We start from the raw sequence: 144,179 nt of genomic DNA on the forward strand, positions 1-144,179 counted from the left end.
CTAAATAGAGGAAGGTATCATTTCCCAGCAAAAAGTTCACTACTAAAGAAAAACTATAGATTGTTAATATAGATTTGAGTGGCCCTACTAGGACAAGAGGATTTTATGGAGAAAGGTACTTTATGATTTTTGTTGATGATTTCACTAGAATGGTGTAGGTAGCATTTCTTAAAGAAAAATGTGAAGCATTTGAGAAATCCAAGATATTTAAGAATAGAGTTGAAAATGAATATAGTGTAAAGATTAAATGTTTGACATTAGGTTTAGGTGGAAAATTTACTTCTAGAGAGCTTAACATGTTCCATGAAGAAAATGGGATTAAGAGAAAATTGTCATTGCCCAAGACCCCTGAGAAGAATGGGATAGAAAAAAGTAGAAACAGACCAGTATCAGAGGTAATAAGAGAAATGTTGTTTGAGAATGATGTGTCTAAGACTTTTTGGAGAGAAATGGTTAATACAACAATATACACCATGAATAGAGTGCATATCAGAAAAGGTACGAATAAGACTCTTTATGAATTATGGTTTGGTCATACACCCTCAGTAAAGTATTTAAGAATTTTTGGAAGTAAGTGTTATATAAAGAGAGATGATGATATTGGTAAGTTTGATCCAAGAAGTGATGAAGGTATGTTCCTTTTTATTCATTGAAAAGAAAAGCTTGGAACAGATGTTTTAATCATAGAACTAAGACAATTGTTGGGTGTGTAAATGTGAAAGTGGATGAAAATTTTGGAGTAAAAGAAAGGATGATGGATTATAATACTAATGAGGAAGAAGATAATCCTAGAATTGCTAGAGAGAATGTAGAAGTTTTCTTTAAGACTAATAATGACTTGTAGAATGATGTACAAATTATTGAGAAAATAGGAGAACAAAGAGTTGAACCAAGAGAGGATATAAGAGTTGAGATAGAAATTCCCACACCTAACAAGAACTTGACAAACAATCATCTTGTAGAGAAGATCATTGGAAGAAAAGACAAAGGAGTAATGACAAGAAACATAGTACATGAGGAATTATGTTTGATTTCTCAAGTGGAACCTAAGAGTGTAGATGAGGCATGCAAAGATGATCATTAGATTCAAGTAATGAAGGAACAAATTGATTAGGTTGTGAAGAATAAAACATGGTAATTGGTTCCTAGACCTAAAGACAAGAATGTTATAGGAACTAAATGGGTATTCAAAAATAAGATGAATGAACAAGGTGAATTTGTGAGAAATAAAGATAGATTGGTATGAAAAAGTTTTTCACAATAGGAGGGAATAAATTATGAAGAAACACATGCCCCTATAGCTAGAATGGAAGCAGTGAGAATATTTTTGGCTTATGCAGCAAGTGGATGTGTGCACCAAGATGGTGTACAATTTAGTGGACACCCTCCAAAAAAAAACTTAAAACGTCAATAACCTGATTGGGTTATATGAAATTTCAAAAAGTAGCTAGGCTTGGTTACCAAGCCTAGCAAAAATACATAAAAAATAAAACTCGATTAGGTTTTGAAACCCGATCGAACTTATCTAGAAGCCATAACTTTCACATCCAGGCTCTGATTGACTCCATTCAAAATGCATTGAAAATCGATTGAAGAGATATAAAACATAATGCAACTAAAATAATATTAGGAAATCAATATTTTATTTTCCATCCATTATAATCAATCATGGTCTAAAATAAGTAGTCATTATTTTCCAAACATGGAGCAAATAGGTAGGTAAGTGTATTATCATAGTTTTTATCTTTCTATCACCTCTCTCACTCTCTCAATCCCTCTATATATTTCTCACACACAAAATCACTTCCTCATTCACTCACTAACTCCTAATCTCTCTCTCTCTCTCTCTCTCTCTCACACACACACACACACACACACACACACACACACACACACACACACGCCATCGACCCATCCCCTAATATCTCTCTCCATCCTCTCTCTCTCTCTCTCTATATATATATATATATATATATATATATATATATATATATATATATATATATCTATCTTATCCCCCCCTCTCTCACACACTCACTCACTCACACACTCCATCCCATCCCCTAATATCTCTTGATAGGCCAACACTAGGGAAAATAATTAAGAGACAATTAATAATTTATGATGAAGTTCAGTTGGTCTATATGTGTCAATACGAGAGTGTAAGCTTGTAAAAGGTGTCTGAGCAATATGCTATCAAGGGATGATAGTTGTGAAATGAGGGATTATGAATGCAACTACAACATGTGAAATTACATCTATGAAAAACTGAAGAAATCTCAGTGACATGAACTATCACTTCCTGGCATTAGGAACATTAGAAACAAAGAAAACATTAATGTAATAAAAGCAACAATACTAATAGATATAATAGTTCATAATTCCAATTAATCTAAAAAAATAATATAGCACTGCGCATATAACTACAATAATCTACTAATGCATATTTGATATAGCTTTAATGTTTTAACTCTTTATGAAAGTATGATATCAACTTCAAAACATGAAAAGAGTTATTAATAATTTGCTTACTATTAAATGAATGATAATTTCATAAGTTGTCTTACTCAACTATGATGTTAGTATGACTGCAGAACTATTTATACAAACTAACTATTGAATTAGAGAGAAACCTTATTCTATTAACAATCAAATAAACCAAACTTAAGGTACATAAATAATCAACACACAAACTACAATAATTCACAATACTAATAATCTCGCCAAACATTCCAAGAGTGGGCCCTTTCTCTGGTCTACAAGATGAGTAAAGAAATTATGATGTTCTAGGTTGAGTTGATTGACAAAACTGTAATATGCAACATATAAGGAGAGAATGGAATATAAAATGGGGATTGAAATGAGTGTGAAGGCTTATACAAAAGCTAAAAATATGGTATAATTTGAGACATAAAATGATCTCATCATCTCTCTCTCTCTCTCTCTCTCTCTCTCTCTCTCTCTCTCTCTCTGTGTGTGTGTGTGTGTGTCTCTCTCTCTCTCTCTCACACACACACACACACACACACACACATTCTATCCCATCCCCTAATATCTCTCCATCCTATCCTCTATGTGTGTGTGTGTATGTGTCTCCCTCTCTCTCTCTCTCTCCCCCTCTATCTCTCTTTCCCTCTTATCACCCCCCTCTCCCTCTCCATCATATCCCACTCTCTCTATATTTATTAGTCTCTCCATCCTATCCCCTATCCCTCTATCACTCTCTTCATCTCTCTCTCTCTCTCAATATCTCTCATCCTATCCCCTCTCTCTCTTCCTATCCCCTACTCTCTTTATCTAGGAGCTCTCAAACTTCTTTCTTACCCCTTATCCATCTCTCTTTGATCCCTAATCCCTAACCTCACCCCTCTCTCTGCCCTCTGATCCATGAAATGGGAACTTCACAAAGAGAGAGAGAGGGAGATCCCTAACCCCCCCTCTCTCCCTGACCTCTAATCCATTAAATGGAAACTTCACAGGGAGAGAGAGAAGGGAGGGGGGGATTGGAGAGAGAGGGAGAGGGCATTGGAGAGAGAGAGAGATACAATGCTTAAGAGTAACAAGTTAGAGAGAGAGAGAGAGAGAGAGAGAGAGAGAGAGAGAGAGAGAGAGAGAGAGAGAGAGAGAGGTTAGGAGTTAGTAAGAGATATGTCTTAGAAGTTATTTAGTTAGTGAGTGAGTGAATGTGTGTGCGTGTGTTTGAGAGAGAGAGATAATTAAAAATATGCTAGCATTTGTGTTTACCTATTGATTACACATTTGGAAAACAATGACTACCTATTTTAGGTTATGCTTAATACAAATTGATGGAAAATGAAATTTTGATAAGATGGGATTGATTTATCTAATCATATTGTATAACTCTTCAATATCTTTCCAACACATTTTGAATGGAGTCAATCAGACTCCATATGTGAAAATTACGGCCTTTGTAGTAAAGCTTGCTTTTAGTTCTTCAAAACCCGATTGGGTTTTGAACAACTTATTTTACTTCTTCAAAACTGGATAGGGTTTTGAATGTTATTTTTCATTTTCATAACTTGATCGGGTTATTTGAATCCTAGAAACCCAATCGGGTTATGACTTGGTAATAGCATAAGAAAATGACCCAAAGGCTTGGGAGACTATTTTCCCTCCAATTTCTTTCCTTCAAACTTTTTTCATCTTCTAAGATGAATTCTCATCTTTCCCGTCATTAGGTTTGCTAATGGTGAAGTGGGTATCTCTAAAATTACTACCATAATATAACACATCTTATCTTTCTAACCATATAATTTTTTATATTTTTGGACAGTATTAACAATGTAAAGTTTAATTACTTTTACCAATGCCTTCACATTCCTCACACACATATGTCTACCATTTTTTTAATAACTTTTGATATACTTAATCAAATTCAAGATAAATTATATATTATTGTTGTATATTTGATTCCATACATTTAAAAAAAAAAAAAACCATTTTTGATTATTTTGATGCAAGTTATGCTCAGGACACAAACATGTACCAAAATTTCAGGATGTAGTTAGTTCAGTAATTAATTAAAAACAAATACTCATAAGAAAATTACAAAAAAAAACATAAATTCTAGATATGACTCTTACTTATCATCCTACCAAAGGGTTATACAAAATACAAAATGTAGATATGTTTTTTGTGTTTCACACAAAAATAACTATGTTATATTTTCAAAAAAAATTAGAAACTATTTTTCATGTGCCCAGGGTTTGCCCCACCTAATCTTATGCATTTTGTAATAAATAGAGTAGTTTAGAAAGTATATTCAAAGCACTACAATTTATATATTTTACACATATTGTCATTTTGAGTGGATGAACCTCAAATTTCTCATCCAAGTTCAACTTTACCTGATTTTAGAAAAAAAGGTGTCCACTTATACCCCTCTTTTTGTACACCATCTTGGTGCACTCACCCAAGTGTTAGGATTAATCATGGACAAAAATATCAATTACATGAAAATATAACCAATATCAGAAAATAATAGATCGCACAGAAGAGAACACAAAACTCAAAGATTTAACATGGTTCACCCAATCCCTAGGCTACGTCCACCAACAAAAAGTCCAATATTATTATTATCTAGTTATTACAATTTGCAACCCCTTACAGCTGAATACTACCACAAGAAGCTACAATATCACCATACATTATGAAATTTGTAACATTTTATACAAGCTCTTTGTCACTTACAAAACTATGGCTAGAATAAGTCTTCTAATAGAAAAATAGCAGCTGATGCCTTTTACAATATAAGGTCATTTTTGGCTTTGATGGCATTGCCCCTAAAAACCCACGTGGGGGTGTTACCTCTCAACCCCACCTTATACTATGACAAAGAGCACACCTGGAGCGCTACCCCATGACCCCGTAAGGGTGCTGCCTCTTGATCCCATCTTGGGGGCATTGCCCCCAAACCCCCATAGAAATAATCAATGGAGAAACCATGCCAAATAAACTTTCGAGTCTGATTAGGCTCCACATCACAAAAATCTCCCACTTGGAGACTGATTAGACTACATAATAATAACCTCCCACTTGGAGACTGATCATAGCATCACTAAACTTATAGCTCCCACTAAAATATCAAACCACCTTGGACTTTGTTGTTCTTTTATTCTGTTCATTCTAGAAGACAAACTAAGTCTGAAGAGGAGTTCATCTTCTCCCTTGTTATTGCCTTGGTAAACATAGCTATTGGATTATTATCTATATGTATCTTCTCTATCTTTAATTGTCCATCATCTAAAATTGACTAAATGAAATGGTACCGCAACTATATGTGTTTCTTCTTTGAATGCAAAGCATAATTCTTCACAAGATGAATGGAACTCTGGCTATCTGTAAATAAATAATTATCCCTCTATTGGTGTCCAAATTCTTCCATGAACTGAAGCCATATCATCCCCTTGTCTACCTCTGTAGTAGCAACATACGTTGTCTCTGTAGTGGATAAAGCATTAACCTTCTACAACTAAGAAATCTAAATCATTTTTATCCCACCAACAATAAATACATAACCTATAGTACTCCACCTGGTATCAATATTGTTAGTTTGTGGTGACTGATCAGGAAAGTACTGTACATACTTCATAAATTCTTTGGGGTTCAAATTTTTTTGGACCATGGCCGATGTTGTGGCTGACATATGGCCAACATGTTGTAACCCTAAAGTGGCATAAAATTACTTGTATAAAAGGGCTTAGGGTTAGGTATTTTTTATTAAGTTGTGATGCAAAATTGGTTCTCGCGGCGGTATTGAGCTGTAAGGGATTACAGATTGTAATAAGGTTATAATCACTAGATCATAATAATATCAAACTTGTTGTTTAGTGGACATAGCTAAGGGATTGGATGAACCATGTTAAATTTTGATTTCTTGTGTTCTTTTTTGTGTGATCTATTATTTTCTGTTATTGGTTATATTTGCATGTAATTGTTATTTTTGTTTGTGGTTTAATCCTAAAGAATATCCCCTGCCAACTCTAAGTCAATACAACCCTATAAATCAGTAGTAGAACCCCCAAAATGTAAACACTTATTGGATGTTCATCTCAAATATCTAAAAATCCATTTAACTGCATTCAAATGCTCAAGCCCTAGATGACTCATATGCTTGCTAACAACTCTCATTTCATGTGCAATAACTGGCTTTGTACATACCATAGCATGCATCAAGATTCCTATAGATGAAGCATAGGGAACCTTGGATATCTTATCCTCCTCTTCTTGTGTATTTGGACACATCTCTTTAGTCAACATCAAATGACTAGGTATAGGTGTACTAACAACTTTGGCATTCTTTATAGAGAAACATTGTAACACCTTCTCATTATACTCAACTTGAGACAATGTCAATTTTTTGTTCTTTCTATCTTTGCAAATCTTCATACGAAGGATTTGTTTTGCTGCCCCCAAATACTTCATAGAAAATGAATGTGTTAACCATTCTTTTAACCCCTTAATGTGATTCATGTTAGAGCCAACTACAAGCATATCATCAACATATAAACATAAAATAATGTAGTTGTCATCATCTAACCTCTTAAAGTAAATACAATGATCTAAATGATACCTACTATATCCATGCTCATGCATAAAACTATCAAATTTCAAATACCATTGCCCAAGTCCTTGCTTCAAGCCATATAATTTTTTTTGCAATCTACACACTAAGTTCTCCTTATCTTTGACCTCAAATCCCTATGATTGTGACATATATATCTCTTCATCCAAATCACATTGAAGAAATATTGTTTTAATATCAAGTTGCTCCAAATAAAAATCTTCAGTAGCCACAATACTTAAAATAATGCAAATAGAAGCCATTTTAACAATAGGAGAGAATATCTCATCAAAATCAATGCCCTTTTTCTATGAAAATCTTTTTACCACTAACTTGGCTTTAAATATTTTCTTATCTCTATCCTCTTCTTTCAACCTACAAATCCATTTATTCTGTAAAACCCTTTTACTTGTAGGTAGCTTGCATAAATTCTATGTCTGATTTTTTAGCAAAGAGACAATTTCTTCTTTCATTGTAGACTCCAACTAAATCTTTGTATCCACCTACACAACTTCATCATAACATTCATGTTCACTAGCATCAATAAGTAAAATAGAATACAAAGAATGAAAAACTCTTTTTGGAGTTCTAGTTAGCCTTGTTGACTGTCTAATATTCACTGGAGTGTGTGGTATTTATTGTTGTGGTTATAGATCATGAAGAACTACTAGAACATCATCTTTTAGAGTATCATCCAACACTACATAATCATTTTATTTCTTCTCATGTTGTTGCAACAAATCTTTGTACAACACTTTCTCATTGAATATGACATCCTTAGTTCTTGCAATTTTACGATTTTCAAAATCCCAAAGCCTATAACAAAATTCATCAATGCCATATCCAACAAATACACATATCTTTGACTTAGCTTCTAGGTTGATTCTATTTTTAGAATCTATATGTGCAAATGCTTCACAACCGAAGGTTTTGAGAAAAGAATAACTCACCTTCTTACAAGTCCATGCTTCCTCTAGAATACCACAACCCAAAGGAGTAGAGGAGCCTTTATTAATCAAATATACAACATTATTGATAGCCTTCACCCACATGTTTAAGGGTGGCCCAACATGCAACCTCATGCTCCTTGCACACTCCATTATTGTCATGTTCATGTGTTCAACTACTCTATTTTCTTGTGGAGTCCTTGGAACAATTTTTTGTCTAAAAATACCATTAGTGGAGCAATAATCTTCAAATTATTTTCTGCAACATTCACCACCATTATCAGATCTAAGACATTATAATCTTTTACAAGTCTTAGTTTCAATCCAACATTTCCATTTCTTAAAAGTTTGAAATACATCAGATTTTTGTCTAAGGAAATAAACCCATACCTTTCTAGTTACATCATCAATAAATATAACATAATAATAAGAATCACCAAAGGAAGATACCTGAGCTGGTCCCCATACATCTCCATGCACAAACTTTAATTTCTCACTTTTCTTTTCCTTTCTAGTCTTTAGAAAACTCACTCTCTTTTGTTTTCCATATACTCACTCTCTTTTTTTTTCCATACAAAAAACTTTCACACAAATCAATATTAACACATTTTGGACCCAGTAAAAAGTTCTTTGAATGAATTAATTTCATACCTTTCTCACTCATGTTCCTAAGTCTATTGTGTCATAACATTGTATCAGAATCTACAACAATCATTTGTTCTCCCTGCTCAACTACAACAACTATTTCTGAACATTCATTTTTCACTGAAATAATCAAAGTAGAGGGAACAATATGACTTATACAAATTATAAGGTTTCTACTTTGAAACCTTTTGCTACTACAAGGGAACCTTTTGAAACCTTCAAATTTTTATCATTAAAAGTAACTACACAACCCTCATCACTGAGTTGCCTTGTTGAAATTAAATTCTAACTTAGCCTTGAAACATGTTTTACCTCATGTAGTAGCTAATGATTCCTATTCTACAAATTAATCTTAACTTTTTCCTTTCCAACAATTTGATAGGGTTCATTATCTCCCAAATAAACAATCTCAAAATCCCCTTGGACATAATCAATTAAATAACCTCTATAGGGTGTAGCATGAAATGAAGCCCAAAATCTAAAATCCAAGAATCATCAACACTTTCTAAAGAAAGAAGCAAACCATCCTCTTCATGTTTGTTACTTACCACATTTGCCTGCTTGTTTCCATCTTGTTTGTCTCCTTCATTTTTCTTTCAAGTCCAACAATTTTTCTTCTTATGGCCTGGTTTCCTATAGTACCAACATTCTCTTGGTCTTATGGATTGAGACCTCTTCCCTTTTGATTTTTCTCTTGATTTCCCACGATTTCTAGAATTATTTCCCATATCAATTGTTCTACATCTGCTTTGTGCATTCAAAACACTTCCTGATGTAGATCCACTTGAGGTTTTCCTATGAGTTTTCTCACTCAGAATAACACCAATCACATCATCATATTTTAGGGTATTAGATCTAGAAACAAAATTACTCATAGTCATTACCAATTCATTCCCTCTTTCAAGCAAAGAACACAAAATTAAGAGAGCCCTAATTTCTTCATCAAAATTAATATTCACAAAAGATAATTGAATACTAATCATATTAAACTCATTTAAATGATCTACAACAGATCCACCTTCTATCATCTTCATATTAAATAAATGCTTCATGAGAAATATCTTATTTGAAATGAAGGAATTTTCATACAAATTTGCTAGGGTTTGCATCAACTCTTCTGTTGTCTTTGCTTTTGTAATCTTAAATGTCACTGATGGCACCAGGCATAATCAAATGCTTCCAAGTGCCTTTCTATCTAGAATCTTCAAGTCCTCTATCATAGTTCCCTATTTCTTCACTTTTCCTTCCAATGGCTTCCATAAATCTTTCTAATAAAGATAGCACTCCGTTTGCATTTTGCATAACTCAAAATTCTTCCTATTAAACTTGTCAACCTTTAGCTTACCCTCATCTATCATCACTCCTACTCAACTATGAGACTCTAACTCAACCATGAGACCTTCCTGTAGAGGATAGCTAAAAAAATGATGATGGTCTAGTTAAAAAAATATAATGACAGTTTGACTCTGATACCACTTGTTAGGATTAACCACAGATAAAAATATCAAGTACAAGCAAATATAACCAATATCAAAAAATAATAGATCACACAGAATAGAACACAAGACACAAAGATTTAATGTGGTTCACCCAATCCTTGGGCTACATACACCAAAAACAAGTCCACTATTGTTATTATCCAATGATTACAATCTGCAATCCCTTACATCTCAATACTATTGCAAGAAGCTACAATATCACCATACATTATGAAATCCCTTGCACTATGCAATTTTACACAAGTTCTTTGCCACTTACAAAATTAGGGCTAGAATAAGTCATTCAATAGAAAAATAGAAGTTGAACCCTTTTACAATACAAGGTCATTTTTTTCTTTGGGAGCGCTACCCCCAAACCCCCATAGAAATAATCTGGGGAGAAATCATGCTAAATAAATCTCTAAGTCTAATTAGGTTCCACATCACAATAATAAGAAGTTCAAAGTGTATTAGATGGATTTCAAATAAGCCTTTCTGAATAGAGAACTTGAAGAAGAAGTTTACATTGAGCAGTGCAGAGGATTTCCTTTGACAAAAGATAAGGATATGATATGCAGATTGCAAAAAACACTATATGGTCTAAAGCAAACACCTAGAACCTAGTATGCAAGATTGGATAAGTATTTGGCAAAATTAGGATTTGCTAAAGGTATGACATATGTTAACTTATATTTGAAAGAAATTGAGAATGGTTTTCTGATAATTGTGATATTTGATTATGATATAATCTTTGGAGGTAATGATGAAACAAGTGATAAGTTTGTTGAAGAGATGAAGAATGAATTTGAGATGAGTATGATTGGTGAGATGAGGTTTTTCCTAGGTTTATAGATTGTGCAAGACAATGATGGTATTGTCATCTCACAAGTTAAGTATTTGAAAGAATTGTTGAAAATATTTAACTAGGAAAGTTGCAAGCTTGTCAGTACACCACTAGTAACTAGTCACAAGTTATCTAGCAAAGATGAGATTCCTACAGTTGAGAAGAAGACATATAGATCAATGATTGGGGGTTTGCAATGTCTAACTCGTACTAGAGCAGATATAGAAAATGCAATTGGGATTGTATCTAGATTTCAAGCTAATCCTAAGGAGTATCGTTATGTAGCAGTGAAAAGGATATTTAGATATTTAAAGAGTACATCTGATTATGCGTTATGGTATGATAGATCAAGTAATTTCACTTTATGTACTTATATTGATGCGGATTGGGTAGGTAGTATGGATGATAAAAAAACACCAGTGGTGGAGCATTTTTTCCTTGAAGGAAGATTGATTTCTTAGTTGAACAAGAAACACGATTGTATTTCATAGAGTACAAATGAAGCAGAGTATGTAGTAGTAGCAAATAAATGTAATCAAATCATGTGGATGAAGAAGATGCTAAGGGACATTGGAATAGAATTTTTAGATCCTATTATCATACATTGTGATAACACAAGTACAGTGAGTGTGTCTAAGAATCTTTTATTGCATTCTAAGAAAAAGCATATATCTATTAAGTATCATGTTTTAAGAAAGAAAGTTGTAGAGAAAGAATTCAAATTGGAGTATGTAAGTGCCAAATATCAGATTGTAGATATCTTTATGAAGCCTTTGCTTAAAGATACATTTGAGTACTTGCGAGGTATGCTTGGGTTTATGCCCCTGCCTACTTTTGATTAGATGATGCATATATTGCATCAGTCCAGTGGTATAGAGCACTACTGTTTGACTAGACTGAATGTTGATGCTTCTTGTATGGGGGACTATATGAGATGCACAAATTCATCTAGGCCTCTTGATAGATGGTTTAGAACAGTGTCTTTGGACACTTGAGTTTGTTGAAGACTTGGAGCAGATGACTGAAATAATGAAGCCTTTGTCATTGATGTCAATGGGGGAGAGATTGCATGGAAAGTGTCTCCTAAGTATGAATGGGGGAGAGTATGAATGGAAAACATCTCCTTAGTACTATGGGGGAGAGTTTGAGATCTCCTATGTATAAGGTTTGAATGGGAGACACATTGAATGAGAGATGGTTAGCATGAATGCTAATGATATCCTATTGGGGGAATATCCTAAGCATTGGAGAGCATGTAGCAAGATTGACATGTTGCATTCATGACTGTGTTTGTCATTGATGACAACATAGTGTGGTTTCTGTGAAGATTGGTAGAGTAGCAAAAAAAGATCAAGGTCGAATGGATAAATAGTTGTTGTTTAAGTCAAACATGGTTGAGGATGTGTTCTATAGTGTGTCCTCATGATGAGGTTAGGTGTTCATGTAAGTCAAAGACATACAAAAGATATGCTTGATTTATAGATAGCAATATACTGATAGAGTTCTTTAGAAGTAGTTTCTAGTGGTTAGAATATATCTCCTAATAGAGATAGAATCTTGATGTGTGAACTTGTATAGTGACAATAGATAGCCTGATGATGATGTTAGCTAGTGCGCAAGTTCTGGAGTCACACATGTGACAAATTGTAAAGACTGTGAGTCGATAGTGTTGTGTAATTGAGAAATAATTAATTATCTTAATGTGGTCCTATTATAATTAATTGGAAAAAGCCTCAAGGCTGACTCAAGGAAATTTTTTGAGGACATGGTATAAAATAAGGTATTTTCCTTGATTGTAAATATGTGTTGTGATTGAGATCAACTGAGAAAGAGAAAAGTATTTGGAAAATGAGAGTAAGCAATCCAAGGGATTATTGGATGCAAAGTTCATTATCTAGTATCAAGATCAAAAGGAGAAGAAGTCCTATTGACAAGACAGAGGACAAGGAAGTAAAAGTATATTTCATTTATATTATTTTGCAAAAAATAATATGGAAATCAGTTGGACGGTGAGTTTGGTGATCTTGCCCCGGAAGCTTTTTGGACAATGGGTCCATTTGCCTTCTACAACTCCTAATAGGGTTGGAATCTCCTAACAGGGATTGATGTGTACTCAATATTTTTATTGACTCCTAATAGGGTCTATCCTCTAAGAAGGAATATTTATATTAGTACATCATCTTGTGGGTACCATACCCACCATGGTTTTCCCCCTGATCAAGGGTTTCCCTAGTTAACATATCTAGTGTTATTGTGCATGAGTATCTTGTTGTCATTACTAATTATATTGCTCATATAGTTAAGCATTAATAAGGTTGATAATTGTTATAATAGTTGGATAATTGATCCCCCCTAAGTTATATTGTTCGACTTTACATTCTAACACACTCACACACATGCACATACCCACACACATGCACATGCACATGCATGCACACACACAAATTTTTTTTGGGATAACATAGGGATTCCTTCAACATAAATGGGCTAGATGGAAATTGAGGAAGAGGTGAAGGACCTAATTATTGGAGAATTGTAGCTAACTTGCACACAAAGGGGAGGGTCTTCTATTACCCAAACATTAGGGAATAATTTTTTTTAAATTTCACTTATTTTCATTACAAATATTTAATATGTGCAGGGTATGTGCAGGATCATGGTGTACCAAACTATGGCCTTAAGTGGTAGTGAAAAATCAACAAATCAGGGTTATGTCAACTTGACACAAAATTTTAAAGTGGTTATGGACTTTATATCAAAAAGTTGTAAGAAAATAATCTATAGGAAATTGAATGTAGTTACTAAACTACTAAGCCTTATCAAGAGAAAAAACAAATTGATTGGTCAAAAGTTTGGATTTTAATGCAGTACTACAAAATTTTTAGGGCAAAAATAAAAAGTAGGTGTATGTCTGATGACCTTAATCAAAATCAAATAATAATATATTTTTTATATAATTATAGATATAAAAAGTAGACTCATGCTCGAATTTGATGCATATTTTTTGATATTTTTATTCCAAATAAATAATTAAATATGAATTTTCTACCGAAACTTTTTTGAAAAAAAAAACTCCCATGTCTGACCATCTTAACTAATAGAAAATTTTACCAATTTTTAAATTTTTTTTTTCTTCTTATACTAGGCGAAGCATAGAATGTGACACAACTTTTAGATTTGAAAAATGTTATATCGTTTGAAAGTTATAGTTATTTTTTAATCAGTATGTCAATCAACACTTAATAATCTTCATTGATAATTAACTAATAAATACTTATCGAACTCATAACTTGACAGAAATTATATCGATGGAATCTCGAGAGCGATATTAAAAAACCCTTTTTGTTTCATTCAATTTCGATCAAAATAACATTGTCAGATGGCTACCCGAAGTCTGATTGTCACTAAAAACCTCCTCAAACACATTTTTTGGGTTAGTCGGGAAGGCGTGGTAAATACCAGGCCTAATCAGATATCTGATTTCAAATCAAATATTTGATTTGAAATTGGATATTCAATATGGCTCGGTGAGCTCCCATTCGTTTTTTGAGGAAAATTTCAAAAGGAAAGCTTTTTTAAATTTTAAATTTGGAGGGAGACAAATTTAAAGGGAAATAAACATAAAACAATAACTTTAGACAATTTTAGAAGAAATTATATATTTCGTGAACGTGTGAACATTAATATTATAATTATTACTACATTATACTAATATATATGATTATTATTATTAAATATAATATAGTGATATATATGATATATATTATTATTATTAAATCTATAATCTAGTAACATATATGATTATTATTGTTGTATAATCTAATAGTATATTATTATAATATTAAAATATATAATATAATATAATTATTAAATATAATATTGATATGTAATTGGTCAAAGGGGGTCATAGGGTGATCTATGAACCCCTTCGACCCATAAGAATGATTCTAATATGTCCCTAGGGGTCCCAGGACCCCTAGGGACATATGTCATCATGTAATGGGTTGAAGGGGGTCATAGGTCACCCTATGACCCCCTTCGACCCATAAGAATGATTCTAATATGTCCCTAGGGGTCCTAGGACCCCTAGGGACATATGTCATCATGTAATGGGTCAAACAGGGTCATAGGTCAACCTATGACCCCCTTCGACCCATAAGAACGATTCTAGGACCCCTAGGGACATATGTGATTATGTAATGAGTCGAACAGGGTCATAGGTCAACCTATGACCCCCCTTCGACCCATAAGAAGGATTCTAATATGTCCCTAGGGGTCCTAGGACCCTTAGGGACATATGTCGTCATGTAATGGGTCGAAGGGGGTCATAGGTCAACCTATGACCCCCTTCGACCCATAAGAACGATTCCAATATGTCCCTAGGGGCCCTAGGACCCCTAGGGACATATGTTGTCATGTAATGGGTTGAAGGGGGTCATAGGTCAACCTATGACCCCCTTCGACCCATAAGAACTATTCTAATATGTCCCTAGGGGCCCTAGGACCCCTATGGACATATGTCGTCATGTAATGGGTCAAAGGGGGTCATAGGTCAACCTATGACCCCCTTTGACCCATAAGAAATTTTCTAATATGTCCCTAGGGGCCCTAGGACCCCTAGGGACATATGTCGTCATGTAATGGGTCAAACCCATAAGAACAATTCTAATATGTCCCTAGGGGTTCTAGGACCCCTAGGGACAAATGTCGTCATGTAATGGGTTGACCTATGATCCCCTTCGACCCATAAGAACGATTCTAATATGTCCCTAGGGGTCCTAGGACCCCTAGGGTCATATGTCGTCATGTAATTTGTCGAAGGGGGTCATAGGTCAACTTATGAACCTATGACCCCCTTCAACCCATAAGAATGATTCTAATATGTCCCTAGGCGTACTAGGACCCCTAGGGACATATCTTATCATGTAATGTGTCAAAAGGGCTCATAGGTCAACCTATGACCCCCTTTGACCCATAAGAATGATTCTAATATGTCCCTAGTGTAAGGAAACTCAGGTGCGGAAACAACTTCCTACACTAATCTCATAAGGAAAGTATGATGCAAATCCTATTAAAATCTTCTACACTTACAGATTCAATATCATGTAAACAACAATATTGCAGCCAACCATGCATACAGAAAATAGACAGAGAAAGGAACACATAACACAAGGATTTTTCGGTGGGGAAAAACCTTTCGGTAAAACAACCCCACCCCTTCAGAACCTGCACAATGTATTATCTTCAACACAAGGTTACAATACACTTGCAATGCAAGTTCAACATCAACAATAGAAGACTCCAGTAGCTACTCATAGTACCAACAATACACCTTTTTCGCATCACATCTCTTCGCAACCCTAAAAATTCTTATAACATGCGCTTCTCTTTAGGGCTACTCCCAAAGGTAAACCGTATTAGTTGCCACATGTCTTCACCTATCATTGAATCTTCCTAACATAGCTCTTACATGTCATAGGAATCCATCATAACCGTTTTAGTCATGGTCTCCTTACACACAATTCAAGATGTCGACACATCAACATTATTTGCAAGAAATACATTTTACAAAACAAATAATAAGAATAGGAATTATAAAAGGTTGAGACACCTTATTCCTAACACCTAGGGGCCTTAGGACCACTAGGGACATATGATGACATGTAATGGGTTGAAGGGGGTCATAGGTCAACCTATGACCCCCTTTGACCCATAAAAATGATTCTAATATGCCCATAGGGTCCTTAAGACCCCTAGGGGCAAATGTCATCATGTAATGGGTCGAACGGGGTCATAGGTCACCTTATGACCCACTTCGACCCATAAAAATGATTCTAATATGTCCCTAGGGGTCCTAGGACCCCTAGGGACATATGTCATCATGTAATGGGTCAAAGGGGGTCATAGGTCAACCTATGACCCCCTTCGACCCATTATAACGATTCTAATATGTCCTTAGGGGTCTTAGGACCCCTAGGGAAAAATTTCGTCATGTAATGGGTTGGGAAATATGTCATCATGTAATGGGTCGAAGGGTGTCACAGGGGGTCACAGGTCAACCTATGACCCTCTTCGACCCATAAGAATGATTCTAATATGTCCCTAGGGTCCTAGGACCCCTAGAGACATATGTCGTCATGTAATGGGTCGAAGGGGGTCATAGGTTAACCTATGACCCCCTTTGACCCATAAGAATGATTCTAATATGTCCCTAGGGGCCCTAGGACCCCTAGGGACATATGTCATCATATAATAGGTCGAAGGTGGTAATAGCTCAACCTATGACCCTCTTTGACCTATAAGAATGATTTTAATATGTCTCTAGGGGCCCTAGGACCCCTAGTGACATATGTCATCATGTAATGGGTCGAAGGTGGTCATAGGTCAACCTATGACCCCCTTTGACCCATAAAAACTATTTTTCATATGTCCCTAGGGGTCTTAGGACCCCGAGGGACATATGTCATCATGTAATGGGTCGAAGTGTGTCATAGGTCAACCTATGACCCCCTTCGACCCATAAGAATGATTTTAATATGTCCCTAGGGGTCCTAGGACCCCTAGGGACAAATGTCATCATGTAATGGGTCGAAGGGGGTCATAGGTCACCCTATGACCCCCTTTGACCCATAAGAATGATTCTAATATGTCCTTAGGGCTCCTAGGACCCCTTGGGACATATGTCATCATGTGATGGGTCGAAGGGGGTCATAGGTCAACCTATGACACCCTTCACCCGATAAGAATGATTCTAATGTCCTAGGACCCCTAGGGACATATATCGTCATGTAATGGGTTGAAGGGTGTCATAGGTCAACCTATGACCCCCTTTGACCGATAAGAATGATTCTAATATGTCCCTAGGGGTCCTAGGACCCCTAGGGACATATGTCATCATGTAATGGGTCGAAGGGGGTCATAGGTTGACCTATGGACCCCTTTGACCCATAAGAATGATTCTAATATGTCTCTAGGGGCCCTAGGACCCCTAGGGACATATGTCATCATGTAATAGGTTGAAGGGGGTCATAGGTCAACCTATGACCCCCTTCAACCCATAAAAATGATTCTAATATGTCCTTAGGGGCCGTAGGACCCCTAGGGACATATATCGTCATGTAATGGGTTGAAGGGGGTCATAGGTTACCCTATGACTGCCTTTGACCCATAAGAATGATTCTAATATGTCATCATATAATGGGTCGAAGGGGGTCATAGGTCAACCTATGACCCCCTTCGACCCATAAGAATGATTCTAATATGTCCCTAAGGGCCCTAAGACCCCTAGGGACATATGTCATCATCTAATGGGTTGAAGGGGGTCATAGGTCAACCTATGACCCCCTTCAACCCATAAGAATGATTCTAATATGTATGTCATCATGTAATGGGTCAAGTCGACCCATAAGAGCGATTATAATATGTCTCTAGGGGTTCTAGGACTCCTAGGGACAAATGTCATCATGTAATGGGTCGGAGGGGGTCATAGGTCACCCTATGACACCTATGACCCCCTTCAGTGCATAAGCATGATTCTAATATGTCCTTAGGGGTCCTAGAACCCCTAGGGACATATGTCATCATGTAATGAGTCGAAGGGGTTCATAGGTCAACCTATGATCCCCTTCGACCCATAAGAACAATTCTAATATGTCCCTAGGGGTCCTAGGACCCCTAGGGACATATGTCATCATGTAATGGGTCAAAGGGGGTCATAGGTCAACCTATGGCCCCCTTCAACCCATAATAATGATTCTAATATGTCCTTAGGGACATATGTCGTCATGTAATGGGTCGAAGGGGGTCATAGGTCAACCTATGGCCCCCTTCAACCCATAAGAATGATTCTAATATGTCCCTAGGGGTCTTAGGACCCCTAGGGACATATGTTGTCATGTAATGGGTCGAAGGGGGTCATAGGTCACCCTATGACCCCCTTCGACCCATAAGAATGATTCTAATATGTCCCTAAGGATCCTAGGACCCCTAGGGACATATGTCGTCATGTAATGGGTTGAAGGGGGTCATAGGGTCATGTAATGGGTTGAAGGAGGTCATAGGTCACCCTATGACCCCCTTCCACCCATAACAACGATTCTAATATGTCCTTAGGGGTCTTAGGACCCCTAGGGACATATGTTGTCATGTAATGGGTCGAAGGGACCTATGACCCCCTTTGACCCATAAGAACGATTCTAATATGTCCCTAGGGGTCCAAGGACCCCTAGGGACATGTGTCGTCATGTAATGGGTTGAAGAATGATTCTAATATGTCCCTAGGGGTTCGTCATGTAATGGGTCGAAGGGGTCATAGGTCAACCTATGACCCCCTTCAACTCATAAGAATAATTCTAATATGTCCCTAGGGGTCCTAGTACCCCTAGGGACATTTGTCGTCATGTAATGGGTTGAACGGGGTCATAGGTCAACCTATGACCCCCTTTGACCCATAAGAACAATTCTAATATATCCGCACATATGTCATCATGTAATGGGTCAAAAGGGGTCATAGGTCACCGTACGACCCCCTTCAACCCATAAGAATGATTCTAATATGTCCCTAGGGATCCTACGACCCCTACAGACATATATATATATATATATATATATATATATATATATATATATATATATATATATATATATATATAATATTTATAGATTATAATATTAATAAGATAATATATTAATAACATAGCTCATAATAATAATATTATATTATAGATAATAATAATGATATATATTAATAACATATATATAATATTATGTTATTATTTTAATAAAAATATAGGAAAAATAATAATATAATATAATAATATATATTATATTTTTAGATTATAACAAGAGTAACATAATATATTATTATATATTAATAGATTATATTTGATATCTTTACATTACGTTATTATATATATATATATATATATATATATATATATATATATATATATATATATATATATATATATATATATATATATATATTATAATATGTTTTTATATAGTAATATAACTCAAATAATTGACAAGTTATAAACTATTAACTCACAAACTCGATTTTCCCTCCAAAATGTCTTTAGGAGGCATATCAGATATTCGATATTACTGGCATCAATTTCCAATATATTCCCTGTCTTTGCAGACCCGACAACATCACTTTTTGAGTTTCTTTTTCACAGGTTTTACAAAAAGTTCTGTTTTGGGGCCCAACCAATCGAAAAAAGTTAAAAAATATAACCCTAGGTGTCTAATATTGTCATCTGAATGGGGAGCAACAAGTTTCGAAAGGCTAAACGTAAAAGGAAGATATCCAATGAATACATTATAGCATATAGGGAAAGGGACAAAATGGAACATCGAAGAAAAGGACAAGGTATGCTAAATATCAGTCAAGTTGATGATGAATTAGTCAAAGGTGAAATCATAGAGTCAGATAATAAATATGTATAGTTGGGGAAAGAAAATGTACCTATTGAAAATGATAATGCCGAAATTGAAAATTTAGAGAATGAAAATTTTGAAGATGAAATGCTAGCAAGTCATAATCCAAATTGCATAATTGACCATGTCGAAAATGACAATGCATAGGAACCTAATGCACGAGAACCTTACATATCTCCTAATTATAATCAACATGAAAGTTCTAAAACACCAAAATGGATAATTGAAATTGATGAATAGATTATTACTAGTTTGGAAGGGGAAAAATTAGAAAGAACCATTCGGTTATGGGCTTCAAGACTATATAAGATATTTTTCGGCAACAAGATAGTGGTAGAGCAATGTCAGCTTTTCATGCACTTATTAAAGATGTAAAAGATGAGACCTATGCTTTCGAAGATTCATGTCAGTAAAATGTTGAAAAGAAATACCATTATTGTGAAGAATCTTTTTAGTTCTCTCAATAGCATTGGGAAAAATAGCAGGGAGAAGGATAACAGAGTTGCTTGAAGGGTTATTACAACCTCTTTGGTAAGTCATCATTTGAGAAAGGGTAGATATATGAGACAAACTTGTAATGATTTGAATTTAAATCATACTACTTTGAGAAGAGCACTTAGTTGATGAGAGAAAATTGACGATCCTCTTCAAAATGAAACATGGGCATTTGGTGGGAGACTTACACATTTTGATAAGAAGCTATCCGATGATGTGAAGGAAGAAATTACACAAATTTTGGCACTCTAACTCATGAGTATCACCCAATGCTAAAGACGTGTTAAAGTTGAGAATTGGCATCAGAGACCGCACACCACATCTTAAACACTATTTGGAGGTAAGTCAAACTATGTTTTTCAAACAATTTAGAGAGAGTCATCCATGTCTTCATATAACACAAAGGGCACTTAAATCTTTGAAGCCATTTTATTGTGTGCCACTCAAAATTTGAAATACATGTTGTTGCAAATATCATGTTGAGTTTTCTATGCACCATGAGCTATTACGCTCCATCCATTCTACTTTTCATAGTAAAGAAATGTTGGAGGATTGTGGTGCTAGTGGGCTTCCAAAATCATCAAGAGACTTGCTAGATCAACTTTTATGTCGTAGAGTTGATGGTTGTTTCTTTTATAGAAATGCTTGCTTAAATGAGAAGTGTTCAGAATGTGGTGGCTTATCCAAGTTTGACACATGTTTCCATGAGGGGTGTGAACAAGATCTTGGAAAGACAATAGTGAAAAAAAAGTATATGAAATGGTGAAATACACATTGAAGAGTGGAGGTGAGAGCTCTAGATGTGAATTGGTTGGAAAAGATATCAGTGTGGCTAGTTTTATTTCAGATTTCAAGGCAAATCTTTTTTACAAGTATGCAGGACATAGTCATAGGTCTCAGTGGTTGGATCAACAATTTAGAATGTGCAAGGAGACTTTTCCCATTGGCACTATTATATCAGTTGTTGATTTTTCTGAGAACTACACATTGCAACCTCAAAATGAGACACAATCTCAGTATTACAACTCTATTCAAATTGCTATTTTTGTTCACATAACATATAGACATGCTCCTGATAGTGCGGAAGATAATTGGAAGATTATTAGAGAGTATCATTTTTATATGAGTGATGATAGATCTCACTCTCACAAGTTTGTGCAACATTGTTTCGAGAATTATTTTGATTTCTTACATGAGCATGAAATTGTTATGGATAGACATATCATTTGGTTAGATAACTATACAGGTCAATTCAAGAATGCTCGCATGTTTTATTGGTTGTGTAGGATGCACGTAGAGAGAGGGGTGCCTCATATTTGGAGTTTTTTAGAGTCCGACCATGGAAAAGGGAAACATGATGGAGCAGGGGCATGTGTGAAGAGAGCACTAGTTAAGGAGCAACTGAAGATTTCAACAGTAGAGCTTCTTGATGCTCATAGAATTATTGATTGGTGTAGTTAAGCATTATCATTGGGGGGGACTCTTGATTCAGTGGTATGCAGGTTCCTTTGGTTGGTTGAAGAAGGGTCTGTAGCTGATAGATCAGATTGTGCTATAGTAAGAGTCTAATAAAAAATGCATTCATTTTGGAGCTCTGATTCTAGTACATGGACCATTTGGATACAACATCTAGCTTGCTTTTGTCCTAGTTGTTTTCAGTGTGATTGGGATCACTGTGAGTCAAGTGAGTGGGTAGACACATGGGCTCCACATTATCTTAATCCATTGTCTATCATACCCTCTATCAGAAATGATGACATGGGAAGTTCACTTGAGCATAACCACCAATCAGATCTACTTTAGCTAGGACATGTCTTTGCATTGGTTGCACCACAGGGGAATGATGATAAATCCAATTATTGGTTAGCACGTTGTGTAAGAGGTAAATAAAAACTTGCACAAATCATAGATGATGATGGATTCACATATCCTACTAGTTCAATGATTGTTGCTGGAACATGACTATGGACATACATGCTTAGAAGGAACATAATTCCTGCATTCGAAGACTATCAGAAGCACAAAATAATTTTCATATATTCACATCTTATTATAGCAACAAATGTAAAGTTGTTGAAGCATCAAGGAAGACCAAAAGTAAAAGAACTTTTTACTATTGTTAATGCTGATCATGAAGCCTTGTTGGAGACCCTAAAACAGAGAGAGGACCCTATTGGAACACCTGACTAGATATATTTACTTCTTATGTTATTTTCTTCATAATGATTCAATGAACTGATGATTATCTTGTTTAATACAATAAGGTACTAGTTTTTTTATGATATTGGAATGTAGGTACATCATGAAGAGTTGGGGGGGGGGGGGGGGGGGTTGGGGGGTTGGTATTGGGGAGAATTCCTAAGATTTATGATGTATTATGATGTAAAATTTGAACTTTTTTTGTATATGGTTTTTGTAATAATGAAAAAGATAGGTTACATTAGTTGCACATCCTAATTTGTATTTTGGTAGGTTCTTTGTAAGGAATTATAAGAGGAAGATATTGAACAAGTTCTTGCAAATCATATTTGCATGTGATACAAGGCTATAAGGACAATTTTAAGAGCATTTATAACTATATGAAAGATAATTGCTTGCGGATATCTTATTACAAGTTTGGCTTTTTCTTTATTTGACATAAAGCTGACATTATGATTATTAAAACTATTTTTATCAAACTAATCAAATAAGAAAAATCTAGAAAGTATGGATGAACAATTAGAATACTTGATTTCTTCCATTTTGCAACCAATCATGGCATTTGAAAGCATAAAGAGTCATAATATTGTATAATGTTTTGAAAGACTTTCATATTGAAAAGTTGTAAAGGGCCATGAGATTTGAATTTTAGTAATGTCTAGGTTTGCATAGGGTAAGTGAGTCATTAGTTAGGTCCTAATAAGGTCTCATAATAATCTTAAGTCATTTCATAAGTTGAAACATTCAATAAGTCACTTAAAATTTAGCTTGTTGCTTTAGAAAATTCAAATCTTGAATGTAACGACTACATGAGCATTTTGGAGGGAAACTCCATAGTTTAAATTTTATGAAGGAATAGGAAGTGAAACTGATTGGAGGTGGTTGAGAGGGTTATTAACCATCCCCTGAAACTTATAAATAGTGTTTGTACGAACTATAAGGGCAGTATGTACAGACTGATTCTGAATTTTGAATATAAAAGCTTGAATTTTAATAGCAATTTGAAGGTTCTTTGGAGTTTCTAAGTTCTTTATGATATTCTAATGCATTGAGGAATCTTCTAAGATCTGTAAGGAAGTTTAGGACCAAGTTTTGATTTAGTTTTTGAAGGGTTATTCATCTAACTTGCTGATTGTTGGCTGTAGCAATCCTTTTCATAAGCATTTTGACAATTTTTTCATCTAATCATGGTCATTCCATGAAATGCTTACCCGATTCTTCATGGAATGCCATTTTCCTAACATGTATAATGTCTTCTAACCCTAAAATGATCAACTAACTAGAATAATTGGTGGCCACCAAACATAAAAGGGTGAAAACAAGGGTTGAAAGTGAGGGGACAGTCTTATAGGAAGAGATTTTCCTTAAAGAGGGCAGTGTTTGTGAGTTGATTCATGTTTATGGTGATAAAACATAGATGTCTGAATTTTGAATTAGTCCAAGAAGGCTTGGCATGTGTGAGATTGGTGATGCCCTAGGAACACGGGTTTTGAGAAGATGAATTCGAGCTTTTGAGAAGGTGAATTGGGGCTTTTGGGGTTAGGGAACCCATAGACTGAAATTGAGAGTGGATTTGTCTAACTGAAGTCATTTTAGGAGTGTATGCAAAGTTTGGAGTCCAGATCTTAAGTCCTTCTAGCGGTTGCTTTGCAAATGTATCTTTTCTACATTGTTAAAAAACAGGAGAAGTGTGAAAGTTCATTGATATTTTCCAAAGGAATGGTATCTAAGTATTATCTATGTTTTGTGAAAGGATAAAGGGTATCCAAAACATCCATTTATTCAAGGAGTCTTTTGGAAAAAATAAAAGTTATCCACCTATTTGTCTTGTTGCTGTCACATAATTATAAAGTTGCATAGACAACATTTTGGCATGTTGTGCATTTTGGCTTGAAAATTATTGAAACTCAAGGGTAAGTGTTGGAATTACATGGTGAATATGTCAAAACAAACTCATTGAAGCCTTAAAACCTCTTAGAGTTGACCATTTGTGGGATTTGACCATCAGGACCTAGAAGGGTCACTTGGCACATTGTTACACATTTTCTCATTTTAAGTTGTTACTTGGGTCCATCACCCTATCCTCTGCATCACTTGTATATTGTCAACATTTGGGACTGAAGCAACATGTTGCATTTGATCCTCTCCATAATCATCTTTATGTTCAAGTGCATCATGGTTCATAGTGTTTCTCCTTTTTGTTGGTTCATCATGGTTACCATGCATTATTACAACCATGCCAACTCTTCCCCCATTGGTTACCATGCTTAGAATCATTGGGAAAATTGCATATACTCTGAATTTTTAGAAGCAAGGTTCTCACAAAAAACTTTTACAATACTATAAAAATAATCTTCTAAGCTTTGGTTAGCTACCATCTCCAAATGAGCTATTCATTAATATGGTGATTTAACATCATTCTAATATGTTGAGCTCTTAGGCCCACCCCTTGAAACAAGAGTAAAATAGATAAGAATTTTTTTTCATGCAGTCTCAAGCCTCCCCAAATGAACTAGTCATTACCAAGGTGGTTCAACATCACCCATTAGCGTTAAACCCTTAGGCCCAACCTTCCAACTGAGAGGAAAACTGGTTCTTAGTCCAATAACATTAATGAAATATAGGGAACAATAGTACAAAGCATCCAATAATTTTTATTTTCTTGATGTAATAAGGTCTAGGGATAGATCTAATGATCTCCCTGTGACCATCCACATTTGTAATGGACACAAGACCCCATGGTGCAACTATAAGCCTTGGCCATCAATTGGTCCAATAAAGTGGATTTTTGGTAAATACCATGTTTTTTAGGTAAGTATATATGTTTAGAACATTATTAGGGTCCCTAGGAGTTTGTAGAGTCCATTTGCAATCAAATTTGCAATAAAACTTGTCTTAGAGAAAAAATTGCAAAAATTGCAATTTTCTTGACAACTTTTCAAAATCTAACTCCTAACAGCTAGAACTATTCGAATTGTCAGTGCCATTAGCTCTGGGTGGGTGGGTGAACCCTAGTGACACCCTTGTTCTGGCCACGGAGACCATCCATCGTTCGCGGCCACCCTGTACCGAGGAGTCCCCAAGGTTCTCTAAGTGCATTTTGAGGTCAATCTTCTGAAGGTCATAACTCAGAGCTCGTGAGGGCTATCGATGAACTATCAAATGCTACAGGATGGTGATGTTGAGGCCTAAAATAACCTATCTCATTTGAGAGATCACATTCCATTTGGATTCGGCATAGTGATCTCGCTCGATGCCAAAACTCGTAGTGTGCCTCAGTTCATAGGTACACCACAACATAACTTTGAAACCACTGATCTTGGCATCGAATCCTTAGCGCCATTAGCTCTAGGTCGGTGGGTGAACCCTAGTCACACCCTTGTTCCAGCCATGGAGACCATCCATCATCCGCAGCCACCTCGTACCGAGGAGTCTCCAAGGTGCTCTAAGTGCATTTCGAGGCTGATCTTTCGAGTGTCATAACTTGGATCTCGTGAGGACTATTGGTGAACTATCAAATGCTACAAGACGGTGATGCTGAGACCTAAAATAGCCTATCTCATTTTTGAGAGATCACATTTTGTTTGGATTCAGCACAATGATCTCGCTCAATACCTAAACTCGCAGTGTGCCTCAGTTCATAGGTGCACCATAGCACAACTTTGAAACTGCTAATCTTGGCATTGAATCGTTAGTGCCATTAGCTCTGGGTGGGTGGGTGAACCCTAGTGACACCCTTGTTCCGGCCATGGAGACCATCCATTGTCTGCAGCCACCTCGTACCAAGAAGTCCCCAAGGTTCTCTAAGTGCATTTCAAGGTCGATCTTTCGAGGGTCATAACTCAGAGCTTGTGAGGGCTATCGATGAAGGAGGAGGCATACTCAATCAACAAATATGACAATATTCTATCATATACTTGTGATCTTTATGGTCTTGCATGAAAACCATATTCAGTTTTTGCAGTCAAAGCAATTGAATAAAGCTTATTAAAGTCCTCCTCCACAAAAGAGACTTTTAGGAAATCATCAACATACTTTGAAAAATGCCTTGTCACTCGACTTGAAATATTCAAGTCAGGGCCCAAAAAGTAGACCCTAGTTGGAGTAACCAGGGCCTGATGGAATTTTAATGTGTCATTATGTCCAGAAATTGTCAGAGACTTCAACTGATTGTGACTAGTTTGCAACTTCTTTACTTGATTTTGAAGCCATGTTTCTGGGTCAAAACATGTCAACTTCAATTTATGTAGTTCTATTAAGGCCAGACATATGTGCAAAGCTGATTTCTTCTCATTATTTAGCAAATAAAAAAAGTGACAATTCAGTGTTGGGCCACTGAGTATCCCACAATGAATAAGAGAGTTGATTTGAAATAGTATCTCATAAGGCAGATTAACACCCTCTGGAACATTAACAGTTGGAACCATACATGGAAAGGGAGAAAATGAATCGCTATTTTCTAGAATTAGTTGCTCTGTCATTGCTCTATGTAGAGGTAAGCTTTCAATGATTTTAGTAAGCTCGATACCATTAGGAAGTTTCAGACAAAATGCATTTGACTATCCAATGTTACAAAATGCTAAGAAATCTGTTGTCCTACACCAGATAATCTCAATGTCCTCTTTGCAAAATTTGTAAGGATCTTGGTCAACTATCAAACATGATCTCTACACTGCAACCTTCTTAAAAATTCTTGGACCAAACTACCACTGCAACAAAAACAAATAACATCACATGTTAACTTTATTAGCATGCTACTCCAAGTCTGCAAGCACCATAATATTTGTAATAAAAAGACAATTGCGTGTGAAATAGGAGGTGAATTTAAAACCTTGCCTGAGCAACAAAATTTGACATCCCTTAGAAATTTTATATCTTTTTTACAGTTTGTGATAACAACTGCCTTTTCCTCATTTAACAAATGCTTACTTATCAAAGGTGGGTGTGATAGAAAGTTAGCATGTAAGTATGCTTAGAAAAGGGTTAAGCAACAAACAATAAGTAAGAAGGCTGAGGCGCTTCTTCGAGAATCTAGCATCATGTGTTAGTATTTAATGTTACAAAAATTACTTATATGTCTTCTATTCCTATTATTATTTGTATAAGTCACACATCTTTTTTATGTTATTACAGTTTACATTTAAAAGAAAAAATATATGTTAAAAGCATTTGGTTAGCTCAACCACTCAGAATAAGACTTTTCCAGTGCCAGGGACGTTGAGAATAAATATTGAATTCATATGATATTAATTTTTAAATGGGCTAGTGAACTGACTAATTTTGATCTTGAAAATTTTATGGTTAAATAGGTTTTGAGTTAGAATGCAATAAGTGCTAAATAGACCATACATTCTCATAAGTCATAAATCTATACAAACCACTACTCAGATAATATGAATCAATAATAAAAATTTGAACTGTAATATACCATTTATTAATAATGAACATGTTAAAAGAAAAATTTAAAATTGATGATTGACAAACTAAATGGCACTAAAGCATTAATTAAGGCACTGGTTCACGGAGAAATCTCCAATTGTTAGAAGACATTTTCCTGCTATCAGATTCAACAACATCCTAGGTCAACATAGCTTTGAGTCATGGCAACACAAGGCTTGACCATGCCATAGCTTAAGCAATGAAAAAATGATAATGCATTCTATGGTGAAGGTTTAAGGTGGTATGTACAACAGCTTGGAAATCTTAGTTCCATACTAGAGCCTTCCTTCACACTTTTATCATACTCAAATTTTATAAGCAAGTTTGTGGTAAAATCGAAATTAAAGAGGATATGTCTGAATGTTTTAGCAGTGACATTAGAGTCAAATAGTGGTGTGTTCTATATTCTACATTATTTGAGTTATATATAATTGATAGACTAGAAGAATGGCTAAATAAAATTATAGTTGAAGATATTCAACTAGTCATGGTAAAGAAACTTTTGTATATAGCCAACCTTATTCTTATTATGAAACCTTTTCATGGTTTGAAAGAAAATTTGAAGGCTTTAGAGCTCTTTTCCCACAAAGTTGGGAAGTAACTGGAAACCAACAAGATCAAATTAACAATGTTTTTCTTTAAAATGAAGAAGCAACATGTTAGCTTTATCCTTAGGGAAAGCTTGTTGAAGAGAGTGTCAGAATAAAAGTACCTATGAGTTGGTTCCACAATAAGCTCCCTTAAGACACATGTAGAACAAAAAGGATTCAAAGAGGATGGACAACTTCTTAGCTACTTCAAAATAGGTGTAGGAAACCAAAGCTGTGGGATTGGAAAACCCTCTTTACTTTTTTGGTTGTGCCGGTTGTCCTCTATGATTGTGAGATTGGGGGGAGTAGTATGTCAAACCTTAACTAGAGACAGCTAGAAAAAATCAAAGAACATTTAATCATCAATACTCTTAAAGTCAAATCCACAATTCTCTATGAGATCTTGTTGAATGAAGCAAAGATGTTTCCAATGGAAGCATCAGTTATAATCTATTTGCTAAGCTATTTAAAAAAATCTAAAACATGAAAAAAAATTGTTGACCCAAAATTATTGTTCAGAGGAATTAGGACTATTGAAAGCAGAATTGGATGAAGCAAAAGAAGTGGACAAAAAAATGGGACATTAATGGGCAGGAATGTCTTAATATCAATGAAGAGACATAAAAAAAAATTGTGCAAGAAAAATTCAAGACTTCCATGTTAGAAAAACAAATAGGTCAGAAAATCACACTATATCAAAAAGTTCAACCCCATATGGGAACATAATGAAAAGGCTTATTTAAAGGCTGCAATTGAGTCAAAGGCTAGAATTTTAGTTGTTCAGTTGAGGAATGGGTCTCACCATCTTAGATGTGACACAAATAGATGTCCGATCACCAAGAGGAAAGAGAAAATTTTGCATTTCCTATAGCAAAGGAATGGTTGAAACTGAACAACATTTCCTACCAGATTGTACAACACAAAGATATTCATACTCAACTTGGAAACATCTTGCAATTGAACTATCTAAAAGAGATATTAAAATGAGGGGACTTCACTTTCTAAAAAAGATATTAAACTGACAGGGCCTCATTCTATAATAGATTTTATAATCAAGATATAATAGAAAACCTATAATTAAAAGAAACATATTTCTGTATACAAACTGAAAACCCAATCCTTTATGGCCACCGATTATTCTTTTCTAGATTTTAGTTACTAGGTAGAGAAAACATAAAATTCATTTTAACATTACTAAACTCACCTCAGCTCAAAATGGAAGCACATATCCATAAATTCAACCATTGGAAAGAAAATTTTGTGGGTGAAATCTCTCTGAATCATGAGCTAAACGTGGGGTTGGATCGAATGGACGATGAATACGTGTTGCACCTCTTGAATGGATGTATGCTTTTCTGTATTTGTCATTCGTTCATCAATTAGACTAGCGTATCCATAGACAAAGTACTCAAATATATATCAAAATACATATATCCATATACAAAATGTGGCTGATCATGCCATCAAAATGTGTATAATATCAATGTTTCTGTATACAATGTGGCATATGCCATCTCAAAATGTCTCATGATGCATCCTACGAAAACTATACTATCCTAGGGTGCCGTGGATGATCAAAATGCAGCCTCTTCGCTGCACTAGGTGGATTGGATGCCTCCTACATAAACAAAAACGGAAAACCCAAAGTTAGACTACTAAATTTATATGATTCTTTGTATCTAACATTGAATTACTCAAATGCATAATGATCTTTTTTTTAATGAAGATTTATACTATCAACGTTTCATAATAAATACCTCTCTCATCAACCTCCTACACTTGTCAGGAGTCCTCTCATATGACCTCGACAATGCTTCTACCTCTCTAATTGTGGGTTGTATATGTTCAAATACGTTTGTAAGATGAATCTACAATTTAAACTATAACATTATAATTCATAGCATGCTAAATTTATAACATATCTAATCATGAATTCAAACTACAACTTACTATTTTAGGCTCCTCCTTAGGAGAGAGTGGCCACGTCATCAAATCTACATAACTCTCCCGTCGGACCTCATGTGCACTAGGAGTCTCCTATGAGATACAAAATAGTAGTTGTTAATATCATGGAAATTGGTTTTGAATTTATTTATGAAGATAAGGATAATAAAAAATAAATGATACTTTTACATATAATGGGGCTCTTAGTTCGAATGAAAATCCGAGATGGTCTATGATGTGGAATATGTACATGCTTATCGCCAGTAGGCACACCCTATATACAATAAAGAATGTAATTAAATGGGATTACCAAAAACATGTTACAAGAATGCATCAATATTTAATCAAATAGAAAGCACCTAATTCCCTTTCCTTCGTCAATGTGTGCTGGCTCACCCCTCGCACTTTGTCTCCCCGGGACACATGGTACCTACAAGATAAAAGAAAGTTTAGCAACCATTTATGCTACAATATCAAATAGAAAAAAAAATGCAAACACAACATAATGTACCATAGATGTCTCAAGGCCAAATGAAATGGCCAAGAGCGTGGCATCATCAATTTGTTTGAGCTCCTCCTTGGTCATCAACTAAACATGAATGAAGATCACATACATATAAAAGTCAATATGGCTTAAAAATTAAAATTACTCTATTATAAAAATTAACTTTAAATTGCATATGTCATAACAAAAACATGTATACATGTACCGACATCGAAGGAGTCCATGCCTCTACATTCCCCTCCTCTCTCGCATTAGGGTCTGTAGCCTCTGCGCGCGTGTCTGGTGTATCCTCGTCTAATACAAAATGATCCTTAGGAAGATCACCTATGGGACCCATGCAAATATTTTTGCACGTAATGCAAGTGTGAGGCACACAAATGTGTGATGAGCTAGCCAATGATGAACTGGCACCAACATCATCAACACGAGGAGGCAGGATTGACCTAGCCTGAGATATCATTAGGCTACTCAGCCTATGAATGGCTCTGATGGTCTGAAAGCTAGCCTCTATCATAATATCTGGATGCTGCACTCAAGGAGGAGGGGAGATATTAGTGGTGGGGACAAAAGTGCCAGCTTTCTTCCACTGGGAAGAGGGTCTATCTTGAGGAGCTCCTAGTCCTAAGCCCATGTTGGGCTTCATGCTCCAATAGTTCACTTTAAGTTTCAACACAAATTCTGCATATAATTTTCTAAGGAAATAAAATGGTATGTCTAAATTGCCATGTGGAGGGATATCAAAGACCATCCACCAACGATCCCAAAAGTTTGCACCTATGGCGTCATTTGTGCACCATTTAATGGATAGTTTGGATATTTTTAGGTTGACTGGTAAACTCATTTTTGAGTTTGCAAAAAGGCTAGCCAAATCGTCTTTTGTTATGTTGAGGGCCGCAACCTCATCATAGTCCAAACCATCATCAAACATCTTGTGCATTTCATCACGCCAATGAAGAGCAACATTTTGTTGGTTCGTAAGGGTTTCAATGTTATCCACTATAGTGTTTAATGTGGATAACATAAGAGCCAATGCGGGTAGATTATTATATGTTCTATGCAAACCTCTCAACTCGGTGTGATTTTCATTTATCAAATCCTCGATTCGAGGAGGGTTTTGAGGGTGTAGAGGATCATTTGGTGGACGGTTTTGTGGGGGTATTGGATGGTTTGGTGGGGAGTTAGGAGGAATATTATTCCCTACCTTAGTGTCATCATTTTGATTAGCCATTCCATTTGAATTGCAAAATGTAATATATATTAAAAGAAAACCTTAATTTTAACCATTTTTTTCAAAAAAATCCTAGATTCAACTAAAAAAACAAAATCATGCTAAAATCTATTGAATTTAGGTTAAAAATGAGTTGGGGAAAAAAAAATGCCTTAATATCTGATATCCGATATTCAATCGTATATTCAATCACCCTGGCAAAAAAATGGCCCCAAATAATGTAATAATGGGCCCGCAGGTTTGTATTTTTTATTTTATGTTGTGCACAGGTATCGGATATCCAATATATTACATATTAATTATCACATATAATATCTTACGTTTTTATTATTATATGATATTTTATATATAATATATTACATTATATAATATTTTATATTATATTATATTATTATAATATAATATAATATAATATAATTATAATATAATATATTATTATAATATAATAATATTATTATAATTTATAATATATTATACTTTTTTATTATATATTATATTATAATATATTACTTTTTTATTATTATATATTATATTACATTACTATATATTATAATATAAAATATTATATTATATTATTATATTATCATAATATAATATTATTATTATATTATATAATAATAATATTACAATATTATATTATTATAATTTATAATATATTATACTTTTTTATTATATATTATATTATAATATATTACTTTTATTATTATATTATATTATATTATATATATATTATATTACATTACTATATATTATAATATTGAATATTATATTATATTATTATAATATAATAATATTATTATAGTATAATATTATATGATTATAATATAATAATAATAATATTATATTATATAATATTAAATAATATATTATACTATAATATAATATTTTTATATTATTATAATATAATAATAATAATATTATATTATATTATAATAATTATAATTATGGTATTGTTATAGTACGCTGATTATCAGATATCCGATAAGGCTTGGCCTTACCTTCCAAGTTTGGTACCTGGATAAGTGGAAAAAAGTTAGAGCGGATTTTGAAGCACTTTTGGACGTCTTCAAACTCTATTTTTTTCATATCACCACTTTTTGGCACACCATGATCCTGCACATACCCTGCAATTATAGGTTAATTTACAACTTTTGAATGTTTTCTTTACAGTCCGTGGCAAGATTGAGTTGTAAAATTTTGAAATCTTCAATTTGAATTTGAGTACAATTGAACTTTATCTGATGCCATTGATGTGAAATGAAGTTAATTGACACAAAACTGCCTCAATGAAATGAACAAAAAAGTATAGGTAGTCGTGAGATTATTGACTTGGATGCCATTAATCCATGCATGGATTGGACTATCCTTGATGGGGACCTATGTTTATAGAAGATAAGATTGTGCAATTTGAGAGGCAAGTAGAGAAAGGTGCAGTAGAAGTACAAGTACAAGCAAGTGGAATTGTATTGGATGACATCATTTTTGAGGATTGTGGTGATCCTAATTAGGAATCATTACCTTCTAGTTTGAGGGTGGAGGTGCAATCAATTGTGAGTAGGATCCCAACCATTAGTTAGATTTATATAGGGATAAAGAGAAATACAAGTTCTAAATTGCATGGAATTGTGATTTTTTACAATGATTTTCTATCCTTATCATAGCACACTGTTGGTTGTTGTATTGACATGATGACAAGAGATTATATTCTTTCTTAATTTAATTTTAATATAAAACACTTCAACACTCTAAAGGTTTGTTTCAAATTTTTTGTAAAATTCTTCTTAATTGAAATTTAATATTAAACAATTCTCCAACACTGGGTTTTTTTCAAATGTATTGTAACTGTACTTTGCATGAAATTTATATTTCTCAACAGCTACAAGTATTTTTTTTATTTTGACGAGCTTTACCTAGTTTCTGAATCCAAGACCAAATTGGGTTCACCAAGTTTCATGTTTTAAAACTATGATTTGTATTGTATAGCCATTTGAGTTCTTGTGTTATAATTGTTACAGGACATTTAATTTTCCCTTGGTTAACATGCATCAGCATAGAGCACATCATAGAAAGCATTATATACCCAAGCATAATCTCTCTTCAGTGTTTTCTTTGGAGATCTATAAATCATGGTGTATTTGCACAAGTTAAGGGTATCTTAATGCAGTACCTGTCATAGCTTCTATGCGATTGTTTTGTGTGTAATTTTCCAGCCATATATCACAAAATATGGGCTGATTATGTTTTATATACAAATTCTATTGAATCTTAACAAGAGAAGCGCCTAATAATTCTTGCATCTCACAATTCACTTTCAGTCTCCAATAGTGATCCAGAACATGCAGTGGTGGGGAGGCTACTTTTGGGCATCTTGTGGAAAGTTTAAAGGAAAGAGTAACGAAAAGAGAAAAAACTAAATTCTAAATTTTCTTCTGTAGCTCATATTATATCATCTAATGTCTATTGCAAATTAACTTAAAAAGGGATTAAAGCCAGTACATAGGAAAGGAAAATCAGGGACAATTTATAACAATGAATGACAAGACAAAAAAAAGTTTCGGCTTCTGCATGTGCTTATCAAAATGATAGACTTCTATTCTAGAAGTTGGTAGGCAAGCCATACTTTCTGTCGAACATTAGCAACTTTGCTTTACAAATGAATCTAGTATTTTGCCTCTGCAAGGAGGAACCGAAGCGCTTGAACTTTCTGGAAATAATGCATTTTTTTCCCTTGAGTGGTGTTATGTTTTTGACAAAGCATGTCCATTAACTTACTAAACATGCAAGTATACATTTCTCAATGATAAAGTTACAAGTTGCGAGCTCCCATTGAAGAATTGAATTTATATTACATCCATTTGCTTTGGTTCTCAAACACCACATAACTATGGTGATCATGTCAACGTGAGGAAGCTTGATATCAGACTGTTTGTTTGGGATCAACTACATGTTTTAATATGGTTTCGATGTTTGGCTCTTGCTATCTCGTCATTAGGGAAAGGATTAAAGACGCTTTGTCAGAAGTAAGACCAATTTTTAAGGCCTGCACCAAAGTTGAGTAAAAGGTTTGATGAGTACTAACACAAGTATACTAATTTTTTTAATATTAATTAAAGTTAAGTCAATGGGACTTATGTGTGCATAAGTAGAAATTTCTAGGATAAGAGCATCCTAGGAAAGGAACATAAAGGAACTATACCACAGGAAATAAAATGAACTGAAATGAAGCAATGCAAAATTGGTTAAATTTTTTTATTGAAATAAAGCACTGTACGAAGATAGTACATACAGTAAAAATTCTAGGAAGAGAACATTGTTAGAAAGGGAATTAAAAACAAATTGAAACAATGCGACACCAACACAAATGGTTAAGGAACCAATACAAATAGTCAGATTGTAGGAAGTTATATAATGAAAACATCCTAGGAATAAAGGAACTAAAGTACTAAGAACAAAATGAGGCATCTCAACACCATCACAAGTGTTTAAGATAGTTCTAGGAAGAGAGCATCCTAGGCAAGAAGAATAAAGGAACTAAACTGCTAAAAATAAAATGAAAGTAGATCAACAACAACCCATGTGGTTAAGAGAATTCTAGGAAGTGAGCATCTTAGGAAAGCCAAAAAAAAGTCTTGTGGCTTCTCTTGCCTTGCCATATGTTTTGGCATTTATTTTACTTTTCAAAATTGTATCCTTGTTCCTCAAACCATGTGCAAACTTCCCCCTCACCCCTCTCTCTTTTTAGCTTGTTTTGATCTGCAACTAATCTTTTCTTCACCTTTAGCTCTGTGTTATTGGAATGGATCATGTAGTGTGATCCAAAACATTGATGTGAAACTCCAACATAATCAAATCTATTATAGACTATGAGAACTTGATATCATTATTCAAAATAAAGGAACTAAAATACTAAAAACAAAATGAAGCAGTCCATCACCAATAAAAGTGATTTCGGGGATGGATGTACATGACAGAACCTTAACATATAAAGCTTGTGTTTAATAATTTAAATTGAGAATTCATATGAAAATGGAAGTCAAACGCACTAACTCAAGTATTAATTTTATGGCCAATCAAGGGACAGGTTTCTAGAAGTTTCCAAGTTTCCAGATGACTCTAATTATGCTGGAAATACATCCTGGGGTAACAATGTTAAAAAACCAATCCAAATGGCCTTGTGGAGGGAAAGAAAATCCAGAAAGAGCAAGGGCTGATGAAAAGTGGAGGCTTGGGATATGAATTTTATCAAGTGTCTCTGTCAAGGCCTAGAAGGGAGTAAGCATTGACGCCATCATTGGTCACTATGAAAGGACTGATACATAATCTGGTAATGCTTATTGGGAAGTGCTGAAGGATGGGTGGGCAACCAAGGTTTCTACCTAACATACAAAATTTACAAAGACTAAGAGAATGTGAAATGGACCATGATTCTGTGTTACAGAAATATTAAAGAAGTCCAGGAGCCTCATTCTCAATAGATAAATTGATCCATAGTTATTTTATATTTTGATTGCAAAACCATCCCTCAATTTTCGTCACTTCCTAATATGATTTGAAAATGGATTCTGCAAAAGAAAATTAGGGATCATATAATTCACTAATAATTCTTTTCAATATACGTAAGGCATTCCCTTCCTCACCATTGTTCACCATTACCAAACAGCCCTTCTTTAGTTTCCAACAAATGACATACATGGAATCCAATCCAAGATGGCAGCAACTATAAATGTAACTATCCATTCTCCCACTCCAGTATAATTTTATGTTGAATCAAAAGCAGAAAGAGGAATATGTATAGTTTCCCCATAATTACTTTGAACTGCAGCACATAAAATGATTATGTTCCACAAGTGTTCAATTGTTTGTAGTGATGCTTCAGGCATGGCTTTTTCAAAGATATTGATTTCGCCTCCTACATCATCACTTAGGTCACGAAATAAATTTTCTGTCAAAGTCAACGGGGCTTCATTTGCTGCTCTGCCAGCAATACATTTGAATTCTGATGGCAATCTCTGAATAAATAAAAAGAAGAGATTTCAGCCCTTCAACAGATGTTCATAACACCACTAATGCACAAAAAATTAAGATTTTGTGCGTTAGATATTAGTTATAATCAATATTTTGATAGAGAAATAACTAAACTCAAGGTCCATAGCAGATAAATCCTCACTTCCATCAAAATGACAAACACAATTTATAAATCTTGTAATAGACAAATTTTCATTACCTGCAACTTACAAATGTAATTTGTTATTACTTCACGACCTAGAGATGAAAGATGTAGATATTTCAATCTTTACAGCTCTTCAATACCAACTAAATTTCACAGCCTCTCACATCCATCAATAGTTGTCCTCTCTAAGAAACTAAGATTTGCAAGACTTGGCAACTGGATCAGCTTTGGACATTTACGTATGCTCAATATTACAAGGTTTTCCAGATCAGATATCCCTGATGCCTCTCTTAATTATGTACAAGATTTCAACTCAAGATAACGCAGTGTTGTTACCACAGATAGATCAACTACAAATAAGTCTTCCATGGATTTAATGCGAAGACATTCAAGGCTTGGACAATGATCTTCATTCGTTGAAACCTTCCACATATGTTCTACTTCACTGATTTCTATGTTTTCTAGGTTACTCAATGGAGACTTCACAGTTGACGCCCCACTGCTATTCAAAGTCACTTCTCCCCATGATGGCAAATGTGTCAATACTAAACTCCTAAGGTGAGTGAGATTTCTAAGGGATTTTATCAAGGACCTACCCTTTAGTCTATCATTATCAAGTCTTCCTATGGTTAGCTTTTCTAAATTAGTAAACATTTCTAACGAGTTTGTACACTCAGCCGAATTAGACCCAATACATTTCAAATGGTTATTTGTCAATCATGAACAATTGTGACGATAATAATTTCCCAAAACTCATTGAGTACCATTTATGAAGACCTGACATTCCAAGAAGGATAATAAAAAATACCTGTGTCGTTCTGCCACAATCTTTTTAGGTGCCCATCAACTATTCTTAAACACTCGAAATTCTACAGAGGAACCCATGAGGGAATGCTTGTGTGTACGCTCCAAGACAGGTCAAGCTGAAGCCATATCAAAGCAATCGGTGCCTCAGCAGAATCATCCATATTCCCTAAAAAGCATGTAACTTGGGCACCGAAGGACCAGTCAAACATTGAGAGGAGACATCTGCCAGTTGTTTCAGTGAGGATGCTTTTGAACTGCTTCGATTCCTGTATACACAGATGAAGGTCAAATCTTTCTGCAATTCAAAGAAGCATATCAAATAACTGAAAAATGTTGCAAATGATTTCCGTATTTTCATGTCAGAAATCTCAAGGAGGAAGAAATAGACCAAAGTTTTCAGATGTTGAGGGCGCCACAGGCGATGTGGACTGAACTCACCCGCCAGTTCTCTCCCCAAATCACGAAGATGGTCGTGCATTCTGAAAGAAAGCTCCTTGTCATCAAATTCCTTGGAATAACACCACACCATTTCGACGAGGCATTTGTCCTTTAAGGTTTGAACTGCGAGCTCAGCACTCCATCCATAGGATTCCCATATTCTGATTGCCTTACTTGTGGGTTTTCCAATAAAGAAACAAGTGATGTCCACAAAGATCTGCTTTTGCTCACTGTTCAATGCATCAAAGCTTATTTTGACCCTCCGTTTGATGTCCTCGGGCAGTGACTTACGATCTTCATTCAAGACTAATTGCCAATAATGGTGGTCAGAACTACCAAAAACACGACCGCCTAAGACCTGTAAAGAGAGAGTTAAACCTCCACACACGTTCACAAATCTTTCAACCAAATCCTCGTAAGCACTAGCAGCATATGATTGGTGAAATGCATTCCAGCAGAAGAGCTCTCTGTTATGCTCTAGACTCATTTCTTTCATCCTGTAGCGAAAGTTAATTCTGGCATGTACTAACACCCTCTCATCACGTGTTGTGACAATTACCAGACTTTCAGAATTGAGGACATTTCTAACCAATAGAGCATCCAACTGGTCCTTGTGATCAACATCATCTAGAACAATAAGAAAGCGTGAAGAATTAACCCTTCGAAGATGAGACTTGAGATAGCTCTTTCCTGTTGGAATATTAAATGCAGTTAACGTTTATCCCTAGAGCCAAACACCCACCTACCTCCATGACAGCTTGCAGAATGATAAAAAAAAAATTATTGCTTGGTAGGTGAGTTTTCAAATTTGGAAAAGAGGGGAAATTTTTTTTGGTAGAAGACAAAAGGAATGTCTTAGATTCATTCGACCAGACAGAGAGAGAACAAAAGAAGTTGAAGTTTGAAGAGCTCAGAAGTTGCAGAGAAAGTGACCAGCAGATCTAGTTTGTTGCAAGGACAGAAGAATTTTATTTCGTGACTGCAGTTGCCCGTGCTTCTTTGTGTCATCCTGTAAGTTCATAGTTTGTTGTTTGATTCAACCTGTTGAAGCAGTGATTGCTCCAAGCATTGTTGTAAGCAGCCATTAGAGCTGTAAGTTTCAAGTTTAAAGTTTGAAGTTTTCTAGTTTGAAGTTTTAGGGTTACTTTAGGGTTTTTCTGTTTGAAGTCGAATGCTCCCAGATTTTGTAATGATTTAATTTAAGTTGAATAGAAGGCAAGCAGGCATACTTGAATCTATTGCTCTTTCCTTGTTCATTACATTTGAAAAGTTTATTTGGAAGCTTCATGTTCTAGCTCTCTAGTTTTAATGGCGAAAGATACTCACTTATAAAACTTCACTTGGTAAAGTCTTTTTGAAGTTTTATTTTGCAGTGGCTACTGAGTTTACTGGGCATCCACACTACCGAGCTCACTCGGTATCTAGTGTCTACCGAGTTGCTCTTCCTTTACTGAGCTCACTCGGCATCCATTGCTGCCGAGTTGTTTGTCCTTCATTTACCAAGCTCACTCGATAAACTCTCCTGCCACTTGGTTTCTTAGTGTTTACCGAGAAAAACTGTCACTCGACAATTGTGAGTGCCGAGAAAATTTTTAGGTTTAGGGTTGATTTTCTAAAGTTGTGATTTATATTTCTCACATGGTATCAGAGCTTTGAGGCCCCACATCCACAGTGAGTTAGGGCATTTATTTTCTTGGGATAATTGACATGACAGGAGATGCAAGAAAGATATGGCAGCAGCCACCACCCTTCAATGGACAAAATTATGATACATGGGCAAATAAGATGAAGACCATAATGGTTGCTAATGATTTGTGGGAGTTTGTAGTTAATAGGTTCAATGATGTGATAGACCCAACTCAGTATGTTGCTCTCACAAATGCACAAAAGACTCATTTGAAAGAGTCAAGGAGGAAGGATGCTAAGACATTAAGTCTTATTGAAGCAGCAATGACAGAGACTATTTTTTCAAAGATTGCAATAACAGATTATGCAAAAGAAGCTTGGGATATCCTTGAGACAAACTTCAAGGGGACTGATAAAGTCTGTACAGTAAAGCTACAGAATATAAGGAGGGAGTTTGAGAACCTTCAAATGAAGGAAAATGAATCAATTGCAGATTTTAGTTCAAGGACCTCAAATGTGATTAACCAATTGAAGTCAAATGGAGAAGACTATCAAGAGCAGAGGATAGTAGAGAAGATATTGAGAAGTTTACCTCATAAATATGACAATTTGGTCATGACCATAGAAGAGGCAAAAGACCTCACTGTTTTGACAATGGATGAGTTGATGGGTACTCTTCAAACTCATGAGCATAAGATCAATAGATTTGCATCTTCTTCTTCCCAAGAGAAAGCATTTAAGGCTTAGTCAAATCCAAGAGGAAGGGGGAGAGGAAGAAATGGCTCAAAGACAAAGAAATGTTGCAGCAGAAAGCTCAGGAAGAGTAGATGGAGCAAGTAGCTCAAAAAATACTTCAAGAGGAGGTAAGAAAAACTACAACTCAAATAAGAGTAAAGTAGAATGCTACTACTGTCATAAATATGAGCATTATGCAAGTGAATGTTGGAAGAAGCAAAATGATCAGTTAGGACAAGCAAATGTGGCTAATGTGAACATGGGACGTGGAAACAATGCCACTGCCTTCATCATGTGTAATGTTGGTGAAGAAGGAAGCCCTGAGGTTTGGTACCTCGATAGTGGATGTAGCAACCACATGAGTGGTAATGAAACCTTGTTTTCATTCATTGACAAGAGTTTCAAATCTGAGATTAAAATGGTTAACAATGGAACCCTACCAGTTGTGGGCAAAGGATCTATTATGGTCCGCATCAAGAAAGGTGAGAAGAAGGAAATACAAAATGTGTATTTCACCCCTGGTATGAAGCACAATTTGATGAGCATTGGTCAGCTCATTCAAAATGGATACAAAGTGCTGATGGAGAATGACATGTGCGTCATTCAAGAAAAGAAAGGGAGTAAGAACTTACTTGCAGTAGTTCAAATGACAAAGAATAGAATATTTCCCTTGAGGATAGAGACATATTTCTCATCTCAATTTGGTGTTGCACCTCGCACACAATCAGCTCTAAGGAGTGTGATTGAAGACCCCTCACGGCTATGGCACCTCAGGTATGGTCATCTTGGCAATGCTGGTTTAAATTTGTTATCAAATAAAAGAATGGTAGGAGATTTGCCACGTATAAGAAATTCATGTGACAAGTGTGAGGTTTGTATTTTGGGTAAGCAACATAGGCTTCCCTTTAATTCTGGAAATTCTAGGAGGGCTAGATATCCATTAGAGTTAGTGCATACTGACCTAGTCGGTCCTATGCAAGTTACTTCCATTGGGGGGAGTACTTATTTCATGACAGTCATTGATGATTTTAGTCGTAGGACATGGGTGTATTTCTTAAAGAATAAATTTGAAGCATTTGATAAATTTGTAGAATTTAAAGCCCAGGCTAAAAGAGAATGTGGACACTATATCAAAGTCCTAAGATTAGATAGAGGAGGGGAGTACACCTCCAATTCTTTTGTAAACTTTTGCAGGAAACATGGCATAAAGAAAGAGCTCACAACCAGCTATACACCACAGCAAAATGGAGTGGCTGAAAGAAAGAACAAGACCATGGTTGAAATGGCAAGGACCATGATGAAAGAGAAAGGTCTCCCAACCGAATTTTGGGGTGAGGTTGTGGCAACAGCAGTTTACCTAATTAATAGGTGTCCTACAAAGGCAGTCTATGATAGAATTTCAATGAAAGCATGGTCACGAGGAAGATGGATAGTTGAACACCTAAAGGTGTTTGGATGCGTAGCATATGCACACATGCCTAAAGAGAAAAGGAAAAAATTAGATGACAAAGGTGTGAAGTGCATCTTCACAGGGTACAACTTAGAATCAAACGCATATAGATTGTATGACCCATTGAATAACAAGATGACTCTTTCAAGAGATGTGAAATTTCTTAAAAATCAGTCTTGGTATGGTCCAACTGATGAGTCACCAAACACTTCAAGTAAAGAGCCAATTATGAGTGAAGAAGATGCTAATGAAAAAGAAGAAGAAGGAGCAAACAAAAGAAAAGGCAAGCAACCTCAGTCATTACCGAGCTCCTCTAGGCATGACCGAGTGTCAGTGCCAAGCAGCAACAGTGAAGATTCTGATTCCACACTCTCCTCCCTGTTACCAAGAAAGACCAAGAGTCCTAGGGAGATATACCAAGATGAAAGGTATGAAGATTTTGATGAGTGTTAATTTTGTATTATTTTCTCATAGTGATCCAATATATTTTGAAGAAGCTATCAAAGAGAAGAAATGGTGTAAAGCCATGGATGAGGAGATAGATGCTATAGAAAGGAACGAGACATGGGAGCTAACTGAATTGCCTCCCAAGAAGCAAGTGATTGGAGTGAAATGGGTCTATAAGACCAAATGCAATGTTGAAGGCAAAATTGATAGGCATAAGGCAAGGCTGGTAGTCAAGGGCTACAAATAGCAGTATGGCAGAGATTATGATGAGACCTATGCGCCAGTTGCAAGAATGGAAACCGTGCGTGCTGTCATAGAAATTGTAGCTTAGCACAAGTGGAAGGTATTCCAAATGGATGTGAAGTCCACCTTCATAAATGGTATATTGAAAGAAGAAGTATATGTGGAGCAACCACTTGGTTATGAAGTTGCAGGTGAAGAACACAAAGTATATAGACTAAAGAGAGCTCTTTATGGGCTCAAGCAGACTCCACGGGCATGGTATAGCAAGATTGACTCATATTTGATGAGCAATGGCTTTAGCAAAAGTGATGGTGAGCCTACTCTCTACATCAAGGCAGCAAATGGAAATGTGTTGATTGTATTGTATGTAGATGATTTAAATTTTACTAGTAATGACAAGGCTCTTATTGGTGAGTTCAAAGAGGCCATGAAAAATGAGTTTGAAATGACAGACCTAGGTCTCTTGAAATACTTTCTAGGCATAGAAATAAAAAAAATGCTTGATGGCATCTTCATCTCTCAAGAAAAGTATGTAGGACAGATTTTGGAGAGATTTAAAATGCAGAACAGTAAGACAGCCCTCACACCAACAGCAGTAGGTTTGAAGTTGAGCAAGCAAGACTCTAGCAAGAGAGTGGATCCAACGCTATACAAGAGTATGGTTGGAAGTTTAATATATTTGATTGCAACTCGGCTAGACCTAATGCATGCAGTAAGTTTGATTTTCAGATTTATGGAAACACCAAAGGATTCCCATTGGTAAGCGGTAAAGAGGATCCTAAGGTATGTGAAAGGTACCAAGAGATTTATAATTTTGTATATTGCAAATGATGATTTCAAGTTAGTTGGTTACATGAATAGTGATTGGGCTGGAAGTATAGATGATAAGAAGAGCACTTCTGGATACATGTTTCATATGGGATCGAGTGCAGAGTATGTGCAGGATCATGGTGTGCCAAAAAGTGGCGATGTGAAAAAAAGAGAGTTTGAAGGCGCCTAAAAGCGCTTCAAAATGCACTTTGACTTTTTTTCACCTATCCAGGAACCAAACCTGAAAGGTAAGGCCGAGCCTTATCGAATATCTGATATAATATCGAATATCCGATTTGACATCGGATATCCGACATGTGAAACTATTATTATGCCACTATTATTATTATTATTTAATATAATAATAATAATAATTATTATTATTATCATATAATAGTATGATATATTATTTAATATGATATATTATTTAATATTAATATTTACTACATGATATTATTATTATTTAATATAATATTATTATTAAATAATAATAAGATATAATAATTATATTATATTAAATAATAATAATATCATATTAAATAATAATAATAATAATAATAATAATATATTAAATAATAATAATAATAATATTATTATATTAAATAATATATCTTATTAATTAATTATAATAATATTAAATAATATATCATACTATTATATTATAATAATAATAATATTATAATTATTATTATACTATAATATAATAATATTATTATTATTATATTACAATCGTATAATATTATAGTATAATAATAATATTATAATGTATTATATTATAATAATATAATATAATAATAATATTATAATGTATTATATTATAATAATATAATATAATATTTAATATATTATAATATATAGTAATGTAATATTATATATATATATATATAAGATATAATATAATAATTAAAAGTAATATCTTATAATATAATATATTATAAAAAAGTATAATATATTATAAATTATAATAATATATTATATAATATAATATTTTATATTATAATATATGGTAAATTAATATAATATATAAAAAATATAATAAAAAAATATATAAAATGTAACATAATGTAATATATATTATATGTTATATGTTTTGGGACATATTGGATATCCGATACGATATCGGATATCGGATATCTGATATAGTATTAGATATCCAATACCTGTTGCATTGGATAAATAAAATCACAAACCCGTGGGCCCTCATTTTACGCGAATTTGGGGCCAGTATTACCACTATGGATCAGATATCGGATACGAGATCGGATATCAGATATTTGGGTATGTTTTTTTTTCCCCCAACTCATTTTTAACCTAAATTTAATAGATTTTAGGATAATTTTATTTGTTTTAGTTGAATGTAGGGTTTTTTTGACAAAAATGGTTAAAATTTAGATTTTTTAAAAATATATATTACATTTTGCAATTCAATAGGAATGGCTGATCAAAATGATGACACTGAGGCAAGGAATAATATTCCTCGTAACCCACCACCAAACGATCCAGTATCCCCACAAAACCATCCACCAAATGATCCTCCACCTCCTCAAAACCCTCCTCAAATCGAGGATTTGATAAATGAAAATCTCACCGAGTTGAGAGGTTTGCATAAAACATATAATAATGTACCTGCACTGGCTCCTATGTTATCCACGTTAAACACCATAGTGGATAACATTGAAACCCTTACGAACCAACAAAATGCTGCTCTTTGTTGGCGTGATGAAATGCACCATATGTTTGATGATGGTTTGGATTATGATGAGGTCGCGGCCCTCAACATAACCAAAGATGATTTGGCTAGCCTTTTTGCTAACAAAAAAATGGGTATACCAGTTGACCCAAAAAAAAACTAAACTATCGATTAAATGGTGCACAAATGACGCCATACGTGCAAATTTTTTGGATCATTGGTGGATGGTCTTTGATATCCCTCCACATGGAAATTTAGACATACCATTTTATTTTCTTAGAAAATTATATGTAGAATTTGTGTTGAAACTTAAAGTGAACTATTGGAGCATGAAGCCCAACATGGGCTTAGGACTAGGAGCTCCTCAGGATAGACCCTCTTCCCAGTGGAAGAAACTTGGCACTTTTGTCCCCCCCCCCCCCCCCTGATATCTCCCCCCCTCCTCAAGTGCAACATCCAGATATTATGGCAGAGGCTAGCTCTTAGACCATCAGAGCCATTCATAGGCTGAGTAGCCTAATGATATCTCAGGCTAGGTCAGTCCTGCCTCCTCGAGTTGATGATGTTGGTGCCAGTTCATCATCGGCTAGCTCACAACACATTTGTGTGCCTCACACTTGCATTACATGCAAGAATATTTGCTTGGGTCCCATAGGTGATCTTCTTGAGTATCATTTTGTATTAGACAAAGATACACCAGACACACGTGCAGAGGCTACAAACCTTGATGCGAGAGAGGAGGGGAATGCAGAGGCATGGACTCCTTCGATGTTGGTATGTGTATACATTTTTTTGTTATGACATATGTGATTTAAAGTTAATTTCTATAATAGAGTAATTTTAATTTTTAAGCCATACTGACTTTTACATGTATGTGATCTTCATTCATGTTTAGTTGATGACCGAGGAGGAGCTCAGATAGATAGACGATGCTACACTCTCGGCCATTTTATTTGGCCTTGAGACATCTACAGTACATTATGTTGTGTTCACATTTTTTTTTCTATTTGATTTTGTAGCATATATGGTTGCTAATCTTTCTTTTATCTTGCAGATACCACCTTCCCCAGGGGGACAAAGTGCAGGGGGTGAGCTAGCATGCACTGATAAAGAAAAGGTAATTAGATGTTTTCTAATTGATTAAATATCGATGCATTCTTGTAAAATGTTTGTGGTAATCTCATTTAATTACATTCTTTATTGTATATAGGGTGTGGCTACTAGCGATGAGCCTGTACAGATTCGACGTCCTAGATCATTAGGAATTTCCATTCACACAGAGAGCCCCATTGTATGTATAAGTATCATTTATTTTATATTTTTCTTGTTGATGTAGAGGAAAGTATGATTGTTGTTCCATACAATTTCTATGATTTTTTTCGTACCAATAATGATTCATGTCTTGCATATGTTCATACTTAAATAGGCTTATATGCACCTGTCCAACCGACCAAGTTGGTTACAAAGGTTTATTTAATTAAACAAATACCAAATTACTATTTTCCCTCCAAAACTAATATGACCGTTTGAATTTGAAATTCAAATTTCAAACTATAGTTTTTATGCATTCCCTAACTTTCTAAACTATTCCATTGACTCAAAATTGGTCATATGGATTTATTAAATGCAACTAAGTATGAAACTATCCTAAGACTACCCCATATCGCTCTTTTGGCCATTTTACATCATGTTGCCCTTAGGTCCTTACTAGGACTTTTATGACTTTTGTCTTTCAAAGTACACTGTTTATTACTTAATTCCATTATTGGTTTTAATATATCCCAATTAACAATTAATGATGTCTTTGATCCTCTATCTTCATCTGGTACCAAGGCTCTCTTAGATGATTTAATAAGTGCCCCTACACCAAACACCCCACCTTCAAAGCAACTCTTGTCCCAAGAGTTAAGGGGTACTATCTTCTTTCCTCCCATCCTTCTAGAGGGATGTTTGCAACTTTGCACCTGCAATGTATTACCTTGCACACCTGCATACAAATCATTAGAAACAAAAAGCATTGGATCCTTGTTACCAACCATGGTAACCTTACTGCCTACTGATTGTGAATAGTCATGTTTTATCCTTGATAAAGGCACCCCTCATGGAAACATGTGTCAAACTAGGATAAGCCACCACATTCTAAACACTTCTCATTTAAGCAAGCATTTCTATAAAAGGAACAACCATCAACTCTACGACATAAGAGTTGATCTAGCAAGCCTCTTGATGATTTTGGAAGCCCACTAGCCCCACAATCCTCCAACATTTCTTTACTATGCAAAGTAGAACGGGTGGAGCGTAATAGTTCATGGTGCATAGAAAACTCAATATGATATTTGCAACAACATGTATTTCGAATTTTGAGTGGCACACAATAAAATGGCTTCAAAGATTCAAAAGCCCTTTGTGATATATGAAGACTTGGATGAATCTCTCTAAATTGTTTGAACAACATAGTTTGACTTACCTCTAAATGATGTTTAGGATGTGGCGTGCGGTCTCTGATGCCAATTCTCAACTTTAAGACATCTTTAGCATTGGGTGATACTCGTGAGTTAGAGTGCCAAAATTGTGTAATTTCTTCTTTCACATCGTTGGATAGCTTCTTATCAAAATGTGGAAGTCTCCCACCAAATGCCCATGTTTCATTTTGAAGAGGATCATAAATTTTCTCTCGTCGACTAAGTGCTCTTCTCAAAGTAGTACGATTTAGATTCAAATCAATACAAGTTTGTCTCATATATTTACCCTTTCTCAAATGATGACTTACCAAAGAGGTTGTGATGACCCTTTGAGCAGCTCTATTATCCTTCTCTCTGCTATTTTTCCCAATGCTATTGAGAGCACTGAAAAGATTCTTCATGATAATGGCATTTCTTTCCAACTTTTTATTGACACGAATCTTCAATTTGGAAAGAATAGGTCTCATCTTTTACATTTTTAATAAGTGTATGAAAAGTTGACATTGCTCTACCACTGTCTTGTTGCCGAATTTTTTTTTGATATAGTCTTGAAGCCCATAACCGAATGGTTCTTTCTGATTTTTTTCCTTCCAAACTAGTAATAATTGTTTCATCAATTTCAATTATCCATTTTGGTATTTTAGAACCTTCATGTCAATTATAATTAGGAGATATGTAAGGTTCTTGTGCATTAGGTTCCTGTGCATTGTCATCTTCGACATGGTCAATTATGCAATTTGGATTATGACTTGGTGGCATTTCTTCTTCAAAATTTTCATCCTCCAAATTTTCAATTTCAGCATTATCATTTTCAATAGGTACATTTTCATTCCTCAACGGTACATATTCATTATCTGACTCTATGATTTCACCTTCGATTAATTCATCATCAACTTGATTGATATTTAGCATACCTTGTCTTTTTCTTCGGTGTTCCATTTTGTCCCTTTCCCTATATGCCACAATGTCTTCATTGGATATCTTCCTTTTGCGTTTATCCTTTCAATGACTGCTGCTCCCCATTCAGATGACAAATTCAAACACCTAAGGTTATATTTTCGAATTTTTTTTGATTAGTTGGGCCCCAAAACGTGAATTTTTCCAAAACCCGTGAAAATAGAAGTGAAAAAGTGATGTTGTCAGGTCTGCAGGGACAAGAAATTATTGGGAATTAGTGCCAGTAAAATTGGATATCCGATTTAAAATCGGATATCCGATTATGTAAAAAGAATTTTTGGGGGGAAAACTTGCTACAATTTCCCTCCTTTGCCATAATTATATTAATATTATGAAAATCATTGAAGGGAAACCGACTTTGGTTTATTACTAAGCTAATAGTATAGTAATATTAATATATAATAGTATCAATAGTATAATAGTGTTAATATATAATAGTATTAATATATAGAAATATTAATATATAGTATTAATATAGCTATAGTATCAATATTATTATTATACCCATAATAGTATTAATATTATTACTATAGATATAATAGTGTAAATATTTAGTGTTTATTTATATTATTATTATTATTATGCTACAATATAGTATTAATATATATATATATATATATATATATTATAACTATAATAGTATTATTATTACTATAGATATAATAATATTAATATTTAATTTTTATTTATATTATTATTATTATCATAAAATAGTATAAATAGTATATATATATATATATCCTTTCATTTTTTAACCCATATACATACGAACGATTCGAATATGTTCCTATGGGTCCTAGGACCCCTAGGGACATATGTCATCGATTAATGGGTCAAAGGGGGTCATAGGTCACCCTTTGACCCATATGAATGATTCGAATATGTCCCTATGGGTCCTAGGACCCCTAGGGACATACGTCGTCGTTTAATGGGTCAAAGGGGGACATAGGTCACCCTATGACCCCCTTTGACCCATATAAACGATTCGAATATGTCCCTAGGGGTCTTAGGACCCCTAGAGACATATGTCATCATTTAATGGGTCAAAGGGGGTCATAGGTCACCCTATGACCCCCTTTGACCCATATGAACAATTCGAATATGTCCCTAGGGGTTCTAGGACCCCTAGAGACATATGTCGTCGTTTAATGGGTCAAAGGGGGTCATAGTTCACCTATGACCCCCTTGACCCATATGAATAATTTGAATATGTCCTTAGGGGTCTTGGGACCCCTGAGGACATATTCGAATCGTTCATATGGGTCAAACGGGGTCATAAGTCACCCTATGACACCCTTTGACCCATATGAACAATTCAAAATGTCCCTAGGGGTTCTAGGACCCCTAGAGACATATGTCATCGTTTAATGGGTCAAAGGGGGTCATAGGTCACCCTATGACCCCCTTTGACCCATATGAACTATTCAAATATGCCCTTAGGGGTCCCAGGACCCCTAAGGACATATGTCATCGTTTAATGGGTCAAAGGGGGTCGTAGGTCACCCTATGACCTCTTTTGACCCATATGAACGATTTGAATATGTCCCTAGGGGTTATAGGACCCCCAGAGACATATGTTGTTGGTTAATGGGTCAAAGGGGGTCATAGGTCACCCTACGACCCCCTTTGACCCATATGAACAATTCAAATATGTCCTTAGGGGTTCTAGGACCCCTAGAGACATATGTCATCGTTTAATGGGTCAAAGGGGGTCATAGGTCAACTATGACCCCCCTTGACCCATATGAACGATTTGAATATGTCCTTAGGGGTCCTAGGACCCCTAGAGACATATTCGAATCGTTCATATGGGTCAAAGGGGGTCATAGGTCACCCTACAACCCCCTTTGACCCATATGAACAATTCGAAATGTCCCTAGGGGTTCTAGGACCCCTAGTGACATATGTCATTGTTTATTAGGTCAAAGGGGGTCATAGGTCACCTATGACCCCCTTGACCCATATGAACGAATATGTTCCTAGGGGTCCGAGGACCCCTATCGACATATGTTGTTGTTTAATGGCTCAAAGAGGGTCATAGGTCATCCTATGACCCCCTTTGACCCATATTATCCATTTGAATATGTCCTTAGGGGTTCTAGGACCCCTAGAAACATATGTCTTCGTTTAATGGGTCAAAGAGAGTCATAGGTCACCCTATGACCCCTTTTGACCCATATGAACTATTCAAATATGTCCCTAGGGGTCCTAAGACCCCTAGGGACATATTTCATCGTTTAATGGGTCAAAGGGGGTCATAGGTCATGCTATGACCCCCTTTGACCCATATGAATGATTTGAATATGTCCCTAGGGGTCGTAGGACCTCTAGAGACATATGTCGTCGTTCAATGGCTCAAAAGGGGTCATAGGTTACCCTATGACCCCCTTTAACCCATATGGCCCATTCGAAGATGTCCTTAGGGGTCCTAGGACCCCTAAGGACATATATTGTCATTTAATGGGTCAAAGGGGGTCATAGGTCACTCTATGTCTCCCTTTGACCCATATGAATGATTCAAATATGTCTGTAGGGGTCCCATGATCCTTAGGGACATATGTCATCGTTTAATGGGTCAAAGGGAGTCATAGGTCACCCTATGACCCCCTTTGACCCATAGGAACGATTCGAATATGTCCTTATGGGTCCTAGGACCCCTAGGGACATATGTCGTCATTTAATGGGTCAAAGGGGGTGACAGGTCACCCTATGATCCCCTTTGACCCATAGACCCCTAAAACATATGTCGTCATTTAATAGGTCAAAAGGGGTCATAACTCACCTTATGATCCCCTTTGACCCATATGAACGATTCAAATATGTCTCTATGGGTCCTAGGACGCCTAGGGACATATGTCATTGTTTAATGGGTCAAAGGGGGTCATAGGTCACCCTATGACCCCCTTTGACCCATATGAACAATTCGAATATGTCCCTAGTGGTCCTAGGACCCCTAGGAAAATATGTTGTCGTTTAATGGGTCAAAGGGTGTCATAGGTCACCCTATGACCTACTTTGACCCATATGAACGATTCGAATATGTCCCTGTGGGTCCTAGGACCCCTAGGAACATATGTCATTGTTTAATGTGTCAAAGGGGGTGATAGGTCACCCTATGACCCCCTTTGACCCATAAGAACGATTCAAATATATCCCTAGGGACATATGTCATCGTTTAATGGGTCAAAGGGGATCATAGGTCACCCTATGACCCCCTTTTACCCATATGAACGATTCGAATATGTCCCTAGGGGTCCTAGGATCCCTAGGGACATATGTTGTCATTTAATGGGTCAAAGGTGGTCATAGGTCATGTTATGACCCCCTTTGACCCATATGAACGATTCAAATATGTCCCTAAGGGTCGTAGGAGCTTTAGGGACATACGTTGTCGTTCAATGGGTCAAAAGGGGTCATAGGTCACCCTATGACCCCCTTTGACTCATATGGCCCATTCGAATATGTCCCTAGGGGTCCTAAGACCCCTAGAGACATATGTTGTCATTTAATGGGTCAAAGGGGGTCATAGGTCACCCTATGTCTCCCTTTGACCCATATGAACGATTCAAATATGTCTGTAGGGGTCCCATGACCCCTAGGGACATATGTCATCGTTTAATGGGTCAAAAGGAGTCATAGGTCTCTCTATGACCCCCTTTGATCCATAGGAATGATTTGAATATGTCCCTAGGATTCTTAGGACCCCTAGGGACATATGTCATCGTTTAATGGGTCAAAATGGGTCATAGGTCACCATATGACCATCTTTGACCCATATGAATGATTCAAATATGTCCTTAGGGGTACTAGAACCCCTAAGGACATATGTCATCGTTTAATGAGTCAAAGGGGGTCATAAGTCACCCTATGACCCCCTTTGACCCATATGGCCCATTCGAATATGTCCTTCGGGGTCCTAGGACCCCTAGGGACATATGTTGTCGTTTAATGGGTCAAAGGGGGTCATAAGTCAGCCTATGATCCCCTCTGACCAATTTGAACAATTTTAATATGTCCTTAGGGGTCTTATGACCCCTAGGGATATATGTCATCGTTTAATGGGTCAAAGGGAGTCATAGGTCACCCTATGACCTCCTTTGACCCATATGAACAATTCGAATATGTCCCTAGGGGTTCTAGGACCCCTAGAGACATATGTCGTCATTTAATGGGTCAAAGGGGGTCATAGGTCACCCTATGACCCCCTTTGACCCATATGAATGATTCAAATATGTCCCTAGGGGTTATAGGACCTCCAGAGACATATGTCATCGTTTAATGGGTCAAAGGGGGTCATAGGGTGACCTATGACCCTCTTTGACACATATGAATAATTCAAATATGTCCCTAGGGGTTCTAGGACCCCTAGAGACATATGTCATCATTTAATGGGTCAAAGGGGGTCATAGGTCACCTATGATCCCCTTGACCCATATGAACAATTTGAATATGTCCCTAGGGGTCCTAGGACTCCTAGCGACATATTTGAATCATTCATATAGGTCAAAGGGGGTCATAGGTCACCCTATGACCCCCTTTGACCCATATGAACAATTCAAAATGTCCCTAGGGGTTCTAGGACCCCTAGAGACATATGTCATTGTTTAATGGTTCAAAAGGGGTCATAGGTTGACCCATATGAAAGAATATGTTCCTAGGGGTCCGAGGACCCCTAGCGACATATGTCATCGTTTAATGGGTTAAAGAGGGTCATAGGACCCATATTACCCATTCGAATGTGTCCCTAGGGGTTCTAGGACCCCTAGAGACATATGTTGTTGTTTAATGGGTCAAAGAGAGTCATAGGTCACCCTATGACCCCCTTGGACCCATATTACCCATTCGAATATGTCCCTACCCCTAGGGACATATGTCATCATTTAATGGGTCAAAGGGACCTATGACCCCTTTTGACCCATATTACCCATTCGAATATGTCCCTAGGGGTTCTAGGACCCCTATAGACATATGTCGTCATTTAATGGGTCAAAGGGGGTCATAGGTCACCCTATGACCCCCTTTGACCCATATGAACGATTCAAATATGTCCCTCGAGGTCCTAGGACCCATAGGGACATATATCGTCATTTAATGGGTGAAAAGGGGACCTATGACCCCCTTTGACCCATATTAACCATTGTAATATGTCCCTAGGGCTCCTAGGACCCCTAAGGACATATGTCATCATTTAATGCATCAAAGGGGGTCAATGGTTGACCTATGACCCCCTTTGACTCATATTTATTAATATGTATACATATTTAATATAATAGATATGTATATTATTAACATATATAGTATACCTATGACGTTATTATGTATATTAATAACACACACACACACACACACACACACACACACACACACACACACACACATATTACTTTATTATATTTAATGAAAATATTATGTTATTTTATATATATATATATATATATATATATATATATATATTAATAACATACATATTAATATATATAAATAATTATAATACATATTATATATTTATATTTAATATATTACGTTATTATATATATATATTACATTATTATATTTAGTAAAAATAATAATATAAATTATATTTATAGATTGTAATAAGATTAACATAATATATTATATATACGTCTTTACATAGTAATCTAAGTGATAAAACTTATAAATAATAAGCTATGATGTTTAAACCCAATTTTCTCTCCAAAATGGGTTGGGATTTTGAATTTGCCAATCACAACATATTGGATATTGGATTAATAATCAGATATCTGATTTGAAATTGGATATCCGATTAGGCTTGGTATTTACCAAGTCTACTCGGTCAACCCAAAGACGTGTTTGAAGAGGGTTTTAGTGATACTCAAACTTCGGGTAGCCGTCTGACAATGTTATTTTGATCGAAATTGAATAAAACGAAAAGGGTTTTTTAATATCGCTCTCTAGATTCCATCAATATAATTTTTGTCAAATTCTGAGTTCGATAAGTATTTATTAGTTAATTATCAATGAAGATAATCGTAAAGTGCTGATTGACATACTGATTGAAAAATAGCTATAACTTTCAAATGGTATAACATTTTTTAAATCTAAAAGTTGCGTCACATTCTATACTTCAGCTAATATAAGAAAAATAAATAAATTTAAATTTGGTAAAATTTTCTATTAGTTAGGGTGGTCAGACACGAGACTTTTTTTTTTCGAAAAAGTTTTGGTAGAAAATTCATATTTAATTATTTATTTGGAATAAAAATACCAAAAAATATGCGTCACATTTGGGCACGAGTCTACTTTTCATATCTATAATTATATTAAAAAAATATTATGATTTCATTTTGATTAAGGTTCTTAGACATACACCTACTTTTTATTTTTGCCCTGAAATTTTCTTAGTACTGCATTAAAATTCAAACTTTTGACCAATTAATTGTTTTTTTCTCCTTATAAGGCCTAGTAGTTTAGAAACTACATTCAATTTCTTACAAATTATTTTCTTACAACTTTTTGATATAAAGTCCATAACCACTTCAAAATTATGTGTCAAGTTGACATAAACCTGATTTGCTGATTTTTCACTGCCACTTAAGGCCATAGTTTGGTACACCATGATCCTGCACATACCCTGCAATTTCATAAGAAGCAACCTATTGTTTCTCAATCTACAACAGAGGCTGAGTATATAGCAGCAAATGCAGCAACATGTTAGGCTATTTGGTTAAGGAGGATCTTGACAGATTTGAATGAAAGGCAAGAGGATTAAACCACAATTTATTGTGACAACATCTCATCAATTGCATTGTCCAAGAATCTAGTCTTCCATGGGAGAAGCAAACATATAGAAATTATATATCACTTCATCAGAGAGTTGGTGGAGAATGAGGATATCAAGATGGAATTTTGTAGGTCTGAGTAGCAACTAGCAGACATTTTTACTAAGGCATTAGGCATTGGAAGTTTTGTACACCTAAGAGAGTGACTTGGTGTAGTTGATTTGGATCAACAGTGATCCTGTTTGTTTGACTCAGGACAAAGGGGGAGTGTTGGAATATTAAATGTAGTTAACGTTTGTCCCTAGAGCCAAATGCCCACCTACCTCCATGACAACTTGCAGAATGATCAAAAAAAAATTATTGCTTGGTAGGTGAGTTTTCAAATTTGGAAAAGAGGGGGAAATTTTTGTGGTAGAAGACAAAAGGAATGTCTTAGATTCATTCGAACAGACAGAGATAGAGCAGAAGAAGTTGAAGTTTGAAGAGCTCAGAAGTTGCAGAGAAAGTGATCAGCAGATCCAGTTTGTTGCAAGGATAGAGGAAGTTTATTTTGTGACTGCAGTTGCACTTGCTTCTTTGTGTCATCATGTAAGTACGCAGTTTTTTGTTTGATTCAACCTGTTGAAGTAGTGATTGCTCTAGGCATTGTTGTAAGAAACCATTAGAGCTGTAAGTTTCAAGTTTAAAGTTTGAAGTTTTCTAGTTTGAAGTTTTAGGGTTACTTTAGGGTTTTTCTGGTTGAAGCTGAATGCTCCCAGATTTTGTAATGACTTAATCTAAGTTGAATAGAAGGCAAGCAGGCATACTTGAATCTATTGCTCTTTCCTTGTTCATTACATTTGAAAATTTTATTTGGAAGCTTCATGTTCTGGCTCTCTGGTTTTAATGGTGAAAGATACTCATGTTATAAAACTTCACTCGGTGAAGTCTTTTTGAAGTTTTATTTTGTAGTGGCTACCTAGTTGACTTGTTACCTCCTGTAGCTACTGAGTTCACTTGGCATCCACACTACTGAGCTCACTCAATATCTAGTGTGTACCGAGTTGTTCTTCCTTTATCGAGCTCACTCGACATCCATTACTGCCAAGTTGTTTGTCCTTCATTTACCAAGCTCACTCGGTAAACTCTCTTGCCACTCAGTTTCTTAGTGTTTACTGAGCAAAATTGTCACTTGGAAATTGTGAGTGCTGAGAAATTTTTTAGGTTTAAGGTTGATTTTCTAAAGTTGTGATTTATATTTCTCACATTTCCTTCATTTTTGCTATGAAATTGTGGTGTATCCTGAAGGCAGGTGATATCTTTTAGAAGCTTAGTTTGCAAAGCAGGTAATTCATTATTGACAGAGGCTTCTCACACAACAAACAAAAAACATGACCCATCATATTCTCATTGCTTGCGGTTAAATATTTCTTTGGCTAAAGTTGTCTTCCCATCTCCCCCCATTCCAAAGATACTAATGATCTGAACTAATTTATCAGTCTTCTGCATGCAACACCTTTCGAAGTCTTCCACAAGCTCATCAAGCCGCACATGATTTTCTACAATATCTAGAGACTTTATCTTTTGGATCTTTTTATGTACAGCAGTAACAAATGGAGTTAGAAAAATTTAAATGGAAAAATCAACTTTGATTAGAAAGATGTTCTGATTAAAGGGATTCAAAAGAAGAGAAACCCCATAAAAAGAAGATGGGGTAAATAAGAGAATCAATGGCACATTAAGATTATGAAGGCAGTCTGTTTTGAAGGCAAATTATTGATCAAAAGTATACTATCAATATAAGGTCTAATGGAAAGTGCATGAAAGAAGTCTTACTAATTATGTTTGTTGAATTCGTAATCATACATGAATGAAATAGAGTAGAGAGCTTTCTCCCACACTTCAAGCTAGTTCAAGTACTTGCCTTTCTTTTCATGTTGAACAAATGCATTAGAATAAACTCCCTTTTGAATGTAACGAAGGTCTGATGGCCTCACATCATAAAATATAGGGATAATTTTAGCCTTAGTCTTTAACATGAGAACCAGCTCATGTAAACACCAAGAGGACTTTGCATATCCTTTTGAAAAGATGGCAATATGAATTAAAGGAGAGTATATGGAATTCTTTATGGAAGAATCAAATGAATCTCCCTGTTTAATCTCATAACAGTCAAGAAATATTTTGTACCCCAACTTGCAGAGAGAATAGTAAAGTTCAAGAGCCGGGGTTTCTTTTACGTCGGGGCCCCGGTGGTTAATGAATATATCAAACAGTTTTTTAGATGCAGATGATATTATTCTTTGGCATTGAGCTCCAATTTCACTAAGATTGTGGCATGATGAGCAAGATGCCATGATTGAAAGAGTAGGTAGCACCTAGTACCAAATGATTGAGTAAATGCAAAAGAAATTAAATTATCAGAGTTTCGGGCATTTAAAGGTGTCTTCAATGAGAAGTTTCAGAGGTTGTTGATTTTGGTGATATAACCAGGGAATTAGGGGATGTCGAAAACTGGCGTAGGTGAGTATAGAGCCAAAAGGGAACAACGACAGGAATAGGTCTGCCATTATTTCTCTTTTTCTATCTATTTAAAGATTGTTAAAAAGGAACAAAGAGAGTAAATAAGAAAAAAAATGGGAAAATATAAAAGAATCCTCCGGGAACTAATAATATTGGAGAAGAAATTGACAGTGGTAGGGTTAGAATTTTGGGTAGAAAAATTGTAAAAGCTATTCGAACACAAAAATAGCATGTTTCATACACAGAATATATCACTCAATTCCTCTAATGATGTGTCACGATAAGATGGGATTTTGGAGATAAATAGAGATAAGGATGGATGAAATTGGACAGCTTAATGATGGGTTACACGATCACACAACATTGGACAGATTGGATGTTTAGGGAGATTTTTGATGAGAAATTCCGCAAGAATTTTTTTCAAAATTGGTTGAAATCCAAGAATGCTGGTCAAGATGCCTTAGGAAGAGTGGGGAATAAAGAGACAGAAGCCCAGAAGACTATGATTTCAGTGAATATTAAAGAGACTAAAGCTTTCAACCTCTTAGTTTATTTATTGAAATCCATTTTTTCTTTCTTTCTTTCTTCTAGTTATAACATATTGGAGTATAGTTTGAAAGATTTAATGAAATTATGTCATTTCATATACAAAAATTATTGTTTTTCATTGGTCATTATTATTTTCAATGGTCTTTTCTTTTTTCTCCACAAATATTAGGATAAAATTGTAAACATGATAATTGTCATTTTATTGAGAGACCTACGCATCCACTATTACAATTTCTCAAACATGCTATACGTGTAGAGAATAAAACTTGTTTTAAAGACATTCCTTGCATGACATGAGGTGTAGGTTTTTTACAGAGTTAAGGTATACGAATCTTTGTGCCAAACAAAAAAAAAATTCATACAAGCACATTATAAGATGACAAAATAGAAGAAAACATCACCTGCTCTCTGTCACATCCTGTGCTCAGATCGTATGTGTTTTAAGATAAAAATAATTTTATTTATCTCCTTCTAAATAGCAATTTTCACACTTTGTAAATGTCCCCTTGTAATAGCAACTTTGATACCACTTATAATGTCCCTTTTTCAAACATTACTCATTTTTACCCTTGATTTATATTTCTAAATTTATACAATCCATTCCAATATATATATATATATATATATATATATATATATATATGTATGTATGTATGTATGTATGTATGTATGTATGTATGTATGTATGTATGTATGTATGTATATATATATATATACATATAGATACATACATACATATACATATATATATATATTTATACATATATATACATATACATATACATATATGTACACACACACACACACACACATCCCTAACTTGATCTAGATCAGCCTAGTCATAGGGCTTTGACTATGATCATGAAAACTAACTGTACTAATGCTCAGTCACCTTCAAAACGTACTTGTAATAATATAGTCCTTTGACTATACTGTCGCCTAAGTATGCAGATGTACCTTTTCACAGTTTTTGATGTAGATCGTTGTTCTCCTTCCTTTGTGATGCTCATATGAACCTTTTGTATGTGTGCTCATCTCTTTGGTTCAATCCCATAACGAGCGCCCATATTGTGTTGCTAAAGCATGCATGTGACCCAAAATGATAGTGACAAAATTCAGGCCTTTACAATTGATGTATTTCCAATGAATGGGGCTAGCTTAGATGTTCGTTCCAAGTCAATTTGGTACTGTAGTTGGATCTTGTTCTGGTTAATGTACTATTAGGGTGTGTAGGGTGTGCTTTATGATGGGTTTGTGTGCCTTATATAGACATTTCTTGGACCAACTGCTACATCTTCTTCTTAACCGACTGCTTCATCGACAGTCCAACTGGATCAGTCATCGATGCTTGGTCAACCTATATGGTTAGGGCTAGCTCTTGTAGAAGCAGATGGATCTTGGGAACATTTGGATCTAGAGAATGAAATGTGGAATAGGCTCTACATGCACTTGGAGGATATGAAACAACTATTTGTGCTACTCCAATAGTATCTACTATTATTGGTACTAGATCTAGAGGTTATGAATCTTGATCTAGATCTAGGGTAATTTATCAATAATCATGGTTGTAAGAATTTGGTATAGCTTTGATACCATGTTAGAATTTTCCTTAGGGAAAAATCACCCAAGATCAAGGAACTCAAGCACAAGCACAACAATAGACCAAAAGAGTATGATCAATATGAGAATGAATGTCTCAAAGCATGTACATGCACACTAGGAGTGCTTGTATATAAAGGCCTCTAAGATGCACCTAGAATGGTTCTAGAAAGAACTAGGAGATAAGCATGACAACTAAGCACACACCCTCCATTGTGCATGAATGTACGTGCACCAATGAGAGGATAAGTATGACAAGGTGTCTCACATGTAGGGATGTTGTAGACACCATATGCTCAAATAAAGTGCTAACTCCTATGTTGTAGACACCTTGTGCATATTTAGAGTGCTAACTCATGTGTTGTCAACATGACAACTCACAAGAGTAGGCATACTCCTTGGTGACTAACTAATAAATAATTAAATAATGCATTAATCTAAATAAACTTAAGTAAAATGTAAATAGTAAATACTTATTTACACCAACAATTGTATCCCAGGTGGTAAATGCTAGTACTATAGAATTCTTCTATCTGGCTCGCAGTAATTATTGTATTTCTTTTTTATCTGACTTGTTTTCTTCCTAAAATTGTTGCTTCATATGCATTCATGATTTGTATTATCTATTCAATCTCTTTCGCTTCTTCTAAAATTCCAATATCTCTGATAAATCTTTCTAAAAATTTGTTTATGAAATCACATTACAGGATAGCAAGATCAATGCTTTGATATCACTTGTAATGTCCCCTTTCTAGACATTGCTCATTTTCACCCTCAATTTATATTTTTGATTTTATATAATCCATTCCTATGCCCCATACTGACATAATACTTATTTTTATGTAGTAATAAAAGAAGAGACACGTCTTTTTAGTTAATTTCTATATTATATTATTAATATTAATATTATATTATATTTATTAATACAATATTATTAATATTAATTCATTATACATACTTTAATTAGATAGCTCATAACCTATATGCTTAATATATTAATATTTATTATTGTATAAAGTATAATAATCGTTGATATATATTTCTATATATATTATGTTATTATCATTTCAATATGTATATGTCTATAATGATATGTTATTATATATGGAATATATATTATAATTTATATTTAATCTTAATATTATTATATATATTTTAGATTTAAATATATCTAATAGTATATGATAAAGATATTTACTTTTCTTTATCTTATTTATTACAAATAATTTTTTTATTTTAAAATAGATAGTAATAATAATATTTTTAATAATCTAGTATTGGTAATTAATCCTTATTTCCTATTAAACCCAGTTCTGAAATTGGGACATTACAATTGAAAAATAATGTCATTCTCATTCTAGGTTGACAAGATATTTTGGAGAAGCTTGCTTCCTCTAGAGTAGTAGCTCTGGCATAATCAGGACTTAGGTATTTTACTTTCTTCCTACTATTGCATAACGTCTTAGAGTGGATGTAATGATTTTCCAATTTAGCTTTCTTATCAATTTTGTTAAATAAGATGAAACCCTAAATTTCATTTGTTTTTGCCCTTCACATTTTCATTTTTTCATTCTAGAATTTGAATATGTGCAACACTATAGTAGTTTTTGCTGCAACACAACACTTTAAGAGGAATAATTAAAAATGTCTCCCTATTTAAAAAAGTATTGGGACAAGGATTGATAAAATAAAATCTTCAATATACTTCCACATAGATGCATGTAAATAAACTGTGTCAAACCACTTGTCTTTCTCTTTAGTAATTACATTGACATTTGTCTAGGAGTATAAAAAATAAAAATCCCAATGCTATGCATTCCTGCCATGTTGTTGTGGTAAAAAATGCCAGTTGCAAGTGAGATGCATTGATGGTGCCCGTCAAATCCTTTGGGTATTGAAAATAATCAATAGCAATTTTTACATTATTACACAATGTTCTTTGAAAAAATTCTTCTATGAAGAAAAGTAGAGTCGAATATATTGAATTGGTTGTGACATAATTCTAAGATCCATTGAATAAGACAATAAGACAATGATAGAGGAAATTTTGTTGTTTATAAATGTGAATATGGGTGTGGAGCTAGCCAGTGCGGTTCTCACATGTGGTTTTCCATATGCACACAGTCCCACTACAATATTTTATGCTCTCATAATTCATTTGGTGTGTGTCTAAGATGAATTGCTCTGGATTTAGATTGGTTGCCTTAAGCCTAGAACTATTGAGCCCAATTGGCTCAAGCTCCTTGTTTTGATGCACAATGTTATTTGTTTTATGCTCAACATGTATATGTGTTCCCACTCAATAAGAATGCTAAAACCCTTCCTAAGTTCTATTAGGTTAGCTTTGATTGATTTTTGTTGGTTTTCAATTTTGGGCTTTGAGTATTTCATGCTTTATTTTTCATTGGTTTTTGTAATTGGCTACAAGGGACATGTCTTTGAGCGATGACTTTTTGTTTTGGTTTTTTAAGGTTGAAGTGGATTTTTTTACATTATATTTTGAAATATTAATTGGTTTTTCTTGGTGTTTATTTTCTTTTTATTTTAGATTCTACAATGATTGAGGTGACTACCAGACTTATTATTATTCTTTCCTTCAAACTTAGACATTTACTCGATTAGTTTGAGGATAAAGGATAATAATCTTTTGATTGTTAGTCTCAAGCATACAAAGGCTTTGTTTACCACTAGTGACATTAAAAATTTGAACTCATCCTAGACCAAAGATTTGGGCTTGCATGTTGGTACCTAAAACAAAAATTGTTAGCTGTTTAGTTATAACTTTAGAGACAAAATTAATTTTGATTATTTATTGCTCTCCACTTCATTGTTTCTTATCATATTTTTTTACCTCTTTTTTTTTTGCCATTTTTATCTCCATAGACAAATTTGCTGTATCAAAATGAAAAAGAAATGTTTTCTAAATTACAAGCTTATTAAAAAAAGTATCTAGCTCATAGTATCTACAAATTGTGCTCAGAAGTTGATAAATGAAATCTTGCATAAACAAAAGAATATGATATTGTAGGTGAGTGCACCAAGATGGTGTATAGAAAGGAGGTATAAGTGGACACCTTTTTTCTAAAATCAGGTAAACCTGTACTTGAATGAGACATTTGAGGGTCACCACTAAAAATGACAAGATGTGTAAAACACATAAGTTGTAGTAGTTTGAATCTACTTTCTAAACTACTAGAGTTTTTACGAAATGGATAAGATTAGGTGGGTCAAACCCTGCACACAAAAAAAATAGTTGGACTGATTTTTTAAGAAAACATAACATAGTTGTTTTCATGTGCAACACAAAAGACCAAGTTATATTTAGTATCTTGCATATCCTTTTGGTAGGATGATATTTAAGATTCATATTTAGAAGTTGTGTATTTTTTTTGTAATTTTATGATGAGTATTTTTTTAATTATGAATTATTGAATTGACTACATCCTAAAATTTTGGTACATGTTTGTGTGTTGAGCATAACTTGCATCAAAATAATCAAGAATGAATACTTTAAAAAAAAAGCGTATCGAATCAAGTGTAGAATAGTAATATATAATTTATTTTGAATTTGGTTAAGTATATAAAAATTGATTTAAAAAATGGTAGACATATGTCAGTGGGAAATGTCAAGTAATTAGTAAAAGTAATTAAACTTTACACTGTTAATGTTGTCCAAATAAATATATGTATATGGTTAGAAAGCTAAGAAGACGTAATATTATGGTGGTGATTTTAGAGATACCCACTTCACCATTAGAAAACCTAATGAAGATAAAGACGAGAATTCATTTTAGAAGATGAAAAAATGTCTAAAGGAAAAAAATGGAAGGAAAACAGTCTCCCAAGCCTTTGGGTCATTTCCCTTGGCTATCACCAAGCCATAACCCAATCGGGCTTTTTAGATTCAAAAAACTTGATTGTGTTATGAAAATGAAAATTGCATTCAAAACCCGATTGGGTTCTACAAAACTCGATCAGGTTTTGTATTACTACTTCACAAGGTTAGAGAGAGAGAGAGAGAGAGAGAGAGAGAGAGAGAGAGAGAGAGAGAGAGAGAGATATCAAGTTATGTATTCTAATAAAAAAGTGTCTATCATATCCTTATTTCCATCCCATCCTTTCTCTACATCACTCCCTCTCTCTCATTTTTTCTCTTTATCTTATCCCCGTTTCTCTTTCTCTTATCCCCTTCTCTCTCACTTTTTATATCGTATCCCATAATCTCTCTTTCTCCATCCTCTCTCTCCTATCCCCCCTTCCCCTTCTCTCTCTCTCTTACTATTTCTATCTTTTCCCCAAACCTCTCTCTCCCTCCTCTCTCTCTCTCTCTCTCTCTCTCTCTCTCTCTCTCTCTCTCTCTCTCTCTCTCTCTCTCCCCCCTCCCCCCTCCCACCCCCCTCTCCTGCTCTCTCTCTCACACATCTCCTTCTCTCTCTCACTTTGTCTATCATATTCTTCTCTCTCTCTCTCTCTCTCTCTCTCTCTCTCTAACTCTTTCTATCATATCCTCTACTTCTTCTATCCATCCCATCCTCTCTCTTCTCTCTCTCTCTCTCTCCCACCCCTTCTCTCTCTCTCACTCTTTCTATCATATCCTCTAATTCTTCTATCTATCCCATCCTCTCTCTCTCTCTTCACACACACACACACACACACACACACACACACACACACACACACACACACACACACACACACACACACACACACATTCATATCCCCCCCTCTCTCTCTCTCTCTCTCTCTCTCTCTCTCTCTCTCTCTCTCTCTCTCTCTCTCATCCCCTTCTCTCATTCACACTTTCTATCACATCCTCTAATTCTTCTATCCATCCCATTCTTTCTCTCTTTCTCTCATTCTTTCTTTGTCCTATCCCCCCTCTGTCCATCCCATCATCTCTCTCTCCCCCATTGTCTTTTTCCTATCCCCCCCTCTCTTTCTGCTATCCCCTTCTCTCCTTCTCTCTCATTCTCTCTATCTCTCTCACTCTTTCTATCATACCCCCTAATCTCTCTCTCTCTCTCTCTCTCTCTCTCTCTCACACACACACACACACACACACACACACAGAGTTTCACTTTGTCCTATCCCTTGTCTCTTTTTGTTATCTTGTTCTCTCTCTCTCTCATACACACACATCCCCTCTCTCTCTTTCTCCTATCCCCTCACTGTCTCTCACTCTCACTCTCTTTCTCTCTCTCTCTCTCCCCCTCCCTCCCTCCCTTCCACACATTCTCTCTCTCATATCCCCACTCTCTTTCTCCTATCTCTTAACCTCTCCCTCTCTCTCCCTCTCTCTCTCTCTCTCTCTCACACACACACACACACACACACACACACACACACACACTCATATCCCCTCTCTCTCTTTCTCCTATCCCCTAACATCTCTCTATGTCTCTCTCTCTCACTCTTTCTATCATACCCTATAATTATTCTACCCACCCCATCCTCTTTGTCTCTCTCATTCTCTCTTTTTTCTATCCCACCCCCCTCTCTCTCTCTCCATCCCACCGTCTCTCTCTCTCTCTCTCTCTCTCTCTCTCTCTCTCTCTCATTCTCTTTCTCTTATCCCCCCCTCTCTTTCTACTATCCCATTCTCTCTATATCTCATTCTCTCCATCTTTCTCACTCTTTCTATCATATCCCCTAATCTCTCTCTCTCACCCCCTCTCCCTCTTCCTTGCTCTCTCTCTCTCTCTTCAACCCATCCTCTCTCTCTCTCTCTCATTCTCTCTTTGTCCTATCACCCCTTCTTTCTATCATATATATCCCCTAATCTCTCTCTCTCTCTCTCTCTCTCTCTCTCTCTCTCCCCCATTCACTCTCCATATCTCTTATTTACTCTCCCTCTACGTATCCCCTTCTATCTCTTTATCTACCTTTGTGGAGTAGTAAACTAGAACCCGATTGGGTTATTTGTCCAATGCAATTGGAACTTAATAACCCGATCAGGTTAATAAAAATTTTAAATAAAATAGCATGTCAATAGTTATTATGTTATTTCAATGTGGTTTAGAGCATATTCTATAGTTTTTTACATGTATTTGTGTACCAGGTATGCAAGTTTAAGTTCTTTTGTGCTTCAAAATGCTAAATTTGAAATTTTTCATGTGCCAACATGTTAGTATATTATGATTGAGCATAAAATAATCATATTAGTATCTTATTGTTTATTTGATTCATATTATTGTTTTTAGGATAATTTGCATCTACAATCATGGGAAAGAACAAGAGAGGAACGATTGAAAAATGAGAGGCAACAAAGGTAAAAACAAGGGAGCGTATGAGGAGATTACGTGAAGGTACATCATCAATTGCCTCCAATGTAAGTGATGAAAATATACCTATTGATACTGATGTTGAAAATGCACCTAATTTGACAAATAAAAATGTTCAACATACCCAATTGAAATGATTATGACAAATACACTTATGTCGCCTAATGCCCCTAATGTGACATCTCAAGTTGAAATTATGAATGCACGTGATGTAAGTAATGAAAATATAAAGCATGCGTGTGCATCAACATCTTCTAGAATAATTCGTAGAAAACCAAAGTTTCTAATTGGCATTGATGAAAATATTTTGAACCCTATGCATGATAAAATGTTAGAAATAAATTGTAGGAGAAGTGTTCAAAATATTTGGATTAAAAATTTTGAAAATTTAAATCAAAGTGGAAGATGCCAACTTGTTGTTGAAATGGTTAAAAATCTATAATTTAGAGAGACAGTGAGAATTTTGGGATTAAGAACATTTGAAAATAGTAGTAAAAGAACCATTGTTAGAAATCTCTTTGATGCATACAAATCCATTGGTTCAAAAGCACATACTAAAGATTCTAATACAACTCAATGGGTCCTCGTATCAACCATAATGGGAAAGGAAATGGAAAAAAATCATATGTTAAGCAAAACAAGTAAATCATTAAGGATAAGTAGAACAATGCTAGTCAAAGCCTTAGTGAGGTGAGAGAAAATTGAGAATTCTAATGAGACCTTTTTTTTGTCATTCCAAGGTAGACTCCCATGTAAAGATAAAGTTATTGTTGATGAACTAAGAACATTAATAGAAAAATTTTGGCGTGACAACACAAGGGCTTCACCAAACCAAAAAGATGTTGTCAAAAGATGAATTGGAAAAACAAACTGTGAGCCACATGTGAAACATTTTTTGGATACAACTCAAACACAATTTTATGAAATGTTTCTTCAAAGATTTTCTCAAATTAAAATTAGCCAAAGGTTTTTTGAGATGACAAAACCATTCTACATTAAGATAAATCATACACGAACTGCATGTTGTTGTAGGGTTCATGTTGAGTTTTCTATGCATTATGATGTTTATCATTATATATGTTGTACACTAACAAAATATTGTAGGAATGTGGTCTACAATTACCTCCTAAGTCACTGAGAGAATTTATTGCAAGTGTACCATGCAAACAAGTTGATGGGTGCATCTAGTATAAGACCATGTGTTTGAAAAGTTTTTGCCCTCAATAATGTGGTTTGCAAAAGTTGCATAGATGCCTACATCTAGATAGAACACATGAAATTGGTAAGGCACTAGTTTCTCTTGGAAAATAAAAATTAGTTATATATGATGTTAAAGATGGAAAATAATTAAAGAGGTGTGAATTAGTGAAAAGTGATGTATGTGTAGCTGATTTTATGAATTTTTTTCAAGAGAAAATAGTTTATGACTACATAGGTCATACACATAGAGCTAGATGGTTAGATGAGCAATTCAAGTTGTGTAAGGATACTTTTCCCTTGGGTACAATTGTGTCAGTTGTTGACTTCACTGAAAAATATACACTAAAACCTCAAAATGAAGTGCAACCAATGTATTACAACTCTATACAAGTGTCAATTTTTGTACACATAACATTTATTCATGCACATGATAGCACAAAGGATGATAGAAAAATATTAAGAGAGTATCACTTCTATATTAACAATGATCAAACTCATTCATCAGAGTTTGTGCAAGGATGTTTTAGAGTCTACTATGACAAATTGAGGGAAAGAGATGAAAGATACAATCAACACATTATATGTTTAGACAATTGCACTACACAATTCAAGAATGAAGGATGTTCTATAAGTTGAGTAGGATGCATGTGATAAGTAGAGTGCAATATTTTTGGAATTTCATTGAGGCAAGACATGGAAAGGGAGAGCATGATGGTACTAGAGCATGTGTGAAAAGAGCCCTTAGTAGAGAGGAATTCAAGTATAAAGGTGACACAATATTAGAAAGTGTTGAAGCAATTAACCAAGGATGCAATTCTATGATGAGACTAGGTAATATAGGTAAGTCTATGATTTTTAGATATTTATAGTTGATACATGAACTTAACATTGAAAATTTTCAAGATTGTTGTAGACTTACTGGATCAAGTGAGATGCATTCATTTTGAATTTCAAATGCAGCGTCACTAGCTATTCATACTAGAAAGCTTGCATATTGTTGCTCATCATGTATGCATCAATTATGGAATGAATGTGAATCAAAAGAGTGGGTTGACCAATGATCTTGTAGACCTTTGTATCCAATAGATTCACATCAACTTCGCACAACTCTACAACTCAACCAGGTTGAAGCATCAATAGATTTTGACTATGTATATAACCTAGTTGAACCAAGTACTAAGTTATAAATTTAATACTTGGTTAAAATAGATTACTTTCATTTTTTCCATTAACTTATCCTTCTATATAATGTAGGTCATGTATATGTAGTTATTGCATATGAAAATAATGATGAAGGAAAATATTAATTTCTATGTCAATGTATTGAGCCCAAAAAGAAATTGATAGCTATAGTCATTGATGGTGAGGATATTGAGTACCCAATAGGATCAATTGTTGTGACAGGCACATGGCTTAGAAGGTAGTTTATTTTTGTCCCTACCATGAATATTTATTGAAGTCAATTTTTCATGTATAATGTATTGAAATTTTGACTTCAAATTGTCTTTACAATTTTATGCAGGTACCCTATCAAGAATTCTACCATGTGATTATTTGAATATTTTGAGACACAGACATATTCTTCATTACTCTAACCTTATTGTTGCAACAAATATTCAATTGATACCATATCATGGTAGGCATCTTAACAAGAAGTTGTGGAAAGTATGTGAATCTAATCACAAGGCAATAATTGATACAATAAGGGTTAGAGTTGATCTAGAAGCTTCCCTTGATTGATTGTGTGCTATATAGCTAAATCATTCTACATATGGTAGAACAATTTTGAAAATTTTGTATATATGTTATGTGAAATATTGCGACTCTATAGTAATTTGCATATGTAGATGCCAAATTTTGTATATAAAAAAGAGAAGACATGTAACATGTGCATATTTGTATGCCATATTTTGTATAAAAATCTGATAAGAGATGTCACATGTGCATATTTAGATGCCAACTTTTGTATATAAAAAGGAGAAGACATGTAACATGTGCATATTTGTATGCCATATTTTGTATAAAAATCTGATAAGAAATGTTACATGTGCATATTTAGATGCCAAATTTTGTATATAAAAAGGAGAAGACATGTAACATGTGCATATTTGTATGCCACAAAAAAAATATGATAAGAGATGTCACATGTGCATATTTAGATGCCAAATTTTGTATTCAAAAAATAGAAGACATGTAACATGTGCATATGTGTATGCCATATTTTGTATAAAAATTCGATAAGAGATGTCACATGTGCATATTTATATGCCAAATTTTGTATATTAAAAAGAGAAAACATGTAACATGCTCATATTTGTATGCCATATATTCTTTTTTTATGGGTGTGATGATATCCTTAAAAAATATTTAATTATCTTCAACTTATATGGGTTTAGATGGTTGTCCTCTTGCATTTTTCTTCCAAATTTACCAAAACACTAGGAAAATAAATTATAGATTTGGATACCCATTTGGCTTCTCTACAACATATGCAAAAATTGGATGTGATTGTTTTAGTTTGTGTCCTTACTGTCACACTATGTCACCCATTTAAGGCTTAAAATAACCCTTTGATTGGCACAAGGAATGATGATGATGTCATCATGAGGTCAATAGGGTCCACAAAGAGTTAGGGTTAGGTTTCTACCATAGGTAAGGTTTGCGATTAAGTATAAGGTAGGGTCAATTTGCAACATTTTACAAAAATTGTATAAGTTGCTCAAGCAACTTTGCAACTTTTGAGCAATTTTTGCTCTTGACATCTTTTAGTCAAATGGGTCTTGATGAGGCTAATTATTGCCTCTATTTTATGTTAATTTTAAATAATCTATTTTAATACTACCAAGACATTTGTGAACTAATGATTAGTCAAACTTATGATTAAGTCTAGATAGAACCATTAACCCATGGGTATATAGTATGTCATATTTTGCCAATATTATACATATAATGTAGTATTTCATATAACCATCAGAATGTGTGTTCTAATATTTTGATTTAATTTGATTGTGCTTATTTGCATATATTTCTGTCTCATAACTAACTTGTTAGGGAGAAGTTGGAGTATGGTCGAAAACATTCAAGAAGGAACGTTAAGGCCCAACTATGGTGGAAGAACCATAACAATACCATGAGACATGACTGCTACAAAGGAGGAGTTGTTATTTTAGGAATACAGGGATGAAGTGCTACTATGTTCCCTTTGGATTTATTATTGTATTGAATTGGTTATCCAGATTTTATTGCTTCTACCGGGAGTTGTTATATTTTCTTCTTCTTATATGGCAGATTTGTAGTCAGTTTGTTTTCTTTCTTGTTTTAGAATAAGTATCAATCCTCTATTTATAGGGATTGAATCGATAGTTTTTGGAGGTTAGAGAAAATTTTATGAACAAAAAAACAATGTTGACTCTCGTAGTGAATTATTTGATAGTTTTATATATTGTTCTTATGTAAGGAGTTTTGGAATATAATGAAGTAATTCTTGATTTACATTTTGTGTTAGTAAATTAGCAAAAGCCAACCAAGGGGACCCACTTGGGAGGTTTCTTAGACTAGAGTAGTGTAGATTTACTTCCAACATTTCCAATATTTCTAGTAGAAGTTATAAGTTTTTTCCTGTAACATCTTACTTTATGAATGTTCTTGCAGCCTCTACAAGAGAAATTATAGTGGGTGGTCTGAGTTGAAATATAAGTTAGCATTTAATTGTATTTCCATAATTCATTTCACTAAAGAGTTAAGTGTGTTACTTTCCTACAACACTAGTGTAGATTCTTTCTTTGCATTTTAATTTCCTGCAACATAAGCATAATGTATCCTTAAGAAACCTAGTGCATATACTGTGCCGACCATTTTGAGTATATGTCCCTGGGTTTACAAATTAAATGCTCCTCATAGTGGGGGAAGTAATCCTTAGATTGAATATACTATTCCTAAGTAAGGCCTTGGGCATGATTATCACACCTATTGTGAGGTGGATCAAGTCCATCTAGGACTATTCTAGGATGTTAGTTAAGATTCCTAAGATGTATTAAGTAACCTAATGCCTCAGTTTCCCATCCTTAACAACTTTAAACCTATTCAATAACTTTTCACTCATTGAGCAACTTTTGACCAACTGAGGACCTAATCAACAATTTTGGCTTTTCCTAGAAATCCATGGCTGCTCCATTGGCTTAGGTTTGTTGGGTGTAGGCTAGGATCAACCTCGTCTCAGCCACAACATCCCTCCAATGGTATTAACTGCATTGAACATAAGTGCCCCTAAGGGTCTCTAAGCACCATCAGGTTGCGATCTTTGATTAGGCATTTCTCTGAGCTCATGCAAAGTATTGATGAATTGTTAGGTGCTACAAGATCATGTTATCTAGGCCCATAAAAGACTATCTCATTTTTTAGAGATAAAACTTTGTTTGGATTTGGCAACCATATCTCAGCTATTGCCAAAAGTTGCAATGTTGCTTAGTTAAAATGAGCAAGGTTGTGTATACTTCAAACCATTGGTCCTAGGATTGAATTCTCTACTCTATTAGCTTTGGTTGGTTAGGTTTAGGTTAGGACCAACCTCATTTTAGCCACAACGTCCCTGTGATGGTATAAACCACACTGAATGGAAGTGTTCCTAAGGGTCTCTATGCTTTATCGAGTTGCGATCTTTGACACAAATATAAAAGCATGACATATTTTTAATTTTCACGTCTTATTACATCAAAATAAGTACATATGATTACATGTTATAGTGAATTTAATAAACATGTTACATTTTCTATGTAAAATAATGAACATTCATCTATTTGATTAATTGCAAGAAAGTAAGGTGTAACACAAGTTTGTATGCACACATTGAACAAGTTGGATGGAAATTTAAGTTTAATGTATATCAAAATGAACAATATATTATGTCATATCAATCATATAGTTACAAAATAATGTTATGTCTCATCAGTACAATACAAAAGTCGAATACTTGACAAATTTTGAATGTGTACAATAGAAATGTCAAAAGTGCAGAATACAAATATTGAATATATACAATACAAAAGTTGAATACCCAACAAATGTCAAATGTGTACAATATAAATGTCGAATGTGCATAATACAAATCTCAAATATATATAATAAAAAATTTGAATATATGTCAATGTCATGTGATGACCCCAACTTCATATGTATATCATTATCAATATCTATGACTGTGTTGAATCATCAAAATTGAGCATCTTTGATGTAGTTTGTGGCTTGCCAAGTGCCTGTAGAAGAAAAATTAAAATACACTATCAAATATCTTATGTATAATTAATATGAAAATAACTAGAAATCAGATGTGGATAGTTAAGTTGTTCATTACCTCATCCCTTTGTCCCATAGTTGGACTGAATGATAGTGGTAATGAGCTCCTTCGTCGATGGGTGGCTCTCCTCACCAAATGATGAGGTAGAGTGACAATGGGAGACACAACTACCGATGAATCAATTCTCATGGGAGGCACAACTAGTATGATTAGTGATACAATGTTAGCATAATAGAGTGGCATTAGGGATTACAAATGGAGTTAAAAAATAAAAAATGTATTGCAGCCTGAGCTAGATCTCTTGTGCTAGCAGGAGGTACATGCACTGATGAATCAATGCTACTATGAGGCACAACCTATATGAAAAGCAAAAAAATATTAGCATTATAGAGTGGCATTAGGGATTACAAATAGAGTTAAAAAAATAATAATGTACTACAACCTAAGCTAGATCTCTAGTGTTAGTAGGAGGTACAAGCACTGATGAATCAATGTTGCTATGAGGCACAACCTATATGGTAAGCACTAAAATGTTAAAATTGTAGAGTAGGCATTAGAGATTTATATCACACACACACACACACACACACACACACACAAGCAATCCAAATTGAGATCACAAAAGGGCTTCAACTATGACTCTACATACATACCTCTGGCCTCTATTGTGTTTGACCTTGTCTTTGATACTCAGGACTCCTAACAAAATGAAAGGAAAGGATTTGCATGAGGTCTCAAAAACTATTGTAATAGGTAAAAGATATATAACACATGTTAATAAGATAAATTATTATAAAATTGAAGAAAAAAAACATGTACTCATTTGTAAATGCAACTGTTTAATATGTATATAGAACAGATGTGTACTATAATCTAAAATTTATGAGAAGGAAAATATGAAATTTTACCTCTTCCATTGCCTCAACATCAACAGTCTCAAGAGCATTCATCAACTCTACAGAACTAAATTGTTTCTACATATATTCAACAAACAAGTCAACACATATTTATCAATATTGAGTACATTTATATACATTCATTCCTATTACATTTCAAAATATAAACTTGACTTGTATTTAATACCTTTTTTTGTTTTGGTGTTCTTGCTGATTTCTTTCCCTTTCCTCTAGGCCTTGAGCTATGTGGAGTACCCTAAAGAAAAAACATATATAACATAAGAGGAATCAATAAGACACATCATGAGTTCAACTTAAATTGTAAACTTGATAGGTGTTTAAGCTATGATACCACATAGGTCTCAAGGCCAAAGTTAATGGCAAAAAGTGTGACATCATTAATTTGAGCATTTTCAGCCCCTGATAAGCGCTATAAAATAGTAAAGAGTATTGTTATAAATATGAGATAATTTTGTAAATGGAAAGAATGCACAATAACAACAACAAGATCATAGGAGGGAAAGAAGACAAAAGGAATTGAAGGACGATATTGGAAGGATATTATAAGGCTTAGAAATTAAAAACAAAGAGACTGAGAAGGAAAAGAGAGATGCAAATAAAAATTTGGCACCTTGTCAAGAAATAAAAGTGGAGATTCATAATCTCCACACTCCTGCAAGACACCCTATGTGATATGGAGGTTCTTCGATGTAGATGGGTATATGGAGGATGAACTCACATGAGGTTCATTAGATGGATTTTGGGTATGCTAGGAGCAACATATGTGGATGGGAATTAGATAGATTTGATGAATTTGGGAGGGTTTCAATGATGGTAGGAGATGGAAAGGTATTATTGTACTTTTAAGAATACCAATTAAGAAATAATATTTCAAATCCAATGTATTATTTTACTTTTAAGAATATTTAAAAAACTTTACCTCAGGTGTTCTTTCTCTTATCCTCACACCTCTAGCAAACTGAGTACTATGCAGTGTTCTCGTACCACTTGCTACACCCTGCATTGCATATTGTTTGAACATATTAATATAAAGGTCTCTATAAATTTTTATTTTTTTACTTTTATGAAATTTCTAGGTGATTAAATAATATCATTTCAAAACTAATGAGGTTCATTAGATGGGATTTGGGTAATGCTAGGAGCAAGAGATGTGGATGTGAATTGGATGGATTTGATGAATGAGAGGGTTCCAATGATGGTAGGAGATGGAAGAGGGTCTATAAGTGGGTTGTTAGTGTCATACCAATTAAGAAACAATATTTAAAATCCAATGTATTATTGTACTTTTAAGAATATTTTAGAAACTTTAGCTCAGGTGTTCTTGCTCCTAGCCTCACACCTCTAGCAGAATGAGAACTATGCGGTATTCTCATACTACTTTCTGCAACTTGCATTGCATATTATTTGAATATATCAATCTAAAGTTCTCTATAAAATTGAAAAAAAAATTACTTTTATGATATTTGTAGGTGATTAAATAATATCATGTCAAAACTAATGAGGTTTAGTAGATGGGGTTTGGGTAATGCTAGGAGCAAGAGATGTTGATGGGAATTGGATGGATTTGATGAATGGGATGGTTTCAATGATGGTAGGATATGGAAGAGGATATATAAGTGGGTTGTTAGTGTCATACCAATTAAGAAACAATATTTTAAAGCCAATGTATTATTGTACTTTTAAGAATATTTAAAAAACTTTACCTCAGGTATTCTTGCTCCTAGCCTCACACCTCTTACAGAATAAGTACTTTGTGGTGTTCTCATACTACTTGATGCACCCTACATTGCATATTGTTCATATATCAATATGGAGTGATCTATAAAATATATTTTTTTAACTTTTATGATATTTAGGTGATTAAATAATATCATGTCAAAACTCAAACAAACAAACAAAAAAAATGTGTCCCCTGTCCATTGAAGACCATTTCCATCAAATCATCTGTGAGTATGAAATCCCCACCTCTGTATGAATAACAAGTATGCCTACAATGTACACATGGATGAGATGACACTCCATCCTAAGACACATCTATATCTATCCCATCACACATGTGCTGACAGCTAAAACAAAATTGTTGATTGGGCCCCGAAGACTATAATGATGCACATGATGATGATGCATGTGAAACAAGTGATGATGATACTGGTGGTGTAGGTGACATAAGAAGAGATGACACTAGTGGTGCAGGTGATACAAGTGAAGATGAAATTGGTGGTGTAGGTGATGCTAATGGTGTAGTGCCTGCCCCTAGTTTACATTTTTTTGCTATCATTGTCGAACTCTTTTAGGCTAGTTTTATGTTTGATGATTAGTGGCATTGTTTTAAGATAATCAGATATTGTTTCAGATTCAGTTGATATATGATGAGATTACTTGGTACTCTATACTTCATGTATGCATGATGATTATCACATAATTTTTTTTTAGTTATTGATGATGTTTAGTTAGATGGAGTATCATATGTGTTTTCTTATGGATACTTACCCCATACTGCATGTGTATGGTGTGTGTATGTTTTTTTTATGTATGACATTTTTAATGTGGTTAAGGAAGGGAGTCATAGTCACCTGCTAGTCGGGATCTACAAGATGCACCACTTCCTGCCATTGCCTGTTTACCTTAGTATATATTGTGTTTGTACAGGCATGGATTTTATGCAGGTTGTAGGTACCAGGTATCAACTTCTCTGAATTGCCAGGATGAGCATTACCTATCACATTATCTCAATGGTAAGAGGGAGATAAATTCTTCAGTCCAAATACTAAACCTTTAAGCCATTTGTCCTTAAAATTAGGACAAGTATCTGAGTTCACTACCTTCCGAATGTATTGAATGATGTTAATTAGTGATAATAATGCTTTAGTTTGATCTTGTATGTGTTTTTTTCTATGATAGATTTTCTTATTTTTGTTTTATGAGTATTTGGTAAATTTTCTATTAATTAAGTCTAATTAAAAGATTAAATTAATGATTAAATTTAATAGGAAATTATCATGATATTTTAATTATTTAATTAATTGGGAAATTAATTAAATAAAAAGAATTAAATTTGAAGATAAACGATATAAGAATAATTTTAGAATGTGATGATATTTATTTAATTTAATAATAGTATATATAGAGTTCATTTTTAAATAAATGCTAAATAATAATATTATTTAAGTTAATAAATAGTTTATCAAATTAACATTTCAAAAATAAATTTTAAAAAAGTGAAAAAGATATTAATTTATTAAAAGTTTTAAGATTGCATAAAGTGTGCATGAGATTAAAATGTAATAACTTAATTAAAAGGATAAGTGAAGTGAAATTAAATAAAGTTATTTTATAATTCAATAAACTTGCATGAAAAAGGTAAAGTTATAGTTCTAATTTTGGTGTTTTATATTTATTTAATTTAATAATAATTTATTTAGGAGTTCTATTTTAAGTAATAAACTCTAAATAATATTGTTAGTTAAATATATTGATCAGTAAGAGGCCGAAGCTAAGATTCATTATTATGTATTATGATTAATTATTATTATTATTTATTAAGCAAGTGTGATTCGAACCCAAGACCTCTTCGATAAGAGGCTCACAATTTATCTTTGTGTTATAGACTCTTGCTTGAATTAATAAATATATTATTAAAGCGTCTCATGATTTAATAAGAGAGAGAGAAAATAATTTAATGAAGTTTATTTTAATTAAATTGCATAAAGCTTATGCATGAAATTAAAATATAATAAATAAATTAAAGAGAGAGTAAACAATTATTTAATAAAGTTTATTTTAATTAAATTGCATAAAGTGTATGCATGAAATTAAAAGATAATAAATTAAATAAAGTGACAAAACTTATTAATTTAATAAAGATATTTTAATATCTAAAAGTTTGTGCATGAAGAGGTAAAAGATAACAAGTAATAAACAATATTTGATCAGTGAGTTCCCTCCCATGATTGCACAATTAGAGCCCCAAATTAAGGGAGGAATCTTTATCAAAGATTGCATGATTGCACAATAAGGGCCCCAAATTAAGGGATAACTCTTTATCAGAGATCTAGAGCTCATTATGCAATTACACAGGTTTTGGAGGCGTAATTTCAAAGAGGAAAGTTTTCAGAGAAAGGGGATTGTTTTGCATGCTTCATGTGATTGTTGTTTTAGCATTAGATCGAAGTAGGATCTCATGGTTTATTTGTACAGTGGTTTTCCATCCTTTGAATTCATGTCTTCTCCGTGTTTGTTGTGTTTTTGCTTTCAGAATTCTTCTGTATTGAGACCCTTGTTTTGCATATTTATTGTTCTTCATTTTTGAGAACTTTTGTAAGCAATTTAATGATTGAAAACCTTGTGTTGGATTTGGTTGTTCATCATTCTTAGGAAACATCTGTATACAAATTAGAAACTAGAAAATCCTCGTGTTAAGATTTATTATTCTTTGTTCTTGAATACATCTATGAAAGAGTTAAATTGAAACCCTTATTGTTGAATTGAGGTTTTGTATATGGAATAGTTAAATCAGGTTTTGGTATCTAAAAAGAAAACAAATTTCATTTTACAAAATTTGACTGGTTGGTTCAGATTTCTATATTAAGGCTATTTTTAGAAAGTCTCTATTCTTAGCAAGTTTCTATTTTTAGAAAGTTTCTATTTTTAGTAGGTTTCCATTTCTAGAAAGTCTCTATTTTTAGTAGGTTTCTATTTTTAGCAAGCTTATATTTTTAGCGAGTTTCTATTTTTAGAAAGTCTCTATTTTTAGCAGGTTTCTATTTTGGAAAAGTTTTTATTTTTAGCAGGTTTCCATTTTAAAAAAGTTTTTATTTTTAAATAGGTTTCTATTTTTGGAAAGTCTATGTTTTTAATAGGTTTCCATTTTGGAAATTTTATATTCTTAGTAGGTTTCTATTTTTGAAAGTTTATATTTTTAGCAGGTTTCCTTTTTGGGAAAGTGTTTCCTAAGTTTAATTAAATCAAGATTATTATGGTAATAGTTGATAATAATAATAATTATTAATTTTAATAAGCATTGTTAAAATTTGAAATTTAATTATTTGAAAATTTGATTTATTACTTTATTTTTTAAATATAATTCTAAAGTAAATTAAAAATCAAAGAAATTAATTGGGAAAATTAATGTTTTCTTTTATAAACTTGGATGTGTTTATATGGTTTAGATATATGAAAATGGTTTGTAATACTAAGAAAATTTTATTATTCGAAAACCTTAGTAATTATAATACTTTGAGAAAATCAAAATTGAAACCTTACTATTAACTCAACAATGTGTTTTTAAATCAAACCAAACTATGAAGCCTACACTTTTTTATTTGTATGTTGTCTATGTTTTGGGTTTGAGTTGAGTAGAGTGTTGACCAGTTTTAGGATGTTACTAGAGGCTTGGGAGTTCAATGTTTGTGAGGTTATGATGATTTGATTTCGATCTTTTATACTCAACCATAGTAATGTGTCTGGTATGCTCTATGAGATGTTTTGATGCATTGATTGTTATTTCTTTCCAGTATTCTCTTATGAAATTGAGGTCAAATGTATGACATTCTTGACTTAACCTTTTTTGAGTCCTTGATCAATTATATTTGGGTTTCTTTCCAATCACTTTGACAAGACTAAGTTGTTTGTTTTGTTCTTGGTGATATCACATTATGACATATTTGAATGAACCATTTTGAGTCTTCGATCAGTATTTTTGGGATGCTTTCCAATTGCTCTTAGAGAACTAATGTGATTATTGTGAATTATCTTTTGATTCTTTCCAGTCACTTTTATAAGACTGAGGTGATTTTATATGATTATTGATTTGTGCTTTTATGAGCTTAGGGTAGGTAATCTATATGTAATGTCAAGAAGTGGCTTGCAATAGAGGTCGAGGCCCTAAGTGGCTGCTAGGGTAACCCATTGTAAGTTGTTTAATAAGTGAAAACACTATACTAAATGAGAGTAAAATGAACCTAATAAGAGTCTTTGTATGTTCTTGTCCATGCCTCAAGTGCTAGTATAGACTAGGATGGGAGTAGAGAGAATGCTCGGTTGTGATGTTGCATTTGTAGTATGCCTTGTTAGTATGAGAGGTTACTAGTGGCTGTATAGGGATCACTAAGGGGCTGAGGTCCTGAGAGGTTGCCAGGGTAACTCTAGCATGATTTTTGTGATGACACTTGCCCAATTATATAGTAGGTTTCATATGTGTCTTGTGTTCCTCTAGGTATAGATGTCAATTTATCTTGGAACCGTTGGGTTAGAATACTTCTAGGATTTTTTGGACTTAGAGAATACTTTTGATATTTGGTTTGATAACCTGTTTGACACTTGAGACTATCTCCTCAGTGTGGTGGGAGTGGACCATTTAGGTTCCACATGGTCGGGTGGTAGTTCTTTTCACTCTTACCATTGAGATCCATCCCTAGTCACCATGGTTGGAGCTTCCTTGTCTGCATTTCCTTTAATTCTATCTTTGTATCATTATGATGGATGGTTGTACCTTATGATGGATGTTTATATCTTTTATGATGGATGGTTTCATTATTATATTGTAATTTGTATCATGGATCCAAGGAGGATGATGTAATTCTATTTTTATATATGTATATTCTTTTAGCCTTTCATATCCTGTGACATGTATAGTAGATGATTGAGCATTCTGAATTTTATTGCCAACTGGCATTCAAAACAAATGTATATTATTTAAATGGACTTTGGACTTTTAATTATTATTTCATGTGGATGTGTTTTTTATTAGACTTAGTATTAATTAAAATTTAAATGTGGCTCAACGTCTTGGGATTCTCAAGGAATGTAACATGTTATGTATACTTATAATTGATTGTATGTTGTTGCTTTCTCTACTTTATGTCTAACGTGTATGTTATTCTTTCTTTAAAAAAATGTTGGAAAACTTAGTAAAACTTTAGGTTAATTCTTTTGGATCCCTTGGCAGGGTGTTACAGATGGAGCTATTATAGGCTGTGTTGACCAAGGTGCCATAAGTGATGATGATGGAGCTATCACATGCTATGATAAACCTAGTGTCATAGGTGATGGTGATGGAGCTATCACATGCTTTGATGACCCTAAAGGTGCATCTGATGATGGTCAGGGTGCCATAGGTAAACCACCTAACTGTGAGCCATGTTGAACGATGCCAATGATATAGCTCCATGAAGATTCTGTAAATCAATAGACTCCTTTACAATTGATGTGAGCACAACACGAGGCATGGTTTTTGTGTTGTACATCTCTTCTCATGTTGCGGTACCACCCTATGAGCCCCAGGTCTATCCTACATAGAGCCTCTCCCTCTACCCTAGAACTGATGGATGTTAAAGTAATTTGGATTCTTGCCAAGGATAAACTCACAATATAGCTTTCTCAAAAAATATAGAGGCACCTCATTATTATTACATGGTGGCAGGTCAAATAACATATACCACCTATCCCGAAAACATGATCTCATCCTAGCATGAGTGCCCAATGAATAGGAAAAGTTTTGGTTGTTTCTAGATATAGGATCGGTGAAAAGAGAACATATGATACCTTTCTTTATGTCTTTATCTTTCACCTGCTAATATGATAACCCATTGACATAAAATACACGACACCTATCCCTCTATGTACCCCATTTTGTAACCTCCCTAGGTACATCATTTGCATTTTGGGCCATTTGTTCAAGTGTATTTGCTAGGGTTGAGTGGTGATCAAGTGTAGATGACCACAACCTATTGACCATTTGGGTAATGTTAGCACTATTTTGTGAGAAGTGGTTTATGAGTTCCTCTTGTGTAGTAGTTAAATTAGGTAATTGTATACATGGAGGTTTTACAGGAGGCAATGGTTGTTGAACGAGAACATTGAGTGGAGGGTTTTGTGGTTGTGTCACTACATGTAGAGGGTTTTGTGGTTGTGTCACAACTGGGGGAGTGTTTCATGGTTGTATTGTGATAGGTGGAGGGTTTGACTATGTAGGAGGTGGTCTTTCTTCTCTCCCTTATTTTCTTGGATTTCTTGATGCATCTATATTAAAAAGAACTGAAAACAATTACAAAACTTATAAATTACAAAGCCAAATTATAAAATGTGATAAAAAAATACATAATGACGAATAGAATGAAGACGTACCTTGTTTGTGGGGTGCCATGGATCGAGATACAATCAAAATTTTTATTTTATTTTATGGTAAACCCAATTAGGTTTTGTTGGTCTCCTTCGCAATTCAGGCTGCTATTATTCTTTGATGGTTTAAAAATGCCCTCAAATGTGGACAACAATTTTAAAAAAATAGTTTACAAAACCCAATCGGGTTTTCTAAACTATAATGGTCAGGCTTTGATACGAAGCCTAGTCGACATTTCACTTTTTAAATAACTCGATCAGATTATTGAATTTTTTTTTTTTTTTTTTTTTCGGGGGTGGGGGGCAGGGGTGTCCACTTTTTGGTACACCATCTTGGTGCATTTACCCTTGCATAAACAAAAGAATATGAATATTTTGAGTTAATGAAATTAATACAGTAAAATCCATCATCATTACAGTTAAGCTTTGGATGGCATATTCATAAATATTTGATCAATAATTTTTTATTAATCACGGTTTTTCAATTATAGATTAATTATTATTAGTTCTTGCTTTGTCCATAAGGTATTGAACTTATGTTTCCTATTATTCATATGCATTAATTTGGGGAACCCTAAAAATATAAGATCTTAAGATTTGAGGTGTGTTTATCTAAAAGCAAAAAATTAAATAGTCCAAGTCTTTCCATTTTCCCTCCTATCCAAAACTTTATATTGCAACTTTGCAATGCATCATGGAGGTGACAACATTTTGGCTTATTTGGTATTCCACAAGAACATCCTCTAAGGGTTGCAAGCCACTTCCAATTGCAAAAACACTTTGCAACAAAAGATTATTTTTTTTATAGTCAACTATCTTTTAGAAAGTAACACTAAAATTTTGGCTATTCTTTGGTCTTAGTCAGAATATGTCTTAGGCAAAGCATTGATAAAGGAAATAGTTGAAGGTAAGGACAATCTTTCATGTGATTTGAATTTTTTCTTATATATATTCTTTTAATTTCGCTTCTAATTGACAATTTATCTTTTTATTAGTTTCGGAGGCGTTTCTTATCAAACCCTAAAAATCACATAGAATTTTTCTATGATTTAGAATAATCCCTAGTTTGAGGTTAAATTTATTTGTACTCTAATGTGCATTGTTACTATGAGTATTCTAGGAGAAGTGTGCATATACACTTAGAAGTGCACCTTTCACTTGTTCTAAAATGTCTTTTCTCTCTATGTTTCTGGAATGTAGTCTACCCTCGTTGATTCTTATTTATACTAGTGACTACACATTTTTCCTTTATGTAGTGCAAAGATGTATAAGCAAGTATTCCAATATTAGGATCGAGAATAAGCTTCCTTCTTATGTTAATATCATCGGCATGCCTATTTCATGTAGCAAACCATGGTAGGAGAACCAAAAATCCATAGAAGGATCCCCACCCAGTCATGTAACCAACACATTGAAGCAAGATCACCCAAAGCAACACCCCTTTCAAAGTTGAAAGTGGATGAAGAACCAGTGTTGGATAAAAAATTGCTTGCGCAAGTTATCAAATGCCTGAAATTTAAAAGGAAAAAAATCTAGCTTAGCCAATCCAATGTCTAGAGATTGCAAAGAAATATGAAACCCATAATGCTAAGGGAAATGCCTTAGCCATTAGGGACTTCCCCTTGGGCTATGGGTGTAGTGCTCTAATACTTTTTAAGGAGACAATTATTGAATACAATAGAGTCCATAGTGCCATTAAAATTAACTCTAGCATTGATGAAGAAGAAGAGCCTATAGAGGAATTTGAAGAAGAGACGATTCTGTTACAGTCAACACCAAATTGAAGTACATTTACCAAAATGAAGAAATATTAGTAGTCACTTATGAACACTTTTTTCTCATAATTTATTTCCAAAACAAGACTATGTCTTCCTACTAAGCATTTTATTCATCCCAACACTAAATGGTTAAACTCTATGGAGGTCTATTCTGCTATGACTTCCACAAAATTATTCATTCCTTCCATGTTGATGTTTTAGTAGAAATTTTCTTCTAATGTATTCATGCAAAAATAGAATTTACAAGTGAAATGGTAAAATCTAGCAATTTGAGCTACTGAGTAGTATCGTCATTTATGTCATGCCTTACTTTTGTATGAATGTCCAAATATGTCACTCAAAAAATCCCGCCCACTGGTCTACCTTAGATTTCAGTCTAGAAAATTAGAGGTCCTCTATAGAAAATGATTTAATTGTATAAGAATATTCCATTATTAATCCTTGTAATTATTGAATCCATCCTTAACCAAATATTTTAGTTTTGCTATATTTATTTAAACCCAACTTAGTGAATATATCCTTTGGGTGAAAATAAATCCCCACTCCATCACATTTTTCCATATTTAAATTAAGAACAAATTCAAACATTCTAATTGACTGACTCAACAATGACTAATCATGTTTGAGCTAAACTTAGTTTAAACTTTTACTATGCAAAATACATCGGTCAAAACTTAGATAAAAAAGGGCTATGTGCAACTTAAGTTTAAACATTCTAATTGACCGACTCAACAATGACTAATCACATTTGAGCTAAACTTAGTTTAAACTTTTACTATGCAAGATACATTGGCCAAAATTTAGATAAACAAGGGCTTTGTGTAGCTCGAGTTCAAACATTCTAATTGATTGATGACTTACTACTAGTAATATCTCCAAAAGGCTCTTTGAAATAATACCCAGTGTCATTAATGCAAAGCTAGAGCTAAAGAAAAGGGCATGACAACCATAACATCTACTCTTTTGATGAAACATTTTATTTTTATCATATAATCAATGTTAGATTGATACAATTATATTGAATTCTACTTGCCAAAAGAGATGCTTACTTTCTTCAATTCCCTATTTGTTACAATCATTTTAAATACTACAACCATAATCACCATGACAAGTATGTCAAACTTAAGAGTACAAATAAATTCTCCTATGTGATAAAGTTAGGTTCATTTAGTTTTATTGGTTGTTATCTATCCTAACAGTTATTTTATTAGTACAAAATTAATGGTAATCCAATTAATTTAGTGGTTTTCTAGAGGGGTTTCTATTTATTACTACAAAATCAGAGTTAAATACAATTAATTTGGATACAAGCCAAAGGTATTTGGATGGATATTGTTATTCTTGTTATTATATTTCTATTTGCTTATATATTCTCATAGTTCCAATGCTCTTGACTAACAAAATATATTAATTACTACATTATGATTGTTTGTTGATGTAGAATTTCCTTTCCCAAAGTGACAGTTTCCTCATTGTACAGGTGTTGGAGTGCTCATTACAAAACAAGCAACCATGCTTTCATATTTTTCAAGGTTTGTAATCACTTGTCAACTGATCTTTGCAAATTATACTATGCATTTTTCTACCATTGGTACCATTATTGCATTATAGGTGCTCATATTACTTATGTTCATCTATTTCCTTGCTATGTTTATGTGGCTTCCATAGTGACAGTAAAAGTAGGTAAACTATTTGTAGAGTAAGATGGCATCTGCAACCAATAGGCAAACATGTTCCCAAGTATCCCTCACAAAATAGGACATAACCTTGATGACCCAATTATAGTTGAGACATATAGACCACATGACCAATCAAACATAATATCAATTGATGAGGCCCTTGAGAAAGTACATTGATTTCATATTAATATATTCAACTTCAAAATTGGTGATTGCATGTTTGACATATCCATGTTTTACTTCATGGCCAATACATGTGCAATGAACTTTGCAATGGGATTGTCAACCACTTCTTGCATAACCTTCACAATGGTTGTGTTGAAGCTTTATCTTCTTACGAGAATGAGTTGCACTCATCAATACTTTATGACTTACATAGTATTCAAGACAAAAAAACATACCTATGTAGAATGAGGGTTTTTGCAATAGAGGTCAACAAACATGGCGAGGTAGGCCTCTGGAGTGACATATTCTGTATATGATTGCTCACATGTTGGTTGAACATCTCTATATGTGTTTGGTCCTCAACCCAGAAAAAGCCATATTTACATTTCAAGAAAGACTCATCTCATCTTCTTTTATCAATACTTTTTCATAATGCTAACCCAATAACTAGCCACTATGAGCCTATTTTCTCAAGAGTGGGCACACCCATTGAGGTCCAAAAAATGCAACTAGCACTCCCAAACATAGATTGTGATGTATCCAACACTTGGGACACAATTGTGGATACATGTAGTATACTTGGCCTCAATCAAGTTCTAACATTTTCCACTTCATGTGGTGAAAGCATGTATGTTGCCATAGCTTTCTTGCTTGAAAAATGATTTGATGTAATATCTTTACACTTGTTTCTAGCTCAATCTTTAACAAATGCACTAAAAGTGAGTGAAAAATTTGTACTAAAATATTTCCAAACTCTACAACAACCTCCCACAATGCATAACAATAACCACGTCCAATTGCAGTTGCTACTATTGAGTCTCAAACTGTCTATGTTGAAACTAGTGTATAGGGTTTTGAATTTTTCTTATTATGGGTTTCACACATATTTGATGCAACTATACATGTATGGAAAAAAAATATGCCACACAAAGCTAATGTATTTAGCCACTACCACAAATAAAGAAAGCTCATCAACTTAATTTGCTTCAAAAAAAAACTAAGGACATTATCATTATGAACCACTTCAAGCAACTGACCAATTACTAGATGACATGAACAAAACCCCAACCATGCCAACTGAAGTTATGCATAAGACATGTGTATTAAAGAATTCAAACAAATCCTACTCAACATGTGTCAAAAACATCAAAGCTTTAAAAAAATTTACAACAAAAATGAATACAAGACATTCATTGCAAAAATTGAAAGTATCAATACGCAATATGGACCAAACATTCATCGACAATGTTGATGGCAATAGAATTAAAACCATAATTGGACAAAAAAAATCATGCTCACAAATGAAAAGAAGATGTCCATTCTATAAGACCAGACCATGCCATTGACCCCAAAAAAAAATTCCACTCAAATCTAGAAGAAAACGCAATCGAAAAATCCATTAACCAACACTTGAAAACCATTAAGGACACTCCTACACAATCATATACTCTTTGTGAGATGTTATATTTCCAAAAAGACATTTACACAATTGACTCAACATTTATTTATGCTCTATCCTTTCTACTGATTGATATGAGTGAAAAAAAAATTCCATTAGGCCATGACCCCATTTACAGGAAATGTGTAAAAGCCACCACAATTGGCAAGATCCTATCTTTTGCAACTCCATGGAACATTAGGTGTAATAACCGTATTGATGTTGTCTACTCCTTGACTACTTTCAAAGAAAGACTTGTCTTCCTTCACATTGCTTTTGCATAGATTAGACAACTAGGATACAAAAGAGCACAACATGGCTTGGACGGTACAATCATCAATGTCCCTGTGGATTTTGACAAGGTCCAAGTAGCTCTTCCTAGGAAGATTGATGAAACTAAAACAAAAGTAGTGAGGTTAAAAAAAAAGCTACAATATGACAATGCAGATGCACAAGGAAATGTTAGGTTGACTTGTGTGATGAATGCTTTAATAGTTCTATTAGAGACTCCCTTGTACATACAAGAAAAAAATTCAATCAATAAAGAGTGGGAAGTCTTTTTTGTTGAAAACAAAGAGCACAACCAAGTGGAAATTGAAACTAAAATAAACATGGATAACACCTTGTCTAACCTCGAAGATTAACCTATTAATGAATGACTCATACATTGGTTTAATGATCCCCATTCAATCAAAGGCCTATTGCACCACAAGAAGGGCTTAAGCCTCTAAGCATATTCCAAGATGTCTACTCGGAGGAAATGAATTTCCCTACACTTTTCTATGGTTTTCCATGACTAGAGGACATAACTAAAACATTTACCTATCAGAAAATAACAAAGTGGGAGCTCATGCATAAGGAAAAAGACTATGCAACCCATATATCTAATATTTTCTTTAAAGCCATAAAATACATTATTCACCAAATAGTTTCATTGTCATGGGTTTGCATTTAAAAAGCTGAACTAAAAGGTAGAAAATTATGTGCTAGAGATGTGCATGATCTTGCTAATCTAGAGAAAATATTATGATCCCCCTTAGGGTTTAGATCCCTCAAAAGCATTTGAACATCTCTTGACTATTTGGAAAACACTCAAAAAAATATATTCGTTATGATAAGACAATTGGGGCCTCCAAATTTCTTCATAATGTTGACTAGTGTTGAACACCTTTGGGAGCCATTGTGTAAAGCATTGCAATATCCCTATATTCTAGAACAAATTAGACATAATCAAATTATGGAAGATAAAGACTTGGACTTTGAAATTAGAAAAAAAACTTGGTGCTATGATCAAAGGAAAGGCAAGAATCTTAATCACTCAATTGAGATCTGGATCCCACCATTTGAGATGTGAAACCGATAGATGGAAGGTCCCTAAGGAAGAGTGGGAGGACAAAATTTGTAGATTTTGCAATGAGGGTGTTGTGGAAATAGAGTGGCACTATTTGAAGGATTGTATGACATATGAAGACATTCTCAACCAACACAAAGAAATGTTAAAAGTGAACAACACAAGAGACCTTTTCGAAGGACCAAGACTCCTAATGGGGGCCATTTTACTTATGCAAGTTCACAAAAAAAGAGACAGGCAGGAGAAATTGCATCAGATTGACTAGGAGTTCTATGCAGGTCCCTGAGGCTTATGGTTTCATGGACATCATTAAAAATCTTTCATTCATTCATTCATTCATGTCAGTTAATTTGTTGTGATTGGTGCTTTCATATTCTTTATGACATTTAAAACATAACATTATTATCCATAGAATTATGGAAACCATTTTCTTTTAATCCCTAAAAATAATTATCAATTCGTGTGGGACGTTGAAGCATGTAAATATATATTTTATTTATATTAGTCTTTGTTATTTAGTAATTTTATATTATATTTAAATTTTCAATAAATTAATATTTTAAAATTAATTTAGAAATGAATTTATAATTTATATAAAAATTATATTTATTTTATTGTTTTATTATTTTAAATAATTGTCAATATATTTTGGTACAAATTATTTTCAATGAGTAATATTTTTAAACAATCTTAATAATTAGTTATGTTAAAATCATCAAATTTGATGAAAGATTCCAAAAAAATTGCACGTTCAAAATGATTTAAATATTTTATTAAAGTTGTATTCAATTTTCAAATTGAAGAGTCAACTTTCATTAATTTATTTGCATCATATTTTAGTTTGAATTCTTTTCTTTTGATTATATTTCCATCTTATACTTTTAGAAATTGAACATAATCTTAAGTAATAAATAATTTATTAATATATTTATACGTTAAAATTATATATATATATATATATATATATAATTTGAAACTATTTCACCTTAAAATCTTTGCATAAGGCGAGACTAAAGCTCTTCAGAACTCTTGTTTTATATAGTACCCCATTGCATTATTGATTTAAATAATATGTATAGTTAATGATGAACTTCATTATTAAATTAATTCAATAACTATATTTATTAAACTTTGTTGCCCAGTCATAAAGTGTTTCAATTTTTGAAACTGTTAATCCCCTAGTTATGTGTGAAATATGTCCCATTTTGATCATTGAAATGATCATTTTATCTCTAAGTTTTCGTGAGTTTTTGAATCTTCTTGTCTTCGGCTCGTCCTTACCTCCACCCAGCACTTGAAATTTTTAAAATCCGGCTTCTGAGCTCCAACTTATCACAGGTTAATGTTGAGACCCAAAATACGTGTTTTCAAGTCTATCATTAACCATTAACCTCTCAAAAGGTTAATGATAACTTTAAAATCGTGCATTTTGGAGTAGGTTAATTAACCTTTCCAAAAATGTGTTTTTCTTAATCTATGAAAGGTTAATGATAACCTTCAAAACATGCATTTTGGAGTAGGTTAATTAACCTCTCCAAAACACATATTCTCTAACCTCTTTGAGACGATTATTAACCTCTTGAATTTCTTGATGAAGGATTAGATAAGTGAATGGCTCAAAATCAATTATCATAACAATTTAGTTTCCAGTAACAAGTTTGCTAAGATGTGGAGAGAGTTACAGGCAGTCTGAAATGACAAGAAAATCAATGCCCATAAACTGTATGGCATAATGCCTCTTGACATCACGTGGGACTCCAAGTTCATAGTGTAATTGCAGAGGAATGGTGTGGAATCACAGACAAGCTTGTAAATTGTTTTACTGAAAGTTGACCTGCTAGTTATTAAAAGAAGCCAAACGCATCTCAAGAGAGAGGAAGCATGTAATGGTAAAAAGAAAGAAGAAGAGTACGCTGTTGGAGCCATATGATGGACTGGAGTTTTGTCTCAGAGATTGCTCATGTTTTGAGGAGAAGGCAGTTATTTTCAAACCTTTGAATGCTCTTTGCCATTAAAATACATGCTACAAATAAGGCAACAACTAGGCAAGAAATGATGATTATCAGTTATAGAGCTTGCTCGAGTTTTGAAGAGAAGTAAGTCGATTTAAATGTGAATATAAACATATTAAAGGAACCCGATAAGATGTGGATAGCTCAAGTTTTATGCAGATGCGAAACTTCATGGATTCAAACATGACAAGTGTTTGATCAAATGTGCTAAAATACCTCACTGCCAGGATTACATATGTAATAAAGGTTTTAAGTTTTGAATGAAAAATATCATCATTCAAAAACATGAGTTGTACTCATGTTTGCAGCAACAACCTTCCTTCTTCTCTCAACATGCTTGCCTATCCAACTACAGTCCAAGCATAGACAAGGCACGTTACCTATTTTCACTGTCTTCTCTCAATATTACATCCCATGGGAAGATAGATAATGTAGGGGAGTTATTTGATTAAAATCCTGCACATAAGCAATCCACAATCACGAGAGAAAAAGAGTGAGAAGGTGCCCAAGAGCTTTTTGATATCAAGGGGAAAATTGCTGCCACTGCTAAAGTAGCTACAGATGGACATTTGTAAATTTATGCTTCCCCATACTGCTCTGAATTTGAAGGAAAAGAGAGTCATGATTATTTTGAGACATAACACAGCCATGAGAGATCGGTGTTCCATCCCAACAAAGCAGTAAAAAGGAAAGATTAACCACACTAGGAAAAGCTTCTTCTTCTTTTTTGGTTGAAGAGTATGACAGGTTGGCTGAATCGATGCAATAGAATGGACACTTAGTTATAGTATAAGTTGCTATATAACAAGGAAAATGGTCTAGATGATAATGTTATGACACTTGAAGAAATCCAGTTAGGTTTTGAATCAAGAGGAACAGACCTTGGTGATATTGATCACATTGTTCTACATTATGCACTCAAGTTGGTGGAATAGCCTGACAAAGCTGTACTGTTCAAAGAAACATCAAGAATGATGAAGGCATATATTTGGTAATGCAAGCATCTATCTAAACATGATAGGTAGAAAGGTAAGATAGAAATAGCATAAGAAGGATGCATGCCCCTGGAGAAAACTTTATCTAAAGATATAAATTCAAGATGTATTGAGAAATATAATGATGCTGCACTTTCTTTCAATACACAACTCATGTCAATTGTCAACACGGTGAACACTCTTCATCCAGACATTAAAGCGGTTTATGTAGATTTCTACAATAGTTCCATGGACATTTTTCAAAATCCCTCCAAATATGAGTTTGAGTTGTCTAGTAGGGATTGATAAGGATTGATAATTCAATCTTCTTCTCAAAATATCTAAGGTTCAAGTTTGAAGTCACATTGTTTAATTTTGTTGAGGTTAATTAACCTCATCCAAATCACGTATTTGGGGGGTAGTTACTAACCACAAAAGGGTAGTCATTAACCTCTGTGTCTATATAAGGGCTCTTATGGGCTTTGTAAAGGGACTTTTTGGTTTTAAAAAGAAGGGAACACTATGCTAAAATTTTGATTAAGAGATAAATTCTAGAAAGTATGTACACTTTTTATCTTTGAAATTGAAAATCTCTTTTGTCTTCTTGGTGCAAGGAAATGAAATGAGATGTGCTTTGGGTTTCTTATTCTAAAATCAAAATTGTTATACATTGTAGTAGACATTCTCATGGTACTATGCGAGTGTTTATGAATGATAATGAATGTGTTTTTTAATACTAGTTTCTTTCAAGTGTAGTCCTTGATCACCTTTGTTATCAATCTTGTTTACCGAAGAAGGTTGTGAGGGCGTGTGGTGCATTCGTTCTAAATGACTTTCTCTTGATCTTTGAAGTTTTAGATTCTTTATTTGAAAACCCTTTAAAAATTATATCATACGAGGGAGCTGCCCCTCTAAATGCAGAGGAAGGCTGCATACCAAGGGCTTATCCAACTATTGTGAAAGGTTTGCCACACACTGCATTGGGAAAATTCTACTGTGACAAATCTGTTTACCAACAGATTTTTGGTGACTCTGGTAGGGAGACTAAACGAGAAAAGATTGATAGTCGTCTGTATTGAAGCACAATGGTGCTACCACATGAGAACATTTTTCTTGTTCTCCAACCAAACCTTGGCTTCCAAGACACCCAGGAGGATATCATCTCAGACTTGAACACTCTAGCTTGGAGGTGTAGATGAAGTGCATAGCAATATCATCAAGTAAATGAAGTTCTTGAAGAAGAAGAAGAGCTCAGAGAAATCTTAGGGAGAGCTCCTATTGGTCATAACGTTATAGTCATTGAAAGAATAGTAGTTATCCCAAGAAGAAACAGGCCAAATCTTGGTCACATCCAAAACCAAGTGAACAATAATCAACAACATGGTTGATAAAAGGTACTTTTCCTAGAATGAAGGTTGGCGACTCTATTTTAAAGATTGATTATCGGCGACTCTATTTGAAGGCAGCAATTCAGAATCATGGTTTGGTACAAGGGAAAAGTTGAAAGTGACAGTGATAGTGATAGTGATGATGAATACTTTTCATATCCTAAGAAACAAATTCTCGATGAGCCTTTGCAAGTTGAATTCTTGAAGAATTTCTATGGCAGTAGGAGGTTAGACCCTAAAATGGTTCATCCCCACTTACTTCAAGTTTTTCAAAAGATTGAAGAAGAGGATGGAAAGAATTATGGTTTTCTTTTTTATGATCAAGAATCCTTCTTGGAAAAAGATTTAGCATATAAAGATAAAGAAGGACTTGCTGAAAAAATGTACTTCATCTAAATTAGCAATGAGGAATACTAAAAATGTCTCTTATGCACCTGTATCCCAAAAAAATTAGATTGATCCTAAGTAGGAAAGCTTCTTGAAAAGTTTCTATGGTGGATAGAAACTTGACCTAGGAATGATTCATCCATCTTTGCTCCAGACTTTGCAAAAGATAGATGAAGAAGATGGTAAGGACAATCAATTTTTCTCTCACAAACCAAAATCATTTTTAGAAAGAAATTCCACATACGAGCATAAGGAAGAACTTGATAAGAAAAGTGATTCATGTTAATCGAAGATAGATAGTGGTGGTCAAAAAGGTGTCCCAATGCCTACACCTATTGCTCATAAAAATCATATTTCCATTGATCCCAATCAAGTTGAATTTTTAAAAAGCTTCTATGGAAATGCACACCTGGATCCTACCACTAAACATCCTTCTTTACTTCAAATGCTGCGAGAACTTGAGAAAGAAGAGCCACGCAAGAATTATTTTCTTGATAACAGAACATCTCCTGATCCAAATGTTAGAAACGATTCATCTAGTTCTTCATGCATGAAAGAAGACTAGGATTCTACATCTAATCAAGGAGATGGTCGAGAAATGGTATCTATAGAAGAAGAATGGTCCGATAATGTATCAAGGAATCATTGTGAAAATTTCCAAACCCAAGAAAAACTATTCAGTCATTTCGATTGTAATAGAAAAGAAAAAGAAATATTAGAATCTCAAGAAACTATGCAACATATGATTGAAGATGAGGAAAATGTGGATCAAGGTGAATTTCATGATACTTTTATTCCTACTTGGTGCCTCGATGATTCAGATGATGACTTCCTATGTGGAGAAGATCTTCCCATTCATCCTTCCATGATCATTCACGATGAGGAATCTATTGATCATGTCAATACTTTAGATGTTCTGGCACAATATGAAATCACTACCATTTATGGAGATAAAAGCACCAATGAACTTCTACAAATATCTACTTTCCCTGAGGAAATGGAGATCTTTACATTTGATGATATTGATGAACTTGTGATTAAAAGATCGGTTGATGAAAAAGATAAAAATCAACTTCTAGGAGAAGAAGATGAACCATATAACTTTGATTCTTTGTCATGCATACCAACTTTCACATTCCATGAAAGATGTCTTGGAGAAGAAATGATGATTCAAAAGGGGATAGATATCATTGAACATATTGAAAATGAAAGCTATATGGATATGAAGACAAATTCCACTATTCTGACGGAAGTGAAATTAAATTCCTATGGATCATTCAAAGTTCAAGGAAATCCTCTTTTTGAGACTTTTCATCAAATAGGAAATTCTATGCCAAAGAACTTCAATGAGAAGAATAACCATAATGAAGAAAGTAACGAGTTAGCAGAGGATCTCATGGAGGAATCTAGTGAAGAAAACTCTTATGATGTATTTACTCCAAGATTGTGCTCAAAATCTTTGGATGGTAAATTTCTCTATGAAGGAAATGTTTACTTAAATCCTCTATTCATAGAGAAAGGCATTTATGTTGATGATCCTCAAGTTAGTATTCGAAGACAAGGTTTGATGGCTATAACTCTACAACTTGCTTCATGTCATAGATTATATGAAGGCAATACAATACGAGGTTTGATATCATTGAGTCTTAATCACCAGAAAGATCTTTAGAAGGAGAATTTTGATATTAATGGAAGGGAAATTGAAGTGATGACCAACCATGTTGACCATGATATTAGTATAACTTCGCAGTACCTAAGACTTCAAGATAATCTTTTGGAAGATAAAGAAGAAAAAATGGATCATGAGAAAATTCAGTATAAGATGGATGTGCATCCCAGTTGGAGTAATTTTACAAAGGATTCAGCCATGACCATGCCCATGGAAAAGCAAGAGTATCTAGTGTCAGAAACAAGTTCAAGACATCTTGATGATCAATCACTAGAAATCCAATTAGAAGGCTAGCCAAATAGAGGTGAAGATCAGAAATACATTCAAAGACTTGAGAATCTTATACTTCAACTTTTTCAAAATGAAGTTATCAATGACATGCAATAGGAAGCAGGATTAATTTTAAAGTTTGAGATTTTTTATGAAGCTTGGTTATTTGGATATGTCCTGTCATCCAGAGATGTGGGGTGTGCTATGAACTTCAGAGTTAGTATTCAAGTAGCACACTTATATTCGAACCCATGGAAGCTTAAGAATTGCCACATGTTGGTGCGCCATGGTATTTATTTTCCCCACCCTGTGACTGGATTTGCATGATTATACCTTGAGTCACTAGAGGTACGGAAACCTACCCTGTACATAGTCTAGTTAGGAGTTTGTGGTGCTTTAGTTTTTCTTTCTGCTGTCCTGTTTTTGGTGTTTGTTCCCTCTTTCTAAATTGGTTCCTCAGATGACACTATTTTACAGCCCAACTGGATTCAAGCTTCATCCTTGTTAGTCCTTGTCCCTAGTTAGAGCCAACTGTTGCCCGGTCATAAAGTGTTTCAATTTTTGAAACTGTTAATCCCCTGGTTATGTGTGAAATACATCCCATTTTGATCATTAAAATGACCATTTTATCTTTAATTTTTCGTGAGTTTTTGAATCTTCATGTCTCTAGCTCGTCCTTAGCTCCGCCCAGCACTTGAAATTTTTAAAATCTGGCTTTTGAGCTCCAACTTATTGTAGGTTAATGTTGAGACCCAAAATACATGTTTTCAAGCCTATCATTAACCATTAACCTCTCAAAAGGTTAATGATAACTTTCAAATTGCGCATTTTGGAGTAGGTTAATTAACCTCTCCAAAAATGCATTTTTCTTAACCTCTCAAAGGTTATTGATAACCTTCAAAACACACATTTTGGAGTGGGTTAATTAACCTCTCCAAAACACGTATTCTCTAACCTCTTTGAGATGATTATTAACCTCTTGAATTTCTTGATGAAGGATTAGATATGTGAATGGCTCAAAATCAATGATCATAACAATTCATGTTTCCAGTAACAAGTTTGCTAAGATGTGGAGAGAGTTACAGGTAGTCTGAAATGACAAGAATATCAATGCCCATAGACTGTATGACAGAATGCCTCTTGACATCACATGGGACTCCAAGTTCACAGTGTAATTGTAGAGGAATTGGTGTGGAATCACAGACAAGCTTGTAAACTATTTTACTGAATGCTGACCTATTGGTTATTAAAAGAAGCCAAATGCATCTCGAGAGAGAGGAAGCATGTAATGGTAAAAAGAAAGAAGAAGAGTACGTTGCTAGAGCCATATGATGGACTTGAGTTTTGTCTCAGAGATTGCTCATGTTTTGAGGAGAAGGCAGTCATTTTCAAACCTTTGAATTCTCTTTGCCATTAAAATACATGCTACGAATAAGGCAATAAGCAGGCAAGAAATGATGATTATCAGTTATAGAGCTTGCTCAATTTTTGAAGAGAAGTTGATTTGAATGTGAATATAAATATATTAAAGGAACTCGATAAGATGTGGATAGCTCAAGTTTTATGCAGATGCAAAACTTCATGGATTCAAACATGACAAGTGTTTGATCAAACGCTCTGAAATACCACACTGCCAAGATTACATATGTAATAAAGGTTTTAAGTTTTGAATGAAAACTATCATCATTCAAAAACGTGAGCTGTACTCATGTTTGCAACAACAACCTTCCTTCTTCTCTCAACATGCTTACCTATCCAACTATAGTCCAAGCATAAACAAGGCACGTTACCTATTTTCACCGTCTTCTCTCAATATTACATCTCGTGGGCAGATAAATAGTGTAGGGGATTTATTTGATTAAAATCCTGCACATAAGCAATCCATAGTCGTGGCAGAATAAGAGTGAGAAGGTGCCCAAGAGCTTTTTGATATCAAGGGGAAAATTGCCACCACTGCTAAAGTAGCTACAGATGGACATTTGTAAATTTATGCTTCCCCATACTGCTCTGAATTTGAATGAAAAGAGAGTCATGATTATTTTTAGACATAACACAGCCATGAGAGACTTGTGTTCCATTCCAACAAAGCAGTAAAAAGGAAAGATTAACCGCACTAGGAAAAGCTTTTTTTTTTTTTTTTTTTTTTGATTGAAGAGTATGACAGGTTGGCTGAATCGATGCAATAGAATGGACACTTAGTTGCAGTATAAGTTTCTATATAACATGGATAATGGTCTAGATGATAATATTATGACACTTGAAGAAATTTGATCAGGTGTTGAATCAAGAGGAACAGACCTTGTTGATATTGATCACATTGTTCTACATCATGCACTCAAGTTGGTGGAACACCGTTACAAAGCTGTACTGTTCAAAGAAACATCAAGAATGATGAAGGCATATATTTGGTAATGCAAGCATCTATCTAAACATGATAGGTAGAAAGGTCAGATAGAAATAGCATAGAAAGGATGCGTGCCCCTGGAGAAAACTTTATCTAAAGATATAAATTCAAGATGTATTGAGAAATATAATGATGCTGCACTTTCTTTCAATACACAACTCATGTCAATTGTCAACACGGTGAACACTCTTCATCCAGACATTAAAGCAGTTTATGTAGATATCTACAATAGTTTCATGGACATTTTTCAAAATCCCTCCAAATATGAGTTTGAGTTGTCTAGCAGGGATCGATAAGGATTGATAATTCAATCTTCTTCTCAAAATATCTAAGGTCCAAGTTTGAAGTCACATTGGTTAATTTTGTTGAGGTTAATTAATCTCATCCAAATCACGTATTTGGGGGGTAGTTACTAACCACAGAAGGGTAGTTATTAACCTCTGTGTCTATATAAGGGCTCTTTTGGGCTTTGTAAAGGGACTTTTTGGTTTTAAAAAGAAGGGAACACTATGCTGAAATTTTGATTAAGAGATAAATTCTGGAAAGTATGTACACTTTTTATCTCTAAAATTGAAAATCTCTTTTGTCTTCTTGGTGCAAGGAAATGAAATAAGATGTGCTTTGGGTTTCTTATTCTAAAATCAAAATTGTTATACATTGTAGTCGACATTCTCATGGTACTATGCGAGTGTTTATGAATGATAATGAATGTGTTTGGTAATACTAGTTTCTTTCAAGCATAGTTCTTGATCATCTTTGTTATCAATCTTGTTTACCGAAGAAGGTTGTGAGGGCATGTGGTGCATTCATTCTGAATGACTTTCTCTTAATCTTTGAAGTTTTAGATTCTTTATTTGAAAACTCTTTAAAAATTATATCATACCAAGGAGCTGCCCCTCTAAACGAGGAAGGGGGCCTATCTAACTGTTGTGAACGGTTTGCCACACACTCCATTGGGCAAATTCTACTGTGACAAATCTGTTTACCAACAAACTTAAAATAAAAATTAATTATATAACCATTTAAATTTTATATATCTTATTAAATAAAATAAATAAATTTATTCAATATATTTCATTTTTAATAACTTAAATTACTATATATATATATGCTGTAATATTTGATATATTTGTAAAATAATATAAACATTAAACATTACTAAATATTATATATATTAAATTAGATATATATTAATATTTATATATATTATAATATTTAATATATTTATAAATTAATATAATCATTGAATTAAATTTTAAATTAATTTTAAATAACACCAAAAAAAATAAAAAATTAATACCTGCCTACTTGCGTTTATCCTCACGTGTTGCCTTTACTTACCTTTATCCATAGTGGGTGTTTATTTATTTTTTTAAACCAAACAAATCACTTTAATTATTATAAGTTTTTTTAACGTCCACACTCCAACATGCCATGCTTGAGGTGAGAAGAGGAAGGGGTGGGGCCCGCTCGGTGTCCCCCGATGTATTTTTAAAATTTATATTTCTATAAACAAGCGAGCCCATATAGAATAGGTATAGTATATTATTTTATATAACGAGCCTATCCTAGGATAGCTACGATTTTATTAAATTAATTTTAATACTTCTATAATTAGAGAAAGGAGCACGAAATTATCCTCATGGATTCTCATTTATTTTAAACTATCACTTTGTTCTATCGGTTCTATCAGTTATTTTGTCTTTTCCCAATGGATGTTTCTAGCAGCATCAGCTGTTGACTAAACGTTAATAAATAAAACAAGTGACCAGAAACTAGCTGACAATATAATTAATGCACCATTAATGCTAATCATTTTTTAAAAAAAATTGGATTGACAAAAATGTTTGAAATCCCAACAAAATTGAAAAGAACCAATTGAAAAATAGAAATTAGTGAAAATAAATTAATTTACAAATAAAGTCTCTTCAAACTTTAAAATACAAATTGTAAAAATTGCACAAATTAATAGTGAGGGGTCAAATGAAACTAATAGTGTACATTCTATAAATATAGACTTACACCAAAGTCATAGGGATATTAAATATCTAAATATGAAAGTGGATGATGTTGCGTAATGTCAATATTAGAAGAAATGTACAAGATTATTTCTCAATCATAATACTAAAATAGTAATATTACCCACCGATCGATATGCTTTTAAAGATAATTGAATCATTATGAATGAGAATGTGAAAAGTTTTATAGGGGCACGAACTTTTCACGAAATTGGTCTCCTATAGCGGTGCTTCCTCCCTTTCTTTTGCCCCTTGTAGAAGTATTCATCTAATGAACAAATAGTAGGGGAATTTGACACGTACTGGAATTTTCTCGATTAGTTATTTGAATTTGACACGTATGACTTGACGAAGAACTACGTGCTTCATAACTAGGATGCCAACGTAGTTCTTTTTATATTGTGCATGCCATTTGTGGCAACGGTAGTATTATGCAATATAAATAAAATTATATTAAATTCATATAACTTTATCCGAAGAAATTTAGGGAAATTAAATAGTGTTTTGTTTTGTTGCATGGAAAGAACATTTTCAAAATAGTCATGGAAGCCAACCACATTCACAATTTTACCATAATGGCACATTGATTGGATGTTGAATTGGGAGGAAGATACAACAGAGGAGAGGTGCTAGAAAACACTATCAATTACACAGATGATGTAGGGCTACGTTGATGCCCTTCAAATTAAAGGGATCAAATATCTGTATTTAGTAGTTATCTGTGTTGTAGAAATAGCTCTTCATCACTCCACAATTATTAGGTATATTTTTCCTTGAAGTTTCATTTCTCGATTCTTCAATTCTAGGTTCTAGCTATATATATATATATATGCTAAATGATTTGGAGTGTGTTCTTTTGGATGCTAGGCGAAAGACGGACTCAGAATTGGTGTAAGCATAAACAAAGTCATGTTGAAAGATCCAAACTTCTGCTTATAATATAATTTGTTCCCTTCTGAATATACCTAGTACTAGATAAGCATAACTCAATTGTAGCGCACAAAGAGAATGTCTCATGATTCCAGTGACCATCTCGTATCCTATTTAGTACAAAAAATCCCAAAGCCGCTCTTACATTGATAGCTATGGAAACCATAAATTTGTGGGGTCAAGGACATTCTCTGTTACAAATTATAATAGTCTCTAAAGTTCCATTGAGCTTTTCCTCTAAGCTTGCTCCCTGATCAGATTTTCCAGCAATCGAAGTCACTTTGCCCAAATTTGTGCTTCACCTTAGACTTGTGATAATATGAAAAAAACAACTTTTAAAACAGTCTAATCTCCAAATCTAAAACGTAATACACATTCTGATCTCCAAATCAAGATGTATATTAAACTATAGGTTGTGGCCATAACCAAATTCCAAAATATAGAACCATTGGGTCACTGCTGCAATGCTCCTAGCTGGTCTTTAAACATGAAAGACATATATATGCCAACCAAATTTTTTGCATGACAATGCATATAGTTATGTCGAAACTAATTTCGAGCCCCTGAAACATAACATGGGCCAAAATCACTCAGTTAAATAAATCCCTGCTAGTCTTCAAATCAAGTTCTATCAATACCCGAATCTAGAAAGAAAAACTTCAGAATTTAGAGGATACTATCCCATGTTCATCTTGCTATTTTAGTTTTCTAGCATTCATTGAAACCTACACCTCTGTTATATGCCTACGAAAAATAGTTGTTTGTGAAATTGATATAAAAAGGAATAGCATTTGATAATCATATTAATTAATTAATTTGTTGTTGGAATCACATGCTAGCAATAGGGGATTCAAAATCTGTGCAACTCATAGTTTTGCTAATGGTTTGTGACATTATATAAATTATAAGAACAAATAAATTATTTCGTAGTGGTAACAAAGCTATAAAAAAATGAGTAGTCCCTGCAACCACTAACAGGTTGAGAAATGTAAAAACTTTCCCTGTTATATTTGTTGAGAGGAGTGGGAGAGTTGAACTCAAACATTCTAAGCATTCTAGGCAAATATGGATTTTTTGGGAAATGATGACCATAAACTACATGATCAGCTATATTGATAAGCTACATTTACAAGTTGAAATTCAGATTTTTTGATCAACTACTTCTACAAATTGAAACCTAAATGTAATATTTTCTTATTTCTACACCTATAATTCAAGGGTTACATGACAAAAGAAAGGTACATGTTTTCTTATTTCTTCCAAATATAGCTTTAGGCCTCATATTGTAAACAGTCTACATCATACTTTGGCAAGACAGTGCAATGGGGAACTGAATAGAAATCATAAAGAAACTTCAAGATAAAAAGTTTCATGAAAATTTGGAAAATTCACAAAGAAAGTTCCAATTAGAAGCTTCAAGAAAAATTTGGAGAATCTTCCATGTAAAAAAAAAAAAAAAATTGTTTTATTTTGCTTGATTTTTATAGTTATATATAATTATGATGTAATAAGATTTGTATTTAGTTTGAAGTTGCTCAAACCAAGGAGAAATGAGATAAATCATATTTTTCAATTATTAGAAATAAATATTTAAAATATACTATATTGTTTCTTTACAATAAATTTAATACTGTATTGTGATTGGTCATTTGAATAGTCAAATGAAACTAAAAATTTGAGACTAAATAGTTACGAGTAGAAAGAACTAATAACATAAACCTTGTGTTAGACTGGCAATCTTTGAACATCTAAAAACATATTTTCAAAAAATAAAAAAACTTAGTCTTTGATTCTTTGAACATTTATAAACGCATTTTCTATATATCTCATTTTTTTTAATTCACCAGCTCTTTCAATTGAGGATGCTCAAAATTCTAATTTTTAAAATTATATAATGCTCTCGATAATTGAAATTAGTAAAGAAAAACTTTGGATTAGAAATATATTGGCATCTATGAACATTTAACCAGCCGATACCCTATTAACTTTGGAAACTCTTTCAAATAAGTTCGGAATATCACATGTTTCAAGTGAAAGGGTGCCTAAAATTGAAAATATTTTTTAATAAAACTCTCAATCCTGAAAGAGAAAATCCGGATACAACCATAAGATGATGCATTCCACTATATAAACTTACTAAATACTGAGAAGATTAAAATACCTCTGTGTGATTCTCCCACAATGTTTTGAATGATACATCAGAAATTTCCAATCGCTGCAAATGTTGAAGAGGAATCCATGCCGGCAATGAGGGCAAGCTTGGCCATCGTGTCATATACTTGTAACCCTGAAGCTCGAGCCATAGTATGGAAGCTGACGACTCAACACAACTATCTGATTGGCCTAAAAAGAATTTAGCTGCATAGCCCAGGCCCCGTTTGGTTGGGGCAGATGAATTTTTGACATAACCAGGTTTTCGAAAATCTGATTTTGTGGTTTGGAAAGCCAATGATCCGTTTGGTTGATACGGAAGATGAATATACTGTGGACCCCACAATATTATTAAAAAAACTGTCATAAAATTCAAAACCTGGTTTTAATTTCGAATTCCACCTTTTTACTGGAAGAAACTTCTTCCAATTTTTGACCAAAATTGGAAGATGAAATTGAAAACCGGGTTATAATTTTAACCAACCAAACAACAAAGTTTTTTGGCAAAACCTGATTTTGCCCCTGATAACCCGGTTTTGATCCTCATCTTCCAGCAACCAAACGGGGCCCCATGGAATTGTCATAAATGGAATGGAAAGACCTGTTATTGGTTTTGGCGACGATATATTGTAACCCCATTAATTCCTGCATACACAGAAGAAAGCAGTGCAGTTCTCAGATTATGTAGTAACAACTTAAATTTGGTCATGCATTCTGTAATAATCACCGATCTCTTCTATAAGGCATTTATCTTTTAGTGTTTGTAGTGCAGATTGAGCACCCCATCCTGATATCTCCAATATTTTTTCGGCTATACGCTTTGGTTTCCCCGAAAAGAAACAAGCCATGTCCATGAAAACTTGTTTTTCTTCATCCTCCAATGCGTCAAAACTTATTCTCAGTCTTTGTTTTACATCTCGAGGCAGCGTCCTTCTAGCTTTTAAAACATTCGACTCCCAAAACTTGAGATCTCCACCATGAACAAGCCGGCCCAGAACCAAAAGAGAAAGAGGTAACCCGCCACACACGTCTACAAATTGCTCAACCAAAGCCTCATACCGAGCATGTGGAAAAGGTTGGTCAAACGCATGCCAGCAAAAGAGTTGCATCCCGTTGCCTCTGTCCATTCCTTTTAAAGGATAACCAATAGTAATCCCTGTAGAGATCATCACTCCAACGTCACGAGTTGTTACAATAATAAGACTATTACCTGATTTATTTAAGGTATCCATGATCAATAGAGCCTCTAACTGCTCCACATGATCGATGTCATCTACAACTATTAGGAAGTTCAAAGGGATTGTTGATAGAAGACTATTGAGATAGCTTGTCCCTTCTACTCCAGCTATAAATGAAACAGTTTGAAGAGCTTCCTTCCACTCGTTGAGTTTCTGGAGGTACCTGCCCTTTTTTTTATATTTCACGAATGCATCAGCATATCTTCCCTTTTCAATATGGCGGAGTTCCCCTGGCTCCACTTCATAAAACACGGGAATAATTTTCGCCTTACTTTCTATCATGAGAATCAGCTCAGCCAAGCACCAAGCTGACTCTGCATATCCTGGGGAGAAGATGGCAATGTGTACCTGAGCAGAGCGGATGGCAGTCTTAATAGTAGAAGGAAATGATTTTCCAAGTTCCTTCTCTTGAGAATCAAGAAACACCTCTATTCCCAATTGCCTAAGAGAGTTGTAAAGCTCCGTTGCCAACGTCTCTTTGACATCGGGGCCTCTGTGATTGATGAATACATCAAACAATCTCGATGATTCAAAAACCTTCGCTCTTTTGCCAGCAGGTTCCATTTCACTGAAAGCAATTGATTCCCGATTTTGCTTGTGAGATGATGAAGAAGACGTCATTACTTGCAGTTCAAACACTAACAGCACTTGATAAAATAGAGATAGAGAAAGGGAGAGAGAGAGAAGGGCATACGGATTTGATCGCGGTACGCGTAATGTAATATGAGCTTTTTGGGATGAAGAGGCGTAGAGTGAATCAAATAGATCGTACTGCAGGTAAGCTTAATCTTTTCCTTGAAATTACTATGACCTGTACAATGAAGAAGGGAGGTTGAGTGCTTTCCTCGAAACATGCAAACGGAAAAACCGGGGAAGGAAACATGCAAATACATAGAACTTGTTCAAACCATAGTTTGTTTAGTGAAAAAAGCAGGGGAGGAAAATGCCTGGAACTTATTCAATCCTCGGTAGGAAAATGCTTCAAGCAACTTGTAAAGGCCCTGGTCTGTACAATGCGGAAAAAGGGCAGAAATATGGCTATCTCATTCAGTCCCCGAACTGTACAGGAAAAACAGGGGACGAAACATCGGAGGGAAGTAAAAGAAAAATACTTTGAAAAAGATGAATTGCAACATCTCCGAAAGAAGGTAGATTACTACGTCTGTCGGCAGTACAGAAAAAGTTGGAGCCTCCTCAAGAAAGTCAGGGCGGTTGAGTTTCCGCGAAACATCTCACGGAATAAAGGAAAATTCTAGGGAAGGGGAACCAAGGTGGGCACCCTAACTTTAGGGGACCACTAAAATTGTCATGTGGGATCTCAATTTTTTATATTTTTGTTCTTAATTTAATTAGTCTAGCATATGGAAATGTATTTTATCATGTTTAATGGTGTGTTGAGGTGGCATCACATGAGAGGTGGGTTTTTTGAAAAACATTCTCTTCTTTTTCAAAATATGTATTGGTGGAATATTCTTAGTGCACTACTATACGTTTCTGTAGTTCATGCACTAGTCATGGCCCTGCTCACATATTGACTCCTCTTCCCTACCAAGACAATGAAGAGGTTTGGTCCATATTTGAGTTCTTACACGTGGTTATCAAGCCTACCAAATAAATATATTGTAAACACAAAAATATTAAAATCTAATTTTTTATATTTAAAATATTATTAAAAAATACAAATTGAATGGTGCTCTCTAGCATATTAGATTATACATAAACAAAAATTAATATACATTTTTTGAAATTTCTTCAATACAATTATTGTACCTCTTCTAATTTGTAAGTATTAGTTTAATATTTTTTATAAGTAGAAGTATATCTATTGATCATTAATATATTTAGTAATTTTTATTTGAAAAGATTTTTCATATTATAAAAGACAACTTTTGAGACATTCCTTGTCTCATATTTAAGGAAAAATACTAACTTGCAAGTAATGTTTTCATTTGAAGTATTGCAAAAATATAGTTATAAAACTAGGCAAGAGCCTAACTAACTAGGGTAAATTGTTAGTCTCTTATATAGGAGGTCTTGAATTCAAGTCTACTTGAAATTAGTAAATAATAATAATAATAATTTATAACATCAATTGAAAGAAAATGGCATTTCGTTTGTCTCAATTTTAATATTTCATTATATTTTTCCTACAAACTCTGCTCATATGGCATATTTAGTATGATCACAATTTGTTTAAAATCTTGTGTTGGGCCAACACACTAAATTTCATGAAGCTTTTAAAAAAAATTTGAATATCTCATAATCAATTCTTTTGTATTTTATTTCATTCAAATGTAAAATTATATTGATGTAGAATAATATTATTATCTAAAAATAAATAAACAGTTGTATAATTTAACCTTTAGTAATTTTAAAATATGAGATTAATGTAATTTCTAATATTAGATCCATATTTATTTCTTTGTATAGAGATCTTTTGAACTTTAATATAAATTTTAAATGTAATTGATGAATTTAATCATTTTTAAATTTTATTTTTCTTATTTATAAATAATTTTAATCTCAACTTTACCTGCAAAATTATTAAACTAGTATTAAATGGATGGGGACTATTCACATGTTCCCAAATGATGCATGTGATGAGACCAAGTTGTCATCGCAAAGGCTTTTCATGGACCATCTTCATTTGTGGGATATTGTTAAATGTATTCTTACCCAAAAAATTCTCTTCTCATAGGGTTCACTTTTGGTCAAGACTTTTTTGGATATGTTGGTAACACTCCCAAGTGGCATGCCATTTTTGATGTTGAACCTAGGAGCAAGAGGTCTTTCCCTCTAGACTAAAACCTTTCTAACCTATTGGTTGGTGTCTCTTATGGGAATTTTATGGGCTCCCACCCAAATATCAAGCTATCTCTTTCTTTATAAGTAGTGTTCTTATACTATGACTATAGGTGTGAGGAATTTCACACTCCTTAGGAGTTTTGTGCTTTATTCAGACATTAGAAGTATCCCATTGTTGGGATATGAATATTTTTCCTTACGTTGCCCTGGCTTTAGCATCTTGTTTTCCCATCCAATAATGAAAGGTTTGTGGTACCATCATTTCCTTGTTCATGGAGACATAAATCTATGACTAGGAATGGTTAAGCTCTTGTAGATTTTATCTTTCACATTTTTACCTATATGAAAGCTTAGTTTGGCATTTCATCTCCCTCCCAATCTTATTTTGTTTGCAAAAGAGTTTCCTTACCCTTTTCATCCAAACCTTAGTAGGAAGAGCTAGAGCTTCCTTTGTAGAGTGCACTCCACCTCACTCCTACAAATTTTCTTGAATTCCCTTATTTAGGTGTGTGCCTTTTAGGAATTTTTGGTTAACAAATTGGTCTTCTAATTAAATGTACTCTAACTCACAATAAAAGTTTTTATGTTTATCAAAAGTTGAGAAAACCATTAATTAGTTTGATCTTTGAATTGAAAGGTCCAAATCTCTTAGATATATGTACAATGAATATATATTTTATTTTCTAAATAAATGGGGGTATGCTCTTAACTAGAGAGAAGAAGAGGCATATAATGAATAGTCATCATCAAGAGATATCCAGGAATCAAACATAGATTAAATTCTTAAAAATAAAAATTATTTCTATATATTCATTCTCATGACTAAGACAATTAAATTGAGGTATAACCACACAAAAAAATAATCTACCAACAACATAAACAAACATAGTTTGGTATCTACAATTAATTATTTCCATTCATCTTTCATTCATCCATTTAAAAAAAAGTCTTTTTTAAGATAAACCTAATGAACAATAGTAATAATCTCAAAATTTGAGTCTCACTCGATTGACACAGTAAAAGGGGGAGTTCTATGTTAAATTTTCCAATTCTTTTTCATTAGATTCAAATGCATATAATAGTCATTTCACCTTCCCCATAGGATGGTTACAAGACAACTATACTTTGAATAAATTTTAAATATAACTAAAAGAAAATGGTCTTTTTAGGAACAGAAATTAATCATAAACATGAGTAACTGATAATTTTTTAAGCACAAATGTCATGGGACCTTCTAATTCTACTTCTCAATTTGTTGATTTTCTAGGTCATAGTGATTTGTGAATTATGTGATCAAGTCTGCACACAATATAGCAACAAGAAAATTGGCTTCTTGTAATAAACCACTCTCTACTAGACTTGTAGTAATGGGATGCTTGTTTAAACTCTTAATTCTTCTCCAAAACTCATCTAGGTCTACCCAACCCAATTTTGTATCACCAATTATACATTAAGTACTCTCTAACCCATTTAAATGGTTACACTCTAGGTGCTTGTACTTGATTGTGATCTTTCAACTGCAAACTAAACTTAATATCAAAGAAATGTAGGCCAAATAGTGTTATAACAATGAATGAATCAAGATTTTTTTTGTTTGTCATTGTAGGTTGAAATTTAATGATACACTAGATTTAAAACCTTATTTACACTTTAAATCATGCACAAAACAATCTTTGGAGGATGCTCTGATTGTGTAAAGATTACTCTTTTAATGATTGACAAGTTGTGCAATTAATATCAATCTTGTTAACATTTAATGATATACAAGCACTTGAAAACTAGAATACATCATATATTGGATTAATAACTCCATTTCTTTAATTTGAGTTCTTATTATGGTGTTGGGCTCTAACAACCCTTTAGAAGTCATAATTCATTCCACTTCTCCTCCTTTATGTCAAGAGATATTCCTTTGTTTAAGATTTCTGCTTTGAGCTTTAGAATCTAAAGTCTCTTCAAGAATTTCTAACTTTCTCCACCTTTTAACTTTATGAGAAAAAGAGACTTCATTATTTTACAGCTAGTTCCAAGTTGAGTGATGGGTTTGTTAGTTCATTTTTTTTAGATTTGCCATTTTTATTCTTTATCTTTGATTCACTATTTTTTTCAAGTGTTTTTCGTTTGAACCATTGGTTTTGTCAAGAGTCAAATGTATTTTGAGGTATGATAACATTTCCATCTTTCTCCAACCTCATTCCTTCAATTCATCCCTTCTTCAAGCTAATTGTAACCAAGTCTTCCCCTTAGAAAGCTTTAATCAGGAGTGATTTACCCCAAAACCATCTTACAAAAACTTTGAAAGTTTCTTGATATCAAATGTAAACTTCTTTGTACCCCTTGAACCTTTTGTATTCCTTGTACCAAGTTCAGATAGCACGAAGCTGCCTTGAACCCTTTGTACCAATTGAACTAGTTCACAAGTTCAATGCTTCATCTAGTTCTCAAAGACAATGTTTCGTGGTGGGCCCAATCCACATGTCATGTATACGCATGCGTGAAGTACACAAAATAGTTGGATGTCACGTCATGTATTACATGATATTGGGTGATGTTATGATTTAAAGGTAAGTGCAAGAAATTAATGATTGAAGTAATGTCATCATAAATTATCATGCTAGAACCTTGATTTAAGAGTGTGGAAATAAAGATTTGGCACATGATGTAAAGGGCAGTAATCATTTGAAGTACTTGTCTCTTAGTTTAATGCCTATCACTAACTTGTCTCATCACCTTACCTTAGCAACATGCTGAAATTATTTCCATCCTCCACATAATTAATGATCATTTCATATTTTTGAGATGCATATAAAGAAGATTTTTCCTTTACAAAGAGCTCATTAAAATTCTTTTCTTGTCCAAAATAATCGGTCGTAGGAAAATTAGAGAGAGCAAGCCTTTTTCCATATTTGTAATGGTCATTTCTCTTTAGGTAACCCTTCTACTTTTTGGTTATTTTTTTTCCACCTATTGAGTGAAGCATATTTGTGGTTGTTTCTTTGCTTTCAAATACAAGTAAAGCTCCTAAATCATGAAGTCTACACTACACCTATTTGGGAATACTCCTAGTTTACAATGTAAATCCCCTATAGTAGCTGACATAGACCTATTAGGGGTTGATTTGGGAGGTATTGCAGAAAGATTGTGTGAAAGACTTGTCAAACCTTTTTCCACTAAAGTGTTGGATACTAAACTCCTCATGGCCTCCATTTTCCAACTAGCTTACCCTTGCCCAGAACTAATTCAAGAGTTCATTCATATGTATAATGTTTCTAGAGAGAATATATTGTAGAAAGATGGAAGCATTTTGTCGAGCATTAATAGGGAAACCGTATCCATATTATTCCACCTAGAAGAGCAACAATTTTCTGACCTAATTCTTGCCTTGTATGTGGCTAGATTTTTTGAAAAAGAAAATGTTTATAGGAACACCATAGCAAAGAGTTGGACTAAATATTTCTACAAAGGTGGTTCTAGGTTACCCAAAACCTTGAAGAAAAACCAAATGACCACTTAGGTCTAGGACATAATGGTTCTATTGCATAGAATTTGTGGGTCTTCTGATGTCTCTTTTTTTGAAGAATGGATGTACTTTTATATTAAAATTGTTTTAAAGGGCTCACAATTCCTAGACTGGGTAGAATTAATAGCTAGCTCTCTCAGAGATCAATTGAAGGGGTGCTCTAAATTTGAAAAGGAAATTTTTCATGTCATCCTATTTGATGTATATGCTAGCTAGCACTCAGGATTCACAACATTTACCACATGAACCTTGGATTGAGAACATTACTATATATAATTATTGTCTCTTGTTGCACAAAGATAAAGTTTTGGAAGATTTTAGAAGGGTCCATGATGTCTTTTCTAGAAAGTTGTGTTTCGATATGAAAAGCCCCTTGCACCATAGATTGTCCCTTGAGTCTCAAAAGTTCATTCAATCTTTCGATAGCCTATACATCCAATTGTTGAGATTTACTTATCTAAGAGTAGGAGGTTTTGATGAAGAACCTATATGTCTCCTCAGGTTTTCCCTTGATTGCTTTGTCTTGACAGAGGTAGCTCGACAATTAGTTGTTGTAATAAACAAATTATTAGCTGAAGAGGCTTGTGATATTATTTTCCCACTTAAGCTAGGAAAATTGGCATGTGGAAGCATGGAAGATGCAACGTGTATAAGCTCTGACTTGGTTATATTTGGTTTTGGCTTCTATCAACCTAGACCAGATTTTGACAGCAAAAGAACTATCCATAGCCTATTTGACACTCATGCAAGGATTGTACATGTCCCTGATGTGGAATATTTTTGGAAGGATTGTACAAATGAGTTGGAGGTGAGAAGAAGGGGGTTATCTAGGTTCACTATTGCACAAGTTCATCTTTTTCAATTGAAACTAGGTATAGATATCACAAACATAGAAGGCAATAGAACAAATATCCTAGCTCCCAAAGAAATTGAACTTGTACATTATAACATAGTTGCTATAGATTGGAATTCTAAAGAAGAGGTTAATATTCTTGAAAGAACAACAAATGTGATTGAAAAGACAAAATCTTGGTTGAGAATGAATAAGGACACATGTATTAGTGATCAAATTGACCCTATTTCTAATGTTGGTCTTACAATTACAGGTAGCAGAAAGCCATGAAGGATCTCTGAGAAGAAGATCCATAATCCCTCTCTTGTGCAAAAAGATCATTATAATAAGAAAACTAAAATGTGAATATTGGTAAAGCTCCACTAGGTGATCTAGGTAGATGGCAAGCCAAATAAAGACTCAGGTGCTAAGCTTATTGATAATAGCCAAAGAGTTCAGATGACTATGGGTTCATCTCCTCCGAGGATGCAAGTCATAAACACTCTTGAAAAAGGTATTGAATCACGACAGGATGCTACCAATCCTATTTGGCTCATGACTTCAATAAATAGGAAGAGGAATTTGGTTTCAATTTCTTTCCCTATCGACAACATTGTGAAAAAATATACGAACAAGGCCCCCAAACCCAAGAGGACTAAAAGCATAGCCAAGATAACTTTTGATAGTGCAATGGGGAGGAGTATATTTGAGGTAGCTACCTATAATAAAAAAGAGGGAACTAACAAGTTGGACCTAAGAAACTTTGAAATATCATTCACAGATTTGGGGGTAATGAACCCTGAAACAAAAGAATACTAGGTAGAGACATCTACCAAACAAATTGTGCTACAATCGCAAAAAGACAAAATTGAAAAGAAGAAACTGAAAGCTAAGAATAATGCAATGGCCAAGTATATAAATTCACTGAAAGGTCAAAGTTCAGTTCCTGGTAACCTATCACAACTTACCTTTGACTCCAGTGCTCCTGAAAATCAACAACTACAAGAGGATTTAAAGAAAGGAAAGATGATGATGTTTATCGTATTTAGTTGGATTAACTTAGTAACAGATCAAGTCACTAACTCATGCAAAATTTGCATGAGATTGTTTCTCTGGCTGGAGCTGCACTTGATGAATCTTGCATTCAATTAGTGATTTGGAAAGGTGAAGTTGAGAAAATCTCAGCCATGGTAATCCAATTGGTAGAAGTAGAAGACTTTATTTCAAAGAAGTTTCTAAAAGAGAACCGGCTACAACATGTGGATGTAGGATTTTCAAGTTTTGAGAAAGAATATAGCTTGGAGGGTATTCAATTACACTTTTTTTAATTTCCAAGATGCAATTATGAGAAAATGAATTCAAAATGTTACTTGAAAATGTGTGCAAGGATTTTCAATCCATCAGCTCAGCCTTTTCCAATCCTCTTAAGGAAGAAGGTTTTGATGTGGAGACTATGATCAAACAATATGAAGAACGCATGAAGTCTATGAAAGATAAAATTGATCTCACATTGTTTGACTTCTCCAAGGTGGCCAAAAGTGAGGTAATGTCAGACATGTGCCCTTTGTGACTCCCAAGTTACATGTACTATGAATAAGATCAAGCTAGATAAAGACATCTAGAAAAACCAACTATAGAGCATTAAGAGCCCAAATACAAATGCCATGACCAAATTTATGAACGTGTTTAGGATGTGGAAGCTGGCATGTGGACAGGGTGATGCTAAAGATGAGGAAGAAGAAGAACCACTTGACCAATTGGTGGATGATTAGTATTATCTTTTAAAATGCTTTCAAAACTTTTAGTTCTTTTTTTAAAAGTTAAACTTTGGGTTTGTTTACCCTTATGTTTCTTTTTATAACTACTTTTAATTATCCAAGAATTGAGTTTTTAGGGAGATTCTTGAATATCTCTCTATTTAAGTTTGAAACTCAGTAGCATTTAGCGGTTGGTAGTTTTTGATGGTTATCATACTATGACCATTTTTATCTAGGCTTATAGCTATGCAAATGTTTGAAGTTTCCAGTATTGTATCTGAACAATATTGTTCTTTTGGAAAGGAAATTTTTGAATGTTCAAAAATGTTATGCTTTAAATTTACTCGTTATTGATTTAGAGTTGAATCATTGAAACTCCTTTGATGCTGGATAATTGTTTTCATGTTAGATGAGTATTAATTTTGAATGTTTTTTAAAAAGTGATTGATAGAGAAACTATGTGTTCTCTCCTTTGTATGTTTTCTTGTTTGTTTAATTACTATTTATCAGATTACCCCCCTATCTAAGAATAGACAAGAAGCCTTAATACTTTTTGGTTAAAATTAATCCTCATTTGAAAGGTAGTTTGGATTGAAGATCTACTAAGGAAGTTGAACCTTACCAAAATTCAAAGAGGAATTGAAGAAGTTGAAATTCCTCAACTGTTGGAAAATTGTATTTGTCTTATTGATTTGGGCATAGAAGTTTTCATTCATTTCTTTTTAATTGAAGACAAATATGTCCACCAATAGGGTTCCAACACTACTTCATGCATACTCAACCTTTTTTGCTTCCTTTTACTTCCAAACTTTCTTCTTTTAATTAAGTATTTTATTTACTCCTTCAAATTTCAAAGACCATTTCAAGACTTGACCTTTACCCCAATTTCTTGACTTTATCCTTTTCTTAATCCTTCCTTAAGTTCCTTTTTGTTCTTTTCTATCCTTTGGTACTTGACAAAACTTCTAAAATTTTGAATTTTTCCAAGTATAAATCATTGATAAATCACTCCATTTTCTAATCAAGGATCAAGGGACTGACTTGACAGATACAAACAAAGGAAAGATAGTTTTGATTGGACACTTGATTTTGTATAACCACTCCCAAATAATGTCTAAATCCTAAAATATTGAATATGATGAAAATGACTAAGGAAAGGAATTTCCAATAATGAAAAAGTTTAATTTAGACCATTTTAAACTATAGGTATTAAAAATGGGGCAATAGATTCCTCTACCTAGGGATGAATACTGCAAGGAACTCAACATCTTTATTTTTGTAATATGACCAAACAAAGGACTAAACACAAAAATGGGATGCATACAAAGACCAAATTGAATAAACAAACTCAAAAAATAATAATGAACACAACCAAAACTTACTATGATACAATTTTACAAGGGTTTCTTGCTTTCCAAGATCTTACACTTGACATAATTTCAATTCTCTCCCGTCATGTGACAATGGTAAGATCACTTTATTTAGATTCATTAAATTGAATGAGTTAATCCCACAAACCTAATAAATCATGAATGACCCTTTTCATAACTAATCAAACTTGTTGTATGTGCCCTTAGGTTCTCTCCTCTTATCCCACAAAAAAACTAAATCACCTTCCATGGACTTTATAGGTTTGACCCTCTTATCAAAAATGTTTTTAACTCTAGTATTATAAGAGAATAAGGCCCATTGTGCCTTCCCTCTCTTCCTCAATCTTGGTCAAGTAAACAATCCTATTCTCAAGAGCATATTGGAAAACAAAATCTTCCATTGATATTTATAGGTTAGAGGTAGATAACTTCATAAGAAATAGTAAACCAGATCTAATGCCATATAACAATTCAAAAGGAGACATGCTAACTACTTTCATTGATGGTGTCTTATCTACCCATAAATCTCCATGCAATTTTTTGTTGGAAATTATTATTCAATTGTATGTTGTCATTTATGTTACACAGTATTAACCGAGCAATGTAGAGTTTGCAATATTAACCTTGTATATCTAAGTATTAACCAAGTAGTTAGGTAAAGAAGATGTTTCTAGTATTAACCAAGAAATTGGTTAATGAAGGGAATATTGCTTGCAGTATTGAATGAGTGGTTAGGCATCAAAGTAGTCATAGTGTTGACTAAGCGTTCAATCCCAGTATTGACCGAGTGATAGTAGATTGCATTTTTCTAATAATTAATTGATTGAGACCAACTATTTGGATGTTTGTTTATATTTTGGAAGGGTATTCAAGTTGACTTCTCCTAGCTTATGACATATATGAAAGTCCAAGTTGTGATAATAAATAGGAGAAGTGAAGTATGAAATAAGATGGATATGTGAGTGAAGGAAAAGGTAGAGCAAGAAAGTGTGGAAGATAAGTTGCAAAGAACATCTGATCAGTAAGGATCCAAAGATCAAGCCAGAAAAAAGATCTGAATCTGCAAAGGTAGTTGTTTCATAAATTAGGTCAAATTGTCATTACCTTCTAACCATTGTATTATTATATAGATCTCTTAATAGAGTTCACTTAATAGTCATATTATAAATCCTCTAACAAGGTGACATTTCAAGATTGAAGTGTTTTAAGACCTCTAACCAGGCCACTTCTAATAGGTTGATCTAAATCCTCTAATAGTGTCATATTTAATAGTATGTTCTGTAGCCTTTAATAGGTTTGACTCCTAACAAGGCTCACTTCAGAAGTGTGAAAAATATTATAACTAGTTGCATGGTGGTTTTCCCAAATTGGGTTTCTACATTAAATCTTGGTGTCATTTGTGTATATGTTATTTGTTTTATGCTTTAAGTTTCTACAACTAAGTTACTAAACAAGGTTATAATAGATTAATAATCATAAGATTGTTTTCTTAACCAAGTACTAGCAATATTCTAGTGCTAAATAAGTTGGATAGTATTGCATGATCAGTGGAAAGTTTGAATTGACATCTAGGGACAAGGAATTCTTTTGGTGTAACCAATTCACCCCTCCCTTCTCAATTACTCTCTTACATTTCCAAAAAATGGTATCAAAGTTGTTGGTTCTTCCAGGAAAGGTTTCAAGGACCTAAGCTAAAGATCAAGATGTCTTATAGAAGGGAAATTCCTAAGCTTAATAGAGATAACCTTTCAGTATGGTAGGAGTTAATTAAGCTGCATCTATCAAGCATCAGTGATATTGTTTTATTCTACATGGAAAACAATTATGTGCCACCACCTGGGTGAAAATGCACCAAGTTGTGGTGCCAAAAAGATGACACACAAATTTTATTTTGAAAATTTTAAAAGTGTGTGTGTGCTTTTAAAAAAACTTATATATGTGTGGCAAACCTGTGACCCATTCTAGTTTTTCTTATTTCTTTTGCTAGTTCCTTCTTTGCCCTCAAGAGAGTGCACGTGTTGTGTAGAATTTTGAGGATTTCTCACTCTCCTCCTCAAAATGCCTCCTTATTGCTAGAGATAAAGATTGGGATCATAAAGTATGTTTTCTACTCTTGTTTTTGCATTGTTTTGTATGTTTGCTTAGTTTTGCCTCAAGTTTGTTATTTATTTAAAGTGCAATTGGTTTCTTATTAGGAAATGTGAATAATCAACCACGAAATCCCCAGTCTAATCAATAAAATCAAAATGAAAACCATCCACAAGATCAAAATGAAAACTGTCCTGAGGAAGAACAAAAACTTTCACAACCTCCACCGATTGAAAGACCTCCTCCTGACACCCAAGAAAATATAATGAATGAAATAGAAAGAGGGAAAAATAAATTAGAAGCAATAATTGGTAGGTTGAAATCTTGTGGGAAAACTAATCCTATGAGAGCATAATTGACATCATCCCTTGAGTCCATTATGAGCCATGTACCATCTGTTAGTGGTCATTTGGATATTTGGCATATTAAGAGAGAAGAAAAAAGAAGATATTATGAAAACAAATTATCCTATAAATATGTAAGAAAAAAAGGACATAATGAAAGGTAACATGTATGCATTGTTTAAAAATATAGGACAACAAGACATTGTTAAATATATAATGAAAATGTTCACCATCCACTGGTGCACACATTATGATATTAAAAATAACTTTGGGATAGATGGTTGATGGTTTTTGATACCTCTCCTCATAATAATCATGAGGTTCCAATGCATTTCTTAAAGAAATTGTATTGTGAATTTGTCCTTGGGGAGATCCACAATTATTTTGACATTTTAGATTCTTAGGGCAAACATGGAGGGTCATCATTTGAGAGGTTGGGAGCACATCATGAACCTAATGTAGTTAGGGCACTTATTGTCAAGCCATAGAGTGAGGATGTCATTATTCCTTTAGTTGTGAAGGAACATGCAGATACCATTACTCTAGGGACTATCAATGCTTTGACACATACCCTCATTTGTTGCGCTAGTTTATTAATTGAGGAGGAGTCTTCTTTGCATCATGGTCACATGCGCACTTTATGTGGATCCTTATGCACATTTAGTAGTCACGTTGGAATCACTATGGATGATGGTGTTAAATTCATGGGATCATTTTCTGGAAATGTAATAATATGACCATTGTAATAGATGTGTTCCAAATGTAGATTTGGATCTCACATAAGTATAAGAGAAGGAGATATGTCTCCAAGTTTTAAACATCATTAGTTAGTATAAAATAATATAACTAACCATATGTATAATATATACATTATTATATATATAATATGTAATAACTATAATATGTAATATATATAAAGGAATATTTATATTATCATCAGTAAAGAAACTCATGATCATACCAATCTTACTATAACTAAAAATCTAACACTCCCTCTTAGATAGGAAGGATTGATATAGAACATATTATGTTCTTGAGTATACGAAGAGATCATCTCAGTATGATATTCCTAGAATGACATATTTAAGGATATCAACATAAATCCATCAACACACACATATGTTTTATATGGAATTTGCTATGATTCATAATGAGACTAAATTTCTCAACACTTTTTCTTTTAGCAAGGAGGGAAATAAAGAAATTACTATAAATTTAGTATAAGTTTTAAATACCACCTTAAGTGTGGTCTATAATAGAATTAAGTTATGGTGTCCAGAAATATCCAGCTTGAAGAACCATGATAAGTTGGTCATCAGGGTGTCTAGCAAAATCCAGTCTGAAGAACAAAGATAACACTTACTCCAGCACATTTTGGTATTAGGAGATAGGTCTACTATGGATAAGATTTTCACCTTACAATAGTTACCTTTTTATTTGTTATCATAACTTCTCGCACACTGCGACATCAACTTAATGTAGTATGTTATGATAACAGATCTAGTTATTGATACGATCATCACCTTTCAATAACTCCCCTCTAAATATATACATCAATGAAATATCATCATATTTCATGACATAATTACAACAACAACATGTAGTAACTCACATGATATCCACCATGAACCAAGCCAGAGGGTGGACCCACCATAACTGCTACTAGAGAGTGGAACAAAAGGTTTTCACCTCATACTTCTTTCTCATAGAGAAAAGAACATTACAAAGAATTTCTCTTATAACTTCTCCTCATAGAAAAGATATCATCTACAAAGGATTGCATCTCAAAATTTCTCCCTTTGAACAATGATCCTGGGAAGTTGGGTCTTGTAGTTACTCCCTTTTAGACTCTCTTCAACCAAGGATGCCTCTTGGACTCTCTCTAAATTTGATATTTAATCTTTCAACCTTCGATGATAAGTCATTATTTCCTCATGATGTATATAGGAGTAGGCCCATCAAAATCATGTAGTCACATACATGTATTTTAGACTCCCTCTGAGTATCAATCTTCTAAGCTCCTTCATTTCTTTAGAAGAAGTGTCATACTCCCTCCTAATGTAGACAAATCTCATAATCTTGATCATTAAAGATGTTTTCTTCAAGAGCCTCATTTTTTCCATCTTGATCATCAAGGTCTTTGGAGGTACTATCATTAGGTTGAGTCTGCACAATATTTGGTAGCATGTATAAGGTACCAACCTTATTTTCTTGTAAGATCATCTTTAGATACAAAAGAAAAGATCAAGGAAAAGTAGTTCATATAGTACATATACAAATAAGAGAGAGACTATAATGAGTAGATAAATGTAAAAATAAAATAAAATACTTATCTACACATCAACATAGGTCCATATGAATCAAATCAAAAGATGGTTCATTACTTTAGATCTCTTCTCTCCTCTGAAGAAGGTCCAAGATGGGAATGAAACATTGTTTATTATTTCCCCCCATAATGTAAAATTTCCACTCTTATATCATTGAACAATTTTGCACCACATCGAATATGGCAAACTTCATTCTTTTTATTTATATTTATGTTTATTTATTCTTCTTCTTTAGAAAGAAAAATCATTCTTATAGTCAAGGAATTTAAAAAATTCTTCAGTTGCTTCTCAACAAAGCTTACTCTTGAAAAATCACTTCCACACATTTCTTATTTCATTGATTGTGACTTTATACATAGAAAAATTCTAGAACTATAGCATTCTTCTCCTAGGAGGGAAACCCCTAGTTTATTTGACATTACAATGACAACTTACAAGTTTACAACCCATCATTGTGCATAACAATTATGAAGGCTTCTCTACAGGGACTGTAATTTTTTTGATACATCTCCCATATAGAAATTTTGATTATTTGCAAATTATGTGTATGTATTGTATATATTCTTATTTCATTCTATCTTAGTTGTAGCATTCATCACATCATGATCCTCATAACCTGTGCAATACTCAATACTTATACAACACTCAATACATCAATACTTCTAAGTATTGGTGTTGTGTTAACTACTAATAACAATTATTCTCTTCTTATACAGATTACCAATAAGTAATTTTCTCCATCCTCTGACCACTCCTTATCCACTAATGGTGGATAAATACATATATTCTCTTTATCTATATTTACTATTTTGATAGTAACAATGTTATTCCATGATATCCATTTTGTTGTGTTTGGAATTTGATGTTATGAAGTTGTTGGTTTCATTGATTCTTATGTCTGAACAACCCATCTTTGGTAATTGTTGTCATGCCTTCTTAATGAAATAAGAGTCGTTGTAAAGGATAAATCAATTATGATATGTACAATGACAGTGACTGGTTTGCTAAGGATTAGAAGACTTACTCTTCAATCATGATAAAATGTGAAGTTAACCAACTCCAAAATCAATCTTAGTTGATCAGATTCTTCCACCTATTACTGAGTCAATGGCACTTTGGAAGGTGGATCCATAAAACTTTCAAATAGAATTGTACATAGGGTTACTGGATACCCAACCCTAGATTGACTTAAAACATTGAGGATCAATTAAAAAGAGGTGATAGAGTGAAATACAGGGACAAAATGGAACAAGAGAGGAATGACTATTGACACTATCAAAGATCCACTTCTTGATTTTTTAGTGAGAGTCATATCAAACAAATTCTATTAGTCAGGCCGACTAAATAGTGTTCCTTGTATAACAGTTGATTTAGGCTACAAGATAGTCAAGAAAGATCATACTTATGATCTTGCAGAACTATAGTTGTAGCAAATAATGGAGAACTTAGGAGGAATAAGGAAGTCTAAAAGTGCTCAATGTAAGTTTGGTTCCATACTGATATGCATATTTTTCTATGTTCAAAATGAATTTCCATCTTTTGGTAGAATAGGATAGAAGACCAATAGGTCTATTGTTGTGCAAATAAATGAGTATATTGAGCAAATGAGAGACAATTTTGAGATAGTAATGACTAGTTACTTTGAAGATTTCAAGCAGTCAATGAAACAAAGGCTAAGAATTCTTGTTTCACTGGTGGAGAAATATTACAATGATATTTTCTTTCTAGTAGACATTGACTACACCTTCATCCAGGCTACACTACCCAAAGTGAGATGGTTAAGGTCTCTAGGTTATGAAATAAACACTGATGTGACAAAGTTATTAAGTTAGCTAAAAAAATTGACAACTCTGATATTGTGAAATCTAAGGTTGAAATGGAATTGTAAACTACCTCAGATTTGAGAAAGAATGAAAAAATGGTGAGGAAGTTGAAAGCTAAATTTGGAGAAGGTGTTGAAGATGAAGATGATGAAGAGGAAAAAGAGGAAGAAGAAGAGCAAGGCCAAGAACCTCTTGCCCCAACCCAAGGCATGGGTGAAGATGTAGAAGAAGAAGGTGTTGAGGAGGAACAAGCTAAGGAAGCACTAGCGAAACAAGAACCAAAGAAGAGGAAGGCTAAGACACATCTTGCAGCATAGCCAAAAGGACACAAAATTGCAAAACCAAGTCCTACAAAGCCTACTGCTCTAGCTACAAGAGCCAGGACAAGGGCCACCACTCAAAAGGCCAAGGAGCAAGTAAAGAAAAATAAAAAGGTTACTAAACAACAAGGTCCTATGCACAAGAAACTAAGAAGAAAATATGTGGCACAATCAGAGTCAAATGATGAAAGGACCAAGTCAGAAGACACAACCTAGTTCAGAGTGGTAAGCCATGCTCCCAAATCTAATCTTGAAAACATTTGTGATAATGTTAGGGATAATGCAAACTTAACAAGATTGAAAAATATTGAATTTGGTAAACTGAGTAGAGAAGATCAAAACATGGTTGAAGAATCAGTGTATGTCATGATGGAAGAATTCAAGAACACACCTCTTGAATTTAACAACACAATGCCCAAAGACTTTTATTCAATTATTCAGAATAAATGGCACTATTGCCTAAATATGCAGAAATAAATAAGAGAATCTACATTGGAACAAGTGATGCCAAAATTGTAAAAAGGAAAAATCATAAAGGAAAAGAAGAAACATGGTAGCAAATTTGCACCAAAATATAGAGCCTTCAACATTCTGCAAAATAAGATTGAAGATGTTATAAAGAAATCCACTCAAATGTGGAAGTTGATAAATGACTTGAATAATGTCAAGGAAGGAGAAGAGGATCCCTTTGATGGAAGGAATAATGGAGAAGATGAGGACAATGATGAGAAATGAGAAACTAAGAAAGAAAAGGGAGATAACACAGTGTAGGAGGAACAACAGAAAAATGATGAAATGGCAGGGTAAAAGTACAAAGTTGTGTCACCTTTTAGGCTAACCTATTAGAATGACTAAATTTGAGTATTTCTATCTAAAAAACATTTTTTTTCAAATGTATGATCTTGATAAAATTATTATAGTTAAGTTATATATGGTCTCAAACTTTTCCAATTGGAAATGTCTATGAAGTGCATGCTTTATATTAGTTAGTATCCAATTACTAAAAAAAAACAATTATTTCAAAAAATTGACGTTTCAATAAATCTTACTACTTATTATGATAATTTTTTTTCATAACATATAGACACCATTTTATAGAGCTCAAAGTCAAGAATATTCTTATATAGAGTTCATAGTGTTTTAATTCGATATAATATATTGTAATTAAAAAATTCTACAAGTACATATTTTAACACTCACGCAGATGTTGATTTTGAGAAAGAAAAAAATATTAAATAATATCAAAAAAATTAAAAATTATATGACATTCTAGAGGAGAGAGTCCTCTTCTAGAATCTATAATTTTTCATTTTGTTGGAATATATTTATTTCAAAAAATGTGGTGGGAGATGAAAACTATTGATTTGAATAAGTTGAAATTTAAATCGTTATAAAAGAGAAAATATAGATCTAAAGCCTATTTTTATTTTTCATTGTTCTAGCTACATATATTATTGATAACATAATCTAAGATAAAAGGGAAATAAGTTTATTTCCATGTACTTTTGTGGTGGGAACTAGACCCCTAATTTCTAGTGTTTTTCAACAACCAAAATTTATCTTTTAAAAATAGGAAAATATATAATTTCTTATTCCAAATAATTATTAAAAATTATAATCCTAAAATTCATCCACTTCTAAACATTTCATTAGTTTACTTCATTTTAAAATTCTAAATAATAATACTAGTTTTATGTTATTGAATGTGACTAGCTACACTTTTGTTAGCCTTTTCCTTTATAAAAGACTGACACGGGTTTGTACTTTTAACTATCAACAACTGAGGAGCAGCAAATAGAACAAAGTGTGTAAGACATGCAATTGCTAGCATTAAGCCCCCCACATGGAAAAAACACACCTATTGATACAATAAAAGTGAAAGATGTTCCTGATAAATCATCTCAAAACATCAATCCACCAACTATAGAGGATCTAAAGAAGATCCTTGACAAATACACATTACAAGCTAAATTATGTGATAATCTAGTATTGGTTAGTGTGGATGAGCTATAGAAAGTAGTAGCTGACATAACCAAGGATAAGCTGAATACACAAGAACCACCTCCTGTCATCCCTATAACTACTAGTGGTCAACCTTTAGTGCAAACATCAGAAGATACATCGGCAAAATTTGACACCATAGTAAAAGTTGTTATGATTGAATAATAGATGTAGATTGTAGAAGAGCCTATAAATGATCAAGTAGGATAGAAAAATAATTCTATACCTAAAGCACAAATACAAGGTGTACCTCAATTGATCATAATTGATCTAGAAAAATATGATGAAGAGAAGGACATACCCAAGGAAAAGGAGTAAGAAGCCATACAAACATTGGTTAATTTACCAACAACTGACACTCCTACCAAAGTCCTTTAGGAGTTGAGCACTGATGCAATGCCACTTTATATTTTTGCACCAGGCTTGAGCTCAACAAAGGTTGCAAGGGCACTTCACTATGGAGACCGAACACTAGATGAAGAAATAGTTATACCAAAATATGATTATGTAACCATGAACTTAGATTAGATTAATATCATGCAAGAGGCATTGGAAAGAAAGAAGAATAAAGAGATACTCAAGAAGGAGAATAAGAAAATGAAAGCACTTCAAGAGATCAAAGACATCTTCTTAGATGCCTTTAGCTTGCAAACACCTGATGAAACCAAGCCTATATTAGAACAATTCTCAAAAATTGTTGAGTAGGTCACAAATGAGGACTAGGATACTAATGTAAAACTCATGGAATGGTCTGAAAAGAAATTCCAAGGTAAAGTTAATGAGAAGATATCAAGTGAGATAGCACTATCACAAGTTGAGTTGGCTAACAGAATTGTAAAAGTGAAGAAGGTACTTGAGAATATGTTCTTATTATACACAAAATTGTGTGATCCCACACTCTTCACACAAGAAATGAGCTAGAGGATTCTAGGTCCAGAAAGAAATCTAAAGATATCAGGCATGCAAATACCTCAAAATCCAACTCAAGGTGAGAAGCACTTTCATTCAACACTTCATACACAAAAAGAACTAGTTGTATTAACAACATAAGAGGCTAACACAAGAGCCAAGCTAGTCCACATTCAATCTTCCCTGACCCCTCACATGGAAATACTACAGAAAGAACTAGCCTACACTAAAACAGTGCTAAAAAAAGATACTAATCTTTCAACTTTGGATGGCTTAGTTCACCTTGCAATAAAGACAACCATCCAAATCAAATCCTTAGATGTTGCAATAGACAATTGGGATGCTGCTCTCAAGATTATAATGGAAGTTACCAAGAATTTATTGGATAAATACATACTCAATGTATAGACCCTTTTACATAAGTGTAAAAAAGGGGGAGATAAACATAAAGAGGAGATAAGAGCTAGGGGGAGACAAATATGCAAGGGGGAGACAAGTGAAAGTGGAGATAAAAGTAAATAGAGAGATGAGCAAACAAAGGGGGAGTAAATAGAAGAAAAGTAGAAATAGGGCATATCAAATAAAGAGTATCAAAATGATTGATGACAAATAGTATCAACATGAATAAAATCTACTTTGAGAGATTTTGGATACAGAGAAGACACATTAACTCAAGAGGAGTTACAAAATTTTGAGATATATGAGTCTATTACAAAGTTTTGAAAATTTTGAAGTTTTGTACATATGCCAAACTGTATATATATTATATTTGAGGAAATTAGATTTTTTATGTATAGTTAAGTGTTTTTGCCACTCATGTCAAAGGGGAAATTGTTGATCTTAGATTGGTTTTGACAATTGAGTGTCAACACACTTAAGATGTTTACTAAGTTCATGCTGAGGTAGTAACATATGCCAAGTATAATATGTATAGATGCCAAGTTGCAATGAGTGCAGAGTTACTCATGTGCCAAGCAACTCAAGTACTGAGCAAGTTAGAGCTATAGTAAGTGCCAAGCATCAGTATTATCAAGTGCTAAGTAACGCAAAATGGACCTAGTCATTTGTGATGGCACAAACAAGTATGTAAACTATTTTAAAGCTAACTTATGGATATATCTCAAAGCTTTGAAGATAAGATTGAATCTATTTGTATTTCCTATCTAATCAACATGCAACCAATTAGAAAAATGGAAGAAATTGGTGTGAGAAAAATGAATGAATCTTAATCGTAGATTCATACCTAACCCTAAGCCACCAAAGTTTTTAAAAGGGAGACAAAGCCCCATAATTCAGTGTGAGTATGAGTGAATGTGTATGCAAGGAGGTGATGCTAGCTAATATTTGAAGGAAATGAAAGGGGTAAATTGATCAATTTCAAGGTGATTTAGAAGTGTGAAAGAATTGTAGAATCAGTTTGCAGAATAGAGGATCGAGGATACAACAATTTCATATTAGATCAAAGGATTGAGATGGATTGAATTGAGATCTGAAATCAACAATACCAAATTGTAAGTAGTCAGATCAAATATTCTACTATACTTTCTAAAAATTGTATCAACAGGATGAAATCCGTTGGACTAAGGTTTGTTTAACAATCATTATAAAATCCTTTAACAGGGTGGCATTCCAAGTGAGTGTTCTAAAGTCCTTTGGCTAGGCACACTTTTAACAAGGTGTTGAAATCCTTTAATAGGGTGGGATCTAATAATCCTTTGTAAGCCTTTAACAAGGTAGGCCTTTCACAGGGAAGATCATGAGAATGGTCAAATTATGTAACCTTAGTAGGTGAACTTTATTGCTACATTAGTGAAGAATTGTGGGTGTCATCCCCACCCTAGTTTTACCTTCTTATTGGATGGTTTATGGGTAATCATATCTGGTGTCAAGTGTTTATGTGGATGCATTTACTTTACAAGTTATTTCAATATGTTTCTGTATGCATTGTTTTAAAGTTAAAAGTTTTATTGGTTGAAGATTAGTACTTTTGATTCACCCTACCTCAGAAGTATACATTTTCCCATTTGTATTTCCAACAATTGGTATTAGAGCTGAGTTTTCATTAGGAGAAGTCTTATAGCTTGGAGAAAAGATCTTGAAATGGAGGTTTACAAGTTGGGAAAGACCACGAAAAATTAGGAGATTGAGATACATCTCTTACTACAACAACTAAATGATGCTAGAGATGGCTTGAGAAGTTTGCTGAAGAGAAGGAAAGAAATTGCTATGGTAGAAAATGACACACAATACAAAGAAATTGACACCACAAAGTTATTTGTAGATGGTAACTCCTATAAATTTAATGTAGAAATTGCAGATCTCCTGGACAAGAATAGAGCACAAGCTGAGGAAATAAGAAATCTCAAGTTGGAACAAGAATCACAAGCTATACTGTTATGTGAAGTGATTGAACAAAAGAAGAAAGCTATAGAAGACAAGGCCATTATTGAAGAAGACAAAAGAGTTTTGGCAAATAGATTGGAAGAAAAATCAACAGAGCTATTTAGGATCTTAGACATGTGATTGGACACCCTAAGCCAAATGATGAATTCTCATCATGAGTTGAATGTCAAGGATATTGAGATAACTACATTGAAGTTGCAAAATGAACAACTGTAGAATGACCTGAAAAGAGAAAAGGAATTTTTTGAAAATTTCAACAAGCCAAATGAAGCCATCAAGTACTTTGAGTAACTACTAAAATCCCCTAGATCCAATAAAGACACATAAGGATTGGGCTACATAAGCACTAAAGAAGGAGAATCATTCAAAGCTACCGAGAAAAGAAACAATAAAGGTAAGAATTCCAAACCTACTTGTCATCACTATGTAAAGAAAGGACATACAACTAATGTTTGCAACAACAATAATACTAGTCAGAATGCTAAGCCCAAGAACATGACTCATTATCACAAGTTCAACAAATAAGGTCATCAGGCACATGAATGCAGAACTAGAACCATGTATGCACCAAAATTTGAGGGACACCACTACAATTGTCAAAAGTTTGGACATAGAGCCTTTAAATGCAAATACAAATCCACATGGTCATCAAACAAGCCAACAAAGGGAAGAAGCTATGAAAATTCCTATAATTGGGATTACAATACAAGACATAGCTATCATTATTGTCAAGAGTATGGACATATTCCTAAGAATTGCATAAGAACACACTTCAATGGTAGCTACAACAGATGGTTGAGTCAAACTACATGCTTTAGCTATTTGAAGACTGGTCATATCACCAAGCACTGCCCAACAAGGACAAAGACACCTAACTCGGACCTCAATAAAGGAAAAGGCAAGGTAGATGTTGAGCACATGAGAGTAGACATGAACAAAACATGAAGGAAGAAAGATGGATGCAACACATCAAATGAAGGGATCAACTCACCTGATAGGTCAAGTGGTCACATCTCATCAAAGTAAGCAAAAAGGAGGTATGTGGAATAGATATTTAAGATGTTTTTATCATATGTTAGTTCCAAAAGAAGATAGTACTGAAATAGATATATTAGTAGAAAGAGAGATGCAAGATAATAAGTAAATTCCATGGTTAAATCTCTAAGTTTTCATCTTACTGCCGAGTGTGAAAAGTCCTCTTTAGTTGCTGAGTAAAATCCTTGTATGTGTTGAGATGTCAGCCAAAGCCCGTTGAAGCTGAGTCAGTAGTAGCTATCGAGTGAAGGAAATTTCTATAGAAGCCAAGAAATGGTTATTCTTATGTTTGAAAGTTATGAATTTTTTCTTACTTTTTCTTCTATGTCATAAAGGGAGCATGTAAGAATTGCACCAATATTCTCATGGTGTTCTAGTTTATTATTGCTCTTCCTATCTATAGGTATCGCATATACATCCAATTCAAAATCTTTGAGAATTATGAATAGTTGATAATAATATATGGATATGTTCACATTATTAGATATGGAAGCTTTGATAAATTTCTTTGAGGTATATTTAGCCCCTAAGAATTTTATAAGAATTGCACCAATATTCTCATGGTGTTCCAGTTTATTATTATTACTCTTCCTATCTCTAGATATCGCATATACATCCAATTCAAAATCTTCGAGAATTATGAATAGTTGATAATAATATATGGATATGTTCACATTATTACATATGGAAGCTTTGATAAATTTCTTTGAGGTATATTTAGCCCCTAAGAATTTTTTTTTCTTTATCATAGTATATAATATATCTGTAGTGAACTTCACAATCCATTGTTGACACACATATATTCTTCTCTGACCCTGTGTTGGTTGATGTCAATGTGACAGGTAAAAGATCTTGATGGTAGTTTTCTACTGTGCTATTGTTATATACATTTTTGCATATTTTGATTAAGATATGGTTTACTGAATCGAGCCTTATTAAATCTATGATACTAATAGAATATTAAAGTCCTCATTTTAATGACAATACTCCCCATTTTGTCTGTGATATTATTAAAGGATAGTCACATTCTCCAAACATGCGGTGATTTCTTCTATACCTTCTATTATGTTTTCACAGTTGTTAGAACTTCCAGCGTGGGGTATTTTTGTGCTTGATGTCTACTTGATGGCACTATTTTGGGATAAGTGCACAATTATAAACTCATAAGAATCATACATTAGATTGGGTCTTCAATCTGGCTTAAAACTTTGGATGCCATGACACAAAAACCTATTTCGTATAACTTGAGATAGGTTGTCTTTGTAATAGCACCAATCTATCTAATCCTCACTCCATAACACAACATGCCCATGATGAATAAAATTATTACATTCAATATTCAAGTACTACTAGAAGGATTCTACAACTTGTTCCAGGACTATGGTTATGATAGCAGGTTGAATGCATATTTGATGCCGACCACCATTAATTATTCAGGCTACATCCTTTGTTAAGTTGGATTATTGCTGCTGAGTTTCTCAAACATTATTTTGCCTCCAATATATTTTCTTTGAGCAATAATAAAGGCCTATTCATAGTTACCTTGATAGTGTTTTCCAACTATGAGGCACTGTTTCTATAGTTAAAGACACTTCAATCTTTAGACAAAAAAGAAAAATTGAGGCACACAAAAAAAACTACAAAAATATTTTCACAATTAAATATAGTCTTTGAATTCAATGAGTTGGTCTCCTTCGTAGCCAAAAACAAGATAGTTTTAATGAAATAAGGATCATCTATATTAATGAGTGGATGAAGATGGATCTGTTTATCCTACATTTGCAGCCTAAGCTCTAATACCATGTTAAATTCATGGGATCATTTTTGGCAAATTTATTAATATGACCATTGTAATAGATGTGTTCCAAATGTAGATTTGGATCTCACATAAGTATGAGAGAAGGAGACATGTCTCCAAGTTTTAAACATCATTAGTTAGTATAAAATAATATAACAAACCATATGTATAATATATACATTATTATATTTATATATATAATATACATAAAGGAATATTTATATTATCATTAATAAAGAAACTCATGATAATATCAATCTAACTGTAACTACAAACTTAACGGATGGGCTAGTCATTGATGAGTTTCCAAGTGACACTTTTGGCATTGACACATAGGTCGATTACAATTACAGTAAACTAATTTGATCACATTTCATATGTACAATGGTGTATGTGCAAGATCATGGTCAACCAAACTATGCTCTTAAGTGGCAATACAAAATTAAAAATTTAGGGTTATGTCAACTTGATGCACAATATTCTACTTGTTAATAGCTTTATATCAAATGGTTGAGAGAAACGAATCTCTAGAAAATTGAATCTAGTTTCTAAAATGCTAGGACTTATCTAAAAAATATAAAAATTGATTGGTCAAAATTTTGAATTTTAATGCAATATTACAAAAATTTCAGAAAAAAATAAGAAGTAGATGTATGTCTAACCACCTTAATCAAAACCAAATGATAATATTTTAAAATAATATTCTAGATATAAGTAGTAGACTCATTCTTGGATGTGACACATTTTTTGGGCTTTTTATTTTAAATAAATAATGAATAATTAATTTTTGACTTTAGTATTTTTGGAATAAAAAAACTCTCATGTCTGACCACCTTAACTAATTCAAAACTTTGCAAAATTTAATCTTTCATTTTTTTCCCTTATAGTGGAAGAAACATAGAATGTGTTGCATCTTTTGGAGTTTTACCATTTGAAAGTTATATTTGTTTTTCAAGTAGTGTGTCAGTTAACACTTTATATGTAACTCCATTAGAAAATAAATAATAATTACTTACTAAACTCATAATTTGACAAATCTTACATTTGTGGAAAGATAAGAACATTTTTAAGAAACCCTTTTCATTTCATCAAATTTTGGCCAAAAAAAGCCGTCAGCTACATGTTTGAAGTAAAAGGGCCAAAAATGCATTTTTAGGATTTTTAAAAGTTGAGCACATAGGGTTGGTATCCAAAGATATAATAGACCTTATAAAGATATTAATTGTTTTCATTTAGTAATAGGGTGTGTCGAAAAAAGGTTGGAATAGATTTTGAAACGGTTTGAGGCATTTCAAAACTACATATTTTTCATATTGCCACTTTTTGGCACACCATGATCATGAAAATACCCAGTGAATGACTAATTAATTAGCATGTCTTGACATTGTTCAAAATTTAGGGTGAGAGTGTTGATGGTGTTGGAATTATGATATATTTGTCATTAGTGAGAAAAAACACTTATGAGCCAAAACTTATGTGTAAAATTTGATGTTCTAATTTACATATATCTCCCCCATACAATATGTACAGAGTTTACAATCAAGCAGTTCAAATGAAGCTAATGAAGCAATCAAGGAACTTCTAGCAAAAAATGGTTCTCTGTAGGAAGAAGTAAGAAAGCTTAGAAGAGAATAAGAAATCCAATCAATCAGGCTATGTGAAGTTCTGGAACAAAGAAACAAGGCAAATGAAGACTTAGAGGCAAGAAATAATCAATCCCTTTAGCATGAAGATCTTGAAGGTCAACTATCTAATGCAAATGAAAAAATTATGAATCTAAGATCTGAGAATAAAAGTTTGAGAAATGATTTAATCACTGAAAGACAAATCAATGCAAGCTTACAAAGTGATCTGAGATCTGAAAGAAAAATCAATGAAAGTTTGGAAACTGACTTGATCACTGAAAGACAAGTCAACGAAAGAATGATAAAATCTCAAACAGACATGAATCAATTGAATCAACAAAATGAGCAGAATCTTCATAGACAAAAAGGTAAAGCTAGTCTTGGATACAAGGTGTTGGAAATATAGATGAAGTAACTGAGAGGAGAGGGGTGAATTAGTTACCACAAAAACAATTCCAAAAATCCCTTAGATGTCTATAATGCTTAATTACTACTGATACTCGGTAAATAGTGTAGGAATACTATAACTCGGTAGATTAACTAATTACTGATCATCTAGCATTCATGGATATTAATATGTTTGCAAAGATTAAAATAAATGAAGACAAGAGACACCAGATTTAACATGGAAACCCAATATGGGAAAACCCACCAAGTAACTAGTCACCAATTTTCACTTTTCTGAAGTGAGCCCTGTTAGGAGCCAAACCTGTTAAAGGTTACAAAACACACTGTTAGGTGTGACCCTGTTAGAGGATTTAATCACATTGTTAGAAGTGGCCTTGCTAGAGGTCTTTAGAACAATTCAACTGAACTGTCATCTTGTTAGAGGATTTACAAAATGGCTGTTAAACCAACTCTGTTAGGAGATTTGAAATCACTGCTACAATGGTTAGAAAGCAACAATGAATTGACTTGAATAAGATGCAACTGAATTTGCTGGCTACAGATCTCTGTTTAATAGTATTAGATCCTTCTTGATCGAATATGGATCTACTTCTCCTCAATGATCTCTGATTATTCACTTCCATAATAATCAGTCTTCATATCACAATTATTCCATTCACTTGCACACTTAGAATTCACAACTTGACCTCTTACTTATATCATGCAGATTGTCAAGTCAGCTCAAATATAAGTTACAACAACTAAAAAAATCATTACATCAGTCGGCTTGTTTGAAACAATTGATTTTAATATCAAAACAATAAAACCCTTTGCTAACTGACCTAGCTCGGTAACCACTACTCCAGAATAGTTTTCTAGTGTTAACCGAGTGAAGCTCGGTAAACACTGTAAACCCTGCAAACATCCTTCAGAGACTGAGTGAACTCGGTTAGCACTGATCTTCCTTTGCTGACCTTGTGAGCTCGGTAGAAGCTAACTCTTTGCCACATTTCCTTTGTCAACTGAGTGAGCTCGGTAGACATTAACTTTCCTTTGTTAACCTTGGGAGTTCGGTTAACACTAACTTTCTATAACAAAATCCTTCGATGCTCGAGTGAGCTCGATAAGAACTGACTTTTCTTTGTTAACCTAAGAGCTCGGTGAACACTAACTTTCTACTACAAAGTCCTTTGATGCCCGAGTGAACTCGGTAAGAACTAACTTTCCTTTGTTAACCTTGGGAGCTTGGTGAACACCAACTTTACTGAGTAATGTTCAGAAACATTCGGTAGACACTGTAAATTGCTTTGCTAAACATCTGAACTCGGTAGACTCTGTCTGATGACTGATATGACATTTGTGTAACATCAAAGACAATACACAATTAAAAATTGTATCTAACAATCTCTCTCTTTGGCATTGATGGCAACACAACATGTCATAGCAGAAATGAAATTTGAAAACAAGTCTAACTTTCTCTATGAGATAGCAAACTCTCCCTCTTTCAGTAATCTCCCTTTGTGAAGGAATTACATAGCAAACTTTTCTTTCTTTAAACAAATTTTAGAAGGATATGATAGTAAAACTCTCCCTCTTTGACAACATATGCTAAAGACAACACAACTCAAATGAATTTTAATGTACCTTTAGTACTGATTCATATGTAATGATTCTTGATTATGCTGCATCAACTGATAGATCTTCAACTTGGTATGCATTGATGCCTCACTAAAACTTTATTTTAGTGAACTTTAGATAGGGGAGTGACCCCTAACTTACCTCTTAGATACAAGAATGCATCCTTAGGTAATGGTTTTGTGAATATGTCAGCAATTTGTTCCTTTTTATGGACATATTCCAATCCAATCTCCTTATCTTGTACCAATTCTCTGACAAAATGATATTTTATTGCAATGTGCTTGGTTTTGGTATGCATCACTGGATTCTTAGATATGTTGATTGCACTTGTATTATCATAGAACATAACAACTGGTTCTTTGATTTCCACCTTCATGCCTTCCAGTAACTATTTAAACCAAACAATATTAAAACAGTTTACTGCTGCAGCAACATACTCTGCCTCTGCTGTAGATTGGGATGTACAATTATGCTTTTTTCTTGTCCAAGAAACCAACCTCTTTCCAAGAAAGAATGAACCTGCACTTGTACTTTTTCTGTCATCAAGGTATCCTTCCCAATGAGCATCAATAAACACTTTCAAATCCAGATTACCTCCAAATTTGTACCATAATCCATAATCTTTAGTTCCTTTCAAATATCTCATTATTCTTTTGATTGCCATTATGTGATTTTCTCTTGGTTGTGCTGAAAATCTTGCTACAATACCAATTGCAAGGGCAATATCTGGCCTAGTATAAGCTACATACTGCAACTTTCCAATCATAGATCTATACAATGTTTGATCTACTTCTTTTGATTCATCTTCCTTGGTAAGTTTTAATCCAGTACAAATAGGAGTCCCAATTGGTTTACAATCTTCAATACCAAACTTCTTCAATATCTCCTTGATGTATTTTGATTGAGTGATGTAGATGCCATTTTTGTTCTGTTGAATTTGAAGACCAACAAAGAATTTGATCTCACCAAACATTGACATTTCAAATTCCTTGTTCATATGTTCTAAAAATTCTTTGCAAAGATCATCATTTCCTGCGAACATAGTGTCATCTACAAATATCTCTACTAAAACAATCTTATCATCTGATCCTTCAATTATGTACAAACTACTGCTATCATTAGTTCTTTGAAAATCAATCTGAATAAGATAGTTATGCAATAGATTTCATACCATGCTTTAGGGGCTTGTTTTAGACCATACAATGCCTTGTGTAATTTGCAAACCATGTTCTTCTTATCTGGATCAACAAAAATTTCAGGTTGTTCAATGTAAACCTCTTCATCTAGTATATCATTGAGGAATGCTAACTTGACATCCATCTGATAAATTTTGTATCCTTTGAATGCAGCATATGCAAGTAAGGTTCTGACACCTTCCAATCTTGCAACATGAGCAAAAGTTTCTCCATAGTCTATTCCTTCTTCTTGAGCATATCCTTTACATACTAGTCTGGCTTTGTTCCTTGATGCCTTACCATCTTCATTCAACTTGTTTCTGAATACCCACTTAGTTCCAATCACATTTTTGTCTTTAGGTCTAGGTACAAGAGTTCATGTTTTGTTTTTCTCTATTTGTTCTATTTCTTCATTCATAGCTTCAACCCAACTTTCATTTACTAAGGCATCTTTGATATTTCTAGTTTCAAAATCAACAAGTAAACAAGTACTATTCAACTTACTTCTTGTCATGGTTCCTTTAGATTTGTCTTCAATGATCTGATCTGCAGAATGATGTCTCCTAACATATTTTGCTAATGTAGGTTCCTTGCCTTTTGAATGAATTTTATTGTTATCCTCTTGCACATCAACTTTAGGTTCTGACTATTTTGGCTTGGTAGATATTGGCTCAGGTCCTACAGACTTGATAGGCACTTGCTCGGTAGTGTCTGAATGTAACTCGAGTTGCTGTAGCTCAGTTTGAACTTCTTGTAACTCAGTTACTAATGACTCGAGAGTAGAAGATTCCTGATTATCTAGTATACTTGGCACTGTATCAGGTTCAGTGTAAAAAAATCTTCTGTAGTCTTCAGGTTCCTTCTTGCTTTTTTCTTCTGTTCTTTCTGCAAACTCATCAACTTTCACATGTGCACTTTCTATGATTTTGTGAGTGGATAGATTCAAACATCTATATGCTTTACTTTTGCAAAAATATCCCAAAAATATTCTTACATCACCTTTTACATCAAATTTACCTTTCCTTAATTCTTTCAAAATATAACATTTGCTTCCAAATACTTTTAGGTAACTAACATTGGGTTTGTAGCCATACCTTAGCTCATAGGGAGCTTTGAATGAGTCCTTTTTCAGCTGAACTCGGTTCAAGGTATGAACTATAGTGCTGATAGCTTCCTTCCAGTATTTGATAGCAATGCTCTTTTCAATCATTAAGGTTCTTGCACAATCCATGATAGATCTGTTCCTTCTTTCTGCTATTCCATTTTGTTGAGGAGTTCCAGGTGCTGAAACCTATCTTTTGATTCCTCTTTCAATGCAAAAGTTATTGAACTCATGTGAAATGAATTCTCCACCTTTGTCTGACCTAAAGCATTTCAATTTTTTCCTTGTTTCCTTTTCTACTCTAGCCAAATACCATTTGAATTTCTCAAATGCTTTTGATTTGTTCCTTAGATATATGACAGTCATCATTCTTGAGTAATCATCAACAAAAAGAATGAAGAATTTTTCTCCAGTATAGCTTTCAATTCCGATGGGTCTACATAAATAAGTATGCACAATTTCTAATATATCTTCAGACTGATAGTTTTTACTTTTAAAACTAGTCTTTTCCATTTTACCAATCTGACAATTCTTGCATAGACCGACCTCAGGTTTCTTTATGTTAGGAATGCCTCTTACTTTCTTGAATTTTCTTATCTTCACCAAGTTATCAAAATTTAGATGACACAACCTTTTATGCCATAACCAACTTTCTTCAACTTGAGCAATAAAATATGAACATTCACCAAGTTCAAGATAAAATAAGTTACCTCTTGTTTGAGTGCTTGATCCAATCAATTTTTCTTTGCCATCCAGCAGTCTTGCTTTTCCATGCATGAATTTTACTTTGAATCCATTATTGAGTAGCTGTGCTACACTTAATAGATTATTCTTTAGTCCTTCTACCCAATAGGCATTATCACATATAAGTTCTTTGGTTAGAGAGATTCTTCCTCTTCCTTTTATACAACAAGGTTCATTGTTACCAAATCTTACACTGTCACCATCATAGTCTTAAAAGTATTCAAACTTAGTTTTATCACCAGTCATGTGATGAGAACAACCACTATCTATGATCCATGTATCATTTTTGTTCATATGAGAAATGAGTGCCATTTCCTCATCATTATTAGATTCATCTTTCATAGCAATGTAGACAATTTCATCTTCTTCCTCATCATTAAAATCATTAGAATCTTTAGCCATAAAACATGTTTTCTTACCTTTATCCTTGAATGATTTGAAGTCTTTCTTGCCATTGTACTTGTAGCCTTTCTTCTCATCTTTGTTTTGCTTGTTTGGGCACCTAGTAGCAATATGACCAACTTCTTCACAAGAAAAATAGATTAGAGGAACTTTACTTTTATATTTTCCTCTGCCTCTAGAGTATTTCCTTTCTAGTAGAGCTTCAATCACTTCAAGATCATTTTCTGAACTTTGGTCTGATTCATCTTCACTTTCTAACTGAGATTCTTTCTTCATTTTTCTTTTCTCCTTGAGTGAAATCTTGGCTTCAAATTCTAATTCAGTGTTCTTGGTAGCAGGAACATAATTGTCAAAGTTGTCTAGTTCAAATGCAGTTAATCTTCCAACTATGGCCTCTAGATTTATCTTGTGATTTGCTTCACATCTTCTTCCTTGAATTGCAGAAAATCTGATTGCATAAAAAGGAAGTAGAGTTCTGAGAACTTTACTTATAACTGTCTCCTCCTTGATATCTCCTCTAGATGCTTTGATTGCACTGACACATGCTTTGACTCTTTCAACATATTTTGCAATGTTTTCATCCTCTCTCATTTTCATCTAATCAAATTGTCCTCTCAGATTTTTTGCTTTGGCTCTTCTTACATTATCATCACCTCCATAGGTTTCTTTTAGCTTTTCCCACATTTCAAAAGCAGATTTGTAGTCTTTGATGTCATCAAATTCTTCATAACTCAGAACAGATGCTATATCTATCATCATGATATTGTGAGTCTTCTTTTCAACAATGTCATTGACAGATAGTGTACCAGCTAGTTCTGCATATTTTTCATCAAGGTATTTTAGTCTTGTGTCTCCAATAGAAGCTAGATGAAGTCTCATCAACCCTTGCCATGCTGAGAAGTTGTCCCTGTTAAGTCTTTGAATTTCCCTCTTATAAGACATCCTGATCTTTTGCTTAGATCCTTGAAATCTTTATCCTGCAAACACCAAAAGCTTTGATACCAATTGTTAGAAATATAGATGAAGTAACCGAGAGGGGAGGGGTGAATTAGTTACCACAAAAATAATTCCAAAAATCCCTTAGATTTCTATAATTCTTACTTACTACTGATACTTGGTAAATAGTGCAGGAATACTGTAACTTAGTAGATTAACTAATTACTGATCATCTAGCATTCATGGATATTAATATGTTTGCAAAGATTAAAATAAATGAACATAAGAGACACCAGATTTAACGTGAAAACCCAATATGGGAAAAACCACCAAGTAACTAGTCACCTCACTTTTTTGAAGTGAGCCCTATTAGGAGCCAACCCTGTTAAAGGTTATAAAACACACTGTTAGGTGTGACCCTGATAGAGGATTTAATCACCCTGTTAGAAGTGGCCTTGCTAGAGATCTTTAGATCAATTCAACTGAACTATCACCTTGTTAGAGGATTTACAAAATGGCTGTTAAACCAACTCCGTTAGGAGATTTGAAATCACTGCTACAATGGTTAGAAAGAAACAATGAATTGATCTGAATAAGATGCAACTAAATTTTCTAGCTATAGATCTCTATTTAATAGTATTAGATCCTTCTTGATCGAATATGGCTCTGCTACTCCTCAATGATCTTTGATTATTCACTTCCACAATAATCAGTCTTCATATCACAATTATTCCATTCACTTGTACACTTAGAATTTGCAACTTGACCTCTTACTTATATCATTCAGATTGTCAAGTCGACTCAAATAGAAGTTACAACAACTAAAAAAATCATTATATTAGTCGGCTTGTTTGAAACAATTGATTTTAATATCAAAACAATAAAATATTTTGCTGACCGACCCAGCTCGGTAACCACTGCTCTAGAATGGTTTTCTAGTGTTAACCGAGTCAAGCTCGGTAAACAATGTAAACCCCGCAAACATTCTTCAGAGACCAAGTGAACTCGGTTAGCACTAATCTTCCTTTGCTGACCTTGTGAGCTCGGTAGAAGCTAACTCTCTACCACATTTCCTTTTTCAACCGAGTGAGCTCGATAGACATTAACTTTCCTTCGTTAACCTTGGGAGCTCGGTTAACACTAACTTTCTGCAACAAAATCCTTCGATGCCTGAGTGAGCTCAGTAACAACTGACTTTCCTTTATTAACATTGGGAGCTTGGTGAACACTAACTTTCTACTACAAAGTTCTTTGATGCCTGAGTGAGCTCGGTAAGAACTGACTTTCTTTTGTTAACCTTGGGAGCTCAATGAACACTAACTTTACTGAGTAATGGTCCGGAACGTTCAACAGAGACTGTAAATTGTTTTGCTCAACATCTAAACTCGGTAGACTCTGTCTAATGACTGATATGACATTTGTATAACATCAAAGACAATACACAATTAAAAATTGTATCCAACACAAGGAAGAAGGTGAAATCTCCAAACAAGGTGCCCAAAGGAATCAATGACCTACTTGCAATCACTATGGTAAGTTAGGTCATACATCAAATAAGTGTTGGAGAAATGGAAAAGGAAAATTCAATGGCAAATGCTACAATTGCAGTCAACATGGTCATAAAGCTAATGAATGCAAGGACAAGCCAAAGTTTGAAGGAAATTGTCACAAATACAAGAAGCATGGTCACAAGGCATTCCAATGCAGATCCAAATCATTCAATCTAGTCGAACAACTTGTTAAAGCAATCTTTGGATGGGATTACAATACTTGGTGCAGATGTCATTATTGTGGAGAATATGGACATGTTGGCAAAGACTATTCAAGGCATCACTTGAGGAAAAGAGACAAAATAGTAATATGTTATACATGTATTGAACTTGGTCATATAGCCAAGAATTGCATGAATATTGGAAGAATTGAAGATGAAAAGAAAGCTAAAACTGATAACATTCAGAAGCAGATGAGACAACAGTGGATTCCTAAATCTACCAAGCAAGATAGTTCAAATGATGGTCATGTCACTCAAGAAGTGGGTGACTCCACCATTTCCAATTAGATTTAAGAAGAATCAGGAGCTGCATCTTCAAGCCATATCTCAAGCAATTCCAGATTGAAAGAGTGCAAATGATCAAATCAGTATTTTAGATACAAGGATCAAAAGTTATCATTCACAGTGTTGCATCTACCGAGCAAGGTTGGTTGAAGACCTTACCGAGCTAGGTCGGGAATAACTAAAATTTTTGTTCGACCACCGAGTTGCAAGGATTTACCGAGCAAGTGAATGACATACTGGAAAGCACTATGTCATCATAGCTACCTTTGTACCAAGCATTAATGACAGTATTTTTGTCAAAAGGGCAGAATTCAACTTCATTCTTCATCTTGATTTTAGAGAAAAGCAATTTCTAGTGAATCCAGAGCAAATTCCAAGTGATTTCAAGCAATTTTCAATCGGAGAATTTGTTCAAGATTTTCTTATACTTACCGAGCAGCTATGGCATCCACAAGCACTAGCAAAACCAAGGTGAAGAGGGGTTCAAAAATGCTGGTAAAGGGTACAGAATGGAATGCGCCCCACTTCAAAATTGTTCTGGCCGTTGCAGAATCACTCAACCCAAATGGAGCTCAATCACGAATTCCATCTAAGGTACTTCTTATCAATGATATTTGTACATATTTCAAATGTTCTATTCAAAAAATTTGGAAACCTAGAAATGGACAATACTCTAGGTGAAATGAGTGTAGATGGCTCTCTGAAACCCAAATTCAAGCATCTTGAAACCAAGGGGTTGACTCATATCTCGCATATGCCTAGAAACTTTCAAACCAAATAGATTAGGTATATTTTGAGTCGGTGCATAATGAGAAATTATAGTTAGAGCAGCCAATATTAATCACAAAGAAGATGATTCACAAAATCACAGGTCTCCCATGCTCAGTAAAGCTAAAGACACCAAAACCCTAGGTTGGGAGGAGTTACAGAAGCAAACCCTAGCCGAGTGGGATGGTAGAGGTTTAAAGGTCAACACTGTATCAGATGTTGAACTAAGATTTGGCATTCATGTCATTGCCCACAAAATCTATAGCTCTAGTCAACTAAACAATGTACCTTGTGAAGCTGTGGATTTGGCCTTCAAAATTGTAAAGAAAAATCTTGAATTTGATCTATCGAAAGTATTGTTGAGACAATTGAATAAAAATATGGATAGTGTAAGGACTTCCAAGAATAACCCTTGTAAATTCGGTTCTCTATTGATCTGTTTATTTTTCTATGTTCAAAAATTCTTTCCATCTAAAGGAACTATCGTATGGAGAAAAGACATTCCAATTTTGTATCAGATAAATGAGTTTGGCAGAGATGGGTGAAATTTTTGACAAAGTCATGGATAATTATTTTGAAGATTTCAAGGAGAGAATGAACAACAGGTTCCGAATTCCTCCAAAACTAGTTGAAGATTACAAAGATGATGTATGCTTTATGGTTGACTGTGACAAGGTATACATTTAGGCAGTGAAACCCCGAGTTGCATGGGTGAAACCTCTTCCCTATGAGGTAAATATTGATGAAGCCAGAGACATCATAGAAGCACTGGTAAATGAGCCAATAGACCCAAGGCAACCAATTTTTGGAACCTATGATGAAGCAAAGGCCAGAATTGATCTTGAAATCAAGCTACCCCAGGCCATAAGCAAAGGCAAGAGGAAGATAGCTAAATTGAAAACTGCTACCAACCCTCTTATGCTAACAAAAGGAAAAGGTGAGGACGAAGGAGATGATGAAGAAGAAGGAGGAGAAGAAGAAAAAGAATAACAAGAATTGGAAGAAGAACAACCAAAGAAGAAAGGTAAGATAATCATTACCAAACTTAAGAAGAAGTCTACTGCAGTATTCACCAGAAGAGCCAAAAAAGGCAAGCAGGAACCTATACTGGTCAGGCCTGCACCCACATTTGAGGAAAGGCTTAAATAGTTAGAAGAAGGAGCTGACATCACAAATTTCAAGGCATTGAAATTTGAAACAAGAACAGATGCTGAGAAAATGCAGATAGAGGAACTGGTGCTCAGCAAGATGGGTAAATGGAAATACTTCCTGGACTAGCTTGCCTCTCAAGTCTCTAAAGAACTACTAGAGAGATTGCAACTGAGATGGGAGTCAGCCACCCAAGCGGTAAAAGAAATCTATGAGAAATCTTTGAAGAATCTTAGACCAAGTCTCACTGGTGCATAAATAAAGACTAAAATGAAAAACCATGAAGGTAAAATGATGATCAGATTTCACACCTGTTTGATTTTATTCAAAGACATTGAGCATGTTGTAAATGATGCAACAAACATGTGGAAAAATATCTATCATCTGCAAAAACCCAGTGAAAATCTAGTTGAGATCAAGGATGATGATAGCAGTGACGGTGATGATTTTGATAGCACTCCATCCATTATAGTCTCACCAGGAGAGCTGTATGTACTAATGGAAGAAGATAAGGAGGAAGAAGGAATGGAGGAAGAAGCTAAAGAGGAAGATAAGGAGGAAGATGATCCAGTTTAAATTGCAGTAGCAGTTATTGCATCCCTTCCTCACTCTCCACCTAAAACTATCACATCATCAAGGTTGGAGTCAGCTTCAACAGGTTTGATAACATCTATATCAGATTTATCATTTGCACCTGCCACATCACAACTCCAGGTATCATCAATGGAAGTGTCTACCACTTCGTCTAGCGAGCTGCAACCCTCTTCTTTAGCTACCAAGCTAGCATCCTCAACTCCATCATCATCAGTTGGTGTAATAGTAAGTTCCACAATTTTGTCTTCATCAATTCCAGCTTGTTCTACAATTTTGTCAGCATTACCTGCATCTACTTCAAATCCAATTAGTTTAGATACTTCTATACCGAGTGTATCATCATTTTTGGGAAGTATTCCAGTTTTTGATTCGGTAAATACTTCTATTGGCATTAAATCCTCAAGTCTTATCCTAGTTTTAACTGCTAGTCCTTCCATCTCCACTATTGTGTCTATTCCTAAGGTCAAACCAGTCATCATAGAAGTCAAACAAAAGCATCCATTAAGACTTCTGATAATTGGAAAGAAAATTGCAGAAGATATTGACTTAGACACAGAAATAGTGATTCCAAAGATTGAATATGAAAATGCTACCATTGAAGAGATGAGGTTTGCTAGTCAACTAATAAAGATGAAAGCTATGCATAATCAGTTAAGGTTTGAAAGGGATAAGGAATACCGAATAATTGAAAATGCCAAAAATATAATTACAGATGCTATAAATGTTGAAGTAGATTCTACTCAACACATTTTGATTCAGTTAGAAGAGGCTGTAAATAAATTCAATGAGGACACCTCTAGTCAAGAAAAAATGATTGAGAAGGCTGAAAGGAAATTTGATAATAGGGTGCTTGAGCACATTGTTCAGTACATTGCAATAAAATAGGTAGAATTGTCCACAATTTTGGTCAATCTTGAAAATTCGTTTAATAATGTAACTTCACTTTTTGCCAAACTTTGTGATGTTACCGAGTACACCAAGGAGATCAAAGAAAAATTGAATAAAATTGATGAGGATATTAAGGTTAGTGCCCAAAAGTTGCAACTTGACCCCAATTCAAGTTCATCCCATCATTTCAGAATCAAATTTTTGTTAGAAAAGTAGGCAGAGTTGTTGAGAGAGGAAGCAAGGATCAGATCTACTTTGATTGACATTCAGAATATGATCCTTCCTATCATGGACATAGTGCAGAAACACATTGTCTACTCCAAAACATTGATCCATGACAACAATTTCTTAGTTGTAGATCATATGATTGAACTTTCAGCAAAAGTTCAAATAGCACTCTCCACCTGCAAAATTTTGCAAGAAAATTGGGATAAGACTTTGGCTCTTATTCTCAAGGTAGACTCTGAGTTTATCTCCCATTTTGGTGTCTCTATGTAAATACATATTGTGTAATTTGGCATTATTGTCAAAAAGGGGGAGATATATGTAAATAAGGAAGCCATGTATAAAGATAGAGATATTTGTAAATACTCTGTGCATATTGTATGGGGGAGATATATGTAAATCAGAACATCAA

The 144,179-nt window shown here is 34.0% G+C and overlaps 1 pseudogene; it reads right to left on the reverse strand.

Annotated features, from left to right (window-relative positions):
- Nucleotides 1-37,596: 37,596 nt before the first annotated feature.
- LOC149545596 (disease resistance protein Roq1-like) lies at nucleotides 37,597-105,638 on the reverse strand (annotated as a pseudogene).
- Nucleotides 105,639-144,179: the final 38,541 nt, after the last annotated feature.

This window comes from Cupressus sempervirens, chromosome 7 (genome assembly GCF_028749045.1).
Source record: "Cupressus sempervirens isolate cs-2001-9-10 chromosome 7, ASM2874904v1, whole genome shotgun sequence".
Lineage (NCBI taxonomy): Eukaryota > Viridiplantae > Streptophyta > Pinopsida > Cupressales > Cupressaceae > Cupressus > Cupressus sempervirens.